At 53.2% G+C, this 135,920-nt stretch overlaps 36 protein-coding genes and 1 non-coding gene across 37 annotated transcripts; 19 read left to right on the top strand and 18 right to left on the bottom strand.

The window, feature by feature from the left end:
* Positions 1-10,688: 10,688 nt before the first annotated feature.
* GLRG_10959 (prenyltransferase and squalene oxidase) lies at positions 10,689-12,460 on the top strand (the record flags this gene model as incomplete). Its single annotated transcript, XM_008101679.1, has 5 exons — positions 10,689-11,329; positions 11,434-11,561; positions 11,627-11,744; positions 11,841-12,140; positions 12,208-12,460. The coding sequence occupies 5 exons, from the start codon at positions 10,689-10,691 to the stop codon at positions 12,458-12,460; spliced, it is 1,440 nt and encodes a 479-aa protein (XP_008099870.1).
* An 8,077-nt stretch (positions 12,461-20,537) lies between these two features.
* On the top strand, positions 20,538-21,346 carry GLRG_10958 (uncharacterized protein; the record flags this gene model as incomplete). The annotated part of the gene is made up of 2 exons (XM_008101678.1): positions 20,538-20,568; positions 20,994-21,346. The coding sequence occupies 2 exons, from the start codon at positions 20,538-20,540 to the stop codon at positions 21,344-21,346; spliced, it is 384 nt and encodes a 127-aa protein (XP_008099869.1).
* A 563-nt stretch (positions 21,347-21,909) lies between these two features.
* GLRG_10957 (uncharacterized protein) lies at positions 21,910-22,356 on the top strand (the record flags this gene model as incomplete). Its single annotated transcript, XM_008101677.1, has 1 exon — positions 21,910-22,356. The coding sequence occupies one exon, from the start codon at positions 21,910-21,912 to the stop codon at positions 22,354-22,356; it is 447 nt and encodes a 148-aa protein (XP_008099868.1).
* Positions 22,357-26,519: 4,163 nt separating this feature from the next.
* Positions 26,520-27,655, top strand: GLRG_10956 (nucleotidyl transferase; the record flags this gene model as incomplete). The annotated part of the gene is made up of 2 exons (XM_008101676.1): positions 26,520-26,696; positions 26,759-27,655. The coding sequence occupies 2 exons, from the start codon at positions 26,520-26,522 to the stop codon at positions 27,653-27,655; spliced, it is 1,074 nt and encodes a 357-aa protein (XP_008099867.1).
* A 798-nt stretch (positions 27,656-28,453) lies between these two features.
* Positions 28,454-30,280, bottom strand: GLRG_10955 (glycerol kinase; the record flags this gene model as incomplete). Its single annotated transcript, XM_008101675.1, has 3 exons — positions 28,454-28,872; positions 28,978-29,981; positions 30,060-30,280. The coding sequence occupies 3 exons, from the start codon at positions 30,278-30,280 to the stop codon at positions 28,454-28,456; spliced, it is 1,644 nt and encodes a 547-aa protein (XP_008099866.1).
* Positions 30,281-32,814: 2,534 nt separating this feature from the next.
* Positions 32,815-34,167, top strand: GLRG_10954 (uncharacterized protein; the record flags this gene model as incomplete). The annotated part of the gene is made up of 1 exon (XM_008101674.1): positions 32,815-34,167. The coding sequence occupies one exon, from the start codon at positions 32,815-32,817 to the stop codon at positions 34,165-34,167; it is 1,353 nt and encodes a 450-aa protein (XP_008099865.1).
* A 916-nt stretch (positions 34,168-35,083) lies between these two features.
* GLRG_10953 (ESCRT-II complex subunit) lies at positions 35,084-35,824 on the top strand (the record flags this gene model as incomplete). The annotated part of the gene is made up of 2 exons (XM_008101673.1): positions 35,084-35,630; positions 35,712-35,824. 2 exons carry the CDS (start codon positions 35,084-35,086, stop codon positions 35,822-35,824), a joined length of 660 nt encoding a protein of 219 aa, XP_008099864.1.
* A 286-nt stretch (positions 35,825-36,110) lies between these two features.
* Positions 36,111-38,732, bottom strand: GLRG_10952 (BRCA1 C Terminus domain-containing protein; the record flags this gene model as incomplete). The annotated part of the gene is made up of 3 exons (XM_008101672.1): positions 36,111-36,740; positions 36,793-38,143; positions 38,197-38,732. 3 exons carry the CDS (start codon positions 38,730-38,732, stop codon positions 36,111-36,113), a joined length of 2,517 nt encoding a protein of 838 aa, XP_008099863.1.
* A 652-nt stretch (positions 38,733-39,384) lies between these two features.
* Positions 39,385-41,192, bottom strand: GLRG_10951 (GMC oxidoreductase; the record flags this gene model as incomplete). The annotated part of the gene is made up of 2 exons (XM_008101671.1): positions 39,385-40,920; positions 40,986-41,192. The coding sequence occupies 2 exons, from the start codon at positions 41,190-41,192 to the stop codon at positions 39,385-39,387; spliced, it is 1,743 nt and encodes a 580-aa protein (XP_008099862.1).
* A 779-nt stretch (positions 41,193-41,971) lies between these two features.
* On the top strand, positions 41,972-43,960 carry GLRG_10950 (cytochrome P450; the record flags this gene model as incomplete). Its single annotated transcript, XM_008101670.1, has 6 exons — positions 41,972-42,395; positions 42,458-42,640; positions 42,706-43,186; positions 43,248-43,531; positions 43,601-43,702; positions 43,776-43,960. 6 exons carry the CDS (start codon positions 41,972-41,974, stop codon positions 43,958-43,960), a joined length of 1,659 nt encoding a protein of 552 aa, XP_008099861.1.
* Positions 43,961-44,225: 265 nt separating this feature from the next.
* GLRG_10949 (short chain dehydrogenase) lies at positions 44,226-45,599 on the bottom strand (the record flags this gene model as incomplete). Its single annotated transcript, XM_008101669.1, has 4 exons — positions 44,226-44,404; positions 44,578-44,863; positions 44,994-45,278; positions 45,483-45,599. 4 exons carry the CDS (start codon positions 45,597-45,599, stop codon positions 44,226-44,228), a joined length of 867 nt encoding a protein of 288 aa, XP_008099860.1.
* A 2,184-nt stretch (positions 45,600-47,783) lies between these two features.
* On the top strand, positions 47,784-49,052 carry GLRG_10948 (uncharacterized protein; the record flags this gene model as incomplete). Its single annotated transcript, XM_008101668.1, has 4 exons — positions 47,784-47,936; positions 47,997-48,101; positions 48,159-48,532; positions 48,590-49,052. 4 exons carry the CDS (start codon positions 47,784-47,786, stop codon positions 49,050-49,052), a joined length of 1,095 nt encoding a protein of 364 aa, XP_008099859.1.
* A 1,755-nt stretch (positions 49,053-50,807) lies between these two features.
* GLRG_10947 (uncharacterized protein) lies at positions 50,808-51,809 on the top strand (the record flags this gene model as incomplete). The annotated part of the gene is made up of 1 exon (XM_008101667.1): positions 50,808-51,809. One exon carries the CDS (start codon positions 50,808-50,810, stop codon positions 51,807-51,809), a length of 1,002 nt encoding a protein of 333 aa, XP_008099858.1.
* A 1,265-nt stretch (positions 51,810-53,074) lies between these two features.
* GLRG_10946 (FAD binding domain-containing protein) lies at positions 53,075-54,962 on the top strand (the record flags this gene model as incomplete). The annotated part of the gene is made up of 3 exons (XM_008101666.1): positions 53,075-54,236; positions 54,314-54,593; positions 54,677-54,962. The coding sequence occupies 3 exons, from the start codon at positions 53,075-53,077 to the stop codon at positions 54,960-54,962; spliced, it is 1,728 nt and encodes a 575-aa protein (XP_008099857.1).
* A 1,109-nt stretch (positions 54,963-56,071) lies between these two features.
* GLRG_10945 (uncharacterized protein) lies at positions 56,072-57,675 on the top strand (the record flags this gene model as incomplete). Its single annotated transcript, XM_008101665.1, has 2 exons — positions 56,072-56,142; positions 56,232-57,675. 2 exons carry the CDS (start codon positions 56,072-56,074, stop codon positions 57,673-57,675), a joined length of 1,515 nt encoding a protein of 504 aa, XP_008099856.1.
* A 248-nt stretch (positions 57,676-57,923) lies between these two features.
* On the bottom strand, positions 57,924-59,877 carry GLRG_10944 (major facilitator superfamily transporter; the record flags this gene model as incomplete). Its single annotated transcript, XM_008101664.1, has 2 exons — positions 57,924-59,141; positions 59,473-59,877. 2 exons carry the CDS (start codon positions 59,875-59,877, stop codon positions 57,924-57,926), a joined length of 1,623 nt encoding a protein of 540 aa, XP_008099855.1.
* A 2,042-nt stretch (positions 59,878-61,919) lies between these two features.
* Positions 61,920-62,735, bottom strand: GLRG_10943 (ubiquinol-cytochrome C reductase hinge protein; the record flags this gene model as incomplete). Its single annotated transcript, XM_008101663.1, has 4 exons — positions 61,920-61,984; positions 62,081-62,197; positions 62,357-62,483; positions 62,646-62,735. 4 exons carry the CDS (start codon positions 62,733-62,735, stop codon positions 61,920-61,922), a joined length of 399 nt encoding a protein of 132 aa, XP_008099854.1.
* A 695-nt stretch (positions 62,736-63,430) lies between these two features.
* GLRG_10942 (WW-domain ligand protein) lies at positions 63,431-64,316 on the bottom strand (the record flags this gene model as incomplete). The annotated part of the gene is made up of 2 exons (XM_008101662.1): positions 63,431-63,970; positions 64,035-64,316. 2 exons carry the CDS (start codon positions 64,314-64,316, stop codon positions 63,431-63,433), a joined length of 822 nt encoding a protein of 273 aa, XP_008099853.1.
* A 5,041-nt stretch (positions 64,317-69,357) lies between these two features.
* GLRG_10941 (DlpA domain-containing protein) lies at positions 69,358-70,114 on the top strand (the record flags this gene model as incomplete). The annotated part of the gene is made up of 2 exons (XM_008101661.1): positions 69,358-69,774; positions 69,839-70,114. The coding sequence occupies 2 exons, from the start codon at positions 69,358-69,360 to the stop codon at positions 70,112-70,114; spliced, it is 693 nt and encodes a 230-aa protein (XP_008099852.1).
* A 1,563-nt stretch (positions 70,115-71,677) lies between these two features.
* On the bottom strand, positions 71,678-74,213 carry GLRG_10940 (GTPase binding protein Rid1; the record flags this gene model as incomplete). Its single annotated transcript, XM_008101660.1, has 2 exons — positions 71,678-72,644; positions 72,697-74,213. 2 exons carry the CDS (start codon positions 74,211-74,213, stop codon positions 71,678-71,680), a joined length of 2,484 nt encoding a protein of 827 aa, XP_008099851.1.
* Positions 74,214-75,237: 1,024 nt separating this feature from the next.
* Positions 75,238-76,360, bottom strand: GLRG_10939 (uncharacterized protein; the record flags this gene model as incomplete). The annotated part of the gene is made up of 2 exons (XM_008101659.1): positions 75,238-75,972; positions 76,040-76,360. The coding sequence occupies 2 exons, from the start codon at positions 76,358-76,360 to the stop codon at positions 75,238-75,240; spliced, it is 1,056 nt and encodes a 351-aa protein (XP_008099850.1).
* Positions 76,361-77,602: 1,242 nt separating this feature from the next.
* Positions 77,603-79,960, bottom strand: GLRG_10938 (acyltransferase; the record flags this gene model as incomplete). Its single annotated transcript, XM_008101658.1, has 2 exons — positions 77,603-79,672; positions 79,736-79,960. The coding sequence occupies 2 exons, from the start codon at positions 79,958-79,960 to the stop codon at positions 77,603-77,605; spliced, it is 2,295 nt and encodes a 764-aa protein (XP_008099849.1).
* A 3,088-nt stretch (positions 79,961-83,048) lies between these two features.
* Positions 83,049-85,130, bottom strand: GLRG_10937 (amidase; the record flags this gene model as incomplete). Its single annotated transcript, XM_008101657.1, has 4 exons — positions 83,049-84,163; positions 84,220-84,818; positions 84,877-84,954; positions 85,078-85,130. The coding sequence occupies 4 exons, from the start codon at positions 85,128-85,130 to the stop codon at positions 83,049-83,051; spliced, it is 1,845 nt and encodes a 614-aa protein (XP_008099848.1).
* A 1,817-nt stretch (positions 85,131-86,947) lies between these two features.
* GLRG_10936 (smr domain-containing protein) lies at positions 86,948-88,832 on the top strand (the record flags this gene model as incomplete). The annotated part of the gene is made up of 3 exons (XM_008101656.1): positions 86,948-86,977; positions 87,155-87,791; positions 87,841-88,832. The coding sequence occupies 3 exons, from the start codon at positions 86,948-86,950 to the stop codon at positions 88,830-88,832; spliced, it is 1,659 nt and encodes a 552-aa protein (XP_008099847.1).
* Positions 88,833-89,757: 925 nt separating this feature from the next.
* Positions 89,758-90,639, bottom strand: GLRG_10935 (AoPex11B; the record flags this gene model as incomplete). Its single annotated transcript, XM_008101655.1, has 1 exon — positions 89,758-90,639. One exon carries the CDS (start codon positions 90,637-90,639, stop codon positions 89,758-89,760), a length of 882 nt encoding a protein of 293 aa, XP_008099846.1.
* Positions 90,640-91,481: 842 nt separating this feature from the next.
* GLRG_10934 (NADH oxidoreductase) lies at positions 91,482-93,057 on the bottom strand (the record flags this gene model as incomplete). The annotated part of the gene is made up of 3 exons (XM_008101654.1): positions 91,482-91,654; positions 91,709-92,696; positions 92,785-93,057. 3 exons carry the CDS (start codon positions 93,055-93,057, stop codon positions 91,482-91,484), a joined length of 1,434 nt encoding a protein of 477 aa, XP_008099845.1.
* Positions 93,058-93,447: 390 nt separating this feature from the next.
* GLRG_10933 (transferase hexapeptide domain-containing protein) lies at positions 93,448-94,072 on the top strand (the record flags this gene model as incomplete). Its single annotated transcript, XM_008101653.1, has 2 exons — positions 93,448-93,837; positions 93,884-94,072. 2 exons carry the CDS (start codon positions 93,448-93,450, stop codon positions 94,070-94,072), a joined length of 579 nt encoding a protein of 192 aa, XP_008099844.1.
* Positions 94,073-96,164: 2,092 nt separating this feature from the next.
* GLRG_10932 (uncharacterized protein) lies at positions 96,165-97,046 on the top strand (the record flags this gene model as incomplete). The annotated part of the gene is made up of 1 exon (XM_008101652.1): positions 96,165-97,046. One exon carries the CDS (start codon positions 96,165-96,167, stop codon positions 97,044-97,046), a length of 882 nt encoding a protein of 293 aa, XP_008099843.1.
* Positions 97,047-98,059: 1,013 nt separating this feature from the next.
* On the top strand, positions 98,060-98,971 carry GLRG_10931 (uncharacterized protein; the record flags this gene model as incomplete). Its single annotated transcript, XM_008101651.1, has 1 exon — positions 98,060-98,971. One exon carries the CDS (start codon positions 98,060-98,062, stop codon positions 98,969-98,971), a length of 912 nt encoding a protein of 303 aa, XP_008099842.1.
* An 89-nt stretch (positions 98,972-99,060) lies between these two features.
* GLRG_10930 (subtilase) lies at positions 99,061-102,425 on the bottom strand (the record flags this gene model as incomplete). Its single annotated transcript, XM_008101650.1, has 11 exons — positions 99,061-99,205; positions 99,264-99,514; positions 99,584-99,671; positions 99,729-99,837; positions 99,893-100,002; positions 100,059-101,428; positions 101,491-101,548; positions 101,602-101,707; positions 101,757-101,820; positions 101,874-102,215; positions 102,279-102,425. The coding sequence occupies 11 exons, from the start codon at positions 102,423-102,425 to the stop codon at positions 99,061-99,063; spliced, it is 2,790 nt and encodes a 929-aa protein (XP_008099841.1).
* A 1,571-nt stretch (positions 102,426-103,996) lies between these two features.
* Positions 103,997-111,228, bottom strand: GLRG_10929 (alpha amylase; the record flags this gene model as incomplete). The annotated part of the gene is made up of 4 exons (XM_008101649.1): positions 103,997-105,299; positions 105,352-110,568; positions 110,623-110,738; positions 110,809-111,228. 4 exons carry the CDS (start codon positions 111,226-111,228, stop codon positions 103,997-103,999), a joined length of 7,056 nt encoding a protein of 2,351 aa, XP_008099840.1.
* Positions 111,229-112,860: 1,632 nt separating this feature from the next.
* GLRG_10928 (uncharacterized protein) lies at positions 112,861-113,250 on the bottom strand (the record flags this gene model as incomplete). Its single annotated transcript, XM_008101648.1, has 1 exon — positions 112,861-113,250. The coding sequence occupies one exon, from the start codon at positions 113,248-113,250 to the stop codon at positions 112,861-112,863; it is 390 nt and encodes a 129-aa protein (XP_008099839.1).
* Positions 113,251-116,488: 3,238 nt separating this feature from the next.
* Positions 116,489-118,220, top strand: GLRG_10927 (alpha amylase; the record flags this gene model as incomplete). Its single annotated transcript, XM_008101647.1, has 3 exons — positions 116,489-116,702; positions 116,772-117,596; positions 117,670-118,220. 3 exons carry the CDS (start codon positions 116,489-116,491, stop codon positions 118,218-118,220), a joined length of 1,590 nt encoding a protein of 529 aa, XP_008099838.1.
* Positions 118,221-121,912: 3,692 nt separating this feature from the next.
* Positions 121,913-121,998, bottom strand: GLRG_13275. Its single transcript has one exon. It is a non-coding gene; the product is annotated as a tRNA-Glu (tRNA).
* Positions 121,999-122,688: 690 nt separating this feature from the next.
* GLRG_10926 (uncharacterized protein) lies at positions 122,689-124,239 on the top strand (the record flags this gene model as incomplete). Its single annotated transcript, XM_008101646.1, has 1 exon — positions 122,689-124,239. The coding sequence occupies one exon, from the start codon at positions 122,689-122,691 to the stop codon at positions 124,237-124,239; it is 1,551 nt and encodes a 516-aa protein (XP_008099837.1).
* A 652-nt stretch (positions 124,240-124,891) lies between these two features.
* Positions 124,892-125,221, top strand: GLRG_10925 (uncharacterized protein; the record flags this gene model as incomplete). The annotated part of the gene is made up of 1 exon (XM_008101645.1): positions 124,892-125,221. A coding segment is annotated over one exon (330 nt), but the record flags the coding sequence as incomplete, so codon positions are not given.
* Positions 125,222-125,350: 129 nt separating this feature from the next.
* Positions 125,351-127,435, bottom strand: GLRG_10924 (heterokaryon incompatibility protein; the record flags this gene model as incomplete). Its single annotated transcript, XM_008101644.1, has 2 exons — positions 125,351-126,980; positions 127,047-127,435. The coding sequence occupies 2 exons, from the start codon at positions 127,433-127,435 to the stop codon at positions 125,351-125,353; spliced, it is 2,019 nt and encodes a 672-aa protein (XP_008099835.1).
* Between the last annotated feature and the right edge of the window lie 8,485 nt (positions 127,436-135,920).

The raw sequence follows: 135,920 nt of genomic DNA, 5'->3' as shown, positions 1-135,920 counted from the left end.
TATAGAGTTGTTGGTCAAACGCTTTGACCTCGCAAAGACCTTGAATCACATCGAGGACAAGCACCACTTCTTCACAGCTATACCAACCGCTCGGCTGTATCTGAGCAACTGACTTCCTGGTAAACGATGGGGCAATGTTTTAAAGTCACGATGGACCAGAAGATGCTATGAAAGCTGGACAAGATGAAACCGGCCTTCTTAACTAGTATATCTCCCCACTCGAACCTCAAGGTTTGCACAGGCGACATATTGAATTTGCCGGATACCTTGGCAGCAGTGGAATCATGTGGCTGAGACCGGTCAGTCATGTGGGCAGCTACCCATCTACACGGTCATTTGGCCTCGACATCCAGCCCAGTCAGGCGGGTTCTAAATAGCGTCCTTTTCTTCCAATCCAGATATACAGCAACAGAGCGCAATGTCTCTGGATATCAGAAAGTAAAATCGTCACCAAAGCACCCCTGATTTGGCGTACGTTGCAATCGCCACGAACGACATGCGCTAACACCAGGTAGTTGTGAGGGAGAATATTGCTTTTGGCTGGACGATCAGTCACTCCATAAACAGCACGTCTTGGAAAGCACTACGGTGGGCGTGTAATTGAAGTCGTAAATTATAGAGGCAGTTCGCCCACCACATTTACCTTGAACTACGCTGCAATCTGCCCGTGCACCCTACGATACAGGAGACGGGTTACACATTTGTGATGATATTACAAAATATCAATTCACCTAAATAACTCATTGTATCAACGTATACTCGAGGTTATAAGATCCCCCTGACTGCGAGTAAAACCTGTTCTTATAAGCGGTCTAGGGAGTCAGACTCCGTCAACAAGTACCAGACAGACGACACTCGCCTTTAGGTTGATGCTTACGCCACCTGTCACGATAGCTTCATACAGCACCTACCAGGCGGTCTGTCAGGTTCCATATCACGTGGTGTTTCAATCATTACTCGCACCACTCATGTTGTCGGGATATTCAACTGTTCAATAGTGGAGCCAATCCATGGTCACGTGATTTACCATCACGTGACTCACCCTGGCGGCTTACTTATACTACTATAAATACCTACAGCAGTAACCTCCTCTCTTTTCTTTTCTTATTATCTTTACCTAGCTACTAATAGTTAATTAATACTATTATAGCTATATTAATTATAATCCCTATAATACTAATACTAATTAGTAGTTAACTTTATAATTACTACTACTATAGATTAGTAAGGATTATTAAAAAAGGCTATAATACTTTACTTACTATAGTAGCTTAGATTAAAGTATTAAAGTGCTACTAAGCCTAAAGATTATTAGTACCTAAGATCTTATAATACCTAGTAAATAACCCTTTAAGCCTTATATTTACTATATAATAACTACTATTACTACTATTAACTTTATTACTTTTAGAGAAGTTTTTTTTTTATATACTACTTACTTACTAATAACCTTTATAGTATTTAGTATAATTATTTTCTTTTTATACTTAAGTTTTTTTAAGTTCTTTTTTTTTTAACTTTTTTTTTTTTTAATTATTAAGATTTTTATCTTACTAAGTTTTTATCTTAATATAGTAGTAACAGCCTATATAAGATTATAAGTAAATAGACTTCTATAAGTTCTTATTTAAATAAGATCTTACTAGTAAGACTAAATATAAAGTAGTTAAGTAAGAACTACCTAAGTAATCTGCTTTTAATATAGTATTTATAAATAAATAGCTTTTACTAACCTTACCTTTATATACTTCTAATATTATATTATTAGCTAGGTGTAGCTTATAGTAATTATAACTTTTTTCCTTAACTAAATAGTTAGTAGCTAAGTGTTACTTTTAGTAAGTATACCTCTTTTTATTCTTTAAGTAAGGTAAAAAAAGTAAAGGTTACTTATATTACCTTAATTTACTTACTTTTTTTTATCTTTTAAATACTTATTAATAACTATACTATCCTCCTTACTTTTTCTCTTTTTTTAAGTAAGGTATAGTTATTAGTAACTAATATAACTTTTACTTAACTTTACTATTTTAATTAATTTAAAAAGACTACTTATTATTTACCTTTAAGTAAAGTATATAACCTTAACTTTTTACCTTTTTTTCTTTAAAAATCTTTAACTATAGTATTTTACTTACTAAAAAGTAAGGTCTATATATATCTCTTTTTAGAGGTAGTATATGTCTCCTTTTATTCTTTAAGTAAGATCTAGTGTAAGGCCTCCCTAAAGCTATCTTTTTATATTACTAAAGCGTAAGGCCTCCTTAAAGCTATCTACTACTATCTATTTATTTATTATTTTATTTTTTTATTTACTTTATCTTTTACTTATACCTCTTTATATTATATTATTTATCTATTTATTTTACTATTATTTATACTAATAGTAGTAATTCCTCTAATATATAGATTTACTTCTAACCTTATAAGTAAGAAGTAAGTGCTTATAATTAAAAGGTTAGTGTAAGGTGTATTGGCTAAGAGCCTAGATTAGGGAAGAAGATGGAGGTTGAATTGATAGATTGATTGATTAATTGATAGGTAGGGGTATCTGTAGATGTAGAATTCAACTTAGCCACTTTAGCTGGCTGGCCAGGCTGAAGGGTAATATATGTGTGTGTGTTGCCAGCCGGGCCGATATATCGCCGATCGGCCGGCGATTAACCGATCCATGGGCATCCCGCCCCTTAGCCCAGGGATATCGTTACAGTTAGTAAGGCTAATAGAGGGTAATAATAGTAAAAAAAGAACTAAGTAAAAAGTAAAGTAAACTATAGGTACTAGCTAAGGTAAAGAAGTATATTTATCTATAGGATATTAAGGATCTATATCTTATCTTAAAGCGTAGCTAGCCCTTTATTATTATATAACTATAAGGTATAACTAATTTAGCTAATATTCCTAATAGCCTTACTTAAGTTAAGTAATATAACGCCTTAAGTACTATTATTATACTTTAAATAATATAATATAGCTTTATATAGCTATATAGTTAATAGCTATAGAGATATACTACTAAAGACTTTAAAAAATAGTTACTTAATACTTTTAAAGGTACTACTTATAAAACTATTATTAAATTTAAAGACTACCTAATATATAGAGGTATATAGGTATTAATAGTAAAGTTACTAACTATTACTAAATAAATCTACTATACCCTTAAGGCTAATAATCTAAAGGTATAAACACTTAAGGATATTAAAGAAGGGAAAAAAAGAAGTAAGGATTTTTACTTAAAGATTAATAAACCTAACTTTATATAAGATATTATAGACCTACTACTAGAAATAATATTAATATAAGATTAACTAGGCCCCTTTTATATTATTACCTTTTTAGTATAAGTTACTTAAGTCTAAGAAGGTTAATAAAGGCCTATTAATCTAGCCTTATTATATAATAACCTAAATTTTATTTCTTTACTATTTAAGTAGGTTAGTAACGCTTACCCTTACTTATTAGTTACACTAGTTACTACTACCTTACTTATAACTTACTAGCTTACTAACCTTATTAAATTATACCTTAATAAGATAAAGTATAGTAAAGAGGTATATAAGTTACTTAAATTAAAGCTTATAATCTTTTATAACTACTATATAAAGGCTAGGATCTAGTAAGAGCACTTTATAAGTGCCTTCTTTATTATACTTAAAGGTAAGGCTGTAAAGTACTATACTAACTATTTTTATAACTAGACTAACTTTATTACTATAGTTATATAAATAAGAAGTAATTTTAAAAATAAAAAAACCTTTTAGGCCTACCTTACTAAGCTATAAAGAACTAATTTAATAAGGACTATTTTAGATAATCTAGATAAAAGTAAGGCTAAATACCTAAAGTTACTTATTAAGAGAGTAACTACCCTTATAAGAATAGTTATAAGGATTAGTACCTTATCTAATATAGCCCTCTATAACTAATTACTTAACTCTTACTATAAGATAGAAGAATACTTCCTTACCCTTTTTAATCTATTTTTAACGTTTACTAGCGTGTATAGCTAGCTTTAATTAGTAATTAGTAACATAATATAATTTAAATAACCTATATATTAATACCTAACTAAAAAAGTAGATAATTAATACTAGACTAACTATACTTATAATAGCTAGTAAAGTTACTAGTAATTTAGCTAATATAACTATAGCTATAGTAACTTTATACTATAGTGCTTTTTTAATAGTAATCTATAGTAATAAGTACCTCTTTTACCTTTATTATTATTTATAAAGAAGTACTATATATATAGTAAGCCTAACTATTAGTTAATAAGGCACTTAAAAGACAAAAGGTAATAAGCCTACTATAAGTATAAAGAGTAGTATCTAATAGACTTTTTACCTAAAGCTATTAACTACTTTATAACTAACTTTAAGGGATATAAGCTATTTACTTTAGATAAAGAAGGTAACTATATAAAAAGTAATAAAGATAAAGAATTAGATACTACGTTTTATATATTAATAATATTCTTTAACTTATTTACTATTAATAGGCCTACTCTTTTTTTATTACTATATAACTAATCTATAACCTATTTTCTTATAAAGGATAACTCCTTATATAAGAATCTATATAATAATAAGCTACCTAACGTAGACGTCTTTACTCTTAATAAGTAATATTTATTTATCTTATTCTATAGTATTATACCTAACTCTAGTGTAGCTAAATATTTAACAGCTAGATATAAGTAGTATCTTACCCTTTACTACTAAATAAAAGGAAATCTAGCTATAGATAAGTTATAAGCAGGTAAAGTAAAAATCTGCTTTAGTAGTAGTAACTACTTTAAATTATAAAAGGTAATTAATATACTAACCCCCTTTAGTACGCTAACCTTCTATATAATACTATTAAATACCTTATTTCTACTTTACCTTATAGATATAAATTAGTATAGTATTAAATTTAATAACCTTACTAATAAGCTAATCTAAGGTAATACTATTATACTTACTATCTATAAATAAGGCTATATATAGATACTACTTAATTAATATAAGTAAAGTATTACCTACTACTATCTTATAGATATTAAGTTATAGTAAATTTATTATTACTTTAGCTACCTATTAGTTAAAAGGCTTTATTACGTCCTCTAATAATCTAGTAATAAAGTTAAGATTATAGCCTTAAAGAAATTAACTAAGGTCTACTACTACTACTAGATAAATATAAAGGCACCTAGTTACTTTAAATTTACTTTATATAATAATAAATATAACTTTAACTATAAAATTATTATTAATATTATTTACCTTAATAGTAACTACCTAGCCTTATATATAGTTAATACTATAATATCCTTCTAAGCAGCCTGTTTACTTAAAAATATTACTATAAAGTATATATAGGAGGCACTTTAGATATACTAAATTAATATCTACCTTAGCCTACCTAACTAGATTATTACTAATACTAGCCTAAACTTTTATACTAGTAAATTTAAGTAGTTAGTAAGGTTACTTTATATTAATATTAAAGAAATACTAATTAAAGCCTATAATAGTATTAGTAAGGTTAAAAGATACTATATACCCCTTTAATATATATATAATATCCTTTATAGTAAGGGCTATATACCTAAGGTTACTTTTTAGCTAGCTATTAAAGTAATTAATAATATAGCTAGCCTAAATAGCCTAGTACTTACACTACTAGTCTTTAGCGCCTACCTATAAATCTCTAACTTATTACTACCTTTACTAACCCTACTTAAAAGGGCTAAAGTAGTAAGAAAAGTAATAAAGGCTATTTACTAGATTTATATAAAAAAGTAAGTTAATAAGGTAGTAACTATATATAACAGCCTAGATACTACTATAATAGTAGCCTTTTTACTTTAATCTATAGTCTATATCTAGTGTAAGAAAAAAGGCTAGTAAGGCCTCTTTTACCTTATTACTAGTAATAAGACTACTTATACTATTAACCTCCCTTAAGGCTTATAAACTTTTTATTTAACTATTATTAAACTATACCTTAAAGATACTGTAAAGGTATAGGTGGTGTGCCACGCCTGTCAATAGACCATTCTGGCATTACCAAAAGATCAACTAGTTCAGGCACTAAGTGCCTGAAATGCACCACACATGGCCTTATAAAGGGTAACCAGGCCAACCCCTTACAATTGCCCCCCTTCTAATGCGACGCGTCCTGAGTCGCTTCAGGCCCACGTACACGCACTGGCGCCGGTAACCGTGCGCTGGAGCATAAGGTCATGTTAACCCCGAAGGCCCTGGGCGCCTGGCACCTGGCGACAGCTGGGGGACCCCCGGCTGGCGCTAGGCTTGCCTATCGCACATCAGTCCCTCTGAGCCTAACGTAAGCTGCCCCTCATTCATGCCTAGCCAACCAATCCACTGATTGATGACCTTCCAGCCCCTTAAGGCCTACACTAAAGAGAGTCTCAACAGGCGGGATTCGAACCCAGCCCCTGTTAACAGCCAGAAGACCCACTTAGTGCCTGAACAATTGTAAAGGTATGGGTGGTGTGCCACGCCTGTCAATAGACCATTCTGGCATTACCAAAAGATCAACCAGTTCAGGCACTAAGTGCCTGAAATGCACCACACATGGCCTTATAAAGGGTAACCAGGCCAACCCCTTACAGATACTTATAATAAGTAATAATAGCTACTCTTTAAGGTAGGTAGGTAAGGTAATAAAGAGAATAATAATAATAGTATAGTAGCCTTATTACCTACTAATATCCTTATGCCTACTAAAAAAATATATAATAGTATTACTATTACTATACACCTATAGCTAAAGTAAAAAGCTAGCTACTTATAGAGGTATATTAATTTCTTTAATAAAACTAGCTTTACTATTAGGCCTATTACCTTCTTTACTACTATAAGTATAGTATACGTCTTAATAAAAAAAGAAGCTAACTAACTATTATTAATTAAACTATAGAAAAAGAGTATTATTACTACCCTAAGGAAGCCTTTTAAGTAAGTAACTACTACTAAGATTAAAAGGCTTATTACCTATAAGGTATTTTACTTTATTTAATATAATAAGAATAAGTATACTAAAGTATAAATATTTAAATTATAGATTATTAATAAGGTAAAAGGCTAGAATAAAAAACTATATAAGAAATCCTACTTAGTTATCTAAAAATATACTAATAATAGTAAAAAAGTAATTCTTACTTAGTTACTTATAATCTAGTAAGCTAGCTAGCGCCTTATTCTTACTTTTACTTTATCTCTTATTTATAATAATAATAATTTCTTACTTTAGTTATATAATATTACTTAGGTATATATATAGTTAACTACCTTATTAAATTATATAATTCTTATATACCTTTTATTATAGATATAAGACCTTTATCTAAAAGGCACTATTATATAAGTGTAAGATAATTGCTTAGTTAACAACTAACTAGACGAAAAGGTCTAGTCTTGCTTCCTCTAATGTTAGAGGAACAAGACAGAAGCGTGCTTAAGTACTCTAGATCTCTATTTCCTTACAATTGCCCTCCTTCTTAGGAAATTCGTCTCTGAATTTCTAGGTAGGTAAAAGCAAGTGGGCGTCCTCACAGGGCAATTCGCCTAGCACTCCTAACCAGCCGGTTCGCTGGAGGCCTGCCTAAATCAGCTCCAGGCCTGTCCCTTTTTCTGGGCGTCTGGCCTGCCCCTCTGGGCAGGCCTCTTCAGCTCTTACGCTCTCTGGCTGGCTCCTCGGCCTCTGCCGGCATCAGCCTATTGGCTGGAAAACTCTGATCTGGCGGGCCCTTCTTGGGCAGGCGCCACAGCTCTTACGCTCTCTGGCTGGCTAGAAAATCCTGTTCTGTGGGTCCCGTCAGGGCCCCCACATGCACAGTGGGGCTGTACGCTGGCCAGGCGCACGCAACGGCGGTCGTGTCGGGATTTGAACCCACGACCAGAGGAAGCAAGACAATTGTAAGATAATTGCTTAGTTAACAACCAACTAGACGAAAAGGTCTAGTCTTGCTTCCTCTAATGTTAGAGGAACAAGACAGAAGCGTACTTAAGTACTCTAGATCTCTATTTCCTTACAATAAGTAGTAAAGCTATTATATAGTATTATAAAGGTAAGTACTTACTAGTAGGTAATATATAGTTACTACTATAGAGAAAAGCTCTAAATAAAGACTTTAACTTTTAATCTATACCTACTAATTACTAATATAAAGAGCCTAGACTTTAGGATTATTAGTATATAGACTAATAATACTATTACCTTTTTAGATAAATCCTTCTTTACTTATAAGGCTAATAAGCTTACTAAGGCTATATTTACTACTAAGAAGAAGTAAATCCTTACTATTAATAACCTACTTACTTTTAATAGTAGCGTAGTATCTATAACTACTAAGAGGAAGCTCCTTCTCTAATAAAAGGGCTAAGGCAAAAGACTTTAACTTATTAATAAAGAATCTCTATAAGCACTTAAGTAGTATATTAAGTAATAGGCCTATAGTGTATATATTACGTTAGTCTACTAGCCTAAAGTATGCTTTAACTACTTTATTATAGTATAATACTAATTACCTAACGTAAATAAAATTAAGGCACTTAACTATTATATTATATAGTAAATAAATAACCTTAACTATAGTCTATTATTTTATTTACTTAACCTTAAATCTATAAAGCTTTTTATTTTTATAAATAAATTATTTATAAATAATAAGGACTTTACTTTATAGCTAGGATTTATTATTATTCTTACTAATAAGGCACCTATAAGTACTACTATAGGTAATAAATTTACTATAACTAGTAATATTATTTACTTTAGCTTAATAAAGTATAAGTAAGTTACCTAAAGTGTACTAGCCTCTAAGATCTATAGTATAGTTACTAGTACTAATATTACTTATATACTTAGTATAACTATTATAATAATTACTAACTACCTTAAGCTACTATATATACTAATAATCCTTTATACTAACTTATACTTACTTTATAAGTACCTTATTAAGCTTAAGACTATAAAAAAAAAAGGCTTATAATTAATATTATAGCCCTTTAGTAGTTATATAAGTAATATAAGGTCTATAAGGTATAATAAATATAAAGTAATAATAATCCTACTAATAAATTTACTAAATTATTACCTAATAAGGCACTAAAATAACTAGTTAGAAATAAGATAGTTTAGATTAGTATAAAGGGATAAGTTTCTTAAGCTATATAATAAATTATATAAATAAAAAGTATTAAATACTTTTAGGCTTTTAATTTTTATTACATTTTTAAGCTTTTTAGCTACTAGGTAGTATCTAGGCTATTTATAGTAATTTTCTTTTACTTTAGAAAGTTACTAGTGTTAAGATATTTAGCTATTTAATAGTAAAGCTAATCTATAGTTATATAATTTACTATTATGTGACTTACCCTAGCAGCTTACTTATACCACTATAAATACCTATAGCAGTAACCTCTTCTCTTTTCCTTTCTCATCATCTTTACCCAGCTACTAATAGTTAATTAATACTATTACAGCTACATTGATTGCGATCCCTGTGATACCAACACATGTATATATAGAATCCTTTCTTTATATCTCTACTTCTAGAGGAATAAGCCTTTCTTACTCCTGTTCTTATATGCCCTACTGTGTGCTCTAACTTGTGACACTATCTGAGTAACAATACGTTACCTATACTATTCTCTGATGGTAATTATATCTGTATCTAGTCTCATGCTGCTAAAGAACAAGCAGCTTGTGGGGTAACGTTTCTGAAGAAGCTAATTAACTAATGATGAGTATTGCTCTTGAGCATGTTTTGGTTTCTGCCTCTGTATTGCTGTTTGGGAGAACTAACGAGAGACTAGCTATTTAAAGGCAAGTTTTTTTTATTGCTTTTTGAATTGGCCTTGCATAAGAGACTGTTGAGGAAATAATTATAGACTTTTGTTCAACTGCGAGCAATCAAGTTCACGATGGTCGAAGAAGTCGTGATAATGGGCTGCTTTTGTACAGCGCGATAGACGCATCGACTTTGGTTAGACCAGCTATGCCTTGTAATTAACTAGAACCTTTGCCAGTGACTTAGGAACCGCCAAAATCTTTTACAGCAACTTTCTGGGACGTTTGGGTCCAACGGCATCGACTCTCGCACTAAGGAAAGCTGGGATTTGTACCTTACCGTCGTCATTTTGAACATTTGGCAGAAGCCATATCGGACAGCTAGCCATGCAATAGGACTGATGGATCAACCTTGACACCGTTACACCCGGCTACATTTAAACGGAAGACAAACTTTATATCCATGTGCATGTCGTTGAGGCTTGATATCATGATTTGATGATATCTTGGTGATTACTGGATCCCCGTTCTTAGTAATAGCGCCGTGCTATAGCGGCCAATCAAACGCACGGGAGTCCAGTTTTATGAACTCCATCACGACCACTGCTGGCAGGTGGGGCGCTCTCATCGTCACTGCCCAAAGCAACAGTGCTCTCGGCTTGGAATCACTCTTCCTGACCCCGACAGAAATGTAATATTGAAAAAGGAAAAAGAAGAAAAAAGGTGCTCACCTGTTAATGAGAGTGGCGGCCTTGAACCGACTAGTCCGTCAGTCGCCTTGCATACTCCCATTTCCCGCCGCGAGTGAGATGAGACCCCGCATCAAACCTCTCAAACGCCGTCCCAAAGTCACTTTCATCAAGCGCGCAGCACCAAACATGGCCGGCGAGTCGTCGCAACGCCCGCCAGAGAACGACGTGGACGAGGAGTTCGTCGATGATTCCGCTAGCGATGACGTCCTGAGCATCGAGGCAAACGCCGTCGTGCCAGACCTCTTCACGACGCCTGCCCCCGTGCGCGATGCGCTCGCGACGGCCACGTCGCAGGCCCAGGACGAGACCGTGCGGGAGTGTGTCCCATTGCTGGCTGCGATGGACAGCGACATCGAGTACAACGCCCACGGCGTCCCCTCGCTGCTCCGCGAAAATCACATTAGGTTCCTCCAGAAGCAGCTAGGGCGGTTCCCCGCCCCCTACGTGGCCGCCGATGCCAGTCGCCCCTGGTTCCTTTACTGGTCCCTCAATGCCCTGGCCTTGCTGGGCTTCGACACGGCGGTGTACCGGGAGGACCTGATCAAGACGGTGCGGACCATGCAGAACCCCTCTGGTGGTATCGGCGGTGGCCACGGGCAGAACTCCCATCTTGCTACAACATACGCCGTGGTCCTCGCCCTCGCCATCGTCGGCGGTGAGGATGCGTACGAGGCCATAGACAGGAAATCCATGTGGAGGTGGCTCTGCTCCCTCAAGCAACCAAGCGGAGGGATTCAGATGACACTGGGTGGAGAAGTAGACGTCAGGTGGGTTTGACACGACAACCAGCTCTCCCTTCCCCCCCCGGCCCCCTTTCTCGCTCGCTCGCTCGCCGTGGCCATGTTTGCTTTCTTTTCTGACAGGTTTGTAGGGGAGCATATTGTGCAGCCGTTATTGTAACCCTCCTGAACCTCCCTCTAGACCTTTCTACCGACTCGCCGGCCTGGACGCCTGAGCGGCCCACGCTCTTCACTGGATTGGCGGACTATGTACGCAGATGTAAGTCATGCTTTAGCTCTGTTTGCCTCATTCCTCGCCCGCTCGCCCGCGCTCACCCAATAAAGGCCAGACGTTCGAGGGTGGAATATCGGGAAAGCCGGATGGTGAAGCGCATGGAGCGTATGCGTTCTGCGCGTTGGGCTGCCTCTCCATCTTGGACACTCCGCACCGCATCATCCCAAAGTACGTACAGGCCAGCCGTGAGCCCACCCCCTCGTCCACTGAGGGGTTGACATGAAAGCAGCACACAACTGACTCTTTCTGCTTCCCGGGTGACAGATACCTTGACGTTCCACGGCTTATCTCTTGGCTCTCGTCGCGGCAGTACGCTCCGGAGGGTGGCTTCAGCGGCCGTACAAACAAGCTCGTCGACGGCTGCTACAGCCACTGGGTTGGCGGGTGTTGGCCGTTGATCGACGCCGTGCTGAAGGGTGCGAGCGAGCTTGAGGATCAGCCAATTGAGGGTCGATTCTCTCCCCATCAGAGCAGCCTGTACAGCCGAGAAGGGCTGATCCGGTACATCCTGTGCTGCGGCCAGGACCGGTCAAAACGTGGTGGCCTTCGCGACAAGCCCAGCAGGTGAGACATGGCGATCGAGTGCTTGCCTCCGGGGAAGGTTTGTCGCTGATTTTCTCGAACAATATAGGCCGTCGGATGCGTATCACACTTGCTATGTCCTCTCGGGACTGAGCTCAGCGCAGCACCAGTGGGATCTCACATATGTCAACGAAGATGAGACAATCCTGCCGGGGCCCAAGTGGGTGGTGTCGCCCAGTACCGATGGGACACAGATATTCGACGAGGAGGACCGCGTCGGGACGATCCACCCCGTCTACACCATCCCCCAGGAGAGCGTCGACGACATGATGGCGTATTTTGCGTCCAGACAGGGGTTCTGAATTCCCGCCACCGAAAAAATGGCCGCCTTCAAGGCGGCCGGCACCCCCCCCTCTATGTATAAGAGGGAGGGGCAGTAGGAAGAGACACATTGGGCGTTCTGTGTCACGTGGACTGGACAAAGAGAGGGCCGGGCCATGTAGGGCGGCGGGGATGTTTCCGTGATGAATTCGGCGATTGTCGAGGACGCGCCTGTTGACAGCCCCCCAGACCACCAGAAAGGGAAAAAAAGAAAGGGAGTGGGTCTGCGTTACGAACACGACGGAGCGGCGCCTGCAGCTTGAGCCCGAGCGGCGGCATGAGAAGGAGATCTCGGACAGGGGCCGTATGTGATATTTTGGACAACTCATCAACGGCAGTACGGCGGCGGTGGCGGTCGTGATTATACATGTTGAGTTCCATGTTGGGCCTCCCGAAAGGCCGAGTTGCATGAGGAATCCATGCGCTAGCTGCGGCACTCGAGTCGAACGTATAACCTGCACGGAGTGGATGGATGTGTCATGGCAGCAGATAATACATATCAAAACAACGTTTCTGGTCTACAACGAGGCCAATCGGCTGCCGGCGCAGGTCTGCTTCGGCTTGTACCTCGCCCACCTCGCCCACCTCGCCCACCATCCATGCCGGTTCGCCAGGCTGAGCCGGCTTGGGGTGATGATGTACATTTCGCGGCCACTAGGTCGTGACGCCGCGAGTCGGAATAAGCAGTAGACACACTTTCTTTCCAGATCAGCAACAGCATCCGACCGTTGAGAGTTGTGTCGGCAGGCATGCTGGCCCGCCACGGGCCGCTGTAACAGGCCAATTTGATGTCTCTGCCGTGTGATTGTTGTGTATCCAACCACCAACGCGTAACTATATGCAGGCATTGCGAGGTTGATATGGGACGACTTGGATGCTTGTCTTGGGATGGCAGGTCCGAGGAAGGCCAGGCCAGCCAGCCCTGACACCGCTTAGAAGCAAGGGAAACTAACTAGATCGACATTCTTGTGCGTATGGGGACAGTAGATCGAATAGGAGAAGAGTGTTGATTGCTGCAAGCACGGTGGATAACCCCAGCAGAATGACTCGACCCATAGCGGCCATGCGAGGTTGTATTGGCGCATCTCGCCTCACAGCAGCGCACAGGGCCTGGGCGCAGATGTTCTTGTTGTCATACATGAACAAGATGCAGGCGGCCCCTCTTTTTTCGGTGGTCTCTGATATCGAGAGCAACGAGAGCTGAGTCGGTTCTCAGTCGTATCCATGGCCGCCGAAACTGGCCGCCCGTGCCTCGAGAAGTGATGTAGCTTCCCACTTATCACAAGGAACAGGACGCGTCGCTAGCTGTCAAGGCCAAGGGCAAGAAGATGTCGAGATTGGATCCGCCAGGTTGGACTCGACGGTGAGCGGCATGCTTATGCTGCTCTCGCGTCACATAGTGGAACGGAGACATAGAGCAGGTCACAGGATGGCGTGGCGTGGTTTCCCGTAGGTCAAAGGGCGGAACGGCGGTCTGGTATGTGGTGCAACATGGATTCAGCGGGGGAGTCCCTTCGCGAACCAGCGCCCTTTTGGACTCTGGCGAACCCCCTCTATCATCCTCCCGGGTCCATTGGTGGGTGTGTTGGATGGCAGTTTATCCATATGCCACCTTGGGGATGCGACGAGTGACGTTGAAAGAAGGCCAGATGTGTTGTTCCTTCAAGTGGAGGTGGTGTTGTGTGTGTGTGGGATGGATTGGCAAAGAGAGGGGTCCCTGATGCCTCTGGTTGATTTTTCTTTTTGCCCCTCGCACCCCTTTGTCGATAGCTACTGAGCCAGGTCAGGTCAGCTTTGGAGGGGTTGTAGTACATGATACACAAGCGGGACGCCAGCGTCATCACATATTGGTATTCCCGAGCCGCCGGATCCCGCATATTGAGGTCACAAAAAGCCCGATCTTATGGATTGCTGCGGATTGACAACGTCTCATAATGGACCCAGTGAAACAAAGGACGACCAGAGGAACCGAGATGGTGAGAGTGAGAGGCCTCTCTGGAGGAGTCCCCCCCTCCCTTCTTTTTTTCCCCCCTCCAAGTAGACGGACATCCGAACAGACGTGGTTGCGGAAGGGTCGTTGGGACGCGTCTTGGTTCGTAGCAGACGTCCATGCAGAACTTGAGTTTGACATGATTTAATTGAGACATGTGTGTTATAGGTGGGGCAACATCAGAGAAACCAGTACCCCGACGTTGGCCATAGAAATATGCTCCGCACAAGGTACTTCTCAAAGGGAAGCAGCAACGTTTGCTTGCTTTTCCTGTCTGTCAAGTCACGTCATGTCACTTCGTCTGTCTCTCTCTCTCTCTGTCATTCCCCTAAAGGCAGGAGGACGCAGGGGGTAGCCGGAGGAAGAGTTCGACTCTTAGCAGATACACTAGAAGAAGAGACGACGACAGGGTTCCTGAAAGATGCCATTGTCGAATCAGGTGGCGGGATGGGATCCTTGTTTGTAGCACCTTCCCAGCTTCGTAGATTTGTCAAGGAAGGTCCATGGAGGGAAAGTGGGATTCTTGTGTAGCTACCTTACGTTATCAATGGAAACGACAAGCCATGGCTTCCGCGGTCGACGGCGAAGACGATCCAACTGTAGGAGGCAGGCGTGGAGGCGGGGAGGGAGGAAGAAGGTACGAATAGTGAACGTGAGAGAGTGAGGCGCCTCCTCCTTCTTCCCGCTTCCAGATTGCTTCGGGAAGAAGGCACGGGCGACTCGCTGACCGATCCTTTCCTTTCTTGCACTTTCAAGCTGCACGCCACAAACTGCCAACCTCTCCGTTCCATGAATCTAACCTTTTCTTAACCCAACGTGCATGGCCCACCACCCATTGGCGGCCTCTACGCTATTTGCCCTGCATTGCCAGATCGCAGTTGCGAACCGGGGGGTGTGGAATGGACGGCAGGAGGTGCATCTAGGTATGTATGGGAGAGGGATTGCCAAGCACCAGAGTTTACGAATGTAGATACCTAGATGCCAGGCGCAAGGCAGCATCGGTGGACTTGGAGGTGAGAACACCTGACATCTCAGGTAAAGCCAATGAGGCAGGTGAGGGAAAGAGATGCAAGCAAGTTAAAGTACCTTGCCTTTTGGATCGAGGTCTCGCCTGCCTTGTTTTTCCTCGCTTCTGCCACCCCAGCTCCATTAAAGCAACACCGTCCAGCGGCATTGCCAACTCATCATTGCATGACCTGCATTCCATGGGCCTGCACTCTCTTTGCCTAGTCTTTTTTTTTTTTTTTCCAACTCTCCTTATTTCTTTTTCTTTTTCTCTCCCGCGCGCGCACCAACCGGCCGTTGCGCTGCATATGGCTGGGCGGCGGCTGCTACAAAACATCCCAGGTATCTGTACCCGCCTCTTTCCATGGATGGTGGATAATAAAATGTAGTAACTGTACTTTGATGCGTCGTACATACTCACCCCTACACAGGGGAACAAATGATACTCAATGGCCGAGGTTCTTCTTCGTACCCCACGCTCAGGAGCAGCAGCAGCAGCAGCGACAACAACCATTCAGAGCTCGCCAGCTCCAAGCATCCGTCCCTGGCCTTGACCTAACCTCACAACACTTGTGGCTTCGAACCGTCCGTCACTATCTCCGTCCTCCCACCCCTCTCGGTCCTGTCACCGTCGTTGTCCGTTTACGGCCATCCAACGGTTTGCATTCGCGTGGCTCTTCGGCCTTTTTTATTTTGTTTTTTTAACACCCCTCCAACCACTCCACGCTAGCCTCTATCCTCTCGTGCCATTTAGTTTTTGCCTCACCCTACAGCAAGATGGTGGCTCTCGGTTGATTCAAGTACCATGCGGCACTCGCTGCAACTCTCGCTACACACACACACACACACACACCATACATACACCCAGAAAGGGAGAGGGAGGGAAGAATTGGGAAGCGGAGAGGGACATTCTTCTTGCATATGAAATCTTGACTTGCAACCCGCCAGCGCACACCCCCTTCGGCCCCATTCCTCTCATCCCACTCCAATATCGACATAGTTCCTCGCGTCAATGGATCTCGCCCCGTCGAACCCACTCACAATAGCCATCCCTCGTTGCTGGGAGGGTTCATGCACGTCGTCCATGCCCCTCGCAGCAATGAGAGATGAGCCCTTCACCGACCTCAGCATCCTGTCCGCGGGGGGGTGGCCATGAACATTGACCGTGGTTGGCTACCAAACGCCCTTCATATAATTAGTCTCTGGGTATGTCCCATCAAACTCCCTTGGGGCTGGGGAACGATACTCGACCTCCCATGAAAGTGGTGAGCGGCAGCAAGTCTACGAGGAGCGGAGTAGCGAGCGTCTCGCCGCCAACCATGCCTCGCCCACGTCTATTCTTCTTTGCTCTTCTCTCTACGGAGTACTGGCCTCTATTTTAGTCGGCACCCTGGCTTACGCCCCCGGGCTAACGACCGACTGGCCGTCCAGCGAACGTTGATTCGCTGCCCCATAGAGGGACCCTGTTCCGTCATCGCAAGGGGTCTTTGCTGGTGTACAGATAGGTACATGACCCATCGGCTCTGGTCTACTTTCTCTGCAGCTGATTTGTCGACATTTTCGAAGGAGATTTCGATGTTCGTCATCTCTTACTGGCCATAAGCGCTGCTCTGCGCGACTAGACAACTTGACTGACGATTTTGACGTTGACGATGAACCGCCCGCCACCGCTGCACATCATTGGGAGCCACTGGATTGCCCATGCCCAGAAGTGGGCCCGGCGCCTACCATTCAAACGCCGCCGTTCCCCTGTCCCATCTAGCATCAATTGGCTCGGCCAGCCTTTGCCTGACAATGGCACAGACGAACTCGGAGCGGTTGACAGTTCTTCGACCCAAAGTTCTTGGTCCTTCTCTGTTGGAAACACAATGTCTCCAATGCCTCTACCTCGGGTTCAGCATTACCATGGGGTAAATGACCAGCGGAGCAAGGGGACTCGATGTCAACGTCTGCTATAAGTGCAGTGCACAACTCAGAGTCCGAATCCCACCCACCGTTTGCGACAAATTGCCCCCGCAGCATTGGGAATCAACTGCAGTCTGTACATGCACGCAAGCCCAGCAACCAATGTACCTGGCCTCGTACGTATCCTATGACATATGGACGCACAGTTGTACAATGATCGGCGGACTCGACGAGCAACACGATGTTCGATCCGTGACAAAGCAATGGACAATTGGTTGTGGACCACGCCGAGTCCGACACTCACGATAACAAGCCTCAAGGGAGAGGGAGAAGAAGAAGAAGAAGAAGCTTGCACCTTTGACACGATGATAATCCGAGCATACGTCGACGGATGCTAACCGGCCCCTCTGCTCGCTGCTGCTTGGCTACGGGCACATGATGAGTCGCTGTCAACACACAACAAGCTCGGGGCTTTAATTCCTTAGCAGTCGTCCTCTGACTTGCTATAAACTCACTGGAATAGTGGCGTCCAGATGCTACCAGGCACATCCCTCCCAGGAGGCGCAGAAGAGAATGAAATAAGCATGCCCTGGCGTTTTGACTCGCCATGGGCCAAAAGGCAATTCAGCCAGAGACTACATACGTTGTAAGGAACAATGACTTGGTCCTGGGTCCATGGTACTTGGCATGCTCCTGTACAAAATACGGTTGTCGTCTCCTGCAGGGTACAGCCAAACGAAGCCGGGACCATTAGATTGGGTCCTGCTGTTCGGAATGGTTGCATTTCGCCACCGGCTTTGAAAACTACAAATGCCTCGTCAGTGGTTGCCTTTTTCTTCAGGTCTTTTTTTTTTTTTTCGTCTCTCGGCTTTCCTCCGCCTCCGGCCGGAACTGGCGTTTTTGTCCGCTGTACGTAGCCCTAGAGCAGCTAAAGCAGCCCGCTATGCGACCCGGCGGGCCACACACGGTCAGAGAGACTTGATGCAAAGTTTCGGTCATGTAGTCATGTAATGCAGACGGAGGCGCGCGCCTTTGCTTGACGACGACGCCGTCAGCAAACCACAAGCCGTCTTTTTTAAAGCCGAAGGAAGTGCAAGTCAGTCCATGGTCGGCGGCACGACCGGCGGCTGCACAGTTAATACCTCACAGCCGGGGCTCCCAAGACGGTGAAGCACCCGAAGCATCTGAAGTATCATGGCCGGCAAGGTCCCCGAAGGGCCGAAGGGGAAAAAGGTTATCGGGGGTTCCCTCTGTACAATCACCACCTAATATTCTACAGCAATGGTCCCTGATACTCGTTCGCTACAGCCCAGGGAGACGAGGATGGGGCGACCGGGGGATCGGGCCACTAGACTACTAACAGGCGAATTTGGCCTTTGGTGGGCCGGCTTGACCCGCCCCAATCCGACAGATCTAGCTAAGGATTGGATTCATCCCTGGAAGTCCTAGGATCGTACCGCCGTCCAGGTAATCTGGAGGTAGGCACGCTATAGGCAGTGCATCCGTTGCGCGATTCCCGAGCAATCACATTAGACATCGCTATTTGAAATAGAAGACTCGGAGAAAAACGCAGATGGAGGTTATTTTCGCTACCAGCAGGGTGCTGTCGCACAAAATACCCACGCCATCGCACACAGAGACGCGGCGGCTTGTCCAGCTCCGGGGGGGGGGGGGGGGGGAGAGGACCGACCTCTCAGCAGAGGTAGATCTTCGTCTGGGCTGCCCCGGCCCTTGGCGCAGCGATGACGCTGGTACCCCCCTCCCCTCCTTGAAGCGTTGGTGTGTGGAGTTGTCTGGTCTCCAGTGGGTTTTTTATCAACTGGCGACGAGACGAGCCAACGCAGCAAAGCATGGGTCACACTCTTTCGAGAGCCGCATCGCCGCTTGCACCTCGAGCCCAAAGACCGAGGAGAGGAAGGAGCGGGAGGGGAGAGAAGTAGTAGAAGGAGAAGGAGAAGGAGAAGGAGAAGGAGAAGGAGAAGGAGAAGGAGAAGGAGAAGGAGAAGAAGAAGAAGAAGGAGAGAACCACCCCGTTGTGTACTTTCCGTCCGTACATAGTAGGTAGTGCCCAATTTTTCCTATTCCCTGTCCACTTGGCGTCTCTCTTTCCATAACCTCCACCAGGGCTGAGGTACCTTCTTGCCTACCTACTACTACCTACCTACCTACCTAGACGCCCTGCTGCTTGTCGTCGTCGTCGTCGTCGTCGTCCTCCTCCTCCTCCTCGTGCATCCCCTCTTTTGCTCATCCGGTCCCTCCTTTCCTGCCGTTGCCGCCGTAGCTCTCATTACCACGCACTGCTGCGGATGGTATCGTTGCCAGGTTGATGTACCTTTACAAATGTTGATGTTGGACCCGGGATCTGTTGCTGGACCACACCCCTACACCCCCTCCCCCTCCCCCTCCCCCTGCCCCCGCACTAGTTCATTAACAAGCCCAGAGCACGAGAGAGAGAGAGAGAGAGAGGAGGGGGAGAAAGAGAACGCACCCTTTTCTGCAATAAAGCAGACACATGTCTCGCCATTCATGGCTCCGATGCTTTCCTGCGACCCAAGAAGCGGAAGCCCTGGATACGTAGCCTAACTTACAACACCACCCACCCACTACACACCACGCACACGCACACACGCATACGCGCACACACACTTCACGAGTTACAACACATCAACAACACCCCTTCCACCGGCTTTCTTCATCTTGTCCCCCACCCCCGTCTCCCAATACCCTCCCCAAGCCTTACTTCTCTCCAACCTGGAAACCACGAAAACAAATCGAAATCCGACCGGCCCCAGCTCTTCTTCTTTTAGTCTCGTTGAGCCAACTCATACATACTCGCCTACCCCCGAGCACGCCCCGGATTTCTGCCCTACGCCTGACATACAACTCCTCCCCCCCCCAAAGACAGTTCGGCGTGTGGTGCGTGGAGTGCGTGCGAGCCCAGGCCGTCCTAAACCACAGATCTCTCTGCTCGCCTCACCGTTGGGCTCGGTTGCATCTCACGGCGTCCGGACATCGATCCCCTTGTCTGGCTAAGAGTCTACTCTCTCTTGCTTCACTTTTTTCTCCCGCTCCGGCTTTGAGACAACGTCCTCCCCCCTGCCACCGGTTCCGAGCCGCCTTCCTACCTCCTAATCAACCCATTGGGAACCACCGACAGCATGGGAGGCTTCTACATGCAGTACCTTGAGAGTAAGTCATCAATTGATTTTTGTAGATGATTTGTTGGAGCCCAATGCTTCCCTGAACATCCTCTTCACCATCGTCTGTATAAGTGGGCCCGGGCCGTCCGTCGTGAACGGGTCAGATCGTGTGCCGACCCCTGCATGCTTTCAAGACACAGAAATGACATGCGTTTCTTGGATCCTGACGGATCTCGACAAGCCGGGGCGTGGCGTCTCGCCCCGTGATCGACGTTAGCCTCGTGTTGCGGCTCCCTTCCAAGGAACGGTACGCAGGGCTCCAAGTCTAGATGGAAAACGGTGCGATTTGGGTTGGGCTCGGATGCAGACATCACTCATCGACTCGCCGATCCCGCTCAGTTCCACTACCATCATCATGATCCGGAGTGAATCTGACAAATAAAAAAGACCAGGGGACTAATTGGTGCATTCTAGGCCTTTGCCGACGACGTGGATGGATGGACCCTACGTACGAGTGCTACCGGGACCACAATGGCTACACCTGCCTGGTTCTGGTCAACGGGCGAGAGTACCAAACGGATCTCGCGTACGAATCAGACTCTCTGGCCCAGGAAAACGCCGCCATGCGTGCCTTCATGGTCTGCCGCAACTTCTCGGTCAATGGTGGCATGCTTGCTCGCAACGGCATCGTCCAGGGGTTACCAGCCACTGAGACTCCCCGCCGTTCCAAGAAGAGCCGGCACACGTCATCCAGTCACAGCTCGAGAGACAGCCACCGTCGATCCGGCCACCATTCTAGCAGCAGCTCCACGGCTTCCTTTGACTGAGATGGACCGGCAGACTGTGCCCCCTGCCCGACTTGGTAGCAAGGGGCAGTCGGTGGTGTGTCTATGAGAGGCATCGACCGGCCACAAAATCCGAGCATACGGACGAAGACGAACCAACGTCTCCCAGGCACCCGGTCTGGGGTGGGGAGAGATGGGCCAATATTGGCGAAAAGCAATGCGAATCTTGCACCGGCAACGACTCATAACGACTTGACGACTTAGACTCATGGTTTCCGCGCGGCACATTTGGTTTTTTTTCTCCTTCCATCTTTTCATTGCTCTCCTGCGATACCTTCCGGCCGGCTACTTTCGGATTACGGACAAAACCGTTGGGTCCTTTCTCTCTCCTCTTTTCCTACCGAATCGTTCAAGCTCTTTTAAGACTTTTTATTTTTATTTTTCATGACCAGGCGCTTGGCTGGGGTTGTACAGTACCAGTCATAAAAAGGCCGTCCGCTACTTCTGAACGGATCAACAGCCCGAGGCGACTCTGGCCGATCGACCATCCATTTTGCTCTTGATGTTTTCCGCTGTCGTTCTCCAATGGTTGGGCTCGATACGCAATGGGTTCGGGCTGCTCCTGTTTCTTCCCTTCTTCTTTTCCCCTCTCTTACTCGTTCGTTTCACCACAAAAGATTGCAACAAAAGATATGATGGGGCGGTTAGACTTCAGGCTGGAGACGCGGGGTGCGGCACAGCAATGTTTTTTTTGCTATTTTCTCCTTGCGCTCCTGCTCTCACGAGACAGACAAAAAAGAGGAGGAGTGGGGAAAAGGGAGGGGTTAATGACAAAAAGACTGGCTCGTGAAAAAAAAAAGAAAAGAAAAAAAAGCAACCCCCCCTTCATTTGCCTCAAAAAGCGAAGCGTAATTTTCTCTGGCATTTTGGACGGCAGCAAAGGGTATATATCTCGTGGATGGGCATGTCCTTCTGAGACCCCTTCTCATGAGCCGAATCTCGCGAGGTGCAGATGGCTCTTTCATGTTTGGCGAGGCGGAGGCAGATCTTGATGCCAGCGGACGGATGGCCTAGGGGGTTTGGGTTGGAGGAAGTTTGAGAGGGAAAGGGAAGGACAACTAGGAGGGACGTGGTGACATGTGGATTCTCTCAGGGGAAGCATTCATGGGCTGGACGTGGAGGAGGATGGATTCCATGATGCTACGGCACTTTTCTTTCTTCTTCTTTTCTTCTTCTTTCCCTTTCCACCTGTTCTCTTTTCCAGTGACGCTTTCCGCGGCGCTTATGATAATGATGACGACCATGATGACTAAAGAATCCATGATATGATTGCGAGAACGGAGAGCAAGAAGAAAAAAAAAAGAAAAAAAAAACAAGTTTTTGAGCTTATTTGGCGTTTATGACATTTGGGACCGTCGATGTGAGAAAGGGCGAGCCATGCATGTCGAACGACGTTGCGGGCCACGCCGGGGTGAGAGCAAGTAGTCTGTTGCTTCTTATCAGGAACGGATCCGACTTTGCCCCCTTCCTCCGCGCCAACGGCCACTGACGGGGGGTGGGGGGCCTGCGTACGGAACGCCTGCCGACGAGCAAGAGGGGGGGGCGCCCCGAGGAGCCGAGGACGTGGAACTGGAGGGACGGACGGGATAAAGAAGGGGAAAGGCTGCCATGCTCCAGAGACCTCTGAGACATGATGGCTCACCTCGAACCCGGTGGGCGCAACGACACAACGTGGAAAGATGCAAGAAGCAGCCACACACACATGCGGGTGCGAGTGTGATTGTGATTGTATGCGCGCGCGCGCGCGTGTGTGTGATGTGTGTGCTGCGTAAGGGTGTGTGAGTGCGAGTGTGTGTATGTGTGTGTGTGCTATACGTCCAAGGGCCGCTCATCAGTCAGCTCGGCAACGTGACATGTAATACGGTTTAGATTAGGAGGCGCTGTTGGTCCCGATAGATGGGTGATGGACTTGGGAAGCTGTAGCTGGGCCAGGGATTAGTGTCCGTAGGCTGAGAAGACATGTGTGGCGGATTGTCGCACACTCGCGGAGATCGACCCGTTGATGATCTCGACCTCGGCAAGTCATTGACTTTTTTTTTTTTCTCTTTTCGAAGGATCTGCAATAGTCGAGTTTGAGAAGGGAGCGGATTCGGATGAAGCTCCCCTTCTCTACGTAGGTATTGGGACGGGCGGGAGTCCGTGTGACGTGCTGGGATTGCGAATCTCTCAGACAGGGGGCAGAAGGGGGCTTCCCTCTGTGCTAGACCAGGGAGGCCTGCTTGCTGGCCGGCGCTGAAGGCTCCGTCACTGTGGAAGAGAGAGGGATGACGAAGCTACGAGGCCTTGATGACCCGGCCGAGTCGGACGCCGGGCGGTCCCGGGATGTGGGTTGACGCGCTATGGGTTTTGCGTCTTCTCAGAGCCGTACATTGTCACGCTGGTTCATCTGGCCTCGTTTGGTGTTTGATGTCGCCTCCACCTCGGCGCCTTGGAACTGTACCCTTCCCTCGAATAGGAGGAACCGCTTCCCGGGGCGTCCGAGAACAGTTGGATACGTAGGGAAAATTACGTCGCATGTTGCATCTCTGTTGTGGGCGCTGTGGCTTCGCTCGAAGAGGGCCCGCTTTCTATTTCGAGGTCACCGGGCGATTTCTGCGGCGACGACGACGACGACGATGTGGGGTGTGAATTGGTCGTGTTTCTGTGGCATCCTGAGACCAAAAGGGAGGGAGAAGGGGAGAGAAAGATGTTGGAATAAGCCTGGAAGCTAGGGATGCGTGGAACAAGCATACACGTGCAGGAAGGGTTGATCTGCGACGTCCAATCAGAGACAAAAGCGCCAAGGGGGAGGAGAAAGAGAAGATGCAAAAGGCCGCTTGCTGTAAGGAAGGGAGGGGAGGAAATCCGACATTGCATGTTCCCTCGTAACTGCGAAGGCTGTGGGCGTCAAGCGCCACACAAGGCGGCTGAAGAAGAAGAAGAAGAAGACGACGTGCATCCGCGGCGCCTCGTTGGTTCGTTGTTGGAGGGCAATTGCTGTGCCGTCAGGTTGCCGGTCCGCGTGACGACCCCGCAATGGCGATCGACAGTCGAAGACCCCGCGGGAAGATGTACGGAAAAAAAGCCTCGAATTGAGCAGGGGGGCGCCGGTCAGGTGTCGTCGGTCTACCTACTACTATATCCGTAGGGAGAGAGAGAGCCCTTACATGGGCTCCCGCTGGAAGGTTTCGGAGTGGTCCAAGGCAGCCAGACACTGTCAGGGACTCGGGGGGGAGGGGGGGGGGGGGGGGGGGGGCAAGGCAAGCAAGAAGCAAGGGGTGGGGCCAAGAAGGCATGAACAATTTGATCAATCTCGGCAGGGGAAATTGGGGGTCAGAGGGGGAGGAGGCGCAGACAGTATCCGTACTCAGTACATCGTACATGGACATGTAGGTATGTATCACTTAGTACATGCCAAAGAGGATGTCTAGGTATGCACGACCATATTGATATTTACGTGTGCGCACACGAACAAGCAAAGCAGGTCGTGATCCGTAATGGATATGACTTTGGGTAGATGTACATGGTATAACTAGTGACTCGACCAACAACAGACAGACCATCGCGGAAAGTCAAGGTGGCAGCAATGGCCCCCCCTACCTACCCTTCCCCTGACAGCTGGGCGTTGAGGCGTAGCCGTCCGGCATGGTACTTTTCTCGAGCTTCGTTGCCTCGCCTCGCGTTGGGATTGGAGGGCCTACTGCGATGGTGGGAGACCATTGGATGTGATTTTACATTGGGCTTCGATACGTATCTCTGCGTGTCTTGGATGAGTAGCCGGGTAGGTTTGTAGGTACCTATTTCAACCGTCTCGTAAACATTATCCGTACATCCGACCTTCAGCAATAGATGATGGTCTGATTGGGACAAGAGGCCGAAACGAAGAAAGGATAAGGGAAAAGGTCTAGAACAGTAGCCTTGCCAGATCCCTTGCCTTCCTTACCTTCCTTGGCACACCTAGTATCCGTACTCCGTAGTAAGGCGGTTGACCCGTACACTAATACATGCTGGTTACTGCTGTAGTAGTGGTACGTTGGTGCCGGAGTGCAGCCGGTAGCGTTTGTGTACCCGTTCCTGCTGCTTCAACACCCCTGGGCCCCTTTCCTCCCTTCCCTTGGGTGCCCTGTGCTTCTCTGCCGTGCTTGCCCCCCCCCCCCCCAATTGATTGCCTGTCTGGCCTAGCCTCCTTGCCGTTCCCTCCCCCAGAGCCAGTCAGAAGGGTACGTGCATGTGTGTGTGGCTGTAAGCTGTGTGGTACGTAGGCTGTATCCGTACATACATACGCAGTATGTACCAAATAACCAGGGCCATGGGGTGATAGAGATGATGTCGTGTCATTTTGGAAAGTCCCTTCCTTCCTGCCTGTCCTCACCACCCTGGCCAGCGTCTGCGCCTCTTTCTCGTTTCTGCCATTGCACCGCACCGCACTGCACTCACTCACTGTGTCTGTCTATCTGTCTGTCTGTCTCTCTGGACGCTTTTGGCATTCTTCGCTCTCCACCTCCCTTCTCCCCCTATCAACCTCTCCTCCTTCGTTATTATTTTCATTGCACTCGCTCTTCCTCCCTGCAACCTTGCTCTTCTCTGCGAAAGAAACACCCGGAAGCGGAAGCTTACTTACCCCTTGTCGCTTCTGCCGAACACACTCGACCAGTCGCGCTACCTTTTTGTACCAAGAGAAGAAGAGCTTCTTCTCTTTTCCACCCCCGATCTATCCATTCATATACACTCGTTTTGCTTTCGCACTGCACCTCCCTCCAAGGCCGTCGCAACACTACTCTCTTTACTTGATTAACCGACGTCGAACCACACCGCATAACCCCTTAAACACAACACCACCAAGATGAAGGGTGAGCACCACCTCCTTCGGCCTCGATAGCTAGCTAGCTAGCTAGCTGCCTGCCTGCCTGCCTGCCCCTCCTGCCAGAACCGGAGCCAGAGTCAGCCTCGCCGCTTGCTTCTGCGCCCACGGGGCTGGCAGCCACGGCACCGGCCAGCCGGCCGTCTCATCGACACAGACATGCTAACGCACGCGCATGATAGCCATTATCCTCGTCGGCGGCTTCGGCACTCGTCTTCGCCCTCTGGTGAGCCCACAACCCCCTCTTCCAGCTTGACGCGCGGCATATGGCCATCGCCGCCAGTCACGCCACCTGCTGCAGACACTTGGCAGAACATGCTTGCTGATTTCGCTCTCGATGCGCAGACCCTGACCCTCCCCAAGCCCCTGGTCGAGTTTGGAAACAAGCCCATGATTGAGCACCAGATCGAGGCCCTCGCTGCCGCCGGTGTCACCGATGTCGTTCTTGCTGTCAACTACCGTCCCGAGGTGATGGAGAAGCACTTGGCAGAGGTGCGTCCCCCCCCCGGAGCAACCCCTACGCCGACCAATACTGACGCGCAACTCAACAACAGTACGAGAAGAAGTTCGGCCTCACCATTACATTCTCCATCGAGACCGAGCCTCTCGACACCGCCGGCCCCTTGAAGCTGGCCGAGCATATCCTCGCCAAGGATGATTCCCCCTTCTTCGTCCTCAACTCGGACGTCATCTGCGACTTCCCCTTCAAGGAACTCGCCGAGTTCCACAAGAACCACGGCGATGAAGGCACCATTGTCGTCACAAAGGTCGAGGAGCCTTCCAAGTACGGCGTCGTCGTCCACAAGCCCGGCCACGCCACCAAGATCGACCGTTTCGTCGAGAAGCCCGTCGAGTTCGTCGGCAACCGCATCAATGCCGGCATGTACATCCTCAACACGAGCGTCCTCAAGCGCATCGAGCTCCGTCCCACCTCCATCGAGAAGGAAACATTCCCCGCCATTGTCCGCGACGGCCAGCTGCACAGCTTCGACCTCCAGGGCTTCTGGATGGACGTCGGCCAGCCCAAAGACTTCCTCACCGGCACCTGCCTGTATCTCACTTCACTCACCAAACAGGGCTCCAAGGAGCTCGCCTCCCCCTCGGAGCCGTACGTCCACGGCGGCAACGTGCTGATCGACCCCACTGCCAAGATTGGCAAACACTGCAAGATCGGCCCCAACGTCACCATCGGCCCCAACGTCGTTGTCGGTGACGGTTGCCGTCTGCAGCGCTGTGTACTGCTGCCCGGCTCCAAGGTCAAGGATCACGCCTGGGTGAAGAGCACCATTGTTGGCTGGAACAGCACCGTCGGCAAGTGGGCTCGTCTGGAGAACGTCACTGTTCTCGGTGACGACGTGACGATTGGTGACGAGATTTACGTCAACGGCGGCAGCATTCTGCCCCATAAGAGCATCAAGGCCAATGTCGACATTCCTGCCATCATCATGTAAAACCACTCCATCCAAAAATGGACAACCATACCTAGCCCCGGATATATCAGCCCGAGGCCCGAGCTCTTTATACTTCTTTCTGCGCGCCTGTTCTTATCGACTTTCTAATTCCAAGTTGCGATACGATTTACACCACTCCACTCTATGAGTCCCGAGAGCTTAAAAAGAAACGGGCGGCGGAAACCAAACAATCACATTTTGGGCTGGCGTCGGCAAGGGGGATCATTCGGCGAGCGCAAAAAAATGCATTTTTGCTTTGCCATGTTTTTTTTCTTCTTTTTTTCCTGGGAAAGATGATTGTCCCATTTGCTACGAGTTGAGAAGGAATGTCGGTCGAGGGCTCTCCCGGTTTGAAGGATACTCCCGTGGGAATGTCGCTAGCAAGGGGCGACCCGAGTTGTTGGGTCCTGCCCGAGACAGATGACAATAAATACGATACCTGTGGATTCGGTTTGCGCATCAGTGTATTCAGTGACGGTCCGTCGTGCTCAGGTACACAAATGCGCACTCTAGGCGAGCATCTTGCGATTCAAGCTGGGGGGCGGCTCAAGACCATTAGCTCCCGAGTGGAACAGGTGCGAGGTGTGCACGAGCAAGAGAAACTGATTTAATAGGTATCCTTGTCTAAACCAAACCCAGCACCACGGATATCATCTCAACATCCATCCGAAAGACAAAAAAAGAAAAACAATTGCTCTGCTTTGTATTCCTTTTCTTTTCTGTATCCCAATAACTCCAGAACTCCAACACTCGGTTGTATACACATAGCGGGGGAAGGAAGGGGAGGGGGCTGCTGCTCTATTCCAGATCGTTGCTCACCCAGCCCCTCGACATCTCGACGGCCTGCTCCCACTTCTTGAACATCTTGTCCGCCTTCTCCTTGGCGAGCGAGGGCGTGAAGATCTGGCGGCCGCTCTGGTTGACGTGCTTGAGGTCCCCGAGCTCTTCCCAGACGCCGAGGGCGAGGCCGGCAGAAATGGCGGCGCCGAGGGCCGTGGTCTCGCGCATACCGGGGCGGTCGACGCGGATGCCGCTGACGTCGGCCTGGGTCTGCATGCAGAGGTCCGAGTTGGAGAGGCCGCCGTCGACGGCGAGGGACTCGAGGGCGTGGCCCGAGTCCTTGGTCATGGCGTCGAGGATTGCTTTTGTCTGGTAGCACGTCGCCTCAAGGGTCGCGCGGGCGATGTGGCCCTTTTGGGTGTGCGCCGTGATGCCGACTGCGTAGTTGGTGTTAGCGTACAGCCAGAGAGAAAGGGGGGTGGGGAGGGAGACAGAGAGAGGGAGGGAGAGGGAGAGGGAGAGAAAGATGGGGGACCACTTACACAGCGTGCCCTTGGCGTCGTCGATCCAGTACGGCGCGAACAAGCCGCTAAAGGCCGTCACGAAGACGACGCCGCCGTTATCGGGGACCGTCTCGGCCAGCTCGGAGATGCGCGAGGCGTCGTCGGCGAAGGAGAGGTTCTTGACCAGGAACTTGACGCCGGAGCCGGCGACGGCGACGCTGCCCTCGAGCGCGTACGCGGGCTTGCGACTCTTGCCAAAGTCGTAGGCGACGGTCGCCAGGAGGCCGGACTTTGAGAAGACGGGCTCGTCGCCGACGTTGTAGAGCAGGAAGCAGCCGGTGCCGTACGTGTTCTTGGCCTGGCCGGGGGAGAAGCCGCACTGGCCGACGAGGGCGGCGGACTGGTCGCTGATGCAGCCGGCGATGGGGACACCCTTGAGGACGCCGCCGGCGAGGGTGCCAAAGGCGGTTGGGTCGGAGGAGGGGGCGATCTTGGGGAGACGGATCTTGGACCTGTCGACGCCGAAGAAGGAGAGGAGCTCGTCGTCGTACTGCAGCGTGCGGAGGTTCATGAACATTGTGCGGCTGGCGTTGGTCGAGTCGGTGACGTGGACGGCCTTGTCGCCGAGGGCGGCGCCGCCGTTGAGGCGGTAGATGAGCCACGAGTCGACGGTGCCGAAGGCGAGGTGGCCGGCGTCGTAGGCCTCACGGACGGCGGGGACGTTGTCGAGGAGCCAGCGGAGCTTGACGCTGGAGGGGTACGTCGAGAGGGGTAGGCCACAGAGGCCCTGGAGCCTGTCGGCGCCGGGGCGGGCGCGGAATTCGCGGACGATCGGGGTGGTGCGGGTGTCGGACCAGACGATGGCATTGTGGAGGGGCTCGCCTGTGCGGGCGTCCCAGAGGACGGTGGTCTCGCGCTGGTTTGTGATGCCGATGCCGCGGATGGCGGAGATGGGATGGCCCTGGGCGACAAACTTGGCCGTGGCCTTTTCGATGCACTTCTCGACGGAGGAGAGGAGCTCCAGGGGGTCGTGCTCGTGCGATCTGGGCTGGGTGTTAGAGGGGCCGATTGCCAGGATTCACCGCGTCCCTGGACCGAGAGAAGGGGGAGGATCGACTCACCCCGAGTGCGGGTAGTGGTTGTCGATCTCGATCTGGTGGATGGCGACGGGGTCACCGAGGCCATTGAAGAGGAGGAAGCGCGTCGAGGTGGTGCCCTGGTCGATGCTGCCGACGAACCAGTGCTCCTTGAGCTCCTCCTGAGTCTTGGTGATGCCGGCGGGAAGGTGTCCGGACGGGTCGGCGGCCCAGCGTAGGCGTTTGGGTTCTCTTGTCTCAGCCATTGCGCCGTTGTCTCGGTCGCCTCGGGGATTTCTGTGGCCGGAGGTGGTGAGTAGAAGAAGAGAGAGAGGGAGGGGAAGGGAGTGTTCAAGATGGCAAGAGATGTATGTTATGGGATTCGAGGGCTAGAGCTAGAGGTCGAATTGGGGCTTTACTGGAAAAGCAGTGGAGGGGGAGTATCGCGCGGAGAACAACAAATCGACGATGGGGGGCTGCGGGGGACAATGTTGATTCGTCCATGGGAAATGCCAGCAGAAACCAGAGTAGGTGGCGGGGCAATGAGCAGGGACAGGTCAGGATCGTGGAAAAAAAAGGCATGGAATTTGCAACGGAGCACGTGTGCCGGGGGGTAGGGGGAGAGGTAGGGCAACGGCTGTTCTTCCCCCCCCCCCCCCCCCCCCCACCGTATGTGTATATGTGTATATGTGTGTGTGTGTGTGTATGGTGTATGGAATGACTGACTGCCTAGCTAAGTATGCTATCGTCCGCCGAGGTTGGCCATTGACAGCTCCGATAGGTTGACAAGAGGTCTTCTGGGGACGCCTGGTCAACGTCGTCCCGTGGGTTTGGGACGGGCGAGTATCACGAGGTATGGCTCGTGGGGGGTTGGTGTCCGCCTCCGCGTCTCCAGTCTTGTCGTGTTTATGCCCGTGCCCGTCCGGGGTCTGGCCCTGCGTCGTCGGCTGCGACCAATTTCGAACGGACTGAGGCGGCGGCGGCGGGCCCAGCTTTGCTCCGGCGGTCGGGATGATGTCAGAAGCGGGCGGCCGGCGCCCATTGGAGGAACAATTGAGGGGTTTTGGAAGCTGCCGCGCGCGACCAGCAAAAGCTGCTGTTCCGCGGCCGTGGACGCGACACCGGCAGGTCCCTGGCGCCGGTGGCATCCATGTGGGCCGCCGCCAACACGTCGCATTGCCATTGACGCTTGCCAGCCTCCTGCTGCTACTGCTAATGCTGCCGCTGCTGCTCGGGGCGAAAGACCTCGGGAGAAGGATAGATATCCCAGGCAGGGTTCGGGGGCGCATGCTGGGATGTCGGTTTCTCGTTCTATCTGTCTGCGAGCGAGAGCCGACGATGCGGTTGGTTTCCTGGCGGATGTTCGGGGGAAGGGTCTCTTCTCGCTTCCGAAGTGCATTTGGTGGGGGCATGGGGCGATGGGGCACGTTCAGGGTTTTAACTAGCAAGTGAGTTCTCCATCTTACTGATAGGTATTAAACTATCTAGATAGTCACCCACACCAAGGACTTCGTCCTATATCCGCATGGAGTGTGGGGACTGATCCGTGGCCGCTTTAACCTAAGCCAAAGCTAAGCTAAGCAAAGCAAAGCAAAGGTAAGCAGAACTACTCGCCCCCTTAGATATGGATTCCCGAGTATCGCATTTATTCTCCAGAGTCTCCTCCACTGTCGGTCTATTCCGAGGATCGAGTTTCAAGATGCGCCTTATGGAAATCGTTGTCATCTGAAGGGAATTTCCTTTGTCGACCACCGTTCAAGTGGCCTATGCGGAGGTCCTTGCTGGTAACATAAGGAAGTGGATGGCATGGAAGGTTTCGGGATCAAGGATACTGGCGATTGATGGTGGGAACACGGGCCAAATGAGTGGTACATTCGCTTTAGAATTGCAATATCGTAGTCTTGGTCATCTGGTTTGATTCCTTCCTAGCCGGTATCAAAGTGGTGGGAACCACTCCCATGCATACATAGGGCTGAGGATCTAAGGACGGGTAGGTTAAAGGAAACAAAAGTTTGGTTTTCATGGTCTCAGGAAGCTGTGGGCTCAGCACTTGGTTCTTTAATCTCTTTTGTCAGTAGACTGACGGGGGAACTCTCTATGCTCGTACTTGCTTGACTTCCTATTAAAGAGCTAGAGAGGGTTGAAAAGCCGAGGACAAACAAATCACCTAGCATGTTCCTGGAACCTTCACAAAGACAAAGGCAGGATGCATGCGGTGGATCTGTTTGAGTCCTAAAAAATAAAGATACAGTTCAACCGACTTGACTCTCTGCACATTGCTGTGTCTCCCCCTGTCATCTTCTTGCCAGAAATCCCACAGGACCAAGAATGACGTCTTGGCATCATTTTCATGTTGTGAAGCTTCCTCACCGCAGCTTCCTTCCGCTGCCCGTCTGACATCCCATGCCCTTTCCCGGTAAACCAAACAACCCGAAACAATTCAAAACAAAAGGCGAACATCCGTTTGTTTCCAAGCAACAAATACACAAACAGTCCCTCGAGCAAACATGGCAAAAGTCTGACGCAACGCGTACGATCAGCGCCATCGATTCACCAGCATAAACCATCGACAAATCCCATAGCGCCTTCCTTCAGCTTTATCACAGATTCAATCCCGATAAGTTCAGTATTACAGTCTAATACTTCTTGAGGCATCACACAAAGGTTCAGACACGCAGATCACGTTTGCCGAAGTACGAGACAATGCACATTGCATGCCCATCTCCTGTTCCATCAAGAACTAACCCACAAGTAGCAGATATCCCACTCCGAAACACATATGGACCGTCCTACAAGCACTATGGACGTCCGAGTCAAGAATGAAGAGTCGGATAACCCAGTAAAGGTTGACGAAGCCGACGTTCCGATCGACAGGGGAGAGCAAGATGTCCAAGTAAAAGCGGAGGAGGAGGTTTCCGCTCTCACCCCTCCATCACCCTCCCAGCTGCGCTGCGCTCTTTCGGTAGGAGCCTCGAGGATATCTCCACGATACCAGAGATCCTCTTCCAACCTGCCAATGCAGCAGACTACTGCCCGCCCCGCCAGGCTGGCTGTTCACAGCAACGCTTCTGCCAATGCCCCCTCGGCCGTTTCGGCCAATCTCATGGCTTGTCAAGGTCAAGCTCATGCTTCACTCCCTGCCCCCTCTTCGGCTTCCGGATCGGGAACAACAACCAACTTGCCTCCTACTAGAAGCTCTGGAGTTCGTCAACTTGCCACCACGAAGCTGCAGTCTTTCGCCGTCAAGACAAAGTCAGTCTCCAGGCATCAGCCAGAATCACGTTCGGGTCCCAACCTGATTCTCGACTTTTTGGCTATCCCGCTATCTACTCCTCCGTCGCAATCCGACCAGTACATTCATGGCGGACGTAGACCCGTTAGCCCCATGAAGACGATGAAGCCCATGACTGGGCCGGTCCATCCTGTTGCCGCGCCCTTCTGCAAGGAGACCCGAGCTAGGCTCGACGACAAGCCTCATGAGGACTGGATCTACACGACTTCGACCGGGAGCATCAAGAAGCTGCCTCAGCTGGGCAGCTGTGGCCCTTGGCAAGTTTCTCTGCCTTCCAAGATGGACACCGCTATTCACATCGACCCTTATATCGATCGACTGAGCCATCTCCTAAATGTCCAGATCGAATCTACCAAATCTCCCCCCTCAATCCACGTCAAACTCTTCAAGTCTCAGCTCGCTGAGCAGGCGAAGCACTCGTACTTGCTCGAAGAGCACACAGCTATGAAATGGAAGGCCTGGGCGGTTCTAGCTGCTTGGGTCGACCACTTGGTTCGACGCGGCGCCCCGCCAGCCATTCCTCCAATTGACCTGGTGAGCTTTGTGAGAAACAAGCTTCTGGCAGAGGGCCGCCGCGCAAGGGAAACCGCAGTAGACCTACTGCACGACCGGCAGGGTGTTGTGCTGCTCCCCAAGGGACATGGCACATTGCAGATGCCGAGACTGACTCCTGCTGACCTTATACCACTGTCTAAGCCGTCTCCGCCTGGTACCCGGAAACCTAGTCTGATGCCGACCAAAAGACTACCGCAGGCCTCCAAGTATGGGCACAAGCATCTGCTCACTGACGATTCCAGCTCGAGTTCGAGCTCAGACTCAAGTCCGGAAGTTCAGGCAAAGCGCCTGCGTCATAGGAACTAAGTGGCCTTTAGTTAGTGCCGTCTCCTGTTTCGTGTTGGCCAATGAAACTGGTGGCAGGGTCAAGAATCAAGGCTGCAGAGGGAGATGTGCCGATTGAAGAAGCTCAATTACCCCTGGGTTCGCGGTTTGTTCGAAGAGATTGTTACGATGGATATTTTGCCAAGGGGTGAAGAACAATATGTCTGGGCTAGCTGACACCAAAAGTTGTTCGCACACTGTGCCCGTTGATTTCTCGTTGTTGATTGCGATGGAGCTCTTACACACATCCAAAAAGTAGAGAATAGTAGCGATTCTAATGGCCACCGAGGGCATACACAAATGGTGTGTTTCATTGAAGTGATCCTGTTTGGGAGGCATAACGCCATCCGAGTTATTCAACTCGGTATAGTCGAGTTCTCTGATACCTGTTGTCTTTTACAGTATGCAAGTGATAAGAATCCTACACGGCCACAATTTTCAGAAGTTATGGCGAGTTTTCCTTTTTTTGTCTTTCTTCCCCTGTACGTATCCGTCACTCAAGGTCACACAACGTTGGATTAAGAGTGCGTCATCCACAAACAGGACGTATAGGTTAATTGATGATGGCGGGACATGCCAGGGGTGTCATTCATTTTGAGAAAAGCAAACAATATCATTGTTGAACCATGTGGCGGAAATCTCGTTGATCCAAGCCTCTAGAAGATACCTTCCTAGAGACATATAGACGAACTCTGGCCACCGGCTCCGAGTCTAGACCCCCCACTCTTCACCCCCCACCACCGCAGCCAAATGCTAAAATGCCCCACCAAACACTCGGGTGCATGCACTCCCACCCCCGCGAAGAGTGACGTCCCCATCCCCCGAAGCTCCAGCTACAACTCTCAATACCAAAATATACCACGAACACCGACACAACCACCGCCACTGCGACGCACAAATGGCGACGGCATCACCCTTTCCCTTCCCGCGGGAGTACTCCTTCCCGCCCTTCTTCACCCGCCAAACGAACCTGACAACCCACCACGCCCAGCTCGTCAAGTGGTCCGACCTGATCCTCGCCTACTGCCGCCACCACCGCATCTTCAAGCTCTCCCTCGGCGCCGCCATCCCCTCCGCCTCCTCCGCCCTCCCGCACGCCCTGCCGAACCACAACGCCGCCGCCCCCTCCGCGCTCGCCGAGCAGCCAACCACCTTCTCACCCGCGACCGCCGCCTCCTCTGCCGCCGCCGCCCCCGAGGAGCTCTTCCACAACAGGGCGCTGAACAAGCGCCTGTCGCTCGCCGACGCCCGCGAGGTCCTCGAGTTCATGCGCAAGGACGGCCGCGCCGAGGCCCTGCCCGCCGGCACCGACGTCTTCTGGGTCTACTGGCGCACCCCCGACGAGTGGGCCGCCTTCATTGAGGGCTGGATTGACGAGACGGCGCAGAAGGGCGTCGTCCTGACCCTCTACGAGCTGACAGAGGGCGAGAGCACCAGGGGGACCGGTAAGTGACCAACCCCCTTCCCTCGCGGCACCCGCGAAGCGACGACGACGGCGTGCTGACCCGGTTATTATTGCCCTGCAGAATTCCACGGCCTCGACCCCGACTTGCTCGCCAAGGCGCTGCAGATCCTCGTCAAGCGCGGCAAGGCCCAGATCTTCGGGCAAGAAGACTCGCAGGGTGTCAAGTTCTTTTGATTTACTTGTTCTCGCTCGGCAACCGACGAGCCATGGTCTTCCTTTGTTGTTTGCTGTTGTGCCGAACCTCTAACTAGACGTACCACGTTGACACATTATTTCCCGAGCGGCCGTAATGAACACCAAAAGCCCCCCCAAAATTGCAGCTGCTTCCCCTCCTCCCCTCCTCCCTCCCTTTTCCAATGCATCCTCCAACTCCCGAGCCAGCGCGTGCAAGTATATACATGTACAGCCAGGACCAGCAAGTCGCGATGCCTGCGGAACAGCCCTGTCAATTATCAGTCATCTACACGTCCTTATCGAAAAAGTTCTTGGCAAGGTATTTCTCGTCAAACGACACCTGCTGTGTCATGGCCACGTCCAAGAGCCAGTCGGCCGCGACGATGCGTGGCTCCATGTGGCCCTTGCGCGCCATTTCCTCAAACTTGGGCCAGAGGGACCTCTCGTCGGCGCTGTTGGAACTAAGGAGATAGACGGGCTCGGGCGGGGCGCCGCCGTCTTCCTCCTCCGTCGTCGGCTTGATCGTCGTGCCGCTGCGCGCGCGGTACAGTTTGAACATGGCCCCGTTCGCCTCGGCGATGGCCTTGTAACTCTCGGGACCGTTGCAGATGTTGGCTGTGCAATAGATGGGAACGGTCCACAGGAGCTTGCCCAGGTTGGCTCTTGCCCTCGACACCGCCGTCTCAATCGTGACGCCAAACTTCTTCTCATTCTCCTTGTCGTCCAAGAGGAACTTGTCGGGATCCGGGACCTCCCCCGTGTCAAGGGCGGCGTCGATAAAGTCGGATGAGAGAATCGTCGGCCCCTTGGCCAGCGTCTTGAGGAACTTGACCGTCCGTACCATGTGAGGGGCAGCGAGATAGTCGCATGGCTGGTTGTCCTGCACAATCAAGATTCCCATGTCGCGGAGTTTTCTCTGCGAGTTGTTAGCACAGAAAACGAATGCCCGGAAAGACCGCTTGACCTACCCTTTCCGCGTCCTCCTTGGATTTGCCGTTGACCCATCTCGTGAAGCCAGTCAAGACGACTCTCATCTCAACGTCTGGGCGCGAAGATCTTCTCTTCTTGGCGGGCCGTTTGCCCTCGTCATCGATATCCATGGCCTGCGCCGGGCTAGACGTGCGTCCGCGTTCCTTGTCAATCTGGTCGGCAGCACGCTTGCCACCCCACGGGCCGTGGCCGTCCTTGGTTCGCTTCTTTTCCTTTTCATACAGAGCGATGTCTGGGGCTATGCGCTGGAGGTTGCTGAGAGCCTTGCTCTTTGCACTTCGGCTGCCTGTCGAAACAACCGAGGGGGTATCATCGTTCTCCTTACCACGACCACCTTTTCCGGGACGGATGGGCGTCATGAAGCTGTCGTCAATCACAGTCTCCTCACCCTTCTGCTCCTGTCTGCCGATGACAACGCCCTCTGCGGGTCCGTGGTTGTACGAGTTCTCCTGTGCAGCCTCAAGGATCTTGCGCTTCCTCTGCGCTCGCGGCGACATGCCCTCCTCGCCACCGGGGTAGTAGGTCTCTCGCAAACAGTACTCGTCGAAAAAGGTCTGGCCGATAACCTCGCCCAGATTCGTGCGAACCGGGAAGTGAGAGTATTTGGGCACGGTGACCCTCTGCATCTCGCATTTGGCGTAGCTTTCTTCGATCCACAGGTGGTTGACCGTCTCGATGTTCCAGTCCTTGGCTGCCTCGTACTTCTCACTGCTGTTCCGTGCCGTGATGAGATGTGTGTTCTCTGCCTTCATGGTCTTGGTGTACGTCGCCCCGCATGCTCTTATCAAGTTCTCCAGGTATATGCGAGCATCACCACCGTAGTTGGAGAGGCAGATCTTGAGATCTCGGAAGCCTGGGATGCCGTCTCGGGGTACCGGGTAGTGGAGGAGCCGACGGAGAGGGGACGTCCATTCGTTATGGGTGATGAGGTGGTAGAGCCACGACAGATTTCCGACATCCTTGCCTGACTGGGCAGCTTTGACATACTGCTCGCCGTCGCGGTATTGGCAGACGAAGTAGTCGCACGCTTCCACGTCGTCCACGATTTTGCCTCCGCCGTTCACAATAAGCTGCTTAATAACCTCTACTGATCGTGGGGTGATACTAAGGTCCCACGAAAGCATGACTTTCTTGTCTCGGAATATAGTGGCCGCCCTTCGGGGGGCGTCGGTGAGGTGATTGGGGGTAGTGGAGGTCGCTCCCTGGAGATGGTCGTACTGAGGGATTTGCACCTCGCTCAGGGTTTCAGACCTACGCAGTATTTCGGGGTCGGGGAGCGTGTAGGGGCCTTCGTCGATTCTTTTGCCGAGCTTGAAGCAGTCTTCGAACCTAGGAAGTGTCAGCTGGCATGAAGTCCGAAGCTTGGGGTTGACCAAACCTACCAGTGAGGCAGAACAATCTTGCACTTGAGTCCCTTTTCTATGGCGGTGACACACTTGGGATCATCCGTGGTCAAGGCGCAGATGTGGGTGGTCTGTCGGGTGACGTCGGCGGTTTCCGTACCGCCCATGGCCAAGGTGGCACCGATGATGGTCTCCTTATCGATTACAGGGAGACCGGCGCAGGTGAGTATGACTTTGGAGAAGAACATGCGCGGATCGGGGGAGAAGGGCCGCACTTGGGCCTGCTTATTCCTCTGGATCGATGCCTTGATCCAACCGGGGTTGACGACGGGGATCATGAAGGCTTGTGTTTCGGTGAACTGGGGGAAATCGATGGTGTTGGAAACGATGTGAGAAACCGCCTCAAGTCTGAGTGAGCCATCGCGCCTCGGGTCTAGGACAGTGCCGCCACGGCCCTTTATGATTTCTGCTAGGTCGCTGATCTCCTTGGGAGCCAAGTGGACGCTCGGTACGAAGGCGAAGGCGCATTCTGAGAATAAGCCCTTTGAGTCAGACATGGCAGGCGTCTGAAGCATGCAATCGAGGGATGTAGAGCCAGTGGGCTTCGGGTTCGATGTTAAGGCATACGTGGGGCGAGATTTCGTGAGCTGTCGAAGTGTTTGTTTGTGGAAAGCGACGAGGTGCAAGTGTGGACAATCAAGATTGGAGGCGATTTTGACGCGAAAATGTTAGCGACGCGGCCGGGCGGAGGAGGACGCGAGGTGAGCTCGCAGTCACGTGTAAAGTATCGATACATGTTGTTCGGCTAGCTGTGGTGCAAAAAACGGGTACCGCGACTTTTCCCATTAAACTCGCCATGAACCGCGTCCACAGCCACTAAACAGACGGCACAGACGCTTGCCAATTACCTACCGCTTGTCAGCAGATCTGCGGTGACATACATCTTGAGGTACCTCGCAAATAGGTACGACTTCCCCAGCAATGCACTTTCTTTTTCCTCTATACAGTATCATCATCATTTCTTTTGTCAATGACGCGCAGCTGGGAATCTATTTTTGCCAATGATAGGCTCGATTGCCGACTCTGGTACTTGCACTGACAAGAACAGGATTATGTTTCATCTGGCTTCTGGCCGTTACACTGCATTCATTGTCATCTACGGTTGCTACCTTGACTCGCATCCATGTCGGTCCTGGGGACACATTCTTCTCCCATCTTGAACCTTGTTCAGAGACTCTCCTTGATCAATTCGGCAGCACGTTCGCCAATCGCATACACCGTCGCCTGCGGGTTGGCACGCACCGTGATGGGAACAATGGAGGCGTCAGCCACCCGCAAGCCACGGATACCATGCACGCGCAGCTTCTCATCGACCACTCCTCCAAGTTCACGAGGCATCATGGAGCAAGTACCCGTAAAGTGGTGCGCGCCAACTGCGGTCTGGCGCACAAACTCCTTGGCTTGCTCGAGATCAGACAAGGCATTGGCCGGGCTACGCTTTCCTCCCGCCTTCAGCTGACTGCGAAGCGGCTCACTAGCCGCAATCTTTTCCAAGAGCTGGATATGTCTGGCCAAAACTTCGACGTCAACAGGGTGTGAGAGATAGGCGGGGTCGATGGCCACGGCGGGCGATTCCAACGATGCAGACGTGATGTGACTTGAACCTCGCGAGAGGGGGTGAGCGAGGAGTACAGCAATCGTGAAGTACTTCTCTTCGCCGGGAGGCGGCGGTGCCATCTGGCCATCTCCGCCGAACAAGGCGAACCCGGGGAACGAGAGGTAGTATCCCGAAGGCTCTGAGGACGACGTCAGGACGGACCGCACATACGTCTCAAGAGCCTTCGTGAAAGCCGGGGTCGCCGATGTCTTGGGTCCATCCAGCTTGTCGAGAAGCTGACCCAAATCCTCACCCGCCGGCAGAGGGAGCTGCGCCGTCGCCGAAGTACCGCTTCTGGCGAACGGTCCTCCGGCGCCCTTGCCATACGTCTCCATAGCAGCTCCAACGGCTGCCGGATCCTGGCGGACGAGGCCATCCATGGTGTCGAGTTCTGGGAGGGCCTCGAAGCTTGCGCCGACCATGACGTGGTTCTGTAGGTTCTCGCCAACGTGGGGATTGTCAAGCACAACGTCGATGCCGAGTCCGCGGAGAAGCTCTGCATTGCCGACACCGGAAAGCTCGAGGAGTCGTGGCGAGTTGAGCGTGCCAGCAGTCAACACGACCTCCTTTCGTGCCGTCACTGTTTTCGTTTCGCCACCCTTGGTGTACTGGACAGCTTCGGCGACAATGTCTCCAGCGTCTGTCTTGAAGATGATCTTCTCCACGAGCGCTCCCGTCACGACAGTCAAGTTGGACCGAGACTTGGCAGACTGGAGGTACGTGCTACCGGCATAGCTTCTCTGCTTTGTCTCGGGGTCTACAGTGTCAGGCGTGATGCTGCTGCCGACTCCTTGGCCACTCAAGGGATCACACGAGTCCGCAAACCCTAACCCGCGGATGGTTTCTTGCCAGACGGTTGGCCAGAGAGATTCTGCGTTGTCTGGAAGAGACAACTTGAGAGGACCCTTTCCTTCGCCAGATGCGACGGAGTAAGTCTTCTCGGAGGCCTGTTTGAAGGTAGGCCAGTCCCAACCGGGGTTGCCCAGACTGGCCCAAGCTTCAACGTTGGCCTTCGTGGTGACTGTGAAGGAGAGGCCATTGAGCGCACCTGAGCCCCCAAGAAGGCGACCCTGAGGAACGAGAACCTCTCGACCACCTAAACCTTTCTGCAGACGACTTCCTGTCAGCAAGCCGAACTTGCTAAGACTACGTGTTTTCGAGAGAGACTCACCTGGGGCACTGTCCGGAATTGCCAGTCGGAAGGCGTCTTGACAAGACTGGGACCCAGTGCGGGGATATTGACCCGAGGGTCCGCAGTTTGGTCTTCACCCGCCTCGAGAACCAGAACATGGAGCTCGGGGATTTCAGACAGGCGTGTCGCCACTACCAAACCGGCGACGCCACCGCCCACAATGATAAAGTCGTACGTCGCAGCCATTTCAGAAGAAGTATGTGATATAGAGTGACGCAAGCAAGTGAGTCTACGGAAGCAAAGGAGAACGTTGGAGTTCCCTTCAGTGTTAAATCATGGCAAAGCACCCCTATCTCGAGACATGTGCAATTGCGGCACAACACTCAGTTTCCATAGCACCGAGGATGCTCCCAGCATCACCCCGCATCACCGTATTGCAAAGACATGATGTTGCGCCAACTAGCCATTTCTGGCACCGTTGGAAGCACGTTCCATTGCAGAGTTGCATCCGTATGTCTGTCTTTATGCAACAGGGGTCTAACGTTTTGGGACGTAGACCCTCTCACACTTTCTGGGCACCCCTGACCGGGGGCATGACCGGATGAGGGCCTGGTGGGGTATCCGGATGTCAAGGCTATCGGGATGACCCATGGATATCACGTTGCGATATTGGTCTGTATTTCACATCAATGATCAATCAGTACGACCTTCCGTGGTGAAGTGATGGACATTGCAGACTGTGCCAGATTACGCTAGCTTACACTTCAACCAATGGACACTAGTCATTGTATGTGGCATTCGGCTTTTCTCAGGTTGCCACCAGGTGGTGAGTCTAGACTGGACCCAGTCATGGAAGGGAGAGCCATGCCGGGTTCGGTGATAACACAGCTGGCGTATGTGAACCAACTTCGAGCTCTCGTGCAGTCTTATGCCCGAGTGATAGACTCGCAGATCGCCAGTCCGTGGGATTTGAGCTTCAACGAATCTCCCAAGTACACGCATATGCATTCACCATCAACTCCATGATGAATGTACTTTTCGGTTCCGGTTGCCAGGACGCCGTCGTCTGCGGCCTTGGACTTCTGTGTGGTTTTGCTGTCCATCGAGGAATCTTCATCCATGGCGAATGGCACGTACAGGCACCTCAAATTCTGTTGGGTCACTTGTGGCTCTTTGCTTCTTTCGCAGGTCTCAGCAGATACTACGGCGGCACTGCCATCGGGGAGCTCTCTCGTTCTCTGCTGATTCTGTCTGCCGGATATCTCCCTGGCCTCTTTGCCAGCATCACCTTATACCGAGTCTTTTTCCATCAGCTCAGCACCGCCGGCTTCAAGGGTCCGTGGTATGCCCGCGTCACGAAGCTCTGGCATATCTGGGCCTGCAGAAACTGCAAGAACCACTTGGTCTTGGAGAGTTTGCATGAGCAATATGGGGATTTCGTGAGGACAGGTAAGTTGCCTGACACATGATTCTTTGTTCGAGGCGCATTCTAACGAATGAAAACAAAATAGGACCCAGTGAGATCACCGTCTTCCACCCGGGAGTCTTTATGGCTGTGGATGGCCCCCGATCCGAATGCATCAAGGCCGAGTGGTACGACATTCTGCACCCCGACAGAGCGCTCGTCACGACACGCGTCAAGCCTATCCACGCTGCCAGGCGCCGTGAGTGGAACTATGGTTTCTCGGCACAAGGTAATGCAACCCGCGGATCCTTTGGCATTGCGAACCCATCTCTAACGAGCCACGCCGTTATATAGCCCTCGTCCAGCACGAGACGAAGATTCTCAAGTGGATTCAGGAGCTCGACAAGTGCATCGAGGCGAATGCCAAAGCCCAAGTCCCTTCCGAAGTTCGCGACTTGTTCTTCTGGTTCGGTTTCGACGTCATGGGCGACTTTGTCTTTAGCAAGTCGTTTGACATGCTGCACCAGCAGCAGTGGCATCACATCATTGTGCGGCTGCAACGCGCCCTGTCTCTCCTGGGCCCGTTCAGCCCGGCCCCATGGTTGATCCAGGTCGGCTTCAAGCTCGGTCCGCGGGTCGGCGTCCTTAAGGACTGGTTTGACATGGTTGCCTGGTGCGAGCGACAGATGCGTGTTAGACTTGACGCTGCGACCCCGAAGCCGGGCGCGCCGGATCTCGCCCATTACCTGATGGAGCTCAACCATGGTCAGACCGAGCAGCCTGATCGCCTGACGTGGCTCTTCGGCGACAGCCTGCTTGCTATTGTGGCTGGAAGGTAACATTTACTTACCTCCCTCTCTCTCCCCCCCGGGCGTTCGGAAGCTAAAACGACACAGCGAACCGACAGCTGCCGCTCTCATCGGCGTCTTTTGCGAGATAGCCAAGCACCCGGAGCATGCCGACAAAATCTACGCGGAACTGGAAGACGTCGACGTGACCAACCTGAAGGTCCTCACCAGCCTCCCCCATCTCAACGCTGTCATCAACGAGGGTCTCCGTCTGTACCCCGCCCTCCTCACAGGCGGGGCCAGGAAGACGACGGAGAACGGGGCGACGATCGGTGGGACTTTTATACCGCCCAATACGACTATCATCGCCCCGCGCCACGTGATATCTCGAAGTAAGTAGCGGTGGTGTTTTTTTTTTTTTTTTGTCTTTTTTAAAACTCGACTAACTATTCGATCTGCAGGAGAGGACTGTTTTGAGAAGGCCAATGACTTCATCCCCGAGAGATGGACCACGAAGCCGGAAATGATCCACAATGCAGCAGCTTTTGCGCCGTTCGGCACAGGTACGGTGAACCCCTTTAGCTTCCCTTCATGACTCAACAAGCTAAGCCGTGTTTTTCTTTACTTTGTTACTAGGTCATCACAGCTGCCTGGGACGCTTCCTTGCCACGGACACCATGAGGTTCGTTGTCGCGAGGCTGGTCAAGAAGTACCACATCCGCCTGGCACCAGGAGAGACTGGAAACCGCGTGTTTGACGAAATCAAGGACCAATTTACATCGAACCCGGGACCCTTGTCGTTGTGTTTCGAATTGAGATGAGCTGATTACGTTACGCGTAGAACTTAGATACACATGCATAATAGCCTAGTTAGATACTGAACCGCCGAAGGGTTGAATAACCTTCACTCGTAATACGACTTTAGAACACCTGGACGTGGTTTATTCCTTCGTGCTGCATGTCTCCACAACGCTGATCCATGGAGTGATGAGGTTCTTTACTTTACCCCCTACGATTCGTACTTTACTCCTACCACTAAACATATGTCCGAGTTTTGCGAACAAGTGTACGGACACTATAAAAACATCACGCAAGACTTGTGTAGGGCCACCCGTTGATCCCGCTAGTCAGCAGCTGACCGGACTGGATTGCCCCGGCGCTTTGTTTAAGCTCTTCAACATCCCAGTTCGCCCAAACCGTGCGGCCACTCAGGAACGCCGCCTCGGGGCTGGTCAACCAGACCGTGAAGTGGGCTGGAAGTTGCACTGCCACAAGGTGCGTTAGTCAGCAAATCAGTCATCTTGCTTGCCCCGCACAAGCAGCTACAACAGGAAGGAGACGAAGGGATTTCATCTGGAAGATGCACTGCGATAGCAGGGGAAGGGGAGAGACTTGGTCAGAGGGGAGGAGGAGGAGGAGAATGGCGACGACGACGCACCTTTGTCCATTGGGAGCGCCTCGGCCTTGGCACCACTCTTCTTGAAGATGTCGGTCTCGACCATGCCCGGGTGAAGGGTGACCGCGAAGAGGTTGGGGTTCTCGGCCGCGAGGAACTCGATGATCTTTGTCTGAGCCAGCTTGGACGCCATGTAGGCGGATAGGCCAGGGAGCGCCACTGCCGGTAGGGCCGTCGTGCCGGTAGTGAGGGCAACGACGGCGGCATGGGAGGGGTTGGCCGTGGGGAGGAAGGCCTTTGTGACGAGGTACGTGCCCTTTGTGTTTGTCTGCCACAAGCTGCGTGAGCCGAGTTGCTTGGGGAAGGGCTTGGATGGTGGGGAGGTGTCCGTCTCGCTCCCCTTCCCAGAGCGATGGATCGGAGCAAGTTCCGTACGGAGCAGGGCATAAGGGACTCACCTCGAAGCTCTGCCACCACTCGTCGCTGGACGATGCCGCCACAGGCGAGGGGCTGGACACATAACCGGCAGTGAGGACGAGGACGTCCCACTGGCCCGCCGCCGCCGCCACCTTAGTCAAGGCCTCTTCGTTCGTGATGTCCACAGCGTGCACGTCGCCCTGGACCGAGGTAGGCAGGGACGCGGCCGTCTGGGCTACGGCGGCCTCGGTTCGGCCGAGGAGAATGACTCGGGAGGCTCCGGCAGTGGCAAAGGCCAGGGCAGTCTCTCGACCGATTCCACTTCCCTGGAGAAAATTTCGGATTAGACTCAAAGACCGCGCGGCACACAGGATGGAGTTGTAAGGGGGCGAAAAGGTCTCTCCGGGGGAGCTCCTGTTTACCGGAGCCACAATCCCCTGAATACCACGAGGAGGGCAGTGGGGTCGTAATAATGAGAGAAGAGAGGAAAGAAGAGAGACATAAGGAGGGGGCATCAAGATGGAACTTACCGCACCAACCACGATGATGGTCTTGCCTGCCGCGCTCAGCTCTGGGCGCGAGGGTGAGATGGCATCGTAGGTGTCGTTGCGCCAGGTGGGTGTGACGGAGGGCAGAGGGGGTTGCATCTTTCGGATTATGGAGGTATCTCAAGGTAGGAACCAGACTATCTAGGCGAGTTGGAGGAGGAGGAAGAGGTAGCAAATACAACACGGCTGTCCAGCGAGGAGACTTAGCGAAGCAGAGGAACTAGTGGTGGATAGTTCAGGTGGTTTAGATCAAGGAAGGACGTGGGGTTCGAAGTGGTCCGGATGACTGTTGTCATGAAAGAGGGTTGTTCTTTTATCCCTCACCCTCCCGAACGAGCACCACAGTCGAAGGCTCGAGCCGGTTGACGAAGCAGCCTTTTGGGTTGCGGTTGGTACGGTGCAGGTGGCCTGGAGCATATGGCATGACTGCTGATTACAACACCGCGGCGGCATCCCTTCCTCGACGCTACGGGAGGAACGGACGGGTCGGGAACCCTAGGTGAAACTAAACTAACAAGAAGGGATGGCGGTGGCTTGCATGGCCGCCCAACGAGGCCCGCAAGCTTGCTTGACATAAGCTACAAGGTTGTGCTGCAATATCACGACACCATTGCCGGACGGGCAAAGAAAAGGCGTGAGGGCCCTTACGTAGACCAAACTAGAAGGTCAATAGCGGCCATCGGGAGTTTGACGATTAGAGCAGGTCGGGCCACATGGGCTGCACATCAGTGCTGCGGTGCCATGATAGAAACCCCACCCGGGTCGTCGTGGATGTGTGGGACTTGTGCTCTTGACGTGCGGGGGTAATGTATGTATGGATATATATGTGTATGTGTATGGATATATATATGTATGTGTATGGATATATATATGTATGTGTATGGATATATATGTGTATGTGTATGGATATATGTGCCTGGTTTTGTATGACCGGATTTACGGATGAGAGACGGCCACAACTACCTGGTATAAATGCGTATCTGATCGCATAGCAACGTACAGGTATGATATATAATGGCGAAACATATCAACTTGCAGGTACTCCACTCTGGAACCGCAGCATACAGACATACCTTAGTATATAATACTCCGTACACCGGCTACGGATACTATGTAAAATACTACTAAACTAGATGCTTTGTAACAATACTACCTAGATTTGCAAAAGACTCGAAGTCAGTAAACTGGGGAAGCATCATGATCCCTGCTACGTGCAAGAGAAAGAGCAGGGTTAGACGGTCCGCGTGTGGGACAAGGGCAAGCAACAAGGGTCTAGGATGTTTGGATCACAGGTATGCATGTTCCGATCACATCTGGGCAGGGGGAAAAATCATTTAGGAGATGGTCGGTTTCTATCCACACGGTCCACAGGCACAGCAACACCACACGGATGGTTGGTTCCCCTGGGCGAAGCGATGGGACTCCCCTCGCAAACCGGTTGGCCCCCCCCCCCTTTTTTTTCTTTTCTTTTTCTTGTTCGGACCTTGCTCTACCTAGCTTCATACTGTAGTAAGGCTGTGTGTGTAAGGGTGTGTTCGTCCAACTGATCTGCCTAGGTAGATATGTATGCAAATGACAGGTGGGTGTGGTGGGGTGACGGATGCAATGTCATGCGAGTGCAGGAAGCTCTTACTGATCCATGTCATACCTAGGTATTCACCCTCCTCTTGTCATCTATTAGATATCAGAGTGAGGGAGAAAAGAAGACTATTGACGGCTTAATGGCACGCAAGTTGGGATGTATTCTCCGGCCAAAGCAACCATGGCCAAACGTACCCGGCCGAACCCGGCTCGCCATGGACAGGCGGGCTCAATGTGTATGTGTGTGTGTGTGTAAGTGTGTGCGCACACGCGTGCGGCCTACCGCATATTACATACCTACCTGGCTATAACTCCGAGGCTGGGAATAAGGGAGAATGGGGTCACATCCACCGGCATCTTGGCGTCTTTACGGATACCTTCACCCACACTTCGTTTTGAGTGCTGCGTGATGTGAGTGACAGACGCCTCGGACCATGTTTCGCCTCGATTGTTGGGCATGCGTGTGTGCGTGTGGTCTAGATGGCCTTCACACGGCGGCTTTTTGATGCCGTTGAGCATCGGTCCCGCTCCCCCTCCATAAGAATCAACGGCATCCCGCGTGTCTGTCCGTGCCACTAGTGCGAGTTGTTGGTCTCATATGTATCTGACCGTCTGATCTTGTTCCATCCCCTCCGGAACCAACCACATCGCCGTCCATATTCTTGGGTCTGAATCCTTCCGCGATCTAAAAAATCCTTCGACATGTCTGGTGCTGGTCCGAGGGGCATCAGCCTCCTGATTCTTATCATCATCTTTACCGCCCTAGATGCCGTCATGCTGGGCCTGCGGGTGTGGTCCGCCAAGTTGATGAGGAGGCCCTTCTATTGGGATGATGGAATGATTTTGTTTGCTTTTGTAAGTCACCAGCCCCGCCCCTCTCCTTGTTTGTTGTTGGCTGGGTCTAACTCGCGACAGGCCAACTTGGTGTCGTTGGAAGGCGTAGTCATCTGGGCTATCTACAACGGTCTAGGCAAACACACGAGCGAGTTGGATCTGGCAGAATATGCCGTGCAGTTCAAGGTAAGCCTTTCCCAACTTTCTCCACCTCCAACCATGCTCTAACCGCTGCTCGCACAGCTCATCCTCGCCAGTGGCGTGACCTGGCTGTTGGGAACCGTCTTCATCAAGATGGCCATCTTATGGCTCTACACGAGGCTCTTCTCCACGGCCCAGTTCAAGCGCTGGGCTCGTATCCTAATGGGCGTCGTGGGTGCCTACGGTGTTGCCTTCCTCATCCTGTTCATGAGCAGATGCGTGCCCATGTCCCAGCAATGGGACCCCGTCCCGGGCGGCCACTGCCGCGACATCACCATCGACCAGATCGTCTCGGTGTCCATCAACATCATCGTCGACGTCGCCATGACAGCCCTCCCTATGCCGATGCTCTGGGGCCTCCAGATGCCTCTGAAGAATAAGATTGCTGTCAGCGCCATGTTCGGCATGGGCCTTGCGTAAGTCGCCTGCCCTCACCCCCTTTTCCGTCCCTAGGGCCCGACTAACACGGACAGAACCATCGCCATCATGATCTGGCGTCTCGTTAACACGCTCACCACGATCGGGGACCCCGACTTCGTCTACATCCTCCACGACATCGGCCTCGTCAGCCTCCTCGAGCTGTGGATCGGCATCGTCATTGCCTGCCTGCCCACCTTGGGTCCCCTTTTCAAGACATACGTCAAGCCCGCCGTCTCGAAGCTGACAAACCCCTCGAGCAACAAGGGATCGGTGCAGCTGAAGGACATCTCCAGCAGCGGCCACAGCACTCGCACGCCCCGTCGGGCCTACGGCAAACTCGATGACACCACCTCCGTCGATGACCTCGAGCGCGCCGAGCTGGCAAAGAACGGCGCCGTCACGACCCGGTGTCAGTTCTCCGCGGAATTCGAGCCACCCCGCAACAGCAAGCCGGGCATCTATGTGCACCAGAACATTGCATCGGAGACATACCATCGTGAAGGATCACAGATTTGAGCCTAGTGCGGTAGTCACGGCCAGGGTTGTAGTTTACGGTGTTTATGAGTCACGTTGCTTCTGGAACGGTTTCTTTTGTCATACTTTTGTAAATCCATAGGAGGCATTTTTCTCGACGGTGCCCTTCTCTCCTGGTGAATTCTTTCATTGTTTTTATTTAATTTTTCCAAGTTTCTTAACTCGGCAATCAAATTCTATTGAGTGGTCAATCTCCTCTCCGTCCCCTCCCCTTAAAGTGATTCGTGGCGCAGATTTTCTCGGGATCTGCAGGTAGTACCGTCGTATACCACAAACAAGCTTCCGGGAGCCACGACCCGATCTCTTACGCAATCAACTCCAGATAGGCTTGAGCTCTCTCTCCTAGGAGAGTTTTACGCAGATACGGGGGCCATCGTTGAAGAAGGGGTTGACGTTGGCTTGTTTGCCCGAAATTACTCATTCCCCTTCGCCTCCGTTCCGGCTCCCGAGAGAGATAGAGAGAGAGAGAGTGGACATGGGCATCCCAGGTGGAGAGTTCTGGCTACGGACTTGGGGAGAGAGACCTAATACCGCAGCCGGGTCCACCCTTTGTCTGTGCCTCGGATAGTCAGTCGTCTCTCTCTTTCTCCGGTAAAGTTCCGAAGACGGTTGGGCAGACAGTTGGGCAAACAAGTCGAAGCGAACATGTCAACCCTTTCCGCCGGGGATCCAAGGCCCGCAGGAGGAGCTATGGTCACATCTAAATTATACTACGACACAAAAACCAATAGTGCAAGGGCCGTTGCGTGGCCGCTTGCGTGAGAGGGTGTACGATGCGGCAATCACAAAGGTGTTTGCCACCCCGTGCCCACGGAGAATGCCGCGAGAAGGATAATCCCACCAGTCTAGTAGTGGTGTCCATGGCCAAGTACCAATATGTCACGGTTATCTGTTCAGGATGTTTCCAAATCCCGATTTCCGTACAACCGAGGGACGTAGCAGTCTCGGACTCGGGCTCGAAACTGAGTCGCGCTCACGTTATACTTGTATTATTTCCTTGCTTCGACCCGGCCCCCCGTCGTACGTGGTATTCCCTGCATCATCACTGCGAGCGATCGCAGGCCATGGTCGAGTTGCCCTTGTCGCGTTTCTTATCTGTTCCACCACAAGGGCAACGAGTCCAACCGTGGAACTCCCGCGTTGTATCCCGTGACTTTTTTGTATTCGATCCGTCTGGATAGTACTCGCACTTATCTTGGAAACTCGCACTCCCAAGAACGCTTCTCAGGGGGTTCCTTGCACCTTGGATCGCTGCCAGAGGCATATTGAAAGACCGCTAGCCCAGCACATCGCGAACCGAACAAAGGGAAGTCGTATGGAGCCCGGCGTGTGATCGTCCAGGGGTTGCTGCGCATTGCATATGTGGTTTGCCTGCACTACAAGTCGCAGCAAGCATGACTCCTCCTGTGCGGGTACCTCGGAGAAGCTACGTCGACGAGACTGCGACTTTCGGGATGTACCGCCTGACAATTGGACATCTGGCGATGGAGGCATCCGGCCGTTTGGGCATGTGCTACCCATCGCTGGCCGAAGCGGAGGGGTGTATGGGTTCGGTGCAAGTCCCCTCGGGCCGGCAACATATAACCCTCGATTGACCTTTATCTAAGGGCCTTGAGCGCCCCTTCGAGTGAGTGAGGGAGAGATGTGTGGCAGAGGAGTGATTCTCATGCATAGGAGACTGTCAACCGAACTTGTTGGATCGTTCCCCAGATTTCTCACCTATTTGGACGGCCCATCATGCAGAGCACAGATGCCGGGGAGCGCTCCCCCCTCATACTCAAACAGTCCTCGTTTGGAGACGACGTGGACTCGAGCTGCAGGTCTTCGTCCAACCTCCCGGCTCTCCTCCGCATCCCTCGCTTAATCTGGGACTTCACCGAGAGCAACTTCTTCACCTTTGTCGTGCCCAACACGGCCTTTGGCCTTCTGGGCGGGCTCACGGGGCTGCCACTGACCTCGGGTCACGCAACGGCCCTCTCGGTCCTGCAACGCCTTCCTCTGATCGTCGCCTTCAACTGGTACAGCGTCCTCATCTTCGACCTGGCCAACCAGCGCGGCCCCGAGTCTGTGGCCGAAGACTACGCGAACAAGCCCTGGCGCCCGATCCCCGCGGGCAAAGTCACACCCGAGCAGACACGCAAGGCCATGCTGGTGGCCATCCCCGCGGTACTCGCGATGAACTACGCCCTGAACGTCTGGAAGGAGGGCGTCTTCATCCTCATCCTCACGTGGCTGTATAACGACCTCCGGGGGGGCGACGAGCTCCTGCGGGACCCAATCATCTCCGTGGCTTACGGCCTTTTCAATACGGCCTCGCTCAAGATCGCCATCAGCGGGGACGCCGAGGCGGTCATCACAAATGAGGGCTACGCGTGGGCCTTCATCATCAGCGCCGTGATCCTGACGACGATGCAGGTCCAGGACCTCAAGGACCAGGCGGGCGACAGCGGCCGCGGCCGAGCTACCGTCCCCCTATTCTTCGGTGACAAGGCCTCGCGCGTGTCTCTCTCGGTTCTCGTCCCACTCTGGTCCTGCGTATGCGTGTACGTCTGGCGTATCCGCTCGTGGGCAGTGCTGCTGCCCATGCTGTCCGGGGCGCTAGTGGTCGTTGGGGTCCTCCGGACAAGGACACCGAAAACGGACTCTCGAGCTTGGAAGTTATGGTGCCTGTGGACCATCTGTCTATACTCTCTGCCGCTGGTCGGTAACGGTTTCGTGTCGTTGCCGTGGCGGACGTAACGGGCGCGCGGGCGAGGTTCCAAACGGCATGAACAACCTGTTTTGTGAACTACCAACGTATTCGTCGTTTCGTTCAGAGTTGGCAGGTCAGGGTTGGTCAGGGTTGATCAGGGTTGATCACGAATCTATGGAGCTGTGCGAGTCATGGACTAGATAAGTGACTGGCTTGGGGAGCCAAGCGTGGAGCTTGATACGTGGCAGGGAATCGACAAGGGTCGCAAGCAGGAGGATTATTTCCGATAATAAATTGTGGTTCTCAGGCGGACAAATCAAACCGGTCGAAATGCACATGCGTGGTGTTGACTCGTACAGACTCCAAGATATAAACCTTGCCGGCGGGAGGATCAATTGACTTACGCCACCCCCTCTCCCTCTCCCTTGGCAGCGTCCGTGAACGGTAATGGTGCCGGCTTCCCTAGTGTCGTCCGTTGGACCCCAAACCATGGCCTGGGGTAAACCCTCGCTCTTGTGGTACCACCGCTCAGGTTCCACGGAACCGTGGCATGTTGGATGAACCGTTGGCGTTGACTGGCAGTCTCTCTCCGGTTATGGCTGTATCCGACTGCCCTTGGCCCTTGGCATATGCGAGCCTGCTTGCTCCTTGCATCCTCCGAGGTTACACCGTAGTGCGGTAGCATCCTAATGTCATTTTGGCAAATGAGGACGAGATACCTGATTGGAGTTCGTCTACCAGGGACCATCCCTTTAATGCAGTACCGCGATACTACCTACCTATAACAGGTTACCAGAGATGCCGTATCTTCCAACCGTCCAACGAGGAGGCCTCGAATCTGAGAGAAGGCGAAGCCAATTGCTATGGGGGTCGACCGCGCCCCCCCATCCCTTCTCCAATATCGATGTTGGTGAGTTGCCACTCGACCGCGAGTCAACCAACCACGGCAACCGGTCCCATTACTTCCAGTGTCCTTGCGGCCTGGCAGGGTTGAAGAGCCAGGAGAGTGACAGTCAAGACATGACCTTTCCAATAGTTCAAAGTCTTTATTGATTTTTTCCCTCCCATGAGCAGTCGTGGACCGATGGGTCGTCCAATATCGGTATTGGTTCCGTTCAAGCCGTCGTCGGGTTGTCCGACTCGATTCGCATTGTTCATCTTCGTGAACTGCCTCTTATATCTATGGCCCAGGTAGTCCGATGTCAAGTTGAAATGTGAACTTTCACCTCACCTCGGTCCTTCCCATCGTTCCATCTCCTCAAGGATCCCTTTGCCCTCCGCAAGCGATCGTGACGGTCTCCTTTCGTTCAAGATGGTGTCGTTCCTCAACCTCCTCGCGCTCGCCCCTGCGGCTGTCTCAGCCGCTTCCATCGGCGGCCCTTTGGCCCACCTGGCTCGCCAAAGTGACGCAGACTGCCGCTGCTACCCCGGAGATGCATGCTGGCCGACGGCGGCGGACTGGGATGCCTTCAACCAGACCGTTGGCGGACGTCTCATCGCGACGGTCCCCATCGGCGCCCCCTGCCACGACAGCTCGTTCGGTTCCTACAACGAGGCCGAGTGCACGGCTCTCCAGAACGCCTGGGGCAGTCCGGAGACGCACATCAAGACGTCGTCCTCGGTGATGGCGGCCTTCTTCGCCAACCAGAGCTGCGACCCCTTCCTCGACCGATCCGACCGTTGCATCATCGGCACCTACGTCCAGTACGCTGTCAATGCCACTGGCGCTGACGACTATGTCAATACGATCAAGTTCGCCCAGGACAACAACATCCGCTTCGTCATCCGCAACACCGGCCACGACTACCTTGGCAAGTCCACCGGTGCCGGCGCTCTGGCGCTCTGGACGCACCACATCAAGGACATCGAGGTCCTGGACTACAAGTCGGCGTCTTACACCGGCAAGGCTCTCAAGGTCGGCGCCGGTGTCCAGGTGGGCGAGGCCCAGAGCGTCGCGCACGCCAATGGCCTCGTCGTCGTTGGAGGCAACAGCCCGACAGTCGGTATTGCGGGAGGCTACACCCAGGGTGGCGGCCACGGACCCCTCGTCTCCAAGTACGGCCTCTCGGCCGACCAGGTCCTCGAGTGGGAGGTCATCACGACCGCGGGCCAGAGGATCGTCGCGACCCCTACCAACAATACGGACCTCTACTGGGCCATGTCCGGCGGCGGCGGTGGCGTGTACGCGGCCGCGCTGTCCGTGACGCTCAAGGTGTACCCCGACACCATCACGTCCTCTGCCAACTTGACGTTCACCAACAGCGGCATCTCGGACGACGTCTTCTACGGCGCCATCAAGTCATACCTGAAGGTACTGCCCGACATCGTCGACGCCGGAGCTGTCAGCATCTGGCTGTTGGGCGGCGGCGCATTCCTCATGCAGCCGACGACTCTCCCCAACAAGACCAAGGATGAGCTCCAGACTCTGCTCCAGCCGTTCCTCAACGCGCTCGACGAGGCCTGCATCGAGTATAGTAAGTGAAAACGAAGCCCGAAGCGAAGCCGTTGAGCCCCAAGTGTGACGACAGCCCTCGACTGACAAAAAGCCCAGACTACAACATTGAGCAGTACGACACCTTCCTGGACAGCTACAACGCCATGAACCCGGAGCCCGCCGTCACCGAGTACAACATCGGCGGCCGTCTTATGCCCCGCACCCTCGTCGCCGACGACGCCTCGCTCGCTAACCTTACGGACGCGCTGAGCTCCATCGCCGACAACGGAGGCCTCATCTCGGGCCTCACCATCAACGTCTCCCGGCCCGACGATGCGGTTCCCAACGCGGTGACCCCGGCGTGGCGCTCGGCTCTCTTCTCCGCCGTCGTCGGAACGTGAGTCCCCCCTCCCCGCCCCCTCAAACACGTGTTTTCGTGCCGTCGAACGGACCCAAGCTGACAAGACGTGAAAAACACAGTTCCTACAGCCGCGAAAAGTTCTCGACACTCGTGATCGGCCAGAACGAGGTCACGGACGTTCTGCTCCCCAAGCTCAAGGCGCTGACTCCTGGCGGCGGGGCGTACCTCAACGAGGCGGACCGTAACGAGGCCGACTACGAGGACGTCTTCTACGGCGGCAACTACGCAAAGCTCAAGTCGATTAAGCAGAAGTACGACCCCACCAGCACCCTCTACGCGCTCACGGGCGTGGGCAGCGACGACTGGGAGGTGCGGAGCGACGGCCGTCTCTGCAAGGTCGCGTAAGGGAGGAAAGGGTGGAGTTGGACGACGAACATGCAGCGGGAGGCGTGTGTAGTTGGTTGATAGAATAATAATAATAATACTCCTTTGTCAAGTGTCTCGGTCTCGAGTTTCGATGCCGTGTCGTTGAGTTGAAGTTGAGTGCGGAACGTCACTAAGTGATCAAAGGGACGGGGCGGCTCGCCGGCCAATCAGACACGGGGTCTGTGATGAATCGAGCAATAATATGCCTCGGAGCGTGATAGAACCAGAGTGAGGTCCGTGATCGGGTTGGTTTGGGTTGACTTATGGAGTATCCGTATCCGTGGTTTGGTTTGGTTTGGCTTATGGAGTATCCGTACTTTTTTTTTAGTTTGGGTCGGTTGGAGTGAGCCTGGAGAGCGCGAGAGCCGGCCGAATCCGGTATAGTGGGCGGGGCGGATCGGGCGAATCAAATGCGGTTTTGACTAGCGTGTCTAGATAGGTAATTATCGATAGGGTTGATTGATTGTCTTGGAATACTCGAATTCCTCGGCCCGAATATCGAGTTCCCAGATCGCAAGCACAATTGCATTTTAGCATGTTCACCGCGGTTATCAAACAGACCAGGTTCTTTTCTTGGCAGTGAACATCAGCCCAGGGTTCCCCCCATCTAACCGTAGCTACAATATTTCTGTCCCCAACGACCACTACTACTGTGTACCTGTATGTACTCACAGCCTGCCCGCCGCCCACGACCACCAAAGCTTCTCCGAACGGCTATCATGGTCGGCATCTGATTGCACAGTAGAACACGTATCTGGGTCTCGGGCTCGGACTCTTGGGATGCAGCAGACTCCGTGGAATTAGGCGCGTCGAGGTTCCCGCGGACCCGCATGAGACAGACGCGTTTGGCCCAAAGAGGCAACGACCTATTAAGCTTTCCCGTCCGAAATTTGGTTAAGACACGAGACTCACCGCCAAACACATCCCCCCCCTCCTTTCGCTTCCTCGTCATTCATTCATTCATTCATTCATTCATTCACTAAATCCACCCCGCCTGTGAAGCCGCGACCCTCTTCGAGATACACTCCTTTTTTCCAATTGACACACACAGAGAGAGAGACAGAGGCAGACAGACAGATAGACGCACAATGGTCGCAGCGCCCTGGGACGAGGTCTCACCCCGCGAGCAGCTCTTCGTGCTCGTCACCGGCGCAAACAGGTAAGCTCTCCGTCTACCCCTCCCTCCCTTGACGGGCCTCTCGCTCTTCTCTTATAACTCTCCCACTGACTCCCCCCCGCTCCGCCCAGCGGAGTCGGCCTCGGCATCTGCGAGCGCCTCATCGACGACTTCCTCGCCACCCGGCCCCTGACCGCCCACCTGATCCTCATCCCCACCACCCGCTCCGTCCGCAAGTCCCGCGAGACCATCTCCTCCCTCCGCGACCACCTCCGCCGCACCGCCACCTCCTCCCCGGCCCTCCGCTCCCGCGCCGGCTCCTCCTACTACGACCCCCAGGACACCCTCGACCGCGTCCACCTGCTCTCCACCCAGCTCGACCTCTGCGATCTCACCTCCGTCTACGCCTGCGCCGCGAACCTCGTCGCCGGCGCCGTCGCCGACCCGACCGACACGAGCCCCGCCGCCCCGCGCTACCGCATCCCCCGCCTCGACTCCGTCATCTTCAACGCCGGCTTCGGCGGCTGGACCGGCCTCGACTGGGCCGGCCTCTTCACCGACCTCTTCACAAAGGGCCTCCTCGCCGTCCTCACATGGCCCTCCTTCAAGCTCGCCCGCCCCGGCGCCGTCCTCAACCAGCGCCCCGTCCGCTCCGACCTGGTACCCACAGACTCCCCCGATAACCCCCTCTCCCTAGCCTCCGCTTACGATACCAAGCCCTCGTCCCCCGTCCTCGGCGAGGTCTTCTGCGCCAACGTCTTCGGCCACTACGTCCTCGCCCACGAGCTCCTCCCGCTGCTCGCCAGGGCCGCCGACGACCGCACCGCCCCCGGCCGCGTCGTCTGGACGAGCAGCATCGAGCCCCAGGCCCGCCACTTCCGCCTCGACGACTTCCAGGGCGTCGAGACCGAGGGGCCCTACGAGTCCTCCAAGCGCCTCACCGACGTCCTCGCCCTGACCTCCCACCTGCCCGCCACCCGGAACATCTCGGCCTCCTACTTCACCCCCGAGGACCCCGAAACCGCCCGGGCCCTACCAGTTCGTCCTTCCTTTTACCTCACCCACCCGGGCGTAGTCGCCTCCAACCTGTTCCCCGTCCCCTTCCCCTTCATCCTCTTCTGGGCTTACAAGTTCGCCCTCTACCTCGCCCGCTGGCTGGGCTCGCCGTGGCACCCCGTCACGGGGTACAACGGTGCCGTCGCGCCCGTCTGGATCGCGCTGCAGGACGACGAGACCCTGACGGAGCTCGACGCCAAGAAGATCAAGTGGGGCTCCGCCGCCTCCTTCTCGGGCCGGCAGGACGTCAAGAAGACCGAGGTCGAGGGCTGGGGGTGGGAGGGCGCCGTCGAGGACCGCGACTCGCTGTCCCGGGACCCGGCCACCGGCGTGCTGCGCAAGGTGGTCGGCCGGAACCCCAACGCCAAGGACCTGAGCAGCGAGCAGCTGGCCGAGTTCGAGGAGCTCGGCGCCAGCGTCTGGGCCGAGATGGAGAGGCTGCGGCGAGAGTGGGAGGAGTTTCTTGACATTCGCAGACACGGCGTCGACAGTCACGGCAACGACAAATCGTCGGGTTGAAACGCAAGGGGCACGTGAACATGAAAGGGGAGGGGGAGGCACCGGGTCTTGGTTTGGGGTTTCTTTTTTTGGTTTTCTGCTTTCCTCCGACCGGCGAAATGTATAGAGGGTGTCCAAAAAAAACGTTTACTTAACATAATGCCTAATTACATCCTATTCACTCATAAAGAACCCCCCGGCCGTCCTTTGCTAGTTCTCATCACTTCGTACACACGTCATCGGCGAAAGACCTTCCCCACACCCACCCCTTACGGGTTCTCCTGCTGGGCTCTTCGGGTGTCGGACCTGACGCGCCTCAGGGTGACCTTGTCGGCCCGGCCGAACAGGCCGAGGCATAGCGGTAGCGGGATGATGACCATGGCGACGACGGCCTGGAAGATGAGGGCGTTCTTCATGTTCCTGGGCGGGTCGGCGGAGGCATCGGCCTGCAGGGCGTCCGAGATGATGATGAAGACAGCGCCGAGGGCCTGGCCGCCGGCCCAGGCGATGGTGCTCGTGACCTCGGGGCTGACGGGGTGGCTCAGCTCGATGAGCAGCTCGAGGGCGACGGGGACGAGGGCGAAGGAGGAGGCGCCGAGGACGGCGAGGACGACGTAAGGGCCCGCGACGGAGCGGGTCTCGGGCATCCAGACGAAGGCGAGGTAGCACAGCCCGATGACGGGGACGGCGATCTTGACGGCCGGTAAGAACTTTTTGGTGCGGTCGAGGATGGGCGATGTGACGGCCGAGAAGACGAGGCCGACGACTATGAGCAGGGCGCCGGCGATGCCGGAATCCTCGTCGGAGAAGCCGTAGGGCCTCATCATCTGGTTGAGCAGCGACGAGATGGAGTTGAAGAAGCCGACGTAGACGGCATAGGGGATCATGACGAGCCACAACTCGAGGGAGCGGCCGACGACGGCGACGGACTCGCGGATGCCGAGCTTGGCGGTCTGGGACGAGGAGGCCACGGGGGTCGGGGGGCGGGCGGGGATGAAGAAGGCCGGGAGGGCAGCGACGGTGGAGATGACGGCGACCCAGAGCACGCCGGAGGACATGTCGCTCGGGGACGTGACCAAGAAGGGCACGACGAGCTGGCCGAGGGCGGCGCCGAGCGGGTTCGCGAGGGAGGTCAGGGCGGTGGCGGCGACGCGGCCGCGGTTGGTGAACCACAGGTCCGAGTACCTCGTCGGGGCGGCCAGCACAAAGGGCTGTGCGAGGCCGGTGAGGATCTGGCCGAACATGACGACGCCGTAGCTGCCGCCGGCCTGGTCGTGCGACCCGCCGTACCGGACCCAGTTGCCTACGAGGATCAGGGCGGCGGCCGTCATGAAGGCGGGCTTGGGCCCCAGGTGGAGGATGCGCATCGTGACGGGGAAGATGGCGACGAAGGAGAAGAGAAAGGCGGTCGAGAGCCAGTTGATGGCCGACTCGGAGACATCGTAGTAGTCCGCGGCGATGGAGGCAACCGGAGCGAAGGTGAGCCACTAGGGAGGTCTCACGTCAGCGTCTTGTTTTTTTTGTGTGTGTCTCATTTGAGGTTTAGTCTCCACCGGCTGATAGGAATGCAGCAGTTATTCTGTCTTGGAACCGTCTCCCATCATTCGCCAGCTAGGTTTCGCGACCGCAGGTTCGCGGTTTGCGGGAAGGAGTGCGGGCCGCAGGTACCCGGGCCACAACGCCGAGTCTGCGAGATGGACAAAGAAGAAGACGTCATATCCGGGGGTATCTGAAGAAGAGCAAACGAGGAATTCGGGACGTGCATGCATTCGACGGGCGGGGGGTTTATTTGATTTTATAAAAAAATACTTTACTTACATCCCAGGACACGATGATGTTGAGCAGGGTCAGCTGCGCCAGGCCGAACCAGCGGCGCTTATACGTGCGGTACTCGGCCGTCATCGAGCCCTCGAAGACGCTGCCATCGCAATCAGGGGCGGCCGCGGCAGCACCACCGCCGCCGCGCGACGCGGCCGAGTCGACATCGCGAAGGTCGTAGTCCACGTCCCCCAGCTTGCCAAAGCCGGGGCCGGGCGGGACGGGGTTCGGCATATCGCTGTCGGGCGGCGAGGCGGGGTCCGGGGCCTTCGCGTCGACGTCGTGGGCTTCGATGGAGAGGGCGTCAGTGGTGTTGTTGTTGTTGTTGCTGTTGTTGCTGTTGTTGCTGTTGTTGTTTCCGGCCGAGACTTGCGTCTGGCGTTTCGGGAGGCGGGAGAAGCGCATTGTAATACACTACTCCGTAGGCGCCGATACACTAGGTCGCGCACCCACCTTCTGAGACGAGACGGGATGAGAACGGTCGATTCGGGTAGCGGATGCGGTGGATTGGCCTAAGCGTGTCTTGGCGCTATTCTGGTTCCTTTTCAGAATCTTTCCTTCCTTCTTTCCGTCTCGAGTGCCTGTCCGCAACGTAGCAAGAAACAAAAAAACAACACTGCGTCCCCGGCGATGGAGATAGGCACGAGGCCAGGACAGCAAAGGGACAATCAACGGTCGATGATGACCACAATGAGGGGAAATCCGGCTGAAGAAGAGAGAGATACCGAGGGGAAGACGGGAGGACGACTTAGATAAAAAGGGAATAATTGGGAACAGGGATGGAGGGGGGATATCAAGTCGAACCTATAGTGGTAGCGATAGCAGCCAACTGATACTGAATGTGGGATAGAACCCGTCCGTCGACTCTGACATTCTACCCACTGCACCAGATCCCCCCCCCCCCCTCCCCTGTCGCGCACATCGGTTCAGTCTCCGTATCACTTGCGCCTAGAGGCCGGGGGTGGGGGAGGGGGTGACATGGTGCCAAACTCTCATACCCACGTGCCCTCAATTCCTATTTTTCGACGACGCCTGGAATTAAATCAGTGAGTGCTCGGTCCATGTGGAAATAAAGGCACGGACCACGGTGTCCGCGGCGCCGGTTTGACTCTGCGCATCTACGAGGGCCAACCATGCTTCCGTGTTGCCGCTGAACCGAGCCGTTGCATGAGAAGCTTGGATTCTTTTTTGTGTACCCAACAAACCCATCCCAAATGGATGGTCTCGCATTGGGGTTTGTGTGTGCGGTGTCTGCATGCCTGCACCTGCAGCGATATGATATTGGCTTCCCGTGGCCGTGGCCGTGGCCGGGGAGCACCAGGCAGATAACGCTCCAAAAGCCAGCCACGAAGACTGCGCAGCTAGGTGGAAAGAACGCCCGTTGGCTGGAAACCAAGCGACGTTCTCCCCCGTTGTCCAGAACAGGACCGGACGGCGAGAAGGGGAGGGGTGGGATGGATGCGACCCGTCCGTCTCCCATTGGCCTGCCTCTCGGCCGATTCATCGCATTGGGCCACCTCTCCTGGCCCGGTCAGCCATCCGAACTCTCGCCAATCACGGCCAACATCACCAACTTTGTACCGCTGGCTGCAGTCGTCAGAGGTTCATTTGCCAAGACTCGAGGGAGGAGAGGGCAAGAAGACTTCGGAAGCTCTGCCACACCGTCCCATGGTGAAATGCCTGGATCCAACACTGACAACTGGGAGGTGGGCTGAAGAATATCGCCGACACCATTGCCTCGAGTCTAGTTCCTATCGCGTATGCCGTGGACGGCCAGGTTAACCTGCGTCGAGGCCGCAGGTCTTATCCCTTTGTCTTTTCATTTCTTTCTTCTCTTCGCGGCACTTGCTCCGCCTTTGGCTTGCCATTTCGCAGGGTAAGGCTGCGAGATGTCTTGGGTCTCGATCAATCTCACTATGCAGCGTTGCTAGATACTACCGTTTGCCCCAGAGGCAGAGGGCTCTGGGGTTGGGAAATATCTTCAAACCTGGGGGAGCATGTCTTGATGCGGACTGAACCCCAAACACTGATGGATTTCCAAATCGTAACATGCCAATGGTCCCCCCAGTCTCGCTTCGTAACAGGGGGAGGGGGGGGGGGGGGTATCCGAGTTCTAGACCGAACCTGCCGAGGCTACGAGATGACGACCGTGAAAAGGCCAACAGCTGGATAATCATGCAGGAATCTATTGCGGGCGATGCCTATGGTACAAAGGACAAATATCGGCGCCAAAAGCCCGACGCCACCCACTGCTGAGCGACCCGGCTTGATGGGCAACTTGAGGTACAGGGTTGGTCCCAAGGGACCGGTACTAGACGTCGTCGTCGTCGTCTCGTCTCAGCATCTCGTCTCTCGCGGCCACCTTCTAGAAAACAACCTGCGCCAATGCTGATGCGATGGTCTTGGCATCCGTCGACGCCGTCTTTTCGTGAGTCGGGTCGATCGGTTTACTTGAGCTTGGCCCAGAGCTTGGGAGCAGCGCACTGAGTGGCGCAGTGGGCGAGGTGGAAGACTGTATGCAGCAACGTCAGCGTTCCTCCCTCGACGGGACCGAATCCACACCCGTGGGCCTTGCTTCTCATATATCCGGCAGTTTCGGGGTACTTACACTCCTCGACGCAGTCCTCCTTGGCGCCTTCCTCGCTATCGGCGGCCGCGGTGACACGCTCGACGCACTCGTCGTAGTGGTGCTTGACCGATGCGCAGGCCTTGGACTCCTCGCACTCTGTGTTTCGTCTGTCAGTGTTCTGTTCTGGTGCGGTATCTGCAATCGCCATGTCGTATCTGACTGGCGGGGGCCATCGGGCCAACGCAGAATGTGCGTGTCATCGACCGCCACCAGCACTCGACATCGCGTATGCACCCAAGTATCGGGACGACGGACCTTTCTCGAGCTGCTCCTTGGGGTCAACCGTCTCCTCCTCCTCCTCCTCCTCCTCCTCTTCCTCTTCCTCGTCCTCCTCTTCCTCGGCCTCCTCCTTGGACTCCTCCTCAGCGGGGGTTTCCTCCTCCTGTAATGTCGTCAGCGAACTGGTTCGGCCTTTGTCGGCGTCCAAAGAAAAGTGTCGCGAGATGCACCGAGGCCGCGTGAGATCCCGTCGGACGTCGCGGTGAGCGGTGTCGACGTGTCTCGCCCGGCCTCAGGCCATCGGACAACAATTTGCGCAGCTCACCTTCTCCTCGGCGGCAGGAGCCTCGGCCTCGACGGTGGACCACGGCATGGCGGCCTCAGCGAGGTCCGTGATAGTATCCCAAAAACCCATTATGGCAGAGGTGTGTGCTCTCAATGGCTTGACGTGATGGCGTGAATGGTGATGGAAGAAGTCGGGAGCTTTCGGCGGATTGAAGACGAAAACTGGGTGCCTGAGCCGGATGCTAAGTTATTCCCAATTGGTCGTTTTTGATTGGCTGCGGCGGGAAGGCTGGGTGACTAAGCGTCATTGGACGTGACCCGGGCCACGAAGAATTTGCCGGTCGGCCCAGCGCATACCTACTACCGCTCCAGGACGAATCGTTCTTGAAACCCAGGCTCCTCCTCGCAGTCACATGGAAACCCAGCGCAGGAGAGAGAGCAAAAAGAAAAAAAAGAAGAAAACTACTACAAACATGTGCTTGCTCGCATGTTTGCGGTACGGCCTCAACGCGCCGTACTCGGCCAACGTGATAAGTGGCGGTTGATCAGCATGTTGCTGAGCCGGCATACGTGTGTACGTACGTACTTCATTCAATTGCGCCCCTGTCTCTGGTTTCCTGGACGTACATTCCCAAGTCACCGTCACAGCATGCCCCGTCATTTCTACATTGTAATGCTCATCAAGAAACACAAAATCCGCCAGCCGCCGGTTTAGATGCCATAAAAAATACATGTGTAGGGAGCGAAAAGAAGAAAGAAGAATGCAAGGTATCGACGCGGGGGGGAATAACACGTGATTCATGAGCCTTGACGAAGCACCAACCACTATGCTCTACCAGACTCTTCGCGGACATGGTCTTCGAGCCGCATGCTCAATGTCTGAGCTTGCGCCTCCTCATAATCTGGTGGGGGCTCATCCGGGCGTTGGTTTTGACTCCCAGAGCTAGCCGACTGACGGGCCAGTGGCTCCTCCTCCTCCTCCTGCGGCTGCTGCGACGGCGACGATTGCGAAGCAACACCGCTCGGAGCGCCTGCGCCCTCAGTCGCCTCGTATGCCGGCAGCGGCTCGTCCGGGATGTTGACCGTCTGTCCAGTCTCCTGCTGTAGACGCCTGACATGCTCCAGTCGTTCCTTCAACTCTTCGAACCGCTGCCTGAATTCGCTGTGACCGCCTTCCTTGAAGCTCAGCTTCACCTCAACTCTTGGTATGTCGGCAGGTACGCCACCTCCAGCAACGGGCACGACGGTGGCGGACCAAAACCAGGCGCCGAAGAAGGGCGAGCCCACATACGAGTCGGCACAGTTCAGGATGGGCGCATGGAACGACTTGAACTCGGGGGTTGGTTTTGCGGGGACGTATATGATCTGTAGGGGGCATGTCAATTGGGAGCTCCGGCACCACGTCTTGAGGCAAACACATATGGCTTACTCGTTGTGTTGTGATGTATGCGGTGCCGTTATCGCTCTTGCGCGTGAACGGCGTCCTTCCTTGCTGTAGTGACTTGGGAACCGACAGCTCCAGGCTGACCTTGGCATTGGATCTGTGTCTGATGTGCTCGTGAGGTAAAGGATTGATTTCACCCGTCTGGGTGATCATGACCCAACTATCGCCATGGTCAGAATCTAGGCGGGCCTGGGCAAGTTGGCGTTCTCGCTGGACGGTGCGGGCAATAGTGAGGGCATGCTGCTCTTGCAGATACTGGTCCGTCATTATGGACGGGAAGTGTGGGGTGGGAACCAACAAAAGATCAGGTCAAGGTTGACAGCGGGGTACCACGGACTCTGACCGGGATGGTTCCGGTGGTGATGGGGCTCGAGCGGCGTGGGATGACGGGAAGATGAAGGGGGAAGCAAAGGCAGAGAGAAAGAGCATAGAAGGGGACCGGACATGGAAGGACGTACTTTATTGACATTTTGAACGCCGAGCCGCTGCGGCGCAGAGCTTCCTAGTTCGTCTCAGCAAGTTGAGGGTTGCGTGGGAGTGGGCGTGGTCGGTAGCGGCAGGGCTTGCAGAGAAGCTTCGGAGATCTGGATACTTGTGGTGGGGTGGATCCCCTGGCAATGGACACAGGCACAGGGGAGGAGGTACTTTGAGGGAAAAGGGCGTCGCGTTCTGGGCAGAGGCGGAGGCGGCGTCGGCGTCGGTGGGTGGTAGTGGTGGTGGTGGTAGTGGTGAGGACGGCTGCTGTCCGATACAAGTCGAGACGGGCAAGAGGAGAGAGAGAGAGGCGCCGGAGGGGTGGGAGGTCAGGTCTGGTCAAGCAAGGTAACCGGGCGGATAAGTAAGGTAAGGCAAGGTTAGGTAGGTGGTAGGCATGGAATGTTGCGATGACAAAGTAGGGTCAAGGTAGGTGGGCAGGCAAAGTTAGGCTTAAGGTACCTTGTGTTTGGTCGAGGCAAGGCGCGGCAGGCAAGGCAAGGCCAGGCAGTAAAAAGTCGTGGGCGAAAGAGGAGAGGACCAGGCGGCAAAGACAGACAGAGCGAGCGAGAGAGGAGGCAGAAAAGTCGTCGGGCCAAACAGATGGAGAGGACGGGTTGGGTTGCGGCAGCTACTCGGGTTAGCAAGTAGACGGTGGCTGGGGAAGCTCGGAAGCGTAGGTAGGCTATAGAGGTGGGGGAGGGGTTCTGCGACGAGACAAGCATCGGTGTGATAGGACGGGACAGGCGGAGGAGGATACATACTTTCTCGTTAACCTGAGGTGAGATGGGTGTGTGCGAAATGCGGATAAGGTCTAGGTATATCCGTACTCCGTAGGTAGGTATGAAAAGGCGAATGGACCAAGTACTCCGTACCTCCCATGTAGGTAGCTTGGGGGAGCGAGCCTTGTGCTTGCTTGCTTGCTTACTTGCCTGCCTGCCTGCCTGCCTGCCTGCCTGCCTGCCTGCCTACCTACCTGCCTACCTACCTACCAACCTACCTACCTACCAACCTACCTATCTACCTAGGTACCTATCTACGGTACCTACCAACGAATCCTGGTGGGCAAGGCGATGGATCCAATGGCTCGGTACCTCTTGCCTGGTCTGGACTGCGCGTTGTTTCGGTGCTTGCTTATGCTGTACGCGCGGGATCAACACGGACGAACGGGCTGGCTGTCTGTCGCCAGTACTGTATCTGCTACTCCTTGCTTCCGCCTGAAGAACAAAGGGTTCGGTCTGGAGCATCCGTGCGAATCGCTCCGTCTTGCTGCCCGTTGTCATGATTGTCCAATCCCACCAGGCAGGCTCGCAGGTGTGGATGAGGTGCCAGCGGCATGGGCCCTGCTGGTCAAAACTGCTGCAGCCCAGACGTCAACTATGGACGAATGAGGTCAGCGCCTGGCCAGGGTTGGCTGGTCGGTTGTATGCGACCACTGCAGCCACAGGGAGGGGGTACTCTGTGCGCCGCAGGAGCAGGTGCATAGGATCACGCAGTAGCAGCAGGCCTGGGTCCCGGTCCGTTCAATGCAAATTTGAGAGGTTGCGGAGCTTGAGGCGACGTCGTCCTGCAGTTGACCCAATCAACGACGCCAGTGAACTATATTTGATCTGATCCATCCGAGGCTTACCTGCCAGGCGGCACAGACGTTGAAAAGGTGTCCAAGATGCCCCCTACCTCTTCCTAGGGAGCCATGTCCATGGCCAAAGAGAAGGAAGGGCAAATGGACATTGTAACCGTACCTACCTCAGTCGCGCGTCGGGTGTCCTCGGTAATGTGGCCTGCCGCTGCTTGCTGCTCGACTGCATGGATAGTGCACGTGTAGCAGTCATGACTTTGGAGATCTCTCCAAGAGGGACGGACCGCCGGGCTCGGGTCCAGATTGACAGGTGACAGGCAAGGAAGGCAACATAGGTACATACCGAGGTAGACGAGAGCCAGAGCACACTGTCAAGGTGTAGAGCAGACCGGGGACCTCGGGATGGGCGCGCCGAACCTTTCACACCCAACTCGAGCCAGGAACCCTCGTCTTGAAACGATAGTCTACCTGAAGCTCTCCCGGCCGGATTGGCTCGGTGAGCAACTTTCACCTTCTGAACTGCAACGGCAGCCGTCGAGACTTCCAGCCCGGTTCATTATGCCATGCCTGGCTCGTCTCATCGGGTTTCCCACTAAGGCAATGAATCATGGCTATGAATCCAAAACGAGCTATACCACGCCGTGTCTTAATGCCTGAAGAATTGGCCCTGACCGACGAGACCGACGACGATGTCATTTGTACCTGACGACCTGAATGCTTCGACTATCGACGCCCCAGGCCAACGCGTGGCGTATGTCTCACCTAGGCAATTAGACAAACAAAGTGAGAGTTGTTTTGCTACCGTGTCTCGGTGCAAGAAAAGGGAAAGCAGTAGGCGAAATAATAACCATGATTCCCCCGGGTCGGTCAAGAGGAATGACTCGGGATCGCTGTCGTTCAGTTTATGTCGCCACTCAAAGCTGTCATGAACCAAGTCTGTCTCCCCGTTTCCCGCCAAAGGCGGCATGATCTTCAGCGGGCCGGGACTTGCCACGACATCGGAGCGTCCAGTGGCAGGCGGTTTGTAGACGCTCTCAAGTGTCCCAACCATTTCTCAGGCCCAGTATCAAATTGTGAAGAAGGACCAGTGATAGGCTTCCTGGCCAGCGTCCCGCTTAGGACCCGGCAATAAACGGAGGTCTGGGGCCGGGGGAGGGGAGGGGCGCACTATCGGGGCCACTAGGGCTTTTGGAGTAGCTGTATTCGTTGTTGGCGAGTGAGAAGGAAAAGGGAGCGATTGGACTGTGGGACAGACCCTGACCCGATCCGCGGTGGGTGGCCAGTGACTGGTGCCCTGTGTCATGTCGTTGGAGTTGTCGCCATCTCGGTATCTCTGATGGCTGGCGCGGCGATTGGCCCCCAAGCGAAAGAGGGGTACGGTGGAATGGTTGAGTTTTGAGGCCAGTGTTGCATTGGCAATGAATCCAAGAGATGTGTCCTACATATAGAAGAAGGAAGGTGTGCGGAGAGGGACGAGTGAGAGGCGTCATCACTGGCGCTATCGCAGCATCGTCTGAGGGGTCTCGGTCGACAACGCCAGAAGCTGTGTCAATGACATCGTACCAGACGTTGTTGAGGTCAAGGTAAGTATAGGTAGGTACAGTACCAGGTCAAAAGTCTGGCAACTAGGTAGGTTACCTTAGAAAAACATCAACACCGGCTGCAGTTCATACCTACCTTCCCTCCAAAACCAACCTACCCGTGTAAAAAGATAGGAAAGGGGAAATAGTAGGTAGCTACATACGGACGCATCCCTCTCTGCAGTTGCCTCTCACCTCATCAGGTACTGCCGTTTTTTTTCTTCCACCAGGATCCGCACATAGCAGCTTCGTGGCAGGAAAGAGCCCGATGGGCTCCACGAAGCTCTTTCCTTCTTCCGCGTTGCCTACCTGAAAATCGCTTGCACGTGTCGTCCACCGTCACGTGGTTTCACGAAAACACAATAGGCACATACACACACACACACAGGGAGAGAGAAAGAGGGAAAGAGACAGACACACAGACACGGATGCAATGCAAGAGCGATGTCGGTGGACCTCGAGCCCACGAGTGTCCAATGTCACTGTAGGTACCTTTTTGGTGAGCTACCTACATACCTACCCACCTAGGCGGTCCTCCTGTTTCGAAGCGAGCCCGGGTTTCTTCTCCCTCATCGTCAGGGCCGTCTCCGATCGAGAGAGCATGTTGTGTTCGACCCCTACCTAATCGACTGATTATATGGTCCCTTGACTGATCCAGGAACCCGGCTCGTCGGCACTTCTCTTTTGACACCTGACGACCAGGGATAAGGTTTCTAAATCTCTCATTGTCCCAAATGTACGTTTGCCCTTTTTTCTGGAACATGCACGCACACAGGTTCCGAGGGACCACCCATCTTGGACGCTTGTACCTGACCCATTTGGAGGCCTACCTTGGGTCTGCAACTTCCCTGTCTGCTTATCTCTGTCTCCGAGACGGAGCAAGCCAAGAGCTGCAAGAGAAGCAAGCGCACAATAATGCAAAACTATTGCCGCAAGTTGGAGGATGACTTCCTGCCAGGGTTTTGGCTTCCGGCTTACCCTGAAGAGCCAGTCGCATCACGCGTTGTGTACGGATATATGGTAGGTAAATACGGTACGCTTGCGATTTCCGCACCTTAATTACCTACTAATAATACAATGAATGTGCAGAGTGCCCGCCTACGCCCGCAACCCACTCGTTTCCCGCGCCGTTACCCTAGACCCGGTAGATGGGCCGTACGCCGCGGCCGCTACCGTACCTGGCCTTCGCACTCCAGTATGGGGGCCATCGGCTTCTTCCCCCCCTTCCCGTTGTTGTCACAACTCGGACTGGAGAACGCAGTCGCTGCTGCATCAACCAACGTGTTGTTTCTGCAGGAGACGGCGATAAAAGGCTGGAAACAGCACATGGCAAAGGCCGCAAGCGGTGCCAAGATGGCACCACATCTGTCCCAGCGTTGCACCACTCACATGCTGTCTGTCGTCCCCCCACCACCGCAATAAACCTCCAACGTGCATCCCGCAAAAGCAGCCCACATATGTCCTTCTAGAAACACCATCTGATTGGAGGGGCTCGCCCTCAGCGGCTCCCGAGCATCCAACATCACCTGAACCCCCCCCCCCCCCCCCCCAGCTGTGCCCAACTCCATGCCTACTTACTTTGGAGCCAACACCAGTCGATGCTAGCATTGTGACCCGAATACTTTGCTCCATCTTCGCTCTTGACTGCTTCTTGACACCTTCAGTCCCCGTCACCATGGCCGCCGCGGATGACGACGCGCGAATCGCATCTCTTCAGAACTTCACCGCCTGTGATATATCAGACGCACTCGTGAAACTCAAGGTCCCCGGAGCTGGCTTCCTGCCCGACCTTCAACTGCTAGGCCAATCAAGCGCCATAGATGCACCCGTGATCATAGCACCGGCGTCGACGATCCTGTTTGCTCGGAAAGGAGAGACGCTGAATTCGCCACCGGCCAACATCCCCAAAGGTGCTCATTGGGCGGACATCACCCAGCCTGGCACCGTCGTGATCATCAGGCAGCCCGATGGGCAGAGGAACGCCGTCTGCGGAGGCATCATGGCTGTCAGGATGAAGGTTCGCCAAGCCAAGGCGGTGGTTGTCGTGGGCCGTGCCAGGGACCAGGGCGAGCTCGCCAGTACGGGCCTACCCGTGAGTCTGACCAAGCGTGCAATTTCCCCCGTCGTTACCGGCCAATGGCTGAACCAACCCCCAGATATGGACGAGAGGGCTCTCCACCGTCGGCGCGGGGGCAGAGAGCACTCCTTGGGCGGTGCAAGTGTCCATCGACGTCGACGGCACGGTCGTCAACCCTGGCGATCTCATCTTCGCCGACCCTGCCAACGGGGTCGTTTCCATTCCCAAGGACCTGGTCGGCCAGGTTTTGGAGCTGCTCCCCAAGCTGACGGCCGCTGACGACAAGGTCAAGGAGGACGTGCTGAAGGGCGTGACAGTCTACGACGCCTTCAAGGCCCATCGAAGCAACCTCTGAGCCCCGGCTACTATTCCTCTGGATGGACATGTCTCGCTTCCCGGCAGCCCGCCGACGACGTGGTTGGGTGACAACGTCTTTCGCGAGCCGAATCCAAACGAGCTGGCGTTTTGCAGTAGTACTAATGCTTGGCCAGGGGTGAAGACGATGCCGGCAACGAAGCCAACGACTCGAATTGTACACCCATCTCTGAACCCAAAGGCGTAGGTCCAGAGATACTCGACATCCAGCCTCCGTCTCTCATTTGCCTTTACCGTGCTCCCGAGGACCTGGATAGAGAGAAGGGGCACACCCGACAAATGCAATGCACAACCCCGTCGTATCGTCACCTCGTCTCTGCCGAAAACCCCCCGAAACTCACGACCCATGAAGGGGAGGCTTGGGCTCGTTACCCCGGCCTTTTTCGGAGACGAACCCCTCCTTCCCCCTCTGCCTGGGGCTGATCCGTTCGCAAATCATGCAGAAGGACGAGCAACGCATCTGCCAGTCAGAGGGGGCTTTGGAATAGCTAGCCTCCCCCCCAGTCTCTCGGTTTGCCCTCTTCGGAGTCTGACGGCTCGTTCGGCATCCGTGCCCTCAGCTTACCAACGCCCCCTTCCCTCCCCCCCTTGAACTTACGTACAGTACACAACGACGAGTCTTGTCAGTTTTCAGCTTTTCTCCCGCTCGCTTGGAATCCTCCGCTCGAATGCAACGAGCCACTCGGACACAAATGAGACACAGAGACCTGCACACGCAAATAGGACGGAGGGAGGGGGAGGGAGAGAGAGAGCCGATGGGGATTTTTCAAGAAAAAATAAAACGAGCAAAGCGCATCGAGAAAAAAAATGCTTTTTCTATGTATGATGATCATCAATTCATAAACGTGCCCTTCATGAGAAGCATTAGGCAGCATGGATGTATAAACCAGACAATTCTCCCCGTGATCCCAACCCCATGCGAAAAAAAACAGAGGTCAACAATGGAAGAAAAAAAAGATAAAGAGAGAGAGAGACGCAACATGAACAGAGGAGGGGAAAACAAAAAACAATGACGACCACGGAGAGGGAGAACCAATGACGGTGGAAAAGAAAAAAAAAAGACAACTCCTTTCCCTTTCCTTCCTTTGCTTTCCTAAAACCAACCGAAACCCGCAAGCAGCGCCTTTGATCCCGCGACCCCTCCCTACCCCTCCCCCTCGTCCGGCGTGGCCCCTTCCTCGGTCAGAGGAGAGGGAGGCGATATAAGAGAGTGTGAGGGAGAGAATGTGTATGTGTGTGAGAGAGAAGGGGGGGTGGAGGAATGGGGGGAACAGATAGAGGGCCGCTTCGCCTGCCTGTGTTGACAATCTTGGGGGATTCCCTTACACCGAGGGACCCCTGACGCATGTCAGCCTCCCCCCCCATCCTGTTTTCCTTTAGCGTCCCTGTTGCAATCATGTACAATTGTATCTCGGAGAAGAGGCCCCCTGCCGGCGAGGCCAACCGTCTCCGAGCGTGTTTGCCGTTCTTTTCAACCCCCCTCCCCCGTTCTACTACCTAGTCTGTAGTGTGGCATGCACGCAGACCGACACACATACACACCTCACAACAGCCAGGCATCCCTTTCCCTGACTGGCGTGACGCGGTGGTTGTCGAGCCCGAAATCTAGTTTGGGCATCTCGATCTTGGGCGCTACCTCGGGTGCCTTGGCCTTCTGGGCCGCGTTGGTCTTCTTCGCAGGGCTAGTGTTCCGTGACTCGGGCGGCGGGCCGTACCGCACGTCCCGCGCGTCCCAGCCGTCTTCGGTGGCGGCCGCGACCCAGCACCGGAGGGCCTCGTGCACGCAGCCGTAGAACTTTTCTTTGCAGAGCCGTAGGCTGCCGCCGAGAACCTTCTCCCAGCCCGAGATCCGCAGGTCGTTGCGCAGGTTGTTGCGCTGCGCCGTTGTCGGCGTACATGCGATGATGGCGTTCATGAGGTCGAGGTGCGAGGCGAGGTAGTTGGTCGCGTCCCATTCTACCCCGCCGACGTAAGGCGCCGCCGGAACGGGCGGTCTCTCCGAGGGGAAGTGTCTGCTCATGAAACCGTACGGTTCTTGGGCGCCGTTTGTGATGGCGCTGAGCGGGGCGCCGCCCTTGGTCGACATCTCGGAGGGCAGGGCGATGACGTTAAGGTGGTGCAGGAAGATCCAAAAGACCTCCTTTGTGACGCTGACTACCTCCTTGTTCCAGACGGTGTAAGGGCGCTCTTTCCGCATCTCCAGCACGAAGCCGACTGGCTTCTCTTCCTCCTTGGGCTGAGGATTCCGCAGGAAAGACAGCACCTTTTGAGCGCGAGCAACCCGCTCCGCGGGAGAAGCCGTTTCAATATACGTAAATAGCACTGATGTGATGATGTTGCGTGTAGTAAACTCACTGGGACCCTTCTTTTCGGGGTCGAACAGCATGTGGAGGAGCTTGGGGAAAAGATCGTCGTGGATGGAGTGGAGATATTGCAGAGCCAGTGCCGTCGTGCAGAGGGCCTTCAAGCATAGTAGATTCTCGTGTAGCAGGGCGTCGTCGTGTTCCTCCCTATTGTTGGTTAGCTTTGGTCCCCCTGTTTCCAAGTTGGGCTCCGACATACCTCCACTCGATCTCAAGAATCCGGTTCAGCAGCCCGACAATCTCTTCCATGCCACCTTGGCGAATGAAGTCCTCTGTCCACGAAACAGTCTCGTTGCGCAGGAGCAGCCGGAGTTTGTGCAGCTTCCCAACCTCGACTAGTTCTGGCTTCTGCACCTTGCGCAGATACGAGACGTAGTCGCCCGGGCCCTGTCCGAACTTGATCTTAGAAAGAATGCCGTTGCTCGCCGTGGAGCTTGCCGACACGGGCCTGTCGCTCACTACGCTGTCGGAAGACTTGCTTCGGAAGTGGCGGCCGATGGTGCTGCCATCGCCCTTGGGTTTTTTTGTTGGGGAAGCAGGGTCCTTCTTGCGCGAGAGCGTGAAGCTTCTGCCTCTCGAACGCTTAGACTGGGTCTCTTCGCGGTCTGAACCTCCAGTCACAGCGGGGGCGGACTCGTTGCTTTCGGCGGTACCTGCCTGCTCCTTGGCAGCCATCTCTGCCCAATCCTGTCGGATAAATTCCATCTTGATCGTGTCTGCCAGGTTACGCATTTTGTAGCGCTGGTTCTCGGGGATGTTGCGCCGATCAAGCATGGCCTCCAGATGAGCATCGATCTCGTTGGGGTCGATGGCCTTGTCGGAAGAGGCGTCGGACCCCTTGGACTTTGTACTGTGGCCCATGGCGGAAAAGGCCGTGAAGAGCTTCGGTCGCTGTACCTTGCTCTTGATTCTCTCAGAGGCAGAGGGTACGCGGCCATCGGTCGTCATCCCGCTACGCAGGTCGGATGTCGACTTTGCCTCGGATACTGCGGTGGATGGATGGTAGGATTTTGGCCTCTGCTTCTTCACCTCGCTCGAGGCATCGCTTCCGTATCGCCCGCTACCCACATCGAAGGATGTCTTGCCGCGCAACCCATTGCTCCCAAGGTCTTGGCTGCAGAACTGTGCGTAGATTGGCGGCGCCGGCCCCGTCATGTCAGCGCTCGACGTCGAGCTCGGAGGGGTGCGATTCTCCTTGTCCTTAGCCGAGCGACGCTCCTCCTCCTCCTCCTCCTCCTCCTTCGGATTCTTGTTGAGGGACATGGCCGACCGGGGTCGTGACAGGAAACCTGTCAGGTTCGTGCTCGATTTCGTCTTCTTGGGCTTCTCGGGGGGCACGTCGCGTGATTTCCGTGCGTCCTTGGCGAAAGACTTGAAGGACATGTTGCCAAAGGTGGACTTCGTCGGGGAGCGCGAGCGGTCACGGTCGTCGTCCTTGCGGGGGGAACGCGGTACGGGGTCCTTCTGGAAATTATTGTTCAGCTCGCCGAGGGCCCCCAGGCCTTCGGTACGGATAGGAGGGGGCGGCATTCTGCCTTCGAGTCGGGCGTAGGTGGTATGGATGTGTTGTGCGGGGGTGGTGGTGACCTGGACGGAGGGCGGGGAGGTGAAGAGTGCAGAGCCTTCGGACTGGTTACGGCGATGGATGAAGCTCTTCAGGACTGAGGACCTGGGGCGACCTCCTCCATTGTTATCTCCTGCGGCGGCGGAGCCCATTGTCGAGTGGTAATGGGGGCGAGAATGTTTGAGGCAGGGTTCTGCTGGTTTCGATGGACGAAAACAATGTCCCGGGGGCGGAATGTGACTATAGTCAATGCTGCGCGAGGAAAACAAATTCTTAATTCCAATGATTCTGTGATGAATGAAGACGAGAGAGCCTCGACAGCTGCTTTTCGATGTTTTCCTCTCCCTGGTCACACCATGTTGGGGGATAGACTGAGAGATGAGGAAGGGAATCGGCGGTAGAGCAAGCTGCGGAAGATGGCTCAGAGCCAAACGAAGTTCCCCTTTGCGAATGTTTTTTTATTTTATTTTTAACCTCTCTGTCGTAGCAATAAGAAAGATTGGGAGCTCTGGGATAGGATGGGGATGGTGGTGTCGGTGAGCTGGAAGTGTGGTACTGGCTCGAGGGAATGACCGTGGGGATTGTTTATGCAGGCAGCTTAGTTGTCTGGGCGACGGTGGTGGGTCCTTCCCAGTTGTGCCGTCACTGCAGTGAGGGTTACTAAGGTTAGGTGAGGTGCTTATCCGTACCTACCTGGCTAATAAGGTACCTAGGTACCTGAGGTACCTGTCTATCTTATCGTCCGACACGGTTGGATGCGGGGCGGGCCGGTAGTGAGCGGGGCCCGTCCTCCGGCCGACTGGCTTTCTCCTACTATTCCCAATAGAAATTGGTGTCACCAAGCGATCAACATTTCAGCTCATCAATGTTGATCTAGCATAAGCCTCTAAAAAGCCGCGACGGCAATGTGAGTACCAGTCATTCCGGGTTTTTTTCCCTCTAATGTCTCCCTGTTGATTGCCTCCATTAATTCTCTGCATTCGGCCAAGTGTCCCTCTTGTATAGCTCTTCTACGTAGAACTGTGCCGGCCCTTTTGCCTCGGTGTATACACGCCAAACGCCCAAACATACTCGCATTCCATAGCTCTAATTCTTCTTTGCGGGATGCGATTTTTTCAAATGTATTGTACTCCTCCGCTGACGAGTGACTCCCATCCGTCCAAACCCCGTCTTCTCTTACCAGCTCATCTTACCCTTTGCGCGGTCGAAACCGCCGCGCAGCTGCGTCTCGGGCTTGACAACCTTGCCCTGTAGGACCGTGTACCGCACCAGGTTCTCGCAGTCCTCCGGCTTGATCCTCGCCAGCCAAATGCACTGTGCGGCGCCCACGTCCTCCGTCTCCGGAAGGGCCGCCGTCCTCGGCTTCGGCACGAGCTCGTCCTCACTCGCCTTCGCCCGCTCCACGCCGTCCAGGCCGAACGCGTCTGGCCGGCGATACACCATGACGTTGGCGCTATATTTGTGGCCCCCGACATGCGAAATGAAGTAGATTCCCACGCCGCCGGGCCGCTCGTCGTCCATGTCGCGGAAGAGACCTAGGGGCCGCAGGTGGCGCTCAAGCTCCTTGCGCAGCAGCGGAGCCGACTGCCCGCACCGCGCGTCGCGGGTCTTTTGTGAGCAGAGAAGGATCAGCGCGCTGTGCGGGCACGGGCGCCGGGAGATCTCAGGGGGTATGCTCTCCGCGGCACCTTTGGACGCGTCCACGGGGACGGACACGGGAAGGGTGAGGGGCGCGAGGGGGGAGCTGTTGGTCGGCGCCTTGCCGACGAACTCGGTGAGGAGCTTGGGAACGCTCTTGGGCGTGACGTTGTCGATGATGACGAAGGCGGGAAGCAGAAGGACGGTCGTGGGTTCCGAGTAGTCGCTCGAGTGTGTCGGGGTAGGGATGTTGGAAGCGGACAGCATCAGCTTCTATTTCTCGGGTCAGCGTGGTTTCTCTCCAACGTGCAGGGGGAAGAGGGAGAAGGGGGGTGCATACTCCATTACTGGGTGCGGCGGCCTTGCCAATGGCTTCCATCACACTGCCCTTTTCGTCCGCGACGTCCCTCACCCAATCACTCTTACCCGTCGCAACGAGGGCGTGGGTGCTCCATCCCTTGATATGGCCATACAGCTCGTCGCTCTCTTCAACCTTGAAGCCTTTGGGGTACTTGACATGACAGCTCTCGCAGTCGTGGTCGCAATCGTCGCCGTCGACGGCAGGGTCCGTCTTGGGAAATAGCTCGAGCGCAGGCGCCCCGTTAGATTCGTGGGCGAACTTCTTGGCGCTACTGACGAGTAACTTCAAGGTCGACGTCATGATGCTTGTTGGGGTTTTCGGAAATAGACTCGCTCCAAGCCTTTGACTTCCGCAGAACAGTGAGACGAACTCTCTTCCAAAAAAGAAAAAAAAAAGGGGGGGAGGGGGGGGGACGGGGGGAACAAAGAGAGGATGGATGGCTGTGAGAGTCTAAAAAGCTAGAGAATTGTGTACAATAGGTAGTGTGGCCCGGACGAGGGGGACGGACATGCAACGTCGTTCGGCCCACCTTTCCGAAAGACGGCGGGCGGGAGGTGGGGTATAGATATGTCACAAGCTAGAGCAGAGCACACGGCAGAGCGCACGGTAGAGTACACAGCAGAGCATAGAAGAAACAGGGCGGAGAATGCTTGAATTGAGGAAACTCGGTTCAGCAGTATAGGCAGTTGGTATTTATAAGGTACTTGACTAATGAACGGAACACGAAACATACAGCACGTGATGGATGAGGCCGGGCCCATGAGCCTCTCTACTTACCTAGTCAGAGGTTCTCATTACAGGTTTTTCTTTTTCTTTTTCTTTTTTTCCTGTCAAGCCGGAAGGGATGACGCTCATATCAAAAGTACCTACCTTACTTGGGGTGCAGAGAGAGAGAGAGAGAGAGAGCGAGAGAGATGGGTCAAGACGAATCCAACCAGGTCGATGACTGCATCCTGCTAGTCAGTCCCGCGCGCTTCCTTCTCAACGGCCGCATGGATAGCCGGTCGGGCCACGCATGTGCACAACGGCCCGAAAAGTAAATACGGCCAAATATGCTTGTGCACAGCAGCACGAAAAGTAAACACGGCGAAATATCATTGTGCCCTACAGCCCTAAAAGTAAATACGACCAAATATCCGTGATGCAACAGGCTAACAGCTGGTGGACAGGAGGGTTTTTCATTTTGTTTTGTTTTTTATAGTTATCAGATCCAACCTACCACCTCCACACCACACACACACCCACCAGCAGCCGACCCGGCTGGCGGAGTTAACTCGGCTCTCACTTTGCAATCGCCGTCATCGGCCGCGCACACTTGCCCCAAACCCACCCATCGCTTTGCGTTTCCCCTCACCCTCGGCTCTGCCCAACGGAACGATTGACTTTCACACGGAATGGGAATCCATTCCTCAACTATTAGGTAAATCGCTGTCTATACGTACTCATAGTACCTTACTCCAGTTATAGTCCAGTTGCTTCGCGCATCCGTCCCCACAGACGTAGAGTGCCTTTTCCCCAGAAGCTTACAAAAGCAAAGTGATATCACGCGTTCTTCTTGCGCGCCTCATTGTACTCCTCGTCCTCGCTGTCGTCGGCACCCAATTCCATCCGTTGGTCGCCGCTCCTTTTCCTGCGCAACTTCATAGCCTCGCGGATCTTCTTGCTTGCCTCGTCAAACCCGCCGGCAGAGTCCAGCGTCGTGAAGCCGCTGATAGGGAACCCGCCCGACCCAAGACCGCCTCCGCTGCTGCTGCTCCTACTCCTTGAGCGCGATGGGGGTCGGGTGGAGAAGATGCCGACACCGCCAATATTGCTGTACGACTCGTTACGAGGCAGGCCGCGGCTCGACTGTTGAGTCGCTCTCCGGGAGATGGATGACGGTGGCGTGGCCGCTTCGTAGGCGCTGGATGCGTCGCTATCCCTACGCGCTGGCGGAGTGCGAGGTCGAGAGTGCCCGTCGGCCTTGTACGGATCCGCAATCAAGCGAGTCTTCTCGAAGTCGGGGAACATTTCGGGGCCCAGTGTGTTGATAAGATCCGTGACCTGAGCGCTGAGGTCGGCTCGTTTCGCTCGCAGTTGATGAATGTTGTAGCTGGAAGCGGGGTTCAAGCAAAGGACCAGCGGCCTCAGAGACTTGAAAATATCCATGCCAACTTCACCAAACCGAAGAGCGGCGAACGTGACACCCACCATCAGCGGCCACATTACCATGTACGTCGACCACCACGGCACCCATTCGGGAACGTAGCCCCAAAGATGATCCTGCCACACCTTGTACGTAACAACGGCCGAGTAAAAGTGGTAGAGCGTGGGGGCCAGGAAGATGGCCACCAGGAGCTTCCATGTGGCCATGACGTCGCGTCCCTGGATCTTGACCGTCGAGCCCGCCAGTGCCTGCTTCGCCTTACGAACGCTGATGGCTTTGGACGCGGCGAAGACGGGGGCAAACAGGATGAGGCCGGGCAGGACGCCAACGAGCAGGACAAGAAGTTTCGTAACCCGGTAGAGCAACAGGAAAATGACCTTGGGAATGGACATTTTGGCGTACTGCACCTGATGGTCGCGAAGGTTGACGTAGCTGAGCTCCTTGTTATACTGCTTGACTGCCTTGATCACGTTGACGACCCGCTCGTCGTCCTTGTACTTCTCGTAGCCCATGGCCAGTCTGCGGTTCAGCTCGATGACGACGGGGAGGGGCAGCTTCTTCCCGGTGGGATTGTAGAGGCGGCGAGCAGCCTGGAGCATCATCAAGGTGTCGTAGTCGGGGGTAGAGACGGTGACGGCGCTCAGTGCCTGGTAGACGCTGTCGAGAAGCTGGCCGATGGCCTCGCGTCTCTGGTTGTTCTTGTACATCTCGACCAAGTGCGGGGGGACACTAAAGGGGGGACCGAATTCGACAACGGCGCGACTGCGGAACTTGTGGGCGTGGAAGTAGTTCATGCCAACGGGCACGATGGTCAGGCCGCAGTCGGGAGATTCGGCGAGGGCGCCGAGAGCCATGATGGCGACACCGGCCTTGAGGGGCAGCAGCTCGGTACGGTCGTGGCTGCCGCCCTCGGGGAAGATGCCAACGCAGCCTCCAGACTTCAGACGGTCGAAGACGGCCTCGTACACCTTGGTCTGATCAATGTGGGGAGCGAGCTTATACTTGGTACCCTGGAAGCCAGGCTGGCACCCCTTGAGGTCCTTGTTGGTGAAGTTTCCATTCTCGTTAATGTCGTCGCGTCCAGTGAGCTGCTCCATGGCAAGCTTGCCCTTGAAAGGACGCTTGATGCGGATCTCCTCGGGGCCCAGGATCTGTGCGATGTCGACGCTGGCACCCGTCTGCTTCTTGGCAGAGGGCAAGAACAGCATACCATGGACCTCGCCTTCGCCCTGGCCGAACTTGGTGCCGACGCCGCGGATGAGGGTAGGGTCGTTGATGGGGTCAGGCAGGTAGATGACGCCAGCGCCGGGCTTGGCGGCGTCTTGAGCACGTCCGACGGGCACGGAGCCGACCTGGCGCGAACCCCATCCGATGAAGCCGTGTACAGACTTTTGGGCGATGAGGAGGGAGACCCGGCGGCCGGCCTCGTGGCGGAGGGTGCGTTGAAGGATCAGGGCATCGACGAACTGCAGAGATTGCGGTTAGCATGTGATAATGACAGGGGGTTCCAGCAAAGGGATCGGGCGGACCTGGTTCGCGTGAGGAGCGGCGACGAAGAGAACAGGGCCCGTCTTGGGGACTTTCCAGGCGCCTCTCGGGTGAACCTCACGGAAGAAGAGATCGACCAGCACGCCCAATACCCAGAGGAAGAGGTCGTACTTCCAGTTGACCATGGGATAGAGCTCCTTGGGAGGGGTCGGATTAGACTCGCTCTGGGGCGGCGCGGCGGCGGCCGTCCCGGCGTGGTCGGGCATGACGACTGGATGGAAGGCGTTGGAGGACGATCTGGATGGTTTAGAAGGCGGGTGAGATGGGAAAAGGGAGAGAGCAGTGTAAAAAATCTCGCCGACTGTTGCGCCACGCCCTTAGCCTTTCATCCTTGGTTGGTGTGGTGTGATGTGGTGTGGTGTGAAACCTTCGGGTGCAGCAGGGCGACAGCGATAAGAGTAGATTAGGTGGTGCTGCCCGGTAACCGCCAGAAGAAGAATTGTGATGAAGATCAAAACGAGCGGCAGGGCAGAGACGACGGCGGCGAAGTATGGCGCCTCTTACTGTCGGGCGATGCGACTGGGGACGCAAGAAGGACAGCTGAGGATGGATGGGCTGTCGGAGAAATGTGAGGGATGGGGCTCTACGGGAGGCCTAGCGGAAGGATGGAGAGAGAAAGAGTAAGTAAGGTAAGGCGAGGCAAGGGGAATGCGCCAACCAAAGGGGGGGGAAGGAGTGGCCCACAGTGTCGGCCAAGCCCGCGATGTCATCCAGTTTTCTCCCCCAGACGCCCCTCTTCTTTTCTTTTCTTTTCTATTTCTTTCTTTCAATCCTTTTGGGCGTTAGATGTTACAACGGGAACTACGTGAATTATGGATTCCCACTTGGGGCTCTTGCTGCCTTTTTCGTCTCATTCGTCATGCTTCTTTCTACAAGGCAAGACACGTGTTTACACATAGCAATGTCGCGTGCGGTGGCTGTAGAACAAATAAATAGAAATAAAACCGAAGAATGCAGCCAAACGGCCTTCTCTCTCTCTCTGGGGGCACGTATCTCTCTTTTCCTTCCCCAGTCGAATCTTTGGCGGGGAAGCTTTTTATTCTTTATTTTTTTTATCCCCAGGTCCTTGCAGAACAGATTAGATCATCCCACTCGCTCAATGCTTTGCTCAGATAATGCGGGGGAAGCAAAACTAAGCTACCCAATAAAGAAGAAAAGAAAAAAACCCAATGACGGCGAAGAAGCAAGCGGGAAGCTTGGGGCGCCAGTTTATCACTTGGCAGTGTTTGTACTACCTACTCTGTACTGTACCACCCGAGGAGTGCACATTATACACACTACCTGACATGAGTGGTAGTTTTAGCCATGAAAGCTCCTGCGCTACTGTACGTTAGTCGGTTCGCGGCTAGCCCTGCGCTACCTACTAGATAGGTACTTAGTGGTTAGTAGGGATAGGCAGGTAGGCAGGCAAGCAGGTAAGGTATATGTATCAACTACTTACCTGCACCAAACCCCTCATCTCAACCGGCCTGATTCCTTGCATTTTGTTGGGGCGTCAAAGCTCTTACTCTCTCCCTCTCTCTCTCTCTCTCTGTGCCATTCTCACGTTCAACAAGTTTCTGCCCTGCTCGTTCTCGAACTGGTAAAAAACGCCCATCCCTCGTGCTCCCGAGAGCCGCCCGGCTAGCTTCCGTAGATCCCGGGTCCCAGACGCCGGTTCGGTCGCTGGCGACCTCGAGAACATGAACGATTTACCGCCGCCGTTCAAACAACCGTCTGCTGTGCTCCCTCCTTTCTCCAGGGCATGTCAACGGCGCCGCAGTTGATTGGATGGCTCCCGGAGTTCTGCATCGGTCTGTGCTGTCTCGTTTCGGCCACTGCAGTTCGCCTGCATAACGTGCCAAAAGTACATATTGTAGATGGCGCCCGACTAGTTGACCGGCGTGTGTTGCCTGATGGCGCGACTCAATACGCAAACCTTACAGAGACGGCGGCTTGAGATGTTTGCCCCGCCGGTATAGTGGGTCGGGACCGGAGGTTCACCATCGAGGCAAACCATCGGCTCCAGGCTGCTTCCACTTTTTCGAATTGGCTTGCCGGGCCGAATCCTGTGAGCCTGCCTGGCCACCTAAGTAGGCCACAACGTTCGCATACTTTGACCAGAAATAACGGGTGGCCCAATAAAAAAAAAAGTAAGCTACCGAGTGTGCCGATGGAGTTGCGCTGCAGCATGTAAAGAAGCAACTGTGTCAACGACGTGGTAGGGCCTGGCTAGGGAGTCTAGAGACTCGACACCGGCGCCGGGTGGGCGAAGCGGGGCCCCATGCCACCCGCCATGAATCCGGCTTCGGGCTGGATCCCCGGGGCATTGCCGATTCAGAAAGGCCGCCCTTCCATCCAGGAACAGACATGGGTTTTTTTTTTTTTACACATAATGAGCTGTGCGTGATAAACTTCGCAGTAAAACGCTGCAAGGACCTGGCCGTCTCCTTTGGGAAACTGTCACAATGCCTCTCCCCCTCCGTGCCCCCGTCCCCAGCCCCGCCTTCTAGCACAAGACACCAAAGTCCAGATGACGCCCAGAACGCAACGCTTCAGCGCCAGACTCCAAGGCGGTCGTCAACTCCCGCATTGCGCCTGCCACCGACCGAGTCACTGCGCTTACATATCTTTGGCTCCCTGCAACACAGGGGCACATTTCATCCTGTTTCCTTCCATCCCCCTCCCCCGCAGCCCGTGCCATCGACGGCACCAAGAAAGGCAGGCTGTCGCATGACCAAGCCGCAGAAGGTTTTGGTGCGGTCTGGGCCTGCGTCCCATAGCAAGGCATGCAATTCCCCGAGTCCGTCCGTCCGTCCGTCCGTCCGGATTCGAGAAACGGGAGCTGTCATGCTGCAAGGTGAACCGGGTCTGTTCGGGCTCCTGCAGCTTCGTCCGTCGGCATAGCGTTTGCTCCGACCTGTCTAGTTCGCCAAAAATCGTCCACATGTTCCGTCAGCTCGGGCCCTTGCTCCCCGGGCCAAGCTCGCATTGATCTGCGCAGGGGAGGAGAAGGGAGGTGCTGAAGAACCTCTGTCAATGTGGGATAGTTTCCAGTTGCTTCTCCGTCGCCGTCCATGAGGAGGGGTTATCCCTGCGTCCCATCAATGACGAACGAATCAACCCCGCGACGAGCCCAGCCGCTCCCCCTCCCTCAGAGCAGTGGGGATGGCATGTTGTAACCTGTCGCTGTGGCTCCAGAGCCAGCTCGTCACAAAGGGCATGAATGATTGTGGGTTCCTGCTTGGATTTGACATGGTTACTCCTGCTCGCTGGTTTTGCCGATTCTGTCGCTGCGATATATGTACATGGTCTCTAGATGTTTATCAAGCTGTCCTCCCCACTCTTGGCCATATCGTCCTTGGCCCGCTGGATGACGTCGACCCAGTTGGGCGGCCTGCAACGCTCCTTCGCGAATAGATCCTCGGCGTCTAGCCCGAACTCGAGGAGGCTATGCTCGTCCGTCCACTCACCCATGCCCATAAGCCCAATAGGAATCTTGCCCATGGTCTCGGGCCCGGCCTCGCTACCAGCGCCGGGCTGGTCGTGCGGCACGACGTAGCCAGCCGGGACTGTGATGCCCGGGAGCCCGCAGAAGTTGCCCATCCACACGTACTCCATCGACCTGATGGTGCGGTCGCCGTCGCTCACGCCGTAGGCCAGCTCGCCCTTGCTCATGATGGGCCACCCCGCGCAGGCGGTCGTGGGAGTGACGATGATCATGCCTGGGTACGTGCGCCACAGGTGCGCGAGGTGCGACATGAGCAGGCCGCGGAGCTTCTGGGCGAGGAGGTAGTCCATGGCGGACGTGACGCGACCGATTGCCAGGAGAATGCGGTTCGCGTGCGTGAGGTTCTTGGTTTCCGGGAGGAGGGTGGCACCGTCGGTGAGAACGGTCATGGCGTGCGCGAACTGGCCCTCGATCAGGAACGGGATATCGATGGAGACCGTGCTGTAACCGTATGTCGTGACCAGTTTTGTAATCATGGCCCTGCACATGCGCTGGATGGCCGGATCCGCCTGCCCGAACCAGGCCTCGGGCACACCGAGGATCTTGCCGCGCTTCTCGCTGGGAGAGGAGATGAATGGGGACGCCTGTATGAAGCAGGAGTCGGGATGCGGCGCGCCGATGGTTTCAAAGTAGGTCGCAAGGGACTCGATGTCCGCGGCGATGGGTCCATTGACGGCGCAACTGTTGCTGTGATTCGGGCAGGGGTGGAACGAAACGCGGCCGTGGGTGGGCTTGAGGCCGTAGACGCCACACATGGACGAGGGGATGCGGATGCTGCCGCCGCCGTCGCTGCCGAGGGCTACGGGGACCAAGCCGGTCGCGACTGCATATCCGGCCCCCGAGGAGCTTCCGCCAGTGTAGTAGCCGCGGTTGTAAGGATTCCGCGGCGTTCCGTAGATTGGGTTGTTTCCGGTGGTATCTCGTCAATCGTTAGCGTACGCCTCCCCATCCGTTTCATCATAATCCCAGGCTCACCGAGTCCAAATTCGTGCATGGACAGCTTCCCCATAACGACAGCGCCTGCATCTTCCAATTTCCTCACGCACCAGCTTGTGATCGACTGGCCAGGTTCGGCCTTTGTGGTGTAGTCGTTCCTGGAACCGAGGCAGGTCCGGTATCCGTCAATCTCGTACTCGTCTTTGACAGCCGTAGGCACACCATCGAGAGGACCCAGTGAGCACCCCTCTTTGTACCGCTTCGTGGAGGCCTCGGCAGCGGCCAAGACTTGCTCGACTTTGGTGTCGAACCACGCGAGGGAGTGCTCGCCCGGCGGGTTTGTATCGCGGCGCACCAGCGACAGAATGACTCGGGCTACAGCGAGCGGTGTGACCACGCCCGACAGATACATCTCATGATAGTCGTTGACGGTGTAGTACTTGGAGGGGTGTGGCTTCGCCTGCACGGCGCTCTCGCGATGGAGGACAGCCGGGTCCTTGGCCTCATCCGTCGGCACGGGCAAAACAGTTGGGTCGTAACGAGGCTCGGCATCTTCGATGTGCTTGCGAATCTTCCTAACACTGCCGAAGCCGGCATTTTTCCAAATGAAGGAGCGTACGAACCAAAAGCATTCCATGCTGCATCTTGTCGTCAGCATTTTCGGGCACACGCCATTCGGTCAGAGATACAACTTACGCCCACGCCGCCGCGACCAAGACCCACCCTCTAAGAGGCGGATTGCTCTTCCTGTCATTATAGTACGGGAAGGCTGGCCTGGAATATCAATCAGCAGGTTGTTGCGACATGTAAGCGAGGAAAATGAGTCAACGAAGGCGCCCGTCGTACGAGACGAAGGGGCGTTCAACGCGGACTAACTCGGGACGAGAAAAAACTCACCCAGGAACCGGCAGAGGGTAGTTGATAAACTTCTTCCGTGTCTCGGTACTCATGATGGGCCGCCTATGGACGGTATGGTGCTGTAGATCAGGTCGAAGTCCAAGATGAGTTTGGGGTTCAGATCTCAATTGTATATCGGTTTCGGGTCCAAGAACGGGATTGAGAGTCGGCGTTGAAGGTGACATATTGAAACAGAGCCGCAGCGGAGGGGGCGCGACACAAAGTTATATACCTAGGCCAGTGTCGAGTTTGTGTCGGAAACATAAAAGTCAAGGTTGATGCGCTGGGATGCAGCCGCCAGGACCCCCCCCGTACGAAAAACCTGAGCACGACTATGCGACAGATGTGCGCCTAGACCCTGCTTGGAGCCCGCGAAAGAACGAAGCAAAGGACAAAACGATGCGGAGTTGGGCGAGCCAACCAAGCAAGGTACGGAGGGACGAAGTCTGTCGCAGGGGAATGCTGTCCAATACGGCAGTCGTCTAGTCGTGCAGTGTCTCTTTTTGTTTCGTGATATAAGAGGTAGGTAGCTTCGGTCGTTTCTCCCAACAGTCGCGTTCGTCTGAAAGCGATGCACCTGCGTTCCGACTTACTCGTTTACTCCGGGTAGACGATGCAAGGCCGGTCGCGTTTGCCTCCAGATGGTCGATGCCGGGATGCTCGGTCGACCTCAGCAGTTATGTAATCCCTACCTCCGATCGTGCAGTCCTGGTCCGTTGCCGAATGCATGCAGGTAAAGAGTTAGGCGGGGGTGGAAACGTCCAGACGGGATCATACCCACGTAGCTGACTGAGCTTGTTCCTGTTTAGGTTTTTGACTGATAAGTCCGCGCCAGCGCCTTCACCCCATTGGGAAACTGGAGGACAAAAGGACACACATATGATGCGTCTCAGAAGCTCCTGGATGACATTGGGCGATCAACACGAGGTTCCTGATCGCATACACTGCGGTAGGAACACAGACAGACGGGCAATGCTTACACGGATCAGAAAGCATCCTCCCGCTTTTGTCTCTCTAGGTAGTAGCGGAGGAACAACCTAGCAAATGGATTACCTAGGATTAGGCCCCGATTGCGACGGCTCGTGCCTACCTAAACCCACTGATCGGGCCACTGATGTCGCGCCACGGTGGTTCAGAAGGGGGTCTGCAGGGAGCTGCCACTAAGCCTCAGCCACATGTACCCCACCAAGCTGCTTCAGCATTGCCTCAGCCACGAGTCAGCCACATTGACGTGTTGGCAAAGGACTCCAGCCGTAAGCGCCACACCAGCCGCTGGGCATGGACGACACCCACGTTTTTCTACATACATTTCGGTACCTGCCTCGGTACCCGGTCGCAATGCGGCAGTTTGTTTGACTGGACAAACGGTCCGACCCCAATGACACAAGCCATTCTTTCTTCCTTCTTTTCTCTGTTCTCTTCGGATACGCGTGCCAAGCCCGCGTTTCCCATGAATCACCAACCACTTACTAGATCTCGCACTTGAACCATTTGGCGCCAAGCACACCCCTCTTTGAGACGTCAGCAGAAATCGACAACAATCATTTCCAACTAAAAAAACAGCCCGCCCCGCATCCCGCGTCATTTCCTTCGCCGACTCGACGCCTTCTTCCTCAGTACCCCCCCAGCCTTTCTGTGTGCAGCGCAACGAGGCCGGCGTTCCTCGTCTGTCTGTTTCGCGCTTGTATTGTCGTCCGTCATCTGACGTCTCGACTTTAACCGGCCTGGATTATTTGGTTGTTTCCGCGACCAAACCCCTGACTTTCTGTACCACTTTTCGTGTTTTTTTTGGGGGGCCTCAGTATGATTAGCGAGCTTATCCGGATTATCCCACGACGATATCTTGAGTCCTAAAGTCTTGCCTTGTCCAATGAATACATCAAAAATCGACGCCTTGGTGGTGAGTGATGCTTCTCAGCTTGACATGACCTGTGTCATTCTCCTTACTCGGTCTCATGCGCAGATGACATCATGAGCCAGCCACGTCATACTAGACAACTTGCGACAACACCCGGCGCTTGAATGTGCAGGGAGTTGCGCTCGCTCCGTGCATTAGACTAACAAAACAATTCCATAGGCGGAGTTTCCCCTCCTAGACCCGACTGTTGTCATCGTTATTGCGAGTGAGGTGGACCTCGACGATGCCAATCAGCTTGGCCAAGTCCGAGGCATGCTGCAGAGTCTCGCCCAGAATGTCTTGGACGAGGAAGCAAGCGGCTTCAACGCGAGCGGTGTGCCCGACACCATCGGTTCTGTTGACGGGGCAGCCGATGCGCGCGATGGCTCTACAAGCCCCTCAGAGCGGCTGCAACCCAAAGATACAGACTCTTCGGGGACTACACTGACGAGCTCGCCTCCCTCTGAGCCTGATTACGATGTTCCGCGCATCAAGACATTCGACGGGGACTCGGACCAGGAGAAGCTTTTGCAGCTTCAGGACATGTTTTCCGACCTGAAGCCCCACGACGTCAAGTTTGCTCTCAAGAAGGCTCAGGGCGACTTCCAGACAGCTCTGGAGACCTTGCTGAACCTCCAGTTTCTCGAGTCTATTGATGAGAGACCCAAGGGGGTCGACGGCTTCTTCCAGTCAGAAAACACACAGCCTTCTGGAAAGAAAAAAGGCAAAAGAAAGAAACGGACGGATTTGCGTTCGGATCCTTTGTCAAGTTCTAGCAGCATCAAGGAGGGTTCGCCTATGAACGACGATAACGAGAGTGTGCATAACAACCGAGCTAATGAAGAACCATGACTGACGATTTTCAGGGGTCAAAAAAATACTTTTCATTGTGGAAAAGCTCGACTTGCCGTTCGACGACGTCTCGGACGTTTTCGATGCACACAAGGGCTCCACGGAACCTACCATCATTGAGTTCCTGGACCGCTATGTCAAGCAAGGCGTTGGCGCATGGAGCGGCGAATACGATTACCGAAAGCAGCGCATCCAGGAGCTCAAGAAGCAGTACCGGCATATTCCCGAGCAATACCTCGTCCCTCTTGATGAAGTCACGCGGAGCGACCAACGATGGACAGAGGAGGTTGCCACCTTGTTGAATCGCTACTTCGGGAAGTTACCGGCCAGGCGACTAGACATTAACTACAGGCTTACGCCTCTGGCGAACGCGGAGCTGGAAGGCTCGTCCGAAGGCTGGCAAAGGGCGGCCTCGCCAAAGTTGGCAGTCATATCACCAACTGGACGTACGCTCAGCACACCCACTTCCTCAGTCATGTCACCGACTGGACGTACGTTCAGCACATCAACTTCTTCCTGCACCAGTCCATCTACATCCATGTCTTATAGGCAAGCCATGGACACGGCCGTCATGTATCGTGATGCCAGTAGCCACTCGTACAACACCGCCGGGCAGGTGTACAAGAAGGGGCACCTGTACAGACAGGCAGCAGGATACTACGCCGAGCGCGGACGCGAAGAAGCGCGCAGTTTTGCCAAGGCCAAGAGTGTGGCCGCCGACATACATGTTGCGAGCACCGGCTCTGCCACTGAGATCGACCTCCATGGTGTCGAGGTCGCCGACGGCGTGCGAATCGCATTGGAACGCGTTTGGGACTGGTGGAACAACCTAGGGGAGTACAGGACGAGGAAGGCCCAGGAGGGCTTTACGATCGTCACGGGCCGGGGTCTTCATAGCGCTGGAGGTGTTTCGCGACTGAGACAGGGCGTCATCGCCGCCCTTGTCAACGATGGATGGAAGGTTTCGGTGGAGACTGGGAGCTATCGGGTGACAGGCCGCCGGTGATCTGGTTGGTCGAGGACGCGTTTTTTGTTAGGGAGAGCACTGCTTGCTTGCCAGGAGACTTTCCCGGCTAGGCACCAGCATTATATGTCCAGGGACTTGCATACCTCATCGCCCGGTGGTGGGCCATTTCGAACTATAAAGAGGTGGAGCTATCTATCTTAAAGGGGCAGGCAGAGTCCGGAAGACGACTCTTTGAGTTGCGATCATAAGCGAGATACCATTGGGATAAACAACTTTGAGGCGATCTGCGCGCCGTCTGAGCGTACTGCGATAGAGGTGATTGCATAATCGAGGCCTATTATATCACTAGTAGAGAATCCAAAACGATAGAGAAAGGATTTAACGACAAAGTAAAGTTCAGGGGGGCACAACTGTTCCGTCTCTTGGTCTGCATACTCCCATCATAAATGCATCACGCCTGCATCACGGCGACACAATACAGAGACAGGTTATTCAGGTGTCGATAATTCATCTGGTATCGCACAATCCGAGGAGCAACAAACATGGCAACGGCGTCTGCACCCGCGAAGGTGTGAGCGCACAGCCGACATGACATGATATGACATGGCCAACAGGCATGTCTCCTGGTAGACACTCCCAGCCGCCGCAGGATCTCCTGCCAGCCTCGAATAACCTTTTGATGGTCCAAAACGGCCATTTCAACGTTGCCGCAGATGATTAATTACGCGTAACGCAGCACACACCAGACTACACTACACACAACCACCCTGTTCAACCCCCCTCCCGGAGCTCAAGCCGGTTGACTAACAGGTAAAAAGCAAACTACCTCCAACAACCCTTACCTTGCCGGCGGCCGCTAATCCCCCGGGCCGAAACTCATGCCAATCCCTTTATCCCATCTGTATATTGTATCGTAAACAAAGCCCTTTATCTACTAGGTCATGTACTAGTTTTTCTTTTTTATTCAAGAAGCTATCTTTGCCTCCGCTGCGGCGCCGCACCTCTCCCATATGTCCCTGCCCGTCAGGTAAGTCGTGATGAGCATGGCAACCCCGACGGTGCCCGGCTGCACATTCATCCAGCCCAAGACGGCGCCGGGGATGAGACAGTCCAACGAGTCCGCGATGACCTTGCGTCCCAGCGACCTGACCTGGAAGGCCACGTTCCTCCTCCACCTCTTCCTCTCTTCCCGCCGCTTGGCCACGATGGCCCTGAGCCGGGCGCGCTCCGCCTCCCAGTCGAGCTTCTCCTCGCCGCCGCCGCCCGGCTTCTGCTGCGCCTGCTCGCCGGTGCCGTACCCGTGGCCGTGCTGCGGCACGGGCGCGTGCGCGAACGCCTTGAGCATCTTTGCCAGGTTCGCGAGCACCCCGGACACCAGCGCGAGCAGCCAGAACCGCTGTGCCTCGAGGTTGAGCGCCCTCGTGCGCTCCGCGCCAAAGACCTCGAGCTGCGGGACGCCCAGCAGGTCCGGCAGCGTCAGGGACTCGATGCCGCCGTAGAGGCCGAGGAGCGTGAACTTGGCCATGTCGAGCCAGGTCTCCAGGCCGACGGCGCCTCTGCTGTCCCGGGAGGAGCCGCCGGGCCGGGCCGAGCTGAAGAGGTTGTACGACGTGCCCAGGGAGTTGAGGAACCAGAAGAAGCGGATGAAGCGGCGCGTCAGGTTCAGGTGACCCTTCAGCGGGCCGAGGGCCTCGAGGAGGGGCGAGTCCGAGGTCAAGAGGATGAGGGATATGAGGGATGGGTACGCGCTGAAGATTATGGTGAGTGCTTGGAGGCCGCGCAGGATACGCTCGAGCCCGGCTGTAGTCCCATCAGTATTTGGAGGTGAGAGTGGGCGGTGTGACATGAGTGAGAAAACGCGCGCTCACTGCGAGCAGTCCATGAACAGCTCGGGAGGTAGAAGAAGATAAGGACTGGACGTCATTTCCGGAAGGGAAAAAAAAGTCGCGACAAGACGAGGCGAGTATGTGTGTGTGAGGACAAAAGCAAGGAGGAGGATGTTACTCTACTAACCGCTGTCGGACCCGAATGCTACAAACTGGTCATACTTGAAAGAAGTCATGTCCGAAGATATTTCCACCGAGAACAACAGATAAGAAACACTCGCGCGCGTCGGAACCAGAAAATAAGGATAAAGCGGACTGAAGCGCCGACTGTCAATATTCCCACTGGCCGAGGACTGGTTGTTGGGAGAGACGGGCGGTCGAAGGGGGGTTCGGGCGTTCGGTGGTCGTGGTGAAAAGAAACCCCCCGCCGCCGTCCGAGGTTCACCGACCGGGTCCAGCGGAAGTCGGATCTGTGGGCCGAGAGAGACACATCCTAGCTGCAGGACGGGGGGGGGGGGGAGCGAGCAAAAGCTGAAAAAATCCAATGGCCTCATTGGGTAAGCATTCTGCGGCTTAACGCCGAAATCGAGGCTTTGCCAGGAACGGACGGAAATGAACCACAGATTAGCCATGCTTTCCAAGACATGATGCATTCGTGGCGTTTGGCCACACAACGTATCCTTGGGACTCTACCCGCCACGTCCTGCGTCGATTCACTATCAATTAGTCATCAATCCCAAAAGTGAATACGGGATTATCGTGAACAAATGAACTCCGGCACATTTAGGGCTATGCTAATGTACGATACTAATATATACAAGCCCCCAGGCGCCAGTCTACAAGCATGCAACATCTCAGCCTTCTACTGTCCTGGCGAAACCAACTTGCCCTGGGCCCGGGAATCGGGCGCCCAGCCACCGCCCAAGGCGTTGGCACCGCCGTTCTGGGCGGCGTACTCCTCCATTCTCTTCTCAAGCTCGGGACGGAAATGTCTAATGAGACCCTGCAGGGGCCAGGCAAAAGCCTCACCAAGAGCTAGAAAACAATACGTTAGTGTTAAGAGTCGCTTACGTCATGACGAATACATACCGCAAATGGTGTGGCCCTCGACCTGCTTGGTGAGCTCCTGAAGCATGTCAATCTCACGTGGCCGGCCCTGACCCTTCTCAAAGCGCTTCATGATCTGGTCGGTCCACTTGCTACCCTCTCTGCAGGGCGTGCATTGACCGCAGGACTCGTGGGCATAAAAGTGGGAGAGACGGCTGATGGCGCGGACAACGTCGGTGCTCTTGTCCATGACAATGACGGCGGCGGTACCAAGACCGGACTGGCTGTCCTTCAGGGCGTCAAAGTCCATGAGCTGGTTGTCGCAGACGTTCTTGGGGAGGATCGGGGTGGAAGAGCCACCGGGGATGACAGCCAGCAGGTTGTCCCAGCCGCCACGAACACCGCCGCAGTGCTTGTCGATCAGCTCGCGCAGGGGTATCGACATCTCCTCCTCGACGGTGACGGGGTTGTTGACGTGGCCAGAGATGCAGAAGAGCTTGGTGCCCTGGTTACGCTCGCGGCCGAAACCCGCGAACCAGTTGCCACCACGTCTGCAGATGGTAGGGGCAACGGCAACGGTCTCGACGTTGGCGACAGTCGAAGGGCAACCGAAGAGACCGACGGCGGCGGGGAAAGGCGGCTTGAGACGGGGCTTTCCGGGCTTGCCCTCGAGGGACTCGATGAGGGAGGTCTCCTCACCGCAGACGTAGGCACCGGCACCGCGGTGGATGAAGACGTCAAAGTCGTATCCGGAGTTGCAAGCGTTCTTGCCAATCAAGCCGTCCTTGTAGGCCTCGTTGATGGCGTTCTGTAGGACGGCGGCCTCGTGGACGAACTCGCCGCGGATGTAGATGTAGGCGGCGGAGGCGTTCATGGCCCGACCAGCAACCAGGCATCCCTCGATAAGCTTGTGGGGGTCCTTTCGCATGATCTCGCGGTCCTTGCAGGTTCCGGGCTCACCCTCATCGGCGTTGACGACCAGGTATCTCGGCTTATCGTCCTTGTCCCAATCCTTGAAGTTCATGAACGACTGCGCGGATGCCATCTGCGTTAGCCCGTTGTCCCATCCCTTCCCTTGATTGCCGCGGCAATAACTCAGACGTGGGGTGTCAACCTACCCATTTCAATCCTGAAGGAAAACCGGCACCTCCACGGCCACGGAGACCGGAGGCCTTGACCTCGCTGATGATCCAGTCGTGTCCCTTGAGAATGATCTCCTTCGTCTTGTGCCAATCGCCCATTTTCTTCGCAGAAGCCAGCGTCGGGGGCATCCGGCCGTAGAGGTTCTGGAAAATGCGGTCCTGGTCCTTCAGGCCGCCGTATGTTCGTACCGTTGCGTAGTTTCGCGCAGCCTGCGCGGCCTGCGCGGGCAACCGCCGTGGAGTGGCCATCGTGGGCGTTTGTGGGGGGATTGGTGGTGGATGGAGGGTGTCGGTCGGATGAATTCGCCGTCGTGGGAACGAAGCTCTGCTGCACAATCGATGATGCTTATTTCCAATTAGCGTTGATTGGCCAATGCGGGTCGTTAGTCAGCAGGACCGTATCACGTGACTCGGTTTGATGCATCAACCGGGGCTATGTGCTAGACCGGCTCCAGAGACTGAGCAACGGCGACTGGTGCGATGCCTCACGTCAAGCTCCCCGATCACTAACACCGCTGCGCGTCGTACGTCGGACAATCTACAAAGACCTGGCCCCGCGTTGCGATCATCTTCAAGAATGTACTATACCTTCTGGATAGCAACTCTTTAGGGGCGGGGCAACCCAAATCACACTTCACAATGTCGTCCAGCAAGCGGCATTCTATGCTGCCCGCTGTATCCAGCACCGGCCCGCGACCGCCAGTCAACTTCTCTTCCTCCCTCACCGTCGCCGACAGCGCCATTCTCATGGGAACGCACTCCATCACAATTCAATCGGAAAGCGTCTTGCATCCGCGATCGAAGCTGGAGTCGACCAACGGTAGTATCCTCATCGGTCGAAGATGCATCATCCACGAGCGAGCTCATGTTGGCGCGGTTGGCAACGACATTACCGGTGGAGGCCTTTCGCTCGGAGACTACGTGACGGTAGAAGTTGGCTCGGTCATTGAAGCAGGAGGCACAGAGATTGGGACAGATACCGTAATTGGCGTTCGCTCCCGGATAGGGAGCGGCGCTGTTATTGGCAAGGTTCGTGTAACGTTTCTCCAACGAGCTCGGATGCTGACCGCCATAGAATTGCACGATATCACCATCGACCGTCATAAAATCTGGCGAGAAGATACCAGACTACACAGTTGTGTACTCAAACGGTCAGCGACGAACCGACAGACGAGGAGTTACAGACTTGAAACACAAGGCGCAAGCGCGGCAGATTGATGTGCTCAGAAGGTTGATGCCCAACAAGGCCGAGAAATGGCTTTAGAGAACTTCGTTACAATGATACCCCGTGATTCCTGTTATTAGAATTTTGGTTCAGTGCAAGCCGGAGACCGTTAATGATACTCTACTGGCAGATGGTCGGAACCTCATGACCTTTAGTCCCTCTCCACCTAGTAATGGCTCTGGAGGCAAGCATGCATTCTTTTCCGAGCACATTTACTTGCCGGCCCGGAAACCCGCATCCTCACGCATCCGCCTTTGGAAACTCGGGTGTCATTACCGGGCAACGAGAGACTCTATAAATGGTCAAAGGCGTTCCTAGCCCATCGCAGTAGCCGAGCGGAGGGGGGTAAACTGGCGGAAAGCCCAGAAAACTCCGGTTTCTCGGAACTCGAACCTCGCAAGTTTGGGTTCTGAACTTTTCCTACTTACATCATCCGTAGAACACACACTGCTCATCCACTGCGTTCACGGGGCTATACGCGATTCGACTCGAGAAAGCCTTATCTACCACGAGGAGAGGAATATGTTGGATGGCTGCATATGGACTAATGAGCTTTCTTACTGAAACATACCCCATGTATTTGTGCGGCGATGATATGATAGGCCGTGAAGCACGATGACGTTGCCGCTGTAAGAAACATCCTTAGTGCGTCAGGCACCTCAGACATAAGTCTCAGTAAACTTCATGGGTTCATAGCTAGCCTGTTCTCCGACAGTGTTGGTAAGTTCCCTGGGAGAGAATTGTTCCACATAAAGCTGGGTACACTGTGACTAACAGCATGGGAAGAAGGGTTTCTCCACACATTCCAGCGATTGCCGAAGTTTTCTATCAGGATTCTCTTGGCTATCGCCAATATGTTTCCGTTTGCTCTTAACACTGCCGCAAGGGACATGACGCACTGCGTCTGACACCCTGTTAATGGATACAGGCTGTAATGGTTCAAGTACTCATTGATGATGTGGTTTTAGCGGCTGGATACGAAACGATTTCTTTGTTTTAACCATCCTTCCCTCTCAGTCTTTGAGCGAATTGATTAATCAAAGCAGTAGGACTTTCAATTCTACTCTGTAACTCTTCAATTCTTCATCCTGTTAGACGACAAGCAAGATAAGGCCTCCCAATCTAGAACAAGTATACTGGGCTCAAAAACACATCATTTACTGCAGCCTTCAAGCAAAGCGCCTAGCGTGACTGGATTTGACACTTACCACCACCTTCACAAGTCTTGAAGCTTTTAACATCCATGCAAGATACCGGTCACATTTCCAAAGACTGTACTCTATAACATAGCCCCTCGCATGCCGCACGTATGAACCAAAAGACGGACCAATATAACTAAGAACGGTCATGTGATTTAGGTTGTGTGCTGAAAGAAATTGAGGTGAAGATTCTACTTGCTCTCCACCCGTCCCAACAAGTCTTTGAAATCTCATCGATCCATCTGTTTCTTTCCAACCTTCTTCTGTTTGTCTCCGATTCCGAGTCCCTCTTACGCATAATCACAGTCCAGCCCAGAATGGAAGTAAATAGACTGGAGGAAGGGGGCAGAGGAGAAAGCCTCGGCATCGACCCGCGAAGAACCAACAGAGAGAGTCGAGAGAGCCAGCAAACGCCTGCCATCCGAAGCGAACCGTCCGACTTGGGTACTTTTGACCAAACAGTCGATAAACCTCTTGACGCCCCCCAGCCAGACGGGATCTGTAACTACGATGTCTCAAACGCCACGCCCTTCGGCTCACCTTTCCATCCAACGGTCATCCAGCGCCTCGCCTCAAGTCCCAACGATAGACATGGCCACATCATACAGCCACTCGACATCCAACAACCTCGGGCCACGAGAATGCCCGTATCCTCATTCTATCACTCGCCCGCACTGTCCAATTTGTCCCAGACGCGCTTGAACCAGAAAAATCCAAGCCAGCAGACGCCAAGAATCTTGACGTCTCCATATACCACACCAGATTCTGGCCAGCCCGTCGTTCGGTTCTCGTCGATACAGTCTGCTGAGACCAATCAGGACTATGGCCCCAACATAAATCTGGTAGTTTCCGCCCTTCACAAGGCGAGAAATCTGGTGGAAACCCTCGAAGTCGTTCGACAAGTTGGTGTGTCCGAAACCCACAAGAAAGACATGCTTGATACCAAGCTCCAGGCCGAAGTGGAAAAGCGGAGCGAGTTGGAAGCCGAGCTAGTGCGCGAGAAGAAGCAGAACCAAGACCTCCGCCTGGAGCTGCACGACATCAAGTACCAGAACACACTCATCGAGGCCCGGATAGTCACGGAGAAAGAGCAGAAAGAGACCCTGTACCAAGAGCTGCAGGGCTTCAGAGTCACTCAGCTGACGAACGCGGCAGAGAAGGGCGGCCTTCAGGCAGAGAACGCCGGCCTCCGGGATGAGTTAAGCGCAACCCAGGCTAGACTCAAGAAGCTGGAGGACAAAATGGCCGACCTCCACATTGACGCCTCGAAAGGTCATGATGACAGCAACACTCAGAGCGACAAGAAGCATAGCGAGATCCTTCAGGCCATCAATAGTCTGCAGTCGTCACAGCCCCTCGATTTGCAGATAACAGCGCGCAAGAGAGGTCGCAAAATATCCGTCTCTGAGGACGTCCCACTCACACATGTCTGGCAGAGCCGACTCACCAGACTGACATCCAATCTAAACAGATTCGACGTTGTTCAGGACCCCGAAAGCGAAAACTCCCCGACCTACAAGTCCATCTTCCTCGAGCTCGTTCCTCTACTGAGCACCCAGCGAGGTACACCCGGGTTTGACGCCTTCTTGGAGTACTCGAGACCTGGCTCGACTTACTGCATCATTCAAGCGCTGCGGGAAGTCAACGTTGAGGCAGGACAGCAGGCCGAGGCCCTCAAAGGCGACGGCTGTGAGGACCACAAGGGCATAGGCGATTGTCTGAGGGTGGAGTGCTGCGTATCTGACGATAGAAAGGGGAAGATTTATAAGTTTCTTCCGTTTGACTGGAGCAAGTTGGTTACTAACTTGAATTAATTGGAGAACGAGGAATCAAGGAAGGAAACGCCTCAAAGGAAGGCGGGATTGACCAGGATACTATACAGCGACTAATGCCATGTCGCCGGCGAATGCAGAACTAGAAATTGGACGAAACCGTGTATAATGAGTGCTTGATTAGTAAATAGACTGCCGGGATTACTAGCGAACATCGATCAAGGCCTTACACATGTCATTCATGCTTTTGCATACCGTGTTGTTGCTTGCAGGATTCCGCATTCCGTCTCGTTTACAAAACAACAGGCACTTCCAACTGGGAGCCGCTCTTAAGTTACAGCTAAGCTGCTGTTTATCGCGAAAGAGGTATGTGCCAGTGATAATTCGCTTTCTCTTGAGAAGGACAGGGAAGAAGCCAGGGACCATGTACAAAAGTCGCGCCCATATCGGATATACTTGATATTGGATAGGGAGTATTGCTTCTGTGTGTAAACATACTTCAACTTATTGACCAACGGGCGTCCTCCTCCGTCAAGGAATGCTGGAGGACCTCGATGCATACCATCCTCAGCCAGCAAGACCGGGCGGCCGTCAGTGTGCCGTGATCCCCACTTTCCCCACTACCGGCTCCGATCGCCACGGTACCGATCGCCCGCAGCAAGCACCGAAAAGGCCGAACGCCCTATTGGCTTTCGGTATTCTAAATGAACCATTGATGACACAAATTCACCGACGACTCCCTTTTCCTCCCCCTCTCCCCTTGGGTATCACTCAGCAAAGACTTGTATGAGACGACAGAAGGGAACACCCCGGGGCCCGTGAAAATCCGAGGGGGGGTAGATGACTTATCGATTGTAAGATGTACCTGAGTTTTCAACCTCTCACTGTCATCACCTCTCCACTACACTCATCAGCCTCAATCACCGCCATTGTTGCACACACTCGGCCGTCTCACCCGCCCACCTATATATCACTGCAAAAGAGACAGGGGCTCGCGGGTACACCAACTTGATCTCACCAGAGGCCCCTACTGCACCTCCTCCTCCGTCGCCAAAATGAGTCGCGCACAGCAGAAGCACGACCCCCACACCCCCCACCGCATCGGTCAGCTCGTCGAGCCAGACTCGGACGGCTACGTCGTCCGCCGCTTTCCGACCGACCACGTCGCGGTCTACGGCGACAACCCCACCAACCTGGAGATCCCCGGCGGCACTGGCCACTTCAGCCTCCTCCACGTCCGCTGCCACGCCGCGGCGGACCAGAAGCCCTCGTGCCACACCGACTCCCTCGTCGTCGCCGTCCACGGCGTCTGTCCCCCTCAGAACAGCCCGGACCAGCCGCCGATGAGGTCCGCCGTCGGCGTCTACCTCGGCCCTAACAACATCGCCAACCGCGCCTGCCGCATCCCGGACGCGGCGGACCGCGGCCACGTCATGCGCGACACGGACGGCAGCGACAGCCGCGACCGCCCGCAGCACACGCAGCAGCGCGCCGACTTGTATGCCGCGATCGCGGGGCTGATGGAGGCAGCGCGGCTCGCGCAGCAGGGGCTGCCGTCCCCGCGCGGGGCCGGCAGGGCGCCGGCCCCGTTCAAGCTGCACCTCGTCGTGGTCAAGAGCGACTCGGCGTACCTGGTGGAGGGCGTGGCGGGCGGGCGGAGCGGGGAGCCGCCGCACATGAAGAAGTGGCTGGCCAACGGGTGGAAGAACACCAAGGGGGAGAAGGTCAAGAACGAGGACCTGTGGGACAACCTGATGCTCACGATGATGTCGCTGGGCAAGCTGGGCGTGGCGGTGGAGTTCTGGCAGGTGCCGAAGAAGGAGAACAAGGAGGCGTACAGGCTGGCAAAGCACGCGCTCGAGCAGGACGTGAACTGGTTCGATGAGAAGGGCATTTTCGGCAAGGACGAGCACAAGGACGGCAAGAGGCCCGAGACGGCCACAGACGAACTGGTGGCGATGGAGTGATATTGTTGGACGATAGGCACACACACACACGTTGCAGAGAAAAAAGGAGCTAGATTTATCACTGGTCTACGGAGCGGAACGAGCAGCATCTATCTCGATAGCGTTCGGTGACGGAGAGAGGCTGTGGAGTTGCCTCCGGTGAGTGGCAGGACCTCAATCTCGGGGGTCTCGAAGATATCCCAGTTGTCCGACGCTTTGGGGTTAGCAAACGGTTTGAGAGCGGCGAAGCGCCACCTGGCCGTAACAGTTAGCATCGTAAACCACTATGAGACGGCGTCTGGGGTCTGCTGACCTGTACTTTCCAGGTTTGATCTGGCTCCCGTCCGCCAGCTTCCCAAGCCACCACGACTCGTAGGGTGAGTCGCGGGGCCGGTCCTTCAGCGGGAAGGAGATGGTGTTGTTGACGCTGTCGGTGGCGGGGTCGAAGACGGGATAGTTGACGCTGTTGTAGACATCGAAGCCTGCTACGGAGCCGACGTACTTGTTCTGGCCAACGACCGGCGGGTAGACCCATTCACGCTCCTGGTAGCTGGACTGGAAGATCTACAAGGGTTTGCGTCAGCAACTCTCCGGCTGCGAGGCGGGTACGGGGGAGGGAAGACAAGCGCTTACATCCCAGCGCAGTTCGCGAGTTCCCCAAGTCAATGCGACTTGAAGTCTGACGAAATCTTGCTTCTCGAGGGAGAGGTCGAAAGTGAAGCTGAACATCCCGGGTCAGTCATGGTGTGGTCCTCAGCACGGGATATCGGGAGCCTACCTCGACTTGTCGGACAGCGATGTTCGGTTAACGCCAGAAACGGCACGGGGGTATCCCAAGGACGTGTAGTACATGTCTACGATACTGTGCTCGACGCTTCCGCCGACGCCTGCGGGTGGGATGGTTAGCAACGGTCGAGTCAAAGCGGAGGGACCGAGCCGCACCATAGTAGGGCACAGAAAGCACATCGCCGGAGCTGGAGCCGATGAGGATCTTGCCGCCGAAGACAGGCAGTCTCGTGGCGTTTAGACCCTGCGGGATGTCGAAAGAGAACCTGGAAAGCACGTTAGCTCGTTACCGACCCCGGGACGGTCGTTAGGGGAACCCTACTTTGCAGTCTTGGTCTGACCAGGCCCGATCTTGAACGAGCCTGAAGGCACGCTCACGGGGGTGCCGATCTTAAATGGCTCGATCTCGACGAGATCCTTGATACGAGGGACGAGATTGATGCCGGCGTCCGCAGCGTCCGCGGTCCAGTACGATTCGAATCCGGCGGCATCCTGCACCTGAAACACGTACTCGAGCTCCGTAGCGCCGGTGTTGGTGATGTCGACCTGGTGGTACCGCGAAAAGTGGTGCGTGTCGTTGAGGGCGAACTTTGTCTCGCCCGAAAGCTGCGAAGTCGCATTGAGCACTGAGACGGCGTCGATAAGGCCGCTCCCGACCTGGATGGGAGGGGCCCAGAAGCCAAAGTCCTTGTTGGTTCCGTCGGACCAGGGAATTGCCCGGCCCGAGGCAACAATGCGCGCGTGCAGGGCCTTGGCGAAGCCGGCGCCGTGCGTGGAGCGGCCGCCGTGAGCGCCAATGTACAGTGCGGCGACGCCGGCGACGTAGGGGCAGGCCATGGAGGTGCCCGAGAGGTCGCGGTAGATATTCCCGGGGAAGGGGGCGAAAATCCTGCCTCCGGGGGCGGTGATGTCGGGCTTCAGCTCGAGGTCGAAGGTGCCACCCCAGGAGGTGAACCGAGAGGGCTTCCCGCCGCCGGCGTTGTACATGGCGACGTAGTTGTTGTTCTGGTCCAGGGAGAAGTCGGCGGTGACGTTGCCGCCGGCGATGACGGTCTTCACGATGGCCTCGCCGGCGTCCTTGGAGAGGAGACCCCATCTGCTCTGAGCCCAGCCGACGCCGGAAAACCCGAGAATGGGCCTGTCTGTCATGTAGAAGAGCATGAACTTGGCGCCTCGCTCCTGGACCCATCTCTGCCTGATGTAATCATCGCACCCCTCATCGAACCGCACGAGCGGAATCGTCCCGGTGAAGTTCAAGCCTTCAGGCAGCGGCTGGCAGGCGTCGTTCTCGACGTTGATGTCGAGCGTGATGGGGACGATGGGCCAGCCGACGATCTCGGCGGGGAACTGTTCCTGGGCGGGACGGTACCCGAGGATGGTCCGGTTAGACTGGCCATCGAGGTTGAAGGTGCCGGCGAACTGGCGGGCCGAGACGATGTAGGCGTCGGCGGAGGCCACGGCAAGGACCTCCTTGCCGGCGGCGCCACTGCTGGGAAGGAAGGCGCCGAGTTCGCCCGAGTTGCCGGCGGCGATGGTGACCACGACGCCTTGCTCGACGATGCGGGAGGCGACGAGTGCCCAGGCGTTGTCGGACCAGCCGCCGGTGGAGCCGACGGAGGCCGTGATGATGTCGACGCCGTCGTCAAAGGCGCGAAGGAACGCCTCGATCAAGACCTCCTCGCTGGTACCTTCCTATTCAACAGAATAGAGTTAGTGGGAGAGACCATCGTTCGTTGTGGGCGAGCAATTATTACCGAGGGCCCGAAGACCTTGTAAGAATAGATGGTGGCTTGAGGCGCGACCCCTGTGAATCTGACGAGAGAGTAAGTCAGGACTCACTTGACCTTTGTGGATAGCAGACTCACTCCGTGCTCTTACCGGCAATGATGCCGGAAACATGGGTGCCATGGCCGATGGAATCAAGGGGGTCCGCATCGGGCTGTCTCTCCTCGCCGGGGTAGGGCCAGTTATCTGATGTAGTCAGTCGCCGTTTCTCTTTGGTATTCTATGTTCAGCTTACTGTTGTCGCCCACAAAATCATATCCAGAAGCAACCTTGCAGCCCTCTCCGAAGCAGCCTCCAAGCTATAACCGATTAGCCAGCAGTCTACCAAAGCACGCAGAGGGGCGGAGCTTACGGCTGGATGAGTGTAGTCGGTACCGGTGTCGACAACCCCGACCTTGACGCCTTTCCCAAGAATACCCTGCTCGTGGAGCTTATCGACGCCCGTCATCCAGTGAATTGAGTAGTTGAGCGCTTTGGCGTCGTCGCTGAACGACTCCCCGGTCACGACGGGGGCGAGCTGGATGCGGGTAGAGTGCCACGCCTTGACGACGGGCACGAGCGCCTCGAGCGAGTCCGTGTTCTCGCTGTCGGACTCGACGGCGATGCCCCTGAAGACGGACGAGTCGAAGACTTTGAGAACCTTGCTCCCAGGAATGGTCTGGAGGTGCTGGACCACGGCGTCCTTGTTGGCTCCCTGCGGGATGTTTAGCGTCTTGCCCCCCCCCTTCGGGGATCGGTCTCGCTAAGTTTTGCATACCTGCTCGAGCTCAAGGATGAACTTCTTGGGCGCGACGACGGTATCGTCGGACGGGCGGACGTCCTCGTCGGCGGCACGCCGAGAGACTTTGGCGGCGCCCGTGCCGGCCAACGCCAACACGGAGACCAGGGCACTCGCGACACGCATAGTCGAACAATGAACGAGGGCGGAATGTCGAGACTCGAGACGAGAGCCGATGACTTGTTCTCTTCATTGCTATTGTTCGCCGGGCGCCAAACATCTTTTAATGAGCCTCTGCGGCCTACAACCCGCAATGCCGGGGGCCTGGGGATGCCTTCCGCGATGCCATGATCCGTTGACCATCTCGTATTGAAGTCGATGCCCTGGTACGCGCGACGAACTTACGGACCCTGGCTTCTTGTCCCCTTTAGGCAGTCCTGCCAGTGGCATCTCCACCCCCGAAGCGACCTTACCGCCGAAGCCAAACAATTCCGGTCCACCTCTGATCATCGTTCCATCCCCATGCGCCTTGCTTGCACCGACCTGCCATCTTGAGTTTGGTCTATTAGCCCGTTAATCTCGTATTCTGCGGTGCGAAGGCACTAGCCAAGACTTGATGATCTACGTGCGGGCCTCTGTGCACAAGAAGATCCGCTCGTGAGGAGACCGGTCCTTGGCTTTTATGCTTATTCCCGCCCGAAAGGAGGGGAAGGTTCCGTTCCCCACGGATGAACAGCGGTGGGAACGGCTTCTATGGAGAGAACAATCATCGCACGAGCTGCCGACATGGTGACATCTCCGTTAAAATTTCGGGTGTAAACGGGGAGCCGCATAAGTCGCTCACATTGCCGGGACCGTTCTACCGCTCGCAAAAGCTCGAATCAAGCCAGTCAGTCGCCCAAGGGACGGGAAAGGGGGTACGGTGTATCCAAAGTGCCTTCACTTAACCCCCCCCCCCCCCCAAGGATGCTTGCCGCGCTTTACATCAATCTCACACTCTCCGGGACGCTCAAGAAAGGCGTTTCTCCAGAGCTATCGGTAGTAGCTACCGAAGAAGAAAAAACATGTCGGCACCGGGCTACAAAGCAGACTCAGTTCCCCTACATTATCCCACCCCAGAAGGCCTCTCTGTCTCTTTGTTCATCGTCGTCACTCTCTAGGGAGAGGACATAAGAACGAGCATATTCCCTCAAATGCAATTAGGCGTCACCTGGAGAGGAACAGTGTCATAAGGTTGCAAAGTTATTATTCATGATTGTGAAAAAAAAGAGCGACATAGCTGAGTCTAAAATCTAAATGATGGGTTTTCCACGGGCAGTTGTGTTTGTGCCGTCAGAGATCCTCCTGCCCGCCGCCTCAGCTCGGAAAAGTGAGTGTGGGTTTATATAAGACAGAAAAAGAGGGATAGAAACAATTGCGACAAGGACAGCCAAATGTCCCTTTTTATCGCCGCCACCTGCGCCCCCTCCTTTCCTTTGCCCTTTTCCCTATTTGTTTCGTGGCTAGGTACAAACGCCTTTTGCTTCCTCTAGCTGGCGAGAGGGAGGACAAAGAGCCATGTGTATATAAAACATGAAGAAAGTTATGAATCATTATACAACCAAAATGTTCATAAATCGGGGAGGAGAGAGAACCGATGCCGCCCATCCTCTCTCCCTGGATCCCCCAAGACCAAACATGACAAGAGGCGCGGCTCTGTAGCCGCGCCTCCGGGTATTTTTTTGCTTCGCATCGCACATTCTTGCATGGCGCCTCTTTTACGGCTTTGACACCTGCTCCTTTCTGAAGAACTTGAAGAACAAGACGGGGATCACTAGCTGGAAGCCCAGGCAGATCCAGAACCACCAACTTGAAATACCGGGCATCAGTCCCTGGGAGAAGTCGGGGAAGGTCGTGTTGGGCGACAGGGCGTTGGGGCTCGTCGCGCGTGCTAGCATCGTGAAGGCACTGCCGACGACCTGCGCTCCGATGAGGACGGCCAGCACGTGCTGGCGCGTCAGCGTAGCCAGCAGCATCATACCCAGGCCGACACCCTGAATGTTGTCCAGGAGGCCGAGCCAGAGCCAGAGGCAGCGGGAAAGGATGGCCGAACCAACAGGGCCGCCGGCCCAGGGGAGGTACATGCCCATGCTGCTGGTACCCCAGAGCATCTGCGCCCAGCGAGGAGCGCACAGGCCGATGGCGAAGATTGGAAGAAGCCAGGTGTGGCTCTCGGAGAAGAAGGAGAAGACGTAGAGGATGATGGACCAGAGGACAACGAAGAAGCCGAGGGCGAGCAGGACGACGCCCCACCCAGGGATGAACTGCGACGCAAAGAGGAACTGCCAGTTGCGGCCGTAGGGAGCCGACAGCCAGTAGTTCTGGATGATGATCATGATGAAGAAGACCGGGACAAGCTTGCGGCGGACGAGCGAAATGTAGAAGCCGGGAATGTTGTCTGGTGCCTGGCGGTAGTAGTCGGGGAGACCCAAGAAGAGGATTGCACCGATGGCCCAAAGCATGATGGCGATGGGAACGCAGATGACCAAAGCCTTGGGGATGGTGGTGCCGTCAAAGAAGGACATCGGGGACGTCTCGGGGGTGTGGGTAAGAGACCCCCAGTACCAGAGCATCAGAGAGTACACCTGAGCGACACCGGCAACAGAAAGAGCGCGAGTAATCCATTGCTTCGTCGGGGCGCCACCTTCGTCACCAAAGTTGAGCGCGAAAGACAGAGCACCGGCACTGGCGCCAGCCGAGTAGAGGGCGGTGGCGGCATCTTGCATGGCAGCGCGGCTCTGCCAGGGCTCGAGATAAGGCGACACACCAAGCAGGAAGAAGGCCATGCCGAAGAAGACCCAAGGGAGCGACAGAGCGTAGACGGACTTGGTCAAGCGGAGCAAGACCCACCACAAGATGGATGTGACGAGGTAGGTCGCGGCAACAATGTACAGCTTGGAAGGAGTTTGGTTGGTCTCGCCCGTGAGGAGGACGATCTGGTACGAGTTGATGGAGATGACCTGCATGAAAGAGAGGAAGAAGGCGTAGACGGGCCAGTCACCAATGCGGATGGACAGGATTCTAGAGCGGGTTAGCCTTCTCTGCAAACGTACAATAGGTAGGGCGAGCTCACTTCTTGAGACCAGTGGGCGCGTTGTAGTTGTCACCCAACAGGAATTCGTCGTCAACGGGGCTGTCATCGTAGTGGGAGCCAGCGGTGAGGCCGCTTGGTGTGCGGCTGCGACCACGGTCTCCGTCAAAGGTGGCACCGAGACCCTTGCTTGAGCCCGGGCGGCTGGGTGCGGGACTCCTCGAACGGCTGTGGTCTCTTCGGCCAAGCTTGGCGTCACGGTATCTGGCGAACCACTTCTTCTCACTCTTCTTGAGGAAGTTTTCAATGCAGAGGTCAGTGCCCGAGTTCTTGGCCGTCAGACTGTTGAGCATCTGCTCGAACTCGGCGTAAAATTCGCCATTCTTATCGGTGAAGTTCTGGTCTACGTTTTGCAGCTTCAGGTCGTGGCGGTCACCAACGACATCAGGCAAAGACAGCTGGGAGCTGTTGCGCTGCTGCTTGTAGAAGCTCGGCTGAGGCAGGCCAAGGCCATCGAAGCCGGGGGTCTGGGGAGAGTCGTGCTGGGCGCGCATGGCAAAGCTGTCCACACTGACCATGCTCTCACGACCGGTGGCAAACATGCTTTCGCGGGGTGCGAGCATGCTGTCGCGGCCATTGATGGAGCTCGAGAAGGAGCCGCGGCGCGAAGACGGTATGGTGCTCCACGGCATGTTGGGTGTGCCCAGATCAGGCGAGTTGATGCGGCCCGCCGGGCTGGCAATCCGGCTCGGAGGGGGGAGAGGGGATGGGGCTCTTGAGCCAGTAGGTGTGAGTTCTGAGCCATACTCGCTGACGGCGACGCTTGACCTCAACGAGGAGTCGGTCAGGTTGCGGACGCCGCCGGCCTTCTTCTGCTTGGCAGCCTCCTTGTTATGGATCTTGATTGACTCGTTGTAGAGCGTGTCGAGTTGTCTGATCCACTGCGCGACGGGGAAGCGCTGCTTGGCGCTCCAGGCGCGCATGAGGGCTCGCTTTCTGGGCTTGCAGCTGAGAGCAGAGGCAATGGCCTGCTTGAACTGTTGGAGCAAATGGGTGGGGCTCATGGACTCGACGGTGTACCAGAAACCGGGCATCTGACCGAGACCACCGACACGGGCACCAACACCCAAGGCACCCTTACGACCGAACTCGACGGCGACCAGACCGAAGGGCTCGTCACGAGAAGGAATGAGGGCAAACTCGGCACCGCTGAAGATATAGGGAGGCAGCTGAGTGAACTCGGGCTTGCTAAAGACACGGCCAGGGTACTTCTCCATGAGCTTGTTGAGCTTCAGGGCCGCGAACTTGCCGTACAAGTCGATAACGGGGCCGACGGCGATAAGCTGGACAGAGGGGTACTTCTCGAGAATGCTGGGGAAAAGGTCGGCAATCAAGTCCACACCCTTTTGCAAACTCCATCTACCGACAAAGACGAAGAGATCGGCGTTCGGGTTGACTTCAAGACCGGCCCACTCCTGAGCCTGTCTCCGCAGAGTAGCTCGGTTGGCCTCGAACGTCTCATCAATCTTGATCTCATCCTGGGCGTTGGAGATGTCCTCGTCGGGATTCCATTCGCCAGTATCAGAGGGATCGGGGTTCGGCAGCTGACCAATGTTCTTTAAACTCCAGAAGATGGGGTAACGGGCCAGGGAGCGATCACCGTACTTCTTGGACACACCAACGGCACCGAAACCGCGCTGGTGGATGCGGAGGTAGCTGGCGGCAGCGTGCAGGAGGTTGAAGGCCGAACCGTACTGGACGTAGTCCTTGACGACCTTGGGCGGGAGGTTAAAGACGCTGTAGACTTCCTTTTGCTCTTCCTCGGTTCTCATGGGCCACATGCCTTGGAACTCGGCATTGTGCAGGGACAAGCAGACCGGGATAGTTTGCGGGAGGAGGTAGAGGGGTGCGGCGGCGCCGTGGTAGTCGTTGATGTGGTAGATGTCGACGTTGAAGCGGCGGATCGACTCAGCAATACAGCTGTTCCAGGCACAGTATAGAATGGCACTCTCAAGATCATCCATGCGAGCGATATAGGGATCGGCCTTGGTTTGCTGACGGAAGATGGGAGCATCGAGGATGACGTACGTAATGTTCTTGGACTGGTGGTAGTATACCTTGACTTCGAAGGACTCGCCCATGACTTCGACAAACATCGGCTCGGCCTCGTTCTCCAAGGGGTAGTCGACGTCGCCGACACAGGGGACAACCCAGATAAGATCCACGTGGGAGAGGGCCTGGCTCATGAGCTTGGCCATGACACCAAGACCACCGATCTTGATGCTGATCTTCCAGTCGTCGATGTTGTACTCCATGGTGGCGATGAGGACCTTCCTCCTGGCGGCGCCACCGGCAGCCGCAGCGGGAGCGGGCGAGAGAGGGGATTGAGGAATTTGGGACATCTCGAGACTTTTGCCTTTTTCGCCGAAGTTAATGTTGGACTCATTCCCGAGCTTGAGTGGTAACCAACCCTTCTTGGAGAATCCTGACTTGTTGATCTTCACCTGGTAGAAACCCTTCATGTAGATCCAACCGGCCAACCCCGCGAGGACGATGGGCATGAGGCCAAGGAGGAAGAAGAAGATGATCTGAATCCACATGTTGCCTTGGGGAACAGCGACGTAGTTCCAGTTGGCGTCGTTGAGGACGAGCTTGTAGGAAAGCGCAGGCATCGGGGGTGGCGAGGTCAAGTTGACAACGTTGTCGGATAAACTGCTTGGGGGCAGACGGTCAAGGACACCGTCGCCGTTGGGGTCGCCGTAGATGAAGGAGGCGTCAGGTTGGTTGTCCGGGTTGATGCCCCAGATGTTCAACTGGATCTGCGCAGGCCATTCGTACATAAAATGCAGCTCCCAGAGGTTGTTGTCAACCTGATTCATCAAGTTTGGCAGACCGGCATCGTAACCCCATTTGTTAAAGGGCCCGTGGAGGAAGATGTGAGGCCACTGACGGGAGTAGGGGATATCACTGCTGTCAGAGTGCTGGACAAAGGAAGACGAACCGAGGGGCTTGCTGTAGTACTGAACCATTAGATGCTCGCCCTTCCACTTCTGGAGGTCGGTTCCGTCCCACGACTGCGGAATCATGCGCTGCCTGGCACCGGTGTATGGCTGCCAGTTGCTCCAGCTGGAACCCCAGTTGGTGCTGTAGCGGAACTTGGTGGCACCGGGAGCGGCGTGGTTGATGTAGTACACGCCGCCGCTCTCTTGCATGAGCGATCGCGAGTAGTTGGCAGTAGCGGGGAACACGACGGGGTTGAAGGGCTTGCCAAAGCGGATGAGGAAATGATCAACGGCCTTGGTCGTCGTGCCGCCGGGCGCGGTGATGTTGTTGGCAGTTATCTTGACGATGCCGTCGGGCACGTTCTGAAGGTTGGCGGACCACTTCCAGACAGAGGCGATGGCGCCGATATAAGAGTCCTTTTCGATCGGATTCATAGAACCACAGACAGGGGTGTCGAAAGTGAGTGCGTTCTCGGTGTTGGCATCAACAGTGACACGAGCAGAGACAGCCTTGGTGACGGCGTCGCAGTCCATCTCGGTCGAGAACTTCAAGGCGATGGGAATCTGGCCGTTGGCATTGGTCGAGTCGATGGGAGCATCATGGCCAGGCTCGAAACCGGTGATGGAAGGCGCAATGTCCATCCATTTCGTGTCGGGAACATAGGCTCGGAACTCAAAGGGCGTCATGGTGATGCTGCTGATGCAGCCGGCCTTTTTGCCGTTACCGTTGAACCCGTTGTCCTTGGTGGAGCTTTCAAGGGTGATGGCGCCGGCGCCGCCGGTGTCAAACAGATTCCTGACCTTCGAGTTTTCGTCAAAGGGCGAGAGGAAGGCATCCGCCTCGTTGCTGCAGTCGAACTCGTAAGTGGTCTCATTGGGGCTGTTGTGGTAAACCAGCCAGACCGGGTCACCCGTCTCGTTCTGGTTGCTCAGGTAGCCACGCGCGACACTCCAAATTCCGGTCTCGGTCGGGACGCTGCTGCCAACGTATTGGATACCATGCGTCTTGTTCGACAGCTGCTGGAGGAGCCAGCCGCCCTCGAGGACGGGGTACTCGTCGCGGAAAGCGAAGAGGCGCTTCATCCAATTACGGATCGACGCTGAGGGATCACGGTGGTCATAGGCCACGCTTGGGTCAGTGCAGCCCGTTCTGCCTTTGGCGACGGGCCAGCCAACGTAGACGGAGTTGTCGCCTGCATAGCATCCGTGAATCTTCCAAGCTGGGGAGGGGGAGAAAGCTTGACGACCGAAGACGTAGTTCTCGGCCGTGTTGTCCAAGACGTAGAAGTTCTGCTCCTCGCCGTAGTAAACAAGAGGGGATCCGGGCAGAAGCAGGGTGGTGATGAAGTAGGCGAGGAGCATGCGCTCTGTTCCTAGTTCAATGGCAGGCCAGCGGAAAACGTCCTGGTTGGTAACACCATAGAGGTGACGAGGGTCGAATTTGCCAGTGTTCGCGTTGTAAAAGTCGTTGGTCAAGATCATCTGGTTCCAGGTCTGAACCCAGTCGGTCGGGAGATCATAACCGGCCTCAAGGTTACCACTCAATCCGAGGAAGCGGGTCATGAAACGGTAGACGGAGTAGTGGAAGGCACCGGCATCAAGCGCACTCTTCCCAGGCTCACGGATGAAGCTGCCAGAAGCAGAGCCACTTGTCGCGTCGAGGGACACGGCTTGCGCGAGCTGCAAAGATGAAGCCATCCCCGGGGTTCGGCCACGTCCGAGATAGATGGATCCCAGGGTGTTACCACTGGTGATTTCACCCACAATCATGAAGTTATCCTTGCCGAGGTCCTTGGCACACTGGCGCATGGCAGTACTCCACTCAGCCTGCGCGTCGACGGTGACCTGGACGGCCTTGTCGATACGGAAGCCGTCGACGTCGAGCGTTTGAATGGTCATGCACGAGTAGAGCTCGAGACGCTGGCGGACCGAAGGAACCCACTCACGAAGACGGTCCTGCACGGACGCGAACTTTGCCAATTGACGCTGCCAGTCGGGGAAAACACCAAAAGCTTCAATGTCACCGTATTGGTCGAAATCGCTGTTGTAGCAGCCCTTGAGCTGCGACGTGACATCTTTGGCGACGAGATTGCCGTCTTCGAACCAAAAAGCAGGGTACTGGCAGGTTTCGTTGTAATCGTTGCCAATGTCGAAGTCGAGGTACCGTCGAGACGACTTCCACTGGACCTTGTGCTCATCGGTCCTGAACGGCGTCGACGAGTTGAGGTACCCTTGGAATCCGATCAAATCACCCATGCTACAAGAAAACAGTGAGTGACAGCAAAGCCGCAACGGGCAATTTGTTACTTACGTCGCCATGGTCTGGTCCATGACCACATACATGTCCCTCTTGTGAATTTCGTCGATGGCCTCTTGCCATGCCGTGATATTACCGTAATGCCTGTCAAGAAGGGTGAGGTCGAGTGGCTAGGGCTTCTGTCAGCGCTCCTGTCCAGGTCCTGCCGCGCCGGTGACGGGCCGAGGAGTATTTTCGTACCGAGTAAGAATCCGCTCCCCACGGTTGGTTGATGAAGGGAGAACCGGCGATGTAGATGGCCTTGACTCCCATGCCCTGGATGTAATCCAAGGTGTCGACAAGCCCGGCCACATCTCCGCCATGGCGGAGCTGGTTGCTCAAGGGATCTTGTTCGAAAAGCGTGCCGTTGGCATTGTCGTTCTCGGGGTCGCCGTTAACGAAACGGTCGATGAATAATGTGTAGTAGGGAAACCGCCAATTTTCTGGCGATTTGGCGAATGTGTGGTTCTCTCTCTTTCCCGAGTACTCGTGTGGGTTGGTTGCTAACCTGTTCTGGTTGAGGTTGTATTCGGCTTCGCTCGCTGTGTACTTGAGGCCAGAAACGACTGTTGATGAGGCGGTAAGGAGTGTAATTGCCCAAGCCAATACGGAATTAGACATTGCGACTCTTACTCGCCTGGAGGGGCGAGTGAGCAAAACTTTACAGCAAAAAATACAAGAATAAACCAGGAATGAGTGACGAAGTGAAGCTCCAATGAGTGTGATGGTGATGGTGGGATGGGGGGGGAGGAGAGAAAGGCTGCGAAGCAGACCAACAAGCAAGCAAAAACGAATGACGGGATGAGACACGAGGCAAGGCGCGGGACGGATGGGAAGAAAACTCGGCCGTCGACACCACGTTGGTACCGATTGAAAAGGGGGTAATCTCGCCGGAGCTTGGGTCAGCCCAAATGCAATATGCCCCAGGCTGGAGGCGGAAAAGGGGATCACTGGTAGGGAGGCACAGACATGGACAGAGGCAAAAGTGCAGGCATGGGCATACTTAGCGGACTCCAGAGTGGCTGGGGCCGTAGAAGAGTCCAAGAAGGATCTATCCCGTCCGCCTCGCCTCCCAAGGCTCCAGTTTCGCGGTCTACGGAAAGGGGAGAAGAAGGGAGGGGAGGGGCTAGAGTGGGATGCATGCTGCAGGGCGTTGATTCCGTGATAGCAATGGGGGGGGGGTGTGACCCTTCTGCAGGAACGGGCCATCCGAATCGTTAGCTCTTCATCTTTCCCCAGTTTCCCTCAGGAGAGCGTAAGAGAACAAGAGAGAGAGAGAGAGAGATAGAGAGGTACCCGGAAACCCCTCTCTGTGGTACCATGACTATGTGACTCCGGGGTGGTCGGGGCTAATTCTGGCTATACGAAGTTTGGAATATGGATATGCATAGGGTGCAGGCAAATGCCTGGTTAGCAGCGAACCATAAGGGCGATGGGAGATTGGCGTACTCCGTCTTGGATTGCCCTTTTTGTCGAATCCACAGCAGAGACTGACCAATACGGTGGCCCGAGGCCAGCAGGCTCAGGGGTGCGTGTTGAAGACCAAGGATGGGCCAGCACGGTGCGGTGCTTCTCGTTGGTAGAGTCGGGTGAGTTCGTCGGTCGAGGCACCCGCTGTCAATCGGCCCTGGCCAGTGGGCGTGCTGTGTTGTATCGAGTCAGTTTTACCTTGTGTGGTCCTCCTTCTACCCCCTAGGAGAATACGAGACGTTGGAGACGAACTGGGCTGCCCAGGGCGAATGATCCATGCTTTCGAAGATTATCCAGAAGCAGCGATTTCCCGGTCGGGACGATTGAGGCTCAAGGGCAGGGCCCGTCGAGCACGGCGCGGCGGAGGCAAGCTGAGACGCACGACGAATAGCCATGGAGAAGGGGTTCATCTAAACTAGCATTGCCCAAAGGTTTAATGCTCGGCTGGCGATAGTTTCTGGGAGTCCTTCCACCATTGTTGGCAGCCAGTTCCTCCTCCCCTCCCCGTAAGGCAGAGAACAGGTTCGTTCTGGTGTGAGTGGGCTGGGCCAAGATCAGACAGATTGGGGGTATCTGTCGAATCATAGTGACATGGCCCGGCTGCAAAGGAGACCAACTGGATCATGGCGGCTGTAGGATGGAAGGATTTGCAAAAACAAGAATAAAAAAGCAAATCCCGGTTGGCGTTCAGACGGTGGTGACATTGGTGGCACAGCAAGCAAGCAAGCGGGCAAGCAACTAGTTGGTATGCATACGGTACTCTTTGCCGATGCATCATCATCCTTACTGAGCGCCAAAAGAAGAGTCGGCGAACAGGGGAGGGAATCCGGGTGAGTCGAGGGCTGCGAATGTGCCGTATCGTCCGCAGTAGCGAGAAAAAGGTTTTTTGGACTGTAAGAGTGTCGTTGCAAAATATACCGAGCCACCCAGAGGTGGGCGGGTCGGATAATGGGTCAGGTTCAGGTCACCTTGGCCAATCAGCTGCAACCGTTCCGACCTCACCAGCCACAGATTTGCGGCGCATCCAACCGTTTTTCCTTCGCCATTTTGCAGTCCTCCAATGACTGTCCACTGAGCGCCTTCCTGACGCCTTCCACCTTCCACACCAGCAAGAGGAACATGCCCCACTCGGTTCCATCTTACTGGAGCAAGTCCGGTATCAACCCCGCCCATGGTATCCACTTGGGCACGAGGAAGTTATCCTAGGTACAGTGGGACGGCGTCGGCTGGGATCTCTGGTCTAGCCTTCAGGGGGCCGGAGTTGCACCTGCACTTTTGCGGTGTGGTTCAGGGATCATCCCTGCTCTTTCCCCATCGACGTGTAGCGCAGCACTTGCCATGGTTAACAATCGGGTATTGCAGCAAGAGGGCAGTCAGTGTTCAACGGACGAGTCAGAGATGAGACGCGGGTGACGATGACGACTCGGCGCGCCGTTGAACATTGTGCGCGTTGGTCGGCGACGCTGGGCAGTCTGGGCGCACTGAAACCGGGCAGGCGAAGGGAAGGAGGCGCTGAGGAGAAATGCAAGAAACGGGGATTTCATTATGGAGGGGGTCTTATTCGCCTAAGGCCAGAACGCTAGCCGAGCAAGGCCAAGGCCCTGCAAGCTCCCCTTTTTTGATCTTATTCTTGGGGTGGCGTTGTCCTTTTTTTTTATCTTTTTTTTTATACGGATATATATAATCGGTATTTTATTATTTAGCGCTTCGCCTCTCCCTTGGTCTTCCTAGCAGCGTGTCTCATAATGACCAGACACGGTGGGTGTCTGGGTCTGCCCATGTTTCTCACGGCCATTTCTGGTTTTCAGGAGGAAGGAGAAAGCTCCATCCAGGAGGGCCATGAAGCAAAAGAGCCCGGTTTAGAAACCCGCCTGTTTGACAATGAGGGGATTCCCTGTCGGGCTTTATAGAGCTGGAGTATGCAGTAGGCGCTGCTCAGTACACGTAGTAGTAGGTATTTTCGGCTATGACCCAGCCGCTCCCCGTTCTATCGAGTTCGATCGACTGTGACGGCGGAAACTGCGCCGAGCGAAGTGTGTCCAAATCGGGAGGCTGCGACGGGGGGGCTTAGTCACCTCGGCGCCCACGGCTATATTGCTGCCGTCGGCAACGGTCAGTGACAGCACCCTAAAACAAAGCGTAGCGCTTGCCATTCATCCATCCATACCACCCTGGCGGGAAAGTGCGATGTACACTGGGTATTACAAAGTATTACCTACCTAGGTCGGAAGGGCAGGCACATACTAGGCACGCACACTAGGCGCACGGGAAAGGATGTGGCAGACCGTCCCTCCGATAGGCAAAACAGGGATACTTACCAGTGTACTATTAGACAGGTAGGTAGGTAGGTAGGAAGGTAGGTAATTGGCAATTACGTCAATCTCGCATTTCAATCAAGCATCAAGACAGCGAATGGGTGAGCGGCGGCCAGTCGGCCTGCGGCGCAGACAAGCAAGCAATCAAGCGACCCGCCAATGGCATCAAGCAACCCGCCAATGCAACCAAGCACCACGCCCAGAGAGACCATAAGAGACGCAAAGAACCCCTCCCAAGAGCTGCTGCTCACTTCTCGAGGTTACTTGATCGCCTGCCCCAGCCTGGCATTTGTGTACTCAAACAACCCTTGGCCCTTTTTGCAGCGTCAGCACCACCGTCGTGTCTGTACGTCAACCGTTGACGACGCGGGGCGCATGACAGTTCGCTAACACAATGGCAAGTAAAGTTATGACAATGCCGCTGATGCCACTGCCGTAGGTAGTGCCACCACACCACATCGGGATAAGCTCAGAGCCCGTTGGGGGGGGGGGGGGGGGTTCCAAGGTCCCTTCCAAGGCCGCACCGTTGGCCGTGCTGGCTGCCGTTCCTTGGCAGGAGAAGAAACAAGGCTTTTGCAAATTGGGACGCTCTCACAGCGACTATCTACGGATACCTTGCCAACTTACCGCTGGTAGGTACCTAAAGATACAAACCTACTGTGCCTAGGTACTGTACGGATAGTAGTGCCTACTATAAGGGGGGCCTGCCAATAATTAATTGCCTTAGCTACTACCTAAGGCACACCACGTCACACACACACGCGCGCCCAGCTCGTATACGTAGTAGGTAGTCACATAGCATACCTAGTGCATACCTATGTACTGTAGGTAGGTAGTAGGCACATGTTCGGACAGTACCTTGTAGTAGCTTCTCCCTAGTAGTAGCTTGCTTCTCGGACACATCTGTACAATCTTTCCTCATTGGCAACAAATACCGCCCACTTCGCTGTGCCCTTGGCGGCAGTCGTACGGATGCACCAAACACACAAACACAGACAGACATACAATCGTACATACTCCCACGCGACCGTCGTCTCCTCGCCTCTCTTGTCGACGGTTCGCAGTAGTACCTATTTTAGGCGCGCGCACAAGGGCACCTTTCTTCGAGCCGTCTTCCGCCTGACTATTCCCCTTTGGGCACCACCATGCCCCCACTCACACACACACACACACACACACACACACACAGGCTTGGCCTCCGTGGCGACCATCGTATCCCATAGTCACTAATATTCTCTGCTTGGGTTCAATTTCCTATCGACCACCTGTTCGTCATGCTTGTTCGCCGTGTCCGCCCCTCCCCGGTGGGCCTCATGGCCCTTCTGATCCGAGGCATTGACTTCTGCCCCCGAGTATGGCAACCCTCATCTCCTTCAAGGCCTTTCCAAGCCAGTGTGCTGTTGCTGTTCCAGTGCGCCCCCTCTTGTGTCTAGGCTTGACACTCCTCCTCCGCGCCTTGCTGTCTGTCTTTCTGTCTGTCTCGCGTATCTTGCATCGAATCCGCCGTAGTACCAGGCCCGGTTCTGTATCCGTACCATCGCACATAGGCATCTACAGTGGGTAGTTAGTTAGGTGGGTAATAATGAAAGAAAAGTAGTGGACTGGCTGCATGCACATAGAGTTCCATTGCCCACACGCTTTTCATTCTTTCCCACCCTCTCTCTCTCTCTGTGTGCCGATCTCCTCTCGTGCCAACGTCGACTTTACGCGGTTGGCCCCTCTTCTTTTGCCGTGAACCGGCTCCACGTTGCTTCCTACTCACTCTCTTAATCTAGGTGCCCCGTCTTCCCACCCCTTTTCCCGATCCAGTCCACCAGTCCAGTCCGGCGTCCAAGGACCAGTCACTCGCTCCAATTCACTGAAGGGATCCCCCATCCATCAACTCGTCGCTCCGTCCCTGACAAGTCCGACGGTCCATCTCACCTACACACCCAAAAGTTCTATATCGTGTTGTGTGCGCGCCCGCAACCTACCTGACCCTATTCATTCCTTTCACCACGCTCACACGCAAGCGCAAAGTCCAGTCGTTTAATCATCGCCCATCCGCGGCGCAGTCTCTCGTTTGATCCCACTCTCTCAGTAAAACCTAATCAGCCATGCGTACCTCAACATTTGCCTGGGCAGCCCTTTCCGCCCTCTCCGCCCTGGTCTCGGCCGCCGACCTCGAAGCATGGAAGTCGCGAGCCATCTACCAGGTCATGATTGACCGCTATGCCCACGATGACGGCTCTACAGACCACAACTGCACGCTGTACGACTTTTGCGGCGGCACCTGGAAGGGTCTGATGAACAAGCTCGACTACATCCAAGGTTAGTGACGGCGAATCACGGCATCCGCTCTCGCCCGAGCAACGCACCACGACTAACAAGGACGTGCAGATATGGGTTTCACCGCCGTCCAGATCAGCCCCATCGTCAAGAACATTGATGACAACACCGCCGTCGGTGAGGCTTACCACGGCTACTGGTCCCTCGACAACTATGCCCTCAGCGACAAGTTCGGCACCAAGGAGGACTTGGACGCCCTTGTCGCTGAGCTGCACAAGCGTGACATGTACCTCATGGTCGACGTCGTCGTCAACAACATGGTCCAGAAGCTTGATTCGCTCCCGCCCAAGCTCGACTACAGCAAGTTCAACCCCTTCAACGACGAGAAGTACTTCCACCCCTACTGCAACGTGACCGAGTGGGACAACAGCACCAACTACCAGGACTGCTGGCTGTACCCCTACGGCGTCGCCCTCGCCGACCTGGCCACCGAGACCGCGCCCGTCTACACCGAGTTCAGCAAGTGGATCAAGGAGCTCGTCTCCAACTACTCCATCGACGGTCTTCGCATTGACGCCGCCAAGCACGTCAACGACGCCTTCCTGCCCACCTTTGTCAACGCCTCCGGAGTCTTCGCCTTCGGTGAGGTCTTGACCGGTTACACGCCCGACTTCTGCCGCTACCAGACCCTGAACCTGCTGCCCGGTATGCCCAACTACCTTGAGTACTACCCCCTCAACAGCGTCTTCTTCGGCGGCGATATGAACTCGCTCGCCGACTTGCGCTCCCAGGCCCGTGACGGTTGCACCGACATCTTTGCCCTCGGATCATTCGTCGAGAACCACGACATGCCTCGTTTTGCCGTCCACAACGAGGACATGGCCCTTGCCAAGAATGCCATGGCTTACATCCTTTTGACTGACGGCATCCCCACCGGTAAGCCCCTCTCCTCCCCTCTCATCCTCTAATTGAGAGACATGCGAGGTTACTAACATGCGTGTCTCAAAAGTCTACCAGGGCCAGGAGCAGCACTTCAATGGAAATTCCACCCCCTTCAACCGCGAGCCCCTCTGGCAGTCCAAGTACGACACCGAGGCGCCCCTCTACACGCTGACGTCTACGCTCCTCAAGACGCGCAACCAGCTGCAGAAGATGAACAGCGCCTTCGCTACCACGGCGTCTGAGCAGCTCTTTGTCGAGGACACGCACCTGTGCCTGCGCAAGGGCCCCGACGGCGCTCAGGTCGTCTTCTGCATCACCAACAAGAGCTCCAAGGGCGACTCGTACACGCTCAGCATGGGCGGCTTCAACCCGGGTGACCAAGTCGTCGAGGTCCTCTCATGCGCCACCAGCACCGCCGACGGCAACGGCAACGTCACCTTGTTCATGGACAAGGGCGAGCCCAAGGCCGTCGTCCCCGTGTCGGTGCTCAATGGCACCTCGATCTGTGCCAACGGCACCAAGGAGGCCGGCAAGGACAACGCCGCTGCTGGCCTCGGCGGCAGCCTGACGCTGGTCCTGGCCTCGGTCATGGCCGCCTCGTTTGCTCTCCTCGCGTAAGCAAAAAGCAGGGAAAGTACGTTGCCTGATGAGTCGTGAGGCAAAAGAGGAGAAGTGAGAAGAAGGCAAGAAGCAAAAGAAGCCGGGCGGCCTCGAGATTATGGATTACGCTGCGAGCTGTGCACAACGCTTGATTATCTTTTTTACTATAATAAACTCAATGTTCGAGCGTTTTGTTTCTGTTCGCGGGATAGTCACGGACGGGTCGGGCTCCGGCGCATCATCACATCCATCCCTTTACCGCTCTTTGTTTTCTTGTCTTGTTTTTATGTATTTTCCTCGCGCGCGGGTCATCCCTTTTCTTTGCCCCTCGGGATCCCACCAAACAGCTCCCACGTGGGTCGGTCTGGTTCAGTAATTTATTATTCTCGTACTTGTTTGTTGTTCAACACCCCCCAATCATGTCATACGGCGAAACCATGATGAACCTTGGTACTTTTTTGGTAGGGGCGGATACGAGTCGAAAGAGCAGCAGTCACAGTTTTATAAGTATGCGTGTACGTAGCCAAAACAGGAGCGAGGGCGAGTTCGTTTGTTGGTTAGGGATATCAGACTCCTTCGCATCGAAAACCCAAGTCGTAAATATCAAGATTGAAAACATTCAATCCCAACCCCTCAATACACACATAGGTAACCACTAGTATGCATATTGAACTGCGGCTTACGATTTGGGAAGATGTCATCGGACTTGATGCCGCTCGAGGGGCCCTTTACGGAGGTGGCGGCGGCAACCGGCTCTTCGGTTGGATGTCTAGTCCAAACCGAGACATGAAAGACGCGCTAGGCGAGGTCGATTTCGGCTGCCAAGGATTACGGTGCGCTCAGAACGGAACCTTCACACACCTACCCGAGAATGCAGCCTTTGGCATAAGGTAAGGAGGTGCAAAGCCACATCCAACACATGCACGCCCAGTTTGCCATTGCATGATTTGCCCACATGGACAGTAGTGTGTAAGCATCTCGTCACCACTGTTGATTGCTGTTGCTGCTCGTATTTTTGTTTCTCCCTTGGTTGGTTTTTTTTTCTTGTTCTTTTTCTTCTTTTTCTTCTTTCTTTTTTTTCCCCCTGTCAAGGGAGAAGGGCGGCATCGTGGCGGAAAACGTCCGGCCGTTGTGTTGTTTACGCACCGCCACCACGCGAAGTAGAACAGCAAAAACAACAAAGCAAGTAACACACACCCAAGATAGAAGTGGTGGGGATTACCGTCATCTCTGAGCATAAGAAACGTGGGGTCCGACGGCGCCCCTTTTGTTTTTTTGCCCTGTCGCCGTGTCTAGGGTTTCTTTGAGGTCCCTGAGGGTACGGATACAGTAAATATATATATATATATATTTACCCTCTCTTTCCTACGCCCGGGAATAAGAGAAGAAAAGAAATGAGGGGGTTGAGAGAGGCGATAGGGATCTGTACTCTGTACCCGTACCAGAATGCCTGTATCCGTACTGTTTGTTGCCTGCGCAGTGCTGTGGGGGATGATGGGTCTAATCCATTCGGTTCGGACAAGTCGGCCCTGCCGGGTGAGGTGAGACTCGGTACGAACACGCCATCTCCACTACGTACCTTACACCGTTCCTTGCATTGAAATAAAAGAAAAACGGACCGACCCCCCGGCTGCTCGATATGCCAAAGGTTCCTTTTGCATCTCTGCAAGGGGGGAGGGGCCCACCCGCCGTATTTTTGTAGTGTACTGCCCTTGTCCGTCCGCCTCTCTCGACACGGTGCGGACGGCCGTTCCACACCTGAACAGCTGAAATAGGGGCGGGATATGATGATCCTGAGAGTACCAACTGTCGGCTCCTGCAGAACGCTGAGCGAGATTGTGCCAAGATGGCTGATTTGGCAGCAACACCACAGGCACACTGCACACGTGACACGCGCACAGCTCTTCTTCATCAAGAAACGGCCGTTGTAAATCGCCCTCCACCCCGTTCCCGTGCATTAGAGGGTCGTACCGCGTGTGCGTGTATGCGTTCCGCGCGCGCCGGCTGTAGGCTGCGCTCTCTGGTGGGCGATTGCCGACCGCAGACAGCAGGCAGGCAGGCAGGCAGGCAGGCAGGCAAATAGCGAGGCAATAAGACAAGGAGGCAAGGGACGCTACGTGACTACCTATACTGCGCAGTAGCGGACGCAGACTGAGGTATGTCTGAGACTCCATGCGCCTGCCGTACGTACCGTACTACTGTCTACTAAAAAGTATATCGCAATGTCTCTCTCTCTTTCTCTCTCCCCCCGTGCGTTAGATGGTTCGTCAGTTCCGACATTGAGAGCGGCACATGAATGTCTGGAACAGGCTTGGTGTAGTGGTGGTTGTGATTGTGCTCTCCCCCTCCCCCCCTGTCTTTTGGTATCAAATAGCCTGCTCCCCTTGCTTCCCATCCGCCCAAGCGATCCACGGACGGTGGGCGGCATGGCCCAGCAGGGACAGGAACGGGTAGACGCAAGGTCTACCTACCTCGAGTTTCCGCGGCGCCGCCCGTCCTTTGCGGTCCCTCCTGGGGCAAATCGCGAATCGAAAATGCTGAGGCGGGGGGGTGGACGCGTTGATCTTTTCGCCCTGTTGATATAACGAACTAGGGAGGCGTCTTCTTGATGGATGCCACTCAGGGTGGGAATACCCGGCGATCTGCTTCTTTGTTCGTTTTTTTCTTACCCGCTCGTGCCCCCCCCCCCCGTCCGTAAATGAGTCCGATGGGGGAAAGCATTTCGTACAAGACGGGGAAGGGCTTCTCTGCCGCCAATTTCCTGAGAGCGTGCACGTAGGGCGCCGGTCCCGTCCCGCCCCGCCCCGGGGTTTTGTTTTATTTTGGCCGTGACCCTACACTATTCATTCGTATTGTGATTTGTTCTCCAATGTTTCTTCCAAAAATTCCCTTGCGGCGGGGGGTCTCAACTGCCTTGTCGATATGGAGTCACCTTTTCTTCTCCATTCATCCAAACCCCCCCCCCTCCTTCCCCGAGCAGCACGCCGATCCGTCCTTTGGCCGGTAGCTATTTTCGTCCGAGGGGGCGGGTATCATAAGACAAACGGTCCCGGCGACCCTTGACGGGCCACGAGTGATCGGCGAGGGAACGGTCAAGCTTATCAAATTCCAAAAGCCCATGTGGTTGACCATTTTTTTGCCTCGCGCTTGCCTTCCACAATGGCCTCTGCTTGGAACGTGCTTCGCCGGTAGGGCATGGCGGGGAACGGGGGATTCGATTCGGTCCTGCTTTTGCCAAATGAGGCTGAACCGGCTCTGGCCCTCGCTCCCTTGAGTCCCTATCGCTCGTGTACCCTTAGCTTGGTCGCGCAACACGGGTTTCGTGCTTGGCAGAGATGGAGCAGGTTCGTACGAGTCCCGCAATATTCGAGTCAACTCGGTACTACATAACCCCAGGGACGTGACGGTATGGGTGACTCGTCTGGGTAGCTCGTAAGCTGGTTGTTGCCGATGCTGTCCATGGCCGAGACTTGTTTGCTTGATTACATTGTTAGTCTCAAGTTCGCATATCATCATTAAATCGTGACAGCATCATTGAATCTGCTATATATAACAAAAAAACGATCGCCAGGGGATCACAAAAGCAAAGTTGGACGATAAGGATAGTAGAGTAACTAACAATGACAAAGGAGGCAGACAAACAATAATTGATAGATGCCATTTTTCATGTAAAAAGGTAAAGTAAAATTGGAAAAGGAACAAAAAGCATGTTCCGAAACCGAGAATCGAACTCGGGGCTATGCCTAACCTCTCACCAGATGAGAGGGCATCATGTTGGCCACTACACCATATCGGACTGTTGTGACTAAGTCTTTTAAATTTCACACTAACAACCCTGTCACAATACTGCGTTGAGTCTATCTCGACACCTAACAACAATTTTCGATCCTATCCCACTTTCAAAAGACAGCCATTTGTTTCATCGTTCGAGTATAAACATAAGATGCCTCCGTAGAGTTGTTGATCCGAGTTAGATGTATTTATTGTCATGCAGACGTGAGGTGCGGCGCAACACGTGCTGTCGCGACTCAATGCCGGGTCGGGCATACACGACCATCGCCTCTTTACGGCCCGGGCGTCGCCATTTTTACGAAGGATGAAGAATGCAGCCAGCCCTATGGAAGCCACGCACCACGCTTGACGGCCAACATGGGGTTCCCATTGGACGATTTTCTCCTGTGCCATCAGCTTAGCAATGTTGGATGCCGGTTTCGAACCCGCTTGGATGTACTTGGTATTTCCTGAAAGAGGACATGAAGCCAAAGCAGCGAGGTCTGCGAACAATAACACATTATTATTATTATTATTATTACTATTCGTAACACAGCCGTCATGATCAAGTCCTCAAGCAGTCAGCAACTTCTCGCGCCCACTACACTTGCACTTGGTTACACACAGCCTTCACTCCCTCGCGGTCCTCGTCACACATGCTTGAGGAATGTGAATACGTTCCGTTCCCCGCATCGCAGACAGGGCGAACCTTAAAATGACGCTTCCGGCACCGAAAGTGGTGGGTATCTGCGGCGCCGCTATCGCCGGCCCGACCCTTGCACTACACCTCCTGTCCCACCCCGTTCTTCGTACCCTCTTTCGTCCGGTTCTCTTCGACCAGTCTCCGGCACCAGCCCCGATCACCGGCGATGAAGGCTCATCTCGATCCTCGCCATCAACCAACCACCAGCGCGCCGGCGCCTCGGTAGCCCTCCTCCCAAACGGCTTACATCCCCTCCTGGCCCTCGGCCTCGGCGACGCCATCCATAAATACGGCTACGAATGCGGCGACCTGAGCCTCTGGTCCGCGCCCTCGTGTTTGGACCGTGACGCGGACGCCCCGCTCACCCACCTCAAGACGATGGTCAACGGGTTCTGGTCTCACGACATGCAGCTGGGCGCCATGTACTTTGAGCGTGCGGGCTTGCAGTCCCTCTTTGTGGATCGCGTGCGTGAGCTAAGAGGCGGAGTGAGGTGGTCCAAGAGGGCCGTCCGTTTCGAGCATCTCGCCTCTTCCAGCAACAACACGGAAGAGAAAGACGGCCATGGAGACGGTCAAACCCGTATAGGCTTCGCCGATGGCACCCACCTTGATGTCGACCTTCTCGTTGGCGCAGACGGCGGGTACTCCGACGTCCGCCGCCACATCCTTAACCTCCGTAACCCGGATACTTCGGAGCGGCGCTGGCTGCCGGATCATATGGGCATGACAGGCATCTATGGCATATCCTCTGCCGACAAGATGTCTGCTTCGCACGCACCTGAGCGTCCGTTTTCCGAATCGCATTCCGTGTGGTTGCCGCAGGGTTTTCTTGCCACGGGACCATGTCCCGGAAGGATGGTTCGCTGGGACCTGATCCTCCCGGAACACACGCCGCCAGAACCCCGGCCCGACCCTGCAGAAGATTCCTGCGCAGCTTCGAAAGACATGGATGATCCCACCCCAGATGTAAAAGGGGCCGAGGAACAATGTCACGCCGCCATCGCATCCGGCCAATACCCCAGGTCCGTCACCGTCGCCATCCTCCGCGCCCACATGCTCCTCCGCCACCCGTTCGCCGGCAACTTCAAGACGATGCTGGACTCGGCGGACCGCATCGTCCACACGCCCCTGCGCCAGCGAGTCTGGAAAGAAGACGAGATCCGGTGGAGCGCCCCCGGCGGGTGCAGCGGCGGCGACGTCGTTCTCCTCGGCGACGCCGCGCGGCTGATGCTCCCCACCAGCGGTCAGGGAACGGGCTTCGCGATCGAGGACGCCACCGTTATCGCAAGCATGCTGCTAAAGCACTGCGGAGCCGGAACAACGGCCCCATACGCGGGGGGCGAGCTCCAGGCAGCCGTCGAGGAGTATGCCAGGCTCCGAGTACCCAGGTCGGAGAAGATGGCCACCGCGGCGTCGTGGGTCGGATCTGTCGGCCTGGGGTCGACGTGGTTCTATCGGCTTTTGCGAAAATATGCCGCCAAGATGTCGCCTGGGGCTGACTTGAAGTATGTCTTGATGATGCCCTCCGGTGTCTTGCCCATTTATGCTTGGACCCTTGCGTGAATTGATGTGGTATTCGATGCTGACTCTACGCATGTGATCAGGGCTAAGAAGGCCAAAGACCCGTGGCCCATGGATGCGCGTTTCGACGTAGACGGGGCAAACCCAAGGTAGAAGTGGTCCAACACGGCGCAAAAAGATCAACAGGGCACATTTAAAAAGAACCAGTAGCAAACTGCATGATTTTATATCAGCGATTCGAAAACCAACATCGGAAAAAAGATAAGTTGGACGCGGGAATATGGAAGGGCAAATGTAGTGTTGGCAACTAAATAATATTCAACTCTTCTTCTTCTCCTAGATACCCTCAAGTGTACCCTGATCGGAACCACTACCAATGTGCGCTTGACGTAGTTTCTCTGCACCAGCTCTGCTCTTGAGGTCGGAAACCCTACCAAAAGTCAGAATATCATCTCCACCTGAACTGTATTGAGTATATGTAGCAAACTCACCAATGATCTGCCCATCACGAAGTTGATTGCTAGCTCTAAGCCCACTCGTTGTGCGCCCAGGTTTACTGTACACATCGGCTCCTACCACGGTATACTCTTCGACTCCTCCAGCATGTGCTGCCTTTGGTTTGACCATGATCGCCATAGTCGAGATGGCCCCGCTTGAACGAAGCAATTCAACGACTTTCTCATGCCCGCGCAGTGATGACAAGTCGTGCCCTTTGCTGGAGAAGATGATAAGAAAACACTCTTTCGACCAAGAGGCAATGCCAATCGAGTTCGTTCGGCCGGTGCCGCCGGACATGGTCTTCGAGTACTGGGGCAATCGCCTGGCCAAACTTCACGACGTCATCAGACGTCCACCACCAACAAACCCGGTGGTTTCCTGGTTTGAGAGACACATCTCTGAACGCAACGCTCTGACTGTAGCCATTAGTGGGCTGTTTTTGGCGGCGCTATTTGGTTTCCTCTCATTCATTGTTGGTCTTCTCCAGCTCATTCTCGCCTGGGTGGCCTGGAAGCATCCAAATTAAAGGGCAAGCAGGGGCTAGGCCTTTATGAAAAGAAGAGCCCGAGAGAGTTCTTCATTACCGCCAGCACTTGTAAGCTACCTAGCGGTATAATCAACATGAAGAGGATGAATTGTCCAAGTTGATGTTACGTCAGATGAGATCCACTTCAACCTCCGGCCTGCCCTCGAACCAGGACTCATCTCTCAGAACGAACCACCCGACACGCTTCCATTTCGTCTCACTCTGAACAACCATTAACCCCTCTTTCTCAATCAGGGGAAGGCACCAGACTTCTTCGAACTGCTCTGCTTCCTCGGCCACATCAAATGCCCCAACCGCAACTACACCGTCATCCGAGCTGGCCGCATCCGGATTCCTTTCGGTGGAGGTGAGCAAGACAGCGTAGCTCCGCATCTTGCTGTAAGGGAGCCATCGCTTCCTCGACCTGTCGGCTGCGAACCACTCCGCAACGCCCGTCTTGACCAGGACAGCCTTTGCCGTGCGTGCCAGGATCTGGAGCTCGCAATGTGGCATATGGAGCGCCGCGACGCCACAGTCGTTCGTCGCCGCCCACCTTTTTTCTCCCAGCCTGGGCCTGATCTTGACGTAGTCGCTATCATGGAACATCTTTGATTCCTTCAATTTGTAGAAGCGGCGGACGGGCCCTTGGACGGATGCCCAAGACCACGACGGCGCGCGGACCACTGGCGCCGGCGCGAAGGGGGTCGGCTTCGGGCGTGTCAACGGCCCTTTAAAGAACCCGTTCACTTGGTGACGTGGTTTCCACGAGAGGCCTTGGACCAAGTCATCCTCCCATAACCCGGCGAGGTAGCGGGACCCCAGCACGTCTTGGGCAAGCCCCGCGATGGAGGCGATGGCCGCGAAGATGTCGTGGGGGTTCGATAGATCACGCATCATGTACGTGTCGACGAACTCGTACCACATATCGAGGGTGGTCTCTTTATCGGCCGCCGAACGTGCCGCGTCGGTAGAGAAGCCGGGGATGAGAAAAGTGGGTTTGAGATCTGCGAAATTGACTTGGCCGTCCTCCCAGCTCGTTTCGCTGCGGCATTGGTAGATGATTTGCTCCTTTCCTAATATGACGGCCCGCGTCGAGAGCTTTTCTTCCTGGAAACACCATCCCCGCGTAGACACCGGACCATAAGCGTGAGACCTTGGAAGGCAGACATTGACTGTGTCCTTTGTGTTTGGAGCGAGTGGCAGGGCACACGGTGGGACCTTTTGATCAAGTCTGTTGGTAAGGAAGCCGTCGCGGGCATCGTTCGAACGGCCGGCGATTATGGTCAAAACTGCGTTGCCGTAAACTTGGGCCATGCGTTGCGATTCGAAAGTCCAGTCATCGGCATCGCCTTGTATGATGCAGAGTGCGTCGATCCAGACGTACTCGATGCCCAAAGAGCGCGCAAAGTGGATGGACTCTTGGTGAGTTTTTGTTAGCTTTCCTTCCGCGACGCCGCCGAAGAGCTCATCTTTAGTCTTATGGGTCAAGTTGAAGGTATCTCTCCCGGGGCCCCAGCAGTAGGACAGGGCCAGGTAAGGCTCTTGGAGGCCATTCGTAACTATGAGTCGTGGCTTTTGGCTAGCTTGACCTACCGCAATGACGCGAGTTGGCATCTCGGACGACCTCGGCTTGCAGAGCTTGTGAGAAGCCTTGCATCTTCTCATGCGCCAACCTGCCAAGTGTATGTGGAGATCAGGATCGTGGTCTGCAGTCGAGAACCGTTCGATATACTTTGACGCTGCCGGCGTTGAGGTGCTTCTGCGAATAGTCAGCTTCTTTACAAGATGACGACATAGAGAAACTCATCCTGGGAAGAAGACTTACGCGAAAACAGACAGACGCGAGGCAAACGGCATGCCAGGGTGGTTTGTTTCTCCTTGGCCACCGTCCGGATGCAGCCTTCCGGATGAGATCCATATGGCACATCCTGGGAGTTGTTTGCCGACACCGCGGTTGGCCTGCCTCACTTCGCCGTGAAGCCAGACGCTCGGGAAGAAGGTTTCCTTTTCGTAGCCCTCAGGTACCTCATCATTGAGAAGAGCGCCGGTGATGCTGCGGCTGGTATCTTCCATGACGCGGGTATAGCAAAGGCTGCAGAAGGGGCATCTTGCTAGAGCGCTCTGCTGAAGAGCCTTTAGATTGGAGTGAAAGCGAACGTCTGTCCCGTCTAGTTGCTCGATGTGGAGCTTTGAGCAGACTTGGCAAAGCGACATGGTTACAGCATGTGTTGGTCAAATATCTTAGCTGACACGCCGCTGGAGGTGAAATGCCGCGAGGACAACATCAGCAAAGATGGCGTTGCGAGACAACGATGTTCATTTCTGGGCGGCCACGAACGGCCGACACCACATCAGACAGCGGGACTGGCGACGCATGGAAACGATTCTATTGGTCCTTGCACATCAGGATGACCTAGACTGGAATATGCAGGTGATAAGCCAAGTGCTGACGGCAGAATTGCAAAAGGAAGCTGGTAGTCTAGGAGTGATGACTGCGATGGCCACCATGTAAATTTGAGGCTTCAAAGGGGATGGGCCTTCATTTGTGGAGGAACCGGTCATCTGCCTTTTGAGGTTATAGCCAGATCGCCCATCGGACATGTGACTGCCAACCAATGAGGCCGGCCGGTGGGCCGTAATCGGTCGACCTTGTGGTTCGCAAACTATCCTGCCTAAGCTCCATCTCCATCGTCCACGGGTCTGGAACACACAAGGTTCTCTTTTACTCTGTGCTAGCAAGTTCCACCGCTCACATGCTCCCAACGGCTGGATCAGAGTTTCTACTGACGTACAACATCCGGGTCTATCGCAATGGGTAGAAGCGATACTGGCTACCCGACTGGAATCAAGTCAACGCCCACGGCCAGGGCTTTTTGCAATTAACCTTTGTGAATAGGTGTTAAAAGACGAGTTTTGCACCAATGCACCAACACCATGTCTATTCCTATAAGAAGCTGCATCACCTACGGGAGCCCTCCCACCACTTTCATTATCCTTCTGACCACCCCCCATCGCATTGCTATCCAATTCCAATGCGCGGCACATGGCCTGTTGCTTGAATACGTAGGTGAAGAAGATGGATACAGGATAACAACCCAACAGCACCAGGACCAATCGTCACAATAGCTACTCCTCCAGAAGCCATTGTCACAAGTGATCTTTTCTTCATCCCACTGGACCAGCCAGCAAAGACAATGAGAAGAGGAGAGGTCCGACCCGGTGGCAGTGTAATACCAGGTCAAACAGAAACCAAAATCATGCCGCCTTCGAAGCCTGACAGAATTAGTGAAGGGGGACCGCCAGGTTCGTCGTGCCCAAGCTCTCTTGACCAGCTAGCGGCACGCGGCCAGAGCGATAACCCTCTAAGGTTACTCGCCGCATGTCCACGAAGAGGAAAAGAAGAAGAGGAGGAGATGTCTAGGGGATATGCAGACATTTGTACCCTTCCTGAGTGGCCCTCAATCAGCCAGGACATGGAGAAGAAGGAGTAAGAAACAAAAGGAGTGATCTTTCCCGACGAATCAAACAAGGCAGCAATGACGTCCTTCTAGGAAGACGCACCTAACTCCAGGAGGAGGCAACAGGGCCAAAGGCATGGCGGAGTAAGAATAGCACGCAGCGTCAGTGTTCCCTGACGGCAGGAAGGGTGACGGAAGAAGGAGCAGTAATGAGTAGGCTAGCTTACAGAAGGTGGTTAAGTACCTTCCCTTTCGTATTCCCGGTCAGTCAGAACGCGGAGAACGGGGCTGTTGGTTAATCACAATGAAGGGATAACCCAAATATCACGTAATGATTGTGATTTAGGATGTGGCAGGACCAAAGGCAAGGCGGAGCAAGAGTGGTGCGCATTATTAGCCCTATGACGGCAATGTGGACAACAGAAGGAGAAGTAATCAGTAGGCTAGCTCGCAGGTAATTACCTACCTATTCGTAATAGTGTAGGAGGGGACAAAAAGCATTCTAGCAGTCAGGGGTGACAGCAGCATGTTTCTCCTCGACATTTCATCAGCACGGTCCTTTGCAAACAAAGGTTGCTGGTATTCAGCCAGTGCACTTTTAGTCGGCGGCCAGTGAGTTAAGCCTATTTAGGAAGGCACTGCCAACACCACCACATTTCCCTAACATAGATAAAACAATCATATTCCATCACCCTAACTCTAGCTAACCCAGACCCTAACCGAGACCCTAACCACCCTAACTACTAACCCTATGTATCTTTAAGAGCCTACGCATCTATAGAAGATACGTAGGGTTAGTAGATAGGGTGGTTAGGGTCTGGGTTAGGATTTAGGTTAGTTAGAGTTAGGGTGACGGAATATGGTATTTCTAGCTCCTGTGTGGTAATACTTCTAGATCGGGTTAGACACTGGCTGCCGACCAAAAGTGCACTGGCTGAATACCGGCAACCGCAAACAAAAGGACACTAAAAACATACAACACCAGGTATTCGCTGGTCGTCACCGACCCAACTACTAATCCGGCCCTCGTGAAGTCTTAGCTGGGAGAGCCTTGACTTCCTGTTTTCGACGACTTACATGTCCATCACTGGAAGGCAAAGCTCCCTTCGCAGCCCAACCTTACGGCATAAAGTAGGTAGGTCCTTGCCGAAAACGGTATTCCTCTGGCTCCACCGTTTCAAACCTCGTCGCCACAACACATGGTGCTGAGATACGTGCACCCCTTGCCGTCCACCTCTCATCCTGATTTCAAGAAAAGAAAGAATATATAGAAGAGACAAGGCGCAATCAATACTCAGTAATTACAGGTTCACATTTCATTAAATAAAAAACTAAGCAGGATGTCGCTTTTTAATTGCTCGTATTGTCTGTTATTTAAAGCTACCTACCGTCGCAACCCCCACAAGCCTTGCAGCACTGATATTTGTTATTTAACGTACTGATGTACACTATTTACTGCCTTTGATCTGTCAAATGTGGCGGAATTACACGTAAATTAGCCGGCGAATGCAGGTGTCAAATGTGGCGGAATTACATGTAAATTAACCGGCGAATACACAGTTGCCCTACGGCAAATTGTTAGGGAATGGGCGGTGAATTGGCCCCACCTTAAGGGGTTAATTTACCGCTTATATAGCCAGGATTAGTCCAGGATTTCCCTACCTAGAAATAAGGGAATTTCTATAGTTCTATAGGTTCTTTACTAGATCTATATATTATATAATTAATTAACTATTATAATCCTTACTATTTAATAGCACGGTTACCTTATAGGAAATTATTAGGGAATAGATAGTAAATTAGCCCTACTTTTAGAGATAACTTTACTAATAATATTACTAAGATTAGCTAGAGATTTCTTAACTAAGAAATAGGGGTCTTTCCTTATTTCTATAGGATTTTACTATAACGTATATATATAGTAAGCTGCGTATTATAGTAAGCTATATACGTCCTCCCCCTTTATACCTCTTTAACCTTTATACTAACTTTTCTTTATATATAAATATAGCCTCTTCTTCTAGAGAAAGTTATATTATCCTTACTATCTAGACTCTTAAAAATAACCTAAAAATGTCTATATAAAGTGCTGCCTCTAACTTTAAGGTCCTTAAATTAACCCTTTATATATAATATATTAGTATACTCTTATAAGCTAAGATATATTTAAAATTAATAAAGATAACTATTTTAAAAAAAGAGGTAATTCTTAAATAGGTTATTAACCTAATTAATTAAAGGTTTTTTTTATAATAAGATAATATATTATGCTGCCTTTATAGACATTATACTTATGTGTAGAGCCGGCTGTATTACAGCTAGGGTTTCTCTAGAACGGAGGAATAGTTCTTCTAAGCCGAACTTTGTCTCTACACAAGCGGCCCACTTAAAGAAAACCTATTTCTTTAAGCCAGGCTAACTATCACTAGACGTTAGATAGTTAAGCCGTTTTCCTATAATCTTTCCTACCTAAAAAGTGACTCTACAACAGTTATAAGCCTAGTTTGCTCTGCATTATGCTATAATAGTTAAGTGTAAAGTTAGCGTCTAAGCGTTATAGACCTTATAGGTTTAAATCCTATAAATATTAGGGACAGGTTCTAATATACCTTACTAGATAAGTTAAATTACAGCCACCTAGACTTTAGTAAGATATACCTAATTAGAAGGTTTTTAAGAGTTAGTAGATCTACTCTAAATAGTATAAACTTAGGGGGGGTAATAAGCTTCCTTATTAACCTAGTAATTATATAGTTAGTTAAGTTAGATTATATAAGTAGGACTTCTATAATCTAAGGGGGTATATTATAGTATAATATAAGGCGTTAATTACTACCTATAATTAATAGTGTTGTTTTTATAATAGTTATAAGCCTAGCTTATACTACACCCTTAAACTAGTATATCTAGAGCGCCTATAGGCTAGATATCTCTCTCTTAAATAAACTATCTTATCTAAAAAAGAACTTTTAAACTAATAATATTAATTAATAGTATAAAGAAGCTAAGGTTATAAGCTAACTAGCCTGCTTAGTATATAACCCTTTAGCTTAAAGCTAAATTAAGGTATATCTAAAAATATATTAACTTAGATAGTCTAATTATAGATAAAGATAGTAATTTATACCTAGATAAAATCCTTAACACTATATAAGCTAATACTATTAGTAAGTTTATTAATATTAAGAATATAATATAGCCTTAATATAAGTAACTACTAGTATTAACTAATTTTAGTATAAAACTTACTTATTAATTATACTTTCTAAATAAAGTAGTACTAAAGATAATTTATAAGTAATATAAGAAGGGTTTTAATATAGTTAAGGACTAGGTTTTCTCCTTAGTAGTAGATATAATCCTTATACCTACTTAAATAAAAGCTCTTAAGTAAAAAAGTATATTACTTTATTTTATACTATAAACTCTTAAGTAATATAATATATTAAGTAACTTAGTAAACTAGACGCTTATTTAAAAAAAATACCTTACTATTATAAAATAGGTAAGATTAAGTACTAATCTTAATACCTAGCTAGTAGATTAGTAAAACGTATATATATATATATAGAAATTCTTAATATACCTAAAGTTAAAAAGTTACTTACTTTAAGACTATTTCTTAAGGTAGTCTTATATTAAATTACCTCTTTTTAGGTAGCCTATAAGCTCTTAGATATTATATAATATAAGATATAAGGTAATCTTATTAAGAGCCCTAACTACTATACTACTATTTTAGTAGGTGTTATTAAAGAGGACTTCTTTACTATAAAATATAAAAAGAAAAAATACAAGATATATATAACCTTAGTAGGTTACCTTATAATATAATAAGAAAAAGAATCTTCTTACTTTAAATCTAAGTCTTAAAATAACTTATATATATAAAGCTATTACTATATATAGACTTCTCTAGAGTATATATATATTAAGAAAGCACTTATAGGCTTCTTAATAAAGTATATATAATAAGAAATAACAGGTAGATCAGTAGGTTGACTAGATAGATAGGTGTAGATAGGTAGAAAGATAGGTGTAGTTTTATTATGCTTAGAAGGCATAGAGAGCTAGAATCCCTTAAGGGGATCTTATCTCTATATATAATTAACTAACTTCTATATTTCTAGTAATATATATATTAACCTTTATATTATATTATACTTATTATACTATTATATAGATTTGAAACCTTATATTATTACAGCCTGTTTTAAGCTAGTTACAGCCTGTTACACTACTTGTTACAGCTTGTTACAGCATAATACGGTCTGTTTAATATCTAGTTTTATCTAAGTAGATATTTCTATTTTTAGTACCCTAGAGTAAATCTAGTTACTATTTATATATATCTACTTTTTATACTTCTTAGAGATAGAGTACTAGAGAGTAAATCTCTATAGGTCTATATCTAGAAGTAAAGGTTATATTAGATATCTTATATATATATATATATATAGTAGTGTTACTTTAAGGTTATAAATAATAGTTAAATTTAAGGTTAAATTCAAGGTTATAATTATATAAGCTTTTATATCTAAGTTATATTTATCTCTATAAAATATATATAGTAAATATATAATTAAGTTAATAGCACTAAGCACCTAGACCTCTAAATTAAATACGCCTAGAAAAAGTAGCTTAAGGCTAGGCTGCTATTTAAGAAGTACTATTTTTATATAAACTAGCTATAAAATAACCTATTAAAAGATAAGAAATAAGATAATAAGTAAGATAAAAAGGAAAATAAGGACCTTTCTTTAAAAGTTATTATATATATTATTAACCCTACCTTACTATAGCTAACCTTAAATAATCTTATGTAGGACTAGTATTTCTATAGTGTCTTTATTATATCTTTTATAGGCCTATATATCTTTTTATATAGTACTATATTAAATAACTATAAAGCTACTTACTTAGTAAATAATATCTTAATACTTAAGCCTAAATTAATTAAGACCTAAAATAAAGGTATATAATAAGTTAACTTAGGTACTATTTTATATCTTATACTTATAATAAGTACTTATATAATAAAAAAAGGTTTTAAAAGCTATAATAAAATAAATATAGACCTTATACTTATAGAGGTAGTATATATAAAGAACTTTTATATTAATATTATCTTAAAAGCCTTACTTTAAAAGACTAGTATTTAGTATTTAGGGTTTAATTACACTTTATAGTATAGTAAATATATAGATAGCTTTATAGTTAGGTAACTTACTTAAGTTACTAATATCTTCTTTCTTAAATATAAGCCTTTTTCTACTTACTTTTTTTCTAGATAAATTCCTACTAGTAGTATAGCTATTATCTATATAGTTATAACACTATTATATAATTCTTAGATCCTTAAATAACCTACTTACTAGGATAGGCTAATATAAAATAACTTAGCCTAGCTTTAGTACTTATAAGGTAAACACTTAAGTATAAAGGCACTAAGCTACTTAATTTATAAAGTAAAAGAAGTTAAAATTAAGGTATATAATAGGTAAGAATATACTTATTACTAAATAACTTAAGTAAAAAAAGTTATTTTAAGATAGTAATCTAAATAAAAGGCACTTTACTTATACTATAAGATTACTTAAGATCTATTTAATTACTTTAAAGGCTATAATAATAGCGTTTAGCTTATAGTAATTAAATATAAATATACTAGTAGGCTATTTAGCTTTTTTTATATAATAAAGACCTATAATAGTATATTTAAGGTACTATAAGTAGTTAAGTAATATATTTACTATTATTAAGGTCTTACTTTATATAAGATATACTAAGACGTAGATTACTTAGTAATAGTAATTAATAGTAATACTACTTACTAACACTAAGCCCTAAATAAAAGGATTAAGGTTAAGACTACGTCTTTATATATAAAAAAGCTAAATAGTAATATAAAAAAGGTAAGGTAGAAAGTAATAACCTAAAGTATTAAGATACTCTTTAAAGCTAACTTCCTAACTAAACTATAGGTTAAGGCTATAATAGTAAGTATTTACTTTTTTAATATTAGCTTATACTAGTATAACGCCTAGCTTAGCCTAATTAAGAAAAAAGAGAGATAGTTTAGATAATATTTTTATTAGTAGTAACCTTAATACTAAGTAAGCCTTAGTTAGGATTTATATCCCTAATAAAAGTAGCTTTATATATATAGCTACTAAGCGTACTTTATTTAAAGAGATAAAAAGAGAGATATAAGAAGATATTACTTTAAGATAAAACTAAGGGGTTATATTAGGTATTTAGTAAGATATATTTAGAATACTTATAACTTATATTATATATAAATCTTATTTTTCTAATAGATAATATGTTAGCCCTTACTCATCTAGTTACCTCCGCAACTATCCAAAAGTCGGGCTAAGACTTTCCACCCCCAGGAGTAAGCGCTTATAGTCCGAGTCAAGCCTTATCTAGCCAGCAGAAAACGGGAGTAGCCAAAAAGTAAACATGACTAGTGACAATTCGAGGCTGCCCCCCGCACGGAGATAAAAAATCGAAACTGGATTCACGCGATGTTCTTGATGTCATCAAAGGACCCCTTGCACATACGTTGTCGACCCCGCTACAGGGCCAGCGGAGATGTCCCTCGCGATTTTAACGGGTGCCATCTTACTGGACTGGCGCAGCAGGGACCGGGTCAGCATAGCAAAGGCCACTCCCTTCAATGTGATACTTCGACGATACAAGTCTACGCCTCAGTACACATGGATAAGCTATATTTAGAATGCTTATAACTTATATTATATATAAATCCTATCCCTTTAGTAGGTTATTATTATATATAATATAATATTTAATAAAAGTAAGTTTTATATAAAAGATAATATAAAATAAGTAATTCTAGTTAAAGAAGTATAAAAGATTACTAAAGATATTTAAGACTTAGTAACACTATATATAGCTAAGCTTTATACCTTAGGTATTATAAAAAAAGTTAATATAGTACTAATACTATAAGAAGAATATCTTTTATAGTAGCTCTTACTACTAGCTCTTATACTATAGATAGTTAAGCTAGGTAAAGGCGTACCTAAGAATAGTAATTTAGATTATATCTAGTAAAAAAAGTAGCTATTATTTTCTAAACTAATACCTAAACTAGAAGACGTCTAGAAATAGGTAATAGAGGTAAAGTAAGACGTCTCTAACTATATAATAGTAAATAAAGGCTTACCTAGAAATAAGGAAGTTAGTTACTATAATAAGGTAATTAAGAATAAGAT

Source organism: Colletotrichum graminicola, assembly GCF_000149035.1.
Source record: "Colletotrichum graminicola M1.001 genomic scaffold supercont1.71, whole genome shotgun sequence".
NCBI lineage: Eukaryota > Fungi > Ascomycota > Sordariomycetes > Glomerellales > Glomerellaceae > Colletotrichum > Colletotrichum graminicola.
The sequence above is the reverse complement of the archived record's forward strand: the minus strand, read 5'-3'. Positions and strand labels throughout refer to the sequence as shown.